Source organism: Hemiscyllium ocellatum, chromosome 15 (assembly GCF_020745735.1).
Source record: "Hemiscyllium ocellatum isolate sHemOce1 chromosome 15, sHemOce1.pat.X.cur, whole genome shotgun sequence".
NCBI classification, from domain to species: Eukaryota; Metazoa; Chordata; class Chondrichthyes; order Orectolobiformes; family Hemiscylliidae; genus Hemiscyllium; species Hemiscyllium ocellatum.
The window spans coordinates 62,626,377-62,770,555 of NC_083415.1; the positions used below are offsets into that span (position 1 = coordinate 62,626,377).

General features: G+C 42.1%; 1 protein-coding gene across 1 annotated transcript; it reads left to right on the forward strand.

The window, feature by feature from the left end:
- The first annotated feature begins 16,471 nt into the window (after nucleotides 1-16,471).
- On the forward strand, nucleotides 16,472-92,603 carry asip1 (agouti signaling protein 1). Its single transcript, XM_060836544.1, has 4 exons — nucleotides 16,472-16,576; nucleotides 75,709-75,890; nucleotides 79,581-79,651; nucleotides 83,622-92,603. The coding sequence occupies exons 1-4, from the start codon at nucleotides 16,524-16,526 to the stop codon at nucleotides 83,811-83,813; spliced, it is 498 nt and encodes a 165-aa protein (XP_060692527.1). The 5' UTR covers nucleotides 16,472-16,523; the 3' UTR covers nucleotides 83,814-92,603.
- Nucleotides 92,604-144,179: the final 51,576 nt, after the last annotated feature.

Consider the following 144,179-nt stretch of genomic DNA (forward strand, 5'->3'; position numbering starts at 1 on the left):
TGCTGCCCTCTACTGCACCACCATGCTACCCTCCACTGCACCACTGTGCTGCCCCCCACTGCACCACTATGCTGCCCCCCACTGCACCACTGTGCTGCCCTCCACTGCATCACTGTGCTGCCCCCCACTGCATCACTGTGCTGCCCTCCACTGCACCACCGTTCTGCCCTCCACTGCCACAATGTGCTGCCCTCCACTGCACCACCGTGCTACCCTCCACTGCACCACCGTTCTGCCCTCCACTGCCACAATGTGCTGCCCTCCACTGCACCACTGTGCTGCCCTCCGACTGCACCACTGTGCTGCTCTCCACTGCCCCACTGTGCTGCCCTCCACTGCATCACTGTGTTGCACTCCACTGCACCACTGTGCTGCCCTCCACTGCACCACCGTGCTGCCCTCCACTGCACCACTGTGCTGCACCCCACTGCACCAGCGTGCTGCCCTCCACTGCACCACTGTGCTGCCCTCCACTGCATCACTGTGCTGCCCTCCACTGCACCACTGTGCTGCCCCCCACTGCATCACTGTGCTGCCTTCCACTGCAACACTGTGCTACCCTCCACTGCAACACTGTGTTACCCTCCACTGCCTCACTGTGCTGCCCCCACTGCATCACTGTGCTGCCCTCCACTGCATCACCGTGCTGCCCTCCACTGCACCACTGTGCTGCCCTCCACTGCATCACTGTGCTGCCCTCCACTGCACCACTGTGCTGCCCTCCACTGCACCACTGTGCTGCCCTCCACTGCATCACCGTGCTGCCCTCCACTGCACCACTGTGCTGCCCTCCACTGCATCACTGTGCTGCCCTCCACTGCACCACTGTGCTGCCCCCCACTGCATCACTGTGCTGCCTTCCACTGCAACACTGTGCTACCCTCCACTGCAACACTGTGTTACCCTCCACTGCCTCACTGTGCTGCCCCCACTGCATCACTGTGCTGCCTTCCACTGCACCACTGTGCTGCCCTCCACTGTACCACTGTGCTGCCCTCCACTGCCCCACTGTGCTGCCCTTCACTGCATCACTGTGCTGCCTTCCACTGCATCACTGTGCTGCCCTCCACTGCACCTCTGTGCTGCCCCCCTCTGCAGCACTGTGCTGCCCTCCACTGCACCACTGTGCTGCACTCCACTGCACCACCGTGCTGCCCTCCACTGCACAACCGTGCTGCCCTCCACTGCACCACTGTGCTGCCCTCCACTGCACCACTGTGCTGCCCTCCACTGCCCCACTGTGCTGCCCTCCACTGCATCACTGTGCTGCCTTCCACTGCATCACTGTGCTGCCCTCCACTGCACCACCGTGCTGCCCTCCACTGCACCTCTGTGCTGCCCCCCTCTGCAGCACTGTGCTGCCCTCCACATGCACCACTGTGCTGCCCTCCACTGCACCACCGTGCTGCCCTCCACTGCCACAATGTGCTGCCCTCCACTGCACCACTGTGCTGCCCTCCGACTGCACCACTGTGCTGCTCTCCACTGCCCCACTGTGCTGCCCTCCACTGCATCACTGTGTTGCACTCCACTGCACCACTGTGCTACCCTCCACTGCACCACTGTGCTGCCTTTCACTGCACCACTGTGCTGCCCTCCACTGCACCACTGTGCTGTCCTCCACTGCACCACTGTGCTGCACTCCACTGCACCAGTGTGCTGCCTTTCACTGCACAACTGTGCTGCACTCCACTGCACCACTGTGCCACCCTCCACTGCGCTGCCCACCATTGCCCGACTGTGCTGCCCTCCACTGCACCACCATGCTACCCTCCACTGCATCACTGTGCTGCCCTCCACTGCATCACTGTGCTGCCCTCCACTGCACAACTGTGCTAACCTCCACTGCACCACCATGCTACCCTCCACTGCATCACTGTGCTGCCCTCCACTGCCCCACTGTGCTGCCCTCCACTGCACCACTGTACTGCCCTCCACTGCACCATCGTGCTGCCCTCCACTGCCACAATGTGCTGCCCTCCTCTGCATCACTGTGCTGCCTCCGACTGCACCAGTGCTGCCCTCCACTGCACCACTGTGCTGCCCTCCACTGCACCACCTTACAACCCTCCACTGCACCACTGTGCTGCCCTCCACTGCACCACTCTGCTGCCCTCCACTGTACCACCATGCTGCCCTCCACTGCATCACTGTGCTGCCCTCCACTGCCCCACTGTGCTGCCCTCCACTGCCCCACTGTGCTGCCCTCCACTGCACCGCTGTGCTGCCCTCCACTGCCCCACTGTGCTGCCCTCCACTGCACCAGTTTGCTGCCCTCCACTGCATCAAAGTGCTGCCCTCCACTGCACCACTGTGCTACCCACGACTGCATCACTGTGCTGCCTTGCACTGCCCCACCATGCTGCCTCCGACTGCATCACTGTACTTCCTTGCTCTGCAAGACTGTGCTGCCCTCCACTGCACCACTGTGCTGCCCTCCACTGCACCACTGTACTGCCCTCCACTGCCACAATATGCTACCCTCCACTGCATCACAGTGCTGCCCTCCACTGCCCCATTGTGCTGCCCTCCACTGCACCACTGTGCTGCCCTCTACTGCACCACCATGCTACCCTCCACTGCACCACTGTGCTGCCCCCCACTGCACCACTATGCTGCCCCCCACTGCACCACTGTGCTGCCCTCCACTGCATCACTGTGCTGCCCCCCACTGCATCACTGTGCTGCCCTCCACTGCACCACCGTTCTGCCCTCCACTGCCACAATGTGCTGCCCTCCACTGCACCACCGTGCTACCCTCCACTGCACCACCGTTCTGCCCTCCACTGCCACAATGTGCTGCCCTCCACTGCACCACTGTGCTGCCCTCCGACTGCACCACTGTGCTGCTCTCCACTGCCCCACTGTGCTGCCCTCCACTGCATCACTGTGTTGCACTCCACTGCACCACTGTGCTGCCCTCCACTGCACCACCGTGCTGCCCTCCACTGCACCACTGTGCTGCACCCCACTGCACCAGCGTGCTGCCCTCCACTGCACCACTGTGCTGCCCTCCACTGCATCACTGTGCTGCCCTCCACTGCACCACTGTGCTGCCCCCCACTGCATCACTGTGCTGCCTTCCACTGCAACACTGTGCTACCCTCCACTGCAACACTGTGTTACCCTCCACTGCCTCACTGTGCTGCCCCCACTGCATCACTGTGCTGCCCTCCACTGCATCACCGTGCTGCCCTCCACTGCACCACTGTGCTGCCCTCCACTGCATCACTGTGCTGCCCTCCACTGCACCACTGTGCTGCCCTCCACTGCACCACTGTGCTGCCCTCCACTGCATCACCGTGCTGCCCTCCACTGCACCACTGTGCTGCCCTCCACTGCATCACTGTGCTGCCCTCCACTGCACCACTGTGCTGCCCCCCACTGCATCACTGTGCTGCCTTCCACTGCAACACTGTGCTACCCTCCACTGCAACACTGTGTTACCCTCCACTGCCTCACTGTGCTGCCCCCACTGCATCACTGTGCTGCCTTCCACTGCACCACTGTGCTGCCCTCCACTGTACCACTGTGCTGCCCTCCACTGCCCCACTGTGCTGCCCTTCACTGCATCACTGTGCTGCCTTCCACTGCATCACTGTGCTGCCCTCCACTGCACCTCTGTGCTGCCCCCCTCTGCAGCACTGTGCTGCCCTCCACTGCACCACTGTGCTGCACTCCACTGCACCACCGTGCTGCCCTCCACTGCACAACCGTGCTGCCCTCCACTGCACCACTGTGCTGCCCTCCACTGCACCACTGTGCTGCCCTCCACTGCCCCACTGTGCTGCCCTCCACTGCATCACTGTGCTGCCTTCCACTGCATCACTGTGCTGCCCTCCACTGCACCACCGTGCTGCCCTCCACTGCACCTCTGTGCTGCCCCCCTCTGCAGCACTGTGCTGCCCTCCACATGCACCACTGTGCTGCCCTCCACTGCACCACCGTGCTGCCCTCCACTGCCACAATGTGCTGCCCTCCACTGCACCACTGTGCTGCCCTCCGACTGCACCACTGTGCTGCTCTCCACTGCCCCACTGTGCTGCCCTCCACTGCATCACTGTGTTGCACTCCACTGCACCACTGTGCTGCCCTCCACTGCACCACCGTGCTGCCCTCCACTGCACCACTGTGCGGCACCCCACTGCACCAGCGTGCTGCCCTCCACTGCATCACCGTGCTGCCCTCCACTGCATCACCGTGCTGCCCTCCACTGCACCACTGTGCTGCCCTCCACTGCATCACTGTGCTGCCCTCCACTGCACCACTGTGCTGCCCCCCACTGCATCACTGTGCTGCCTTCCACTGCACCACTGTGCTACCCTCCACTGCAACACTGTGTTACCCTCCACTGCCCCACTGTGCTGCCCCCACTGCATCACTGTGCTGCCTTCCACTGCACCACTGTGCTGCCCTCCACTGTACCACTGTGCTGCCCTCCACTGCCCCACTGTGCTGCCCTCCACTGCATCACTGTGCTGCCTTCCACTGCATCACTGTGCTGCCCTCCACTGCACCACCGTGCTGCCCTCCACTGCACCTCTGTGCTGCCCCCCTTCTGCAGCACTGTGCTGCCCTCCACTGCACCACTGTGCTGCCCTCCACTGCACCACCGTGCTGCCCTCCATTGCACAACCGTGCTGCCTTCCACTGCACCACTGTGCTGCCCTCCACTGCACCACTGTGCTGCCCTCCACTGCCCCACTGTGCTGCCCTCCACTGCAACACTGTGTTACCCTCCACTGCCCCACTGTGCTGCCCCCACTGCATCACTGTGCTGCCTTCCACTGCACCACTGTGCTGCCCTCCACTGTACCACTGTGCTGCCCTCCACTGCCCCATTGTGCTGCCCTCCACTGCACCACTGTGCTGCCCTCTACTGCACCACCATGCTACCCTCCACTGCACCACTGTGCTGCCCTCCACTGCACCACTATGCTGCCCCCCACTGCACCACTGTGCTGCCCTCCACTGCATCACTGTGCTGCCCCCACTGCATCACTGTGCTGCCCTCCACTGCACCACCGTTCTGCCCTCCACTGCCACAATGTGCTGCCCTCCACTGCACCACCGTGCTGCCCTCCACTGCACCACCTTACAGCCCTCCACTGCACCACCGTTCTGCCCTCCACTGCCACAATGTGCTGCCCTCCACTGCACCACTGTGCTGCCCTCCGACTGCACCACTGTGCTGCTCTCCACTGCCCCACTGTGCTGCCCTCCACTGCATCACTGTGTTGCACTCCACTGCACCACTGTGCTGCCCTCCACTGCACCACCGTGCTGCCCTCCACTGCACCACTGTGTTGCCCTCCACTGCACCAGCGTGCTGCCCTCCACTGCATCACCGTGCTGCCCTCCACTGCACCACCGTGCTGCCCTCCACTGCATCACCGTGCTGCCCTCCACTGCACCACTGTGCTGCCCTCCACTGCATCACTGTGCTGCCCTCCACTGCACCACTGTGCTGCCCCCCACTGCATCACTGTGCTGCCTTCCACTGCATCACTGTGCTACCCTCCACTGCAACACTGTGTTACCCTCCACTGCCCCACTGTGCTGCCTTCCACTGCATCACTGTGCTGCCCTCCACTGCACCACCGTGCTGCCCTCCACTGCACCTCTGTGCTGCCCCCCTCTGCAGCACTGTGCTGCCCTCCACATGCACCACTGTGTTGCCCTCCACTGCACCACCGTGCTGCCCTCCACTGCATCACTGTGCTGCCCTCCACTGCACCACTGTGCTGCCCCCCACTGCATCACTGTGCTGCCTTCCACTGCACCACTGTGCTACCCTCCACTGCAACACTGTGTTACCCTCCACTGCCCCACTGTGCTGCCCCCACTGCATCACTGTGCTGCCTTCCACTGCACCACTGTGCTGCCCTCCACTGTACCACTGTGCTGCCCTCCACTGCCCCATTGTGCTGCCCTCCACTGCACCACTGTGCTGCCCTCTACTGCACCACCATGCTACCCTCCACTGCACCACTGTGCTGCCCCCCACTGCACCACTATGCTGCCCCCCACAGCACCACTGTGCTGCCCTCCACTGCATCACTGTGCTGCCCTCCACTGCCCCACTGTGCTGCCCCCACTGCATCACTGTGCTGCCTTCCACTGCACCACTGTGCTGCCCTCCACTGCACCACTGTGTTGCCCTCCACTGCACCAGCGTGCTGCCCTCCACTGCATCACCGTGCTGCCCTCCACTGCACCACCGTGCTGCCCTCCACTGCATCACTGTGCTGTCCTCCACTGCACCACTGTGCTGCCCCCCACTGCATCACTGTGCTGCCTTCCACTGCACCACTGTGCTACCCTCCACTGCAACACTGTGTTACCCTCCACTGCCCCACTGTGCTGCCCCCACTGCATCACTGTGCTGCCTTCCACTGCACCACTGTGCTGCCCTCCACTGTACCACTGTGCTGCCCTCCACTGCCCCACTGTGCTGCCCTCCACTGCATCACTGTGCTGCCTTCCACTGCATCACTGTGCTGCCCTCCACTGCACCACCGTGCTGCCCTCCACTGCACCTCTGTGCTGCCCCCCTCTGCAGCACTGTGCTGCCCTCCACTGCACCACTGTGCTGCCCTCCACTGCACCACCGTGCTGCCCTCCACTGCACAACCGTGCTGCCCTCCACTGCACCACTGTGCTGCCCTCCACTGCACCACTGTGCTGCCCTCCACTGCCCCACTGTGCTGCCCTCCACTGCATCACTGTGCTGCCTTCCACTGCATCACTGTGCTGCCCTCCACTGCACCACCGTGCTGCCCTCCACTGCATCTCTGTGCTGCCCCCCTCTGCAGCACTGTGCTGCCCTCCACATTCACCACTGTGCTGCCCTCCACTGCACCACCGTGCTGCCCTCCACTGCATCACTGTGCTGCCCTCCACTGCACCACTGTGCTGCCCTCCACTGCATCACCATGCTACCCTCCACTGCACCACCATGCTGCCCTCCACTGCATCACTGTGCTGCCCCCCACTGCACCACTGTGCTGCCCTCCACTGCCCCACTGTGCTGCCCTCCACTGCACCACTGTGCTGCCCCCCACTGCATCACTGTGCTGCCTTCCACTGCACCACTGTGCTACCCTCCACTGCAACACTGTGTTACCCTCCAATGCACCACTGTGCTGCCCCCCACTGCATCACTGTGCTGCCTTCCACTGCACCACTGTGCTGCCCTCCACTGTACCACTGTTCCGCCCTCCACTGCCCCACTGTGCTGCCCTCCACTGCATCACTGTGCTGCCTTCCACTGCATCACTGTGCTGCCCTCCACTGCACCTCTGTGCTGCCCCCCTCTGCACCACTGTGCTGCCCTCCACTGCACCACTGTGCTGCCCTCCACTGCACCACCGTGCTGCCCTCCACTGCACAACCGTGCTGCCCTTCACTGCAGCACTGTGCTGCCCTCCACTGCACCACTGTGCTGCCCTCCACTGCACCACCGTGCTGCCCTCCACTGCACAACCGTGCTGCCCTCCACTGCACCACTGTGCTGCCCTCCACTGCACCACTGTGCTGCCCTCCACTGCACCACTGTGCTGCCCTCCACTGCATCACTGTGCTGCCTTCCACTGCATCACTGTGCTGCCCTCCACTGCACCACCGTGCTGCCCTCCACTGCACCTCTGTGCTGCCCCCCTCTGCAGCACTGTGCTGCCCTCCACATTCACCACTGTGCTGCCCTCCACTGCACCACCGTGCTGCCCTCCACTGCATCACTGTGCTGCCCTCCACTGCACCACCGTGCTGCCCTCCACTGCATCACTGTGCTGCCCTCCACTGCACCACTGTGCTGCCCTCCACTGCATCACCATGCTACCCTCCACTGCACCACCATGCTGCCCTCCACTGCATCACTGTGCTGCCCCCCACTGCACCACTGTGCTGCCCTCCACTGCCCCACTGTGCTGCCCTCCACTGCACCACTGTGCTGCCCCCCACTGCATCACTGTGCTGCCTTCCACTGCACCACTGTGCTACCCTCCACTGCAACACTGTGTTACCCTCCAATGCACCACTGTGCTGCCCCCCACTGCATCACTGTGCTGCCTTCCACTGCACCACTGTGCTGCCCTCCACTGTACCACTGTTCCGCCCTCCACTGCCCCACTGTGCTGCCCTCCACTGCATCACTGTGCTGCCTTCCACTGCACCACCGTGCTGCCCTCCACTGCACCTCTGTGCTGCCCCCCTCTGCACCACTGTGCTGCCCTCCACTGCACCACTGTGCTGCCCTCCACTGCACCACCGTGCTGCCCTCCACTGCACAACCGTGCTGCCCTTCACTGCACCACTGTGCTGCCCTCCACTGCACCACTGTGCTGCCCCCACTGCATCACTGTGATGCCTTCCACTGCACCACCGTGCTGCCCTCCACTGTACCACTGTGCTGCCCTCCACTGCCCCACCGTGCTGCCCTCCACTGCATCACTGTGCTGCCCTCCACTGCATCACTGTGCTGCCCTCCACTGCACCACTGTGCTGCCTCCGACTGTACCACTGTGCTGCCCTCCACTGCAACACTGTGCTGCCCTCCACTGCATCACTGTGCTGCCTTCCACTGCACCACCGTACTGCCCTCAGACAGCACCACTGTGCTGCCCTCCGCTGCACCACCGTGCTGCCCTCAGACAGTCAAGCATCCTGCTTTCCATCAGGTTGTAAACATTAACTCTAACCTATGTACGCTGACCTTCGGGAATCTCACCTGGGTACACCTCTTGCAACAGTTTGATATTTAATGATTTTAAGCAGTATGCTGGTTGATAATGGTCTGTTCTCTTCCTGTTATAGACAGTCGAAGAAATATTGTTTCCTGGATGTAGTTTAAATATGCTCGATCCAGTCTCTGCAAACAGAAGGAATACATTCAGGCCTTGCACCGTAATTGAATCTCGGAACGTTGGCGTGAGCCTTTAGCTCCTGTTGTTTTCTCTATGCTAAAGCTTTGCGAAATCACAGATGATTTGATAAACAAACATCATCCCTTTTCTGTTGCACCATAAATTGTTGCAATCATTTGAAATTTAGCATTCTTATGCTTGTTCTGATAAATGACAGCAAAGATTTTAAACAACATGTCTCTCTCCTCAGTAATATATGTTATGTCCATACAGTCATTGAGAAATCCCTCTGTTACAGCATTGTGAATGCATCTCCACTCCAGGCAATGCAGCTGTTCAGGAAGTGGCATTCCATCACATTCTCAAAAGTAATTAAAGATGGGAATCAGTTGGGACCAAGTCAATGACAGCTAGCTCCTGTGAAATAATAAATAAATACTTCATACCATAAGTAGGGTATTGCTGATTACACAAAATACAATGACACATCACATTACATAGAGCTAAGATTACAATAAGTTATATATTCCACAACACTCTGTGCAAATACTATTGCAAAATCTGTCATCTTGTTAGTGGATATAAATACACAAATTGTTAAAGTCCATCATTAAGTAGGTTATAGTAAGGAGTTTAGAAAAACCATAATGCAATCAACCAGAATCCACATAGCCTTATGAATAGGAAATTGTGTTGCAATATTTAAAAGCTAATAGTTCTTCGAGAAAATAAGAGTTAGATGGTTAAAGGAAATTTGTAGATGTGCTGAACTTAGATTTCCAAAAGTCATTTCATATGGTGCCATATCACCAGTAGCACTAGGAAATAGCATATTAGCAAAGCTAGAGAATTGGTTGGCTGACAGGAAGCAATGAGTAAGCATAAATTGATACTGTTCAAGTTGGCAAGCTATAACTAGTAGAGTGCCACAGGGATTAGTGTTAAGGCCTCACCTATTTACAATCAATGCAAATGATTTGATTTTAAAATAGTTATGGAAAGGGACCATCCCGGTCCACAGATTCAAGTTCGCAAACTGGGGCTAGGCCAATTTTGATGGAATTAGACAAGAGCTTGCAGGGGTTGATTGGAGTAGTTTATTTGCTGGCAAAGGGACCTTTGGCAGTGAGAGGCCTTTAAAAGTAAGCTAGCTATAGCCAAAGGTCTATATGTTCATGTGAGGGTCAAAAGCAAGGTTGACAGGAATAAGGAACTTTGGATGATAAGAGATATTGAAGCTTCGGTCAGAAAAATGGAGGCATGGCTCAGGAACAGGCAGCTGGGATCAAGGGAATTCCTGCAGATTTACAAGGGATACAGGAATTTATTGGAGAAGAAAATCAGGAGGGTGAAAAGGGGCATGAGATAGCCTTGGCTGAAACGATTAGAGTGAAGCCAATGAGGTGCTTTAAATACATAAATGGAAAAAAGAATACCTTGAGAGAAAGAATAGGACTCCTCAAGGATCAAAGCAGACATGTATGGTAGAACTGTAGGGGCTGGGCAAGGTCCTCAATGAATAGTTCTCTTCTGTGTTTACTGTGAAGAAAGACATGAAGACATGGGAACTTGGACAGTCCATATCACAATAGAGGATGTGTTGGATGTATTAGAAGGCACGAGGGTGGATACATCTTCTGGTCCTAATCAGATATATCCAAGAACACTGCAACAGGCTACAGAAGAAATTGGGGGGCACTGGCTGATATTTTTGCATCATCATTAGCCACGGGTGAGCTCCCAAAAAACTGAAGACTGAAGGGTAGTGAATGGTGTGTCCTTATTCAAGAAGGCCTTACTGAAATCCATATGGACCACCATTCTGCCCTCGTCAACCTTCCTGGTCACTTCATCAAAGAACTCTAACACTGACTGATATTTTTACATCATTGTTAACCACGGGTAAGGTCCTGGAAGATTGGAGGGTAACGAACGTTGGACCTTTATTCAAGAAGGGTTGCAACGAAAAACCTGGGGATTATAGACCAGTAAGCCTAACATCTGTGGTGGGTAAGTTACTTGAGAGGATTCTGAGAGACGAGATATACATGCATTTGGAATTATAAGGTTTGTTTAGGAATAGTCAGCATGGCTTTGTGTGTGGGAGATCATGCCTCACACATCTGTTAGAGTTCTTTGATGAAGTGACCTTCCACATGGTAGGCTGCTCTGGAAGATTAGATCTGGCAAATTAGATATGCAATTGACTTGGTGTTAGGAAGCAGAGGGAACAGTAGAAGGATGCTTGTCATTCTGGAGGCCTGTGACTAGTGGAGTGCCTCAATGGTCGGTTCTGGGCCCATTGCTGTTTGTTATCTGTATTAATAATTTGGATGACAATGTACAAGCATGATTAGTAAATTTGCAGATGACAGTAAAATTTGTGTTATCGTGGACAGTGAGGAAGGTTATTATAAATTGCGGCAGGACTTTGATCAGCTGGGGAAGTGGGCCGGGAAATGGCAAATGGAGTTTAACATAGATAAATGTGAGGTGTCTCATTTTGGAAATTCAAATCAAGGTTGGAATTTCTTGGTGAATGGTAGGGCCTTAAGGAGTGTAATGGAACAGAGGGACTTTGGAGTTCAGGTACACTGTTCTCTGAAAGTAGAGTCACAGGTAGACAGGGCAGTGAAGAAGGCTTTTGACACACTGGCCTTCATCAGTCAGTGATAGACGTTGGGAGGTTATGTTGCAGTTATACAGGATGTTTGTGAGGCTGCATTTGGAGTGTTGTGCTCAGTTTTGGTCACTTTGTTATTGGAAGGATGTTATTAAACTGGAAAGAGTGCAGAAGAAATTTACAGGGATGTTGCCAGGACTCAACGGTCTGAGCAATAGGGAGAGTCACAGAGTCAGAGAAATGGACAGCAAGGAAACACATCATTCGGTCTAACTTGTCCATGCCAATTAGATATGCTAACCTAATCTAGTCCCACGTGCCAGCCCATATCCCTCTAAATCCTTCCTATTCATATACCCATCCAGCTGCCTTCTAAATGTTATAACTGTACCAACCTCCATCACTTCCTCTGGCAGCTCATTCCATGCATGTACCACCCTCTGCATGAAAAAGTTTCCCCTTCCTTCCCTTTTAAATTTTTCCCCTCTCACCCAAAACCTATGCCATCTAGATTATATTACTTACAGTGTGGAAACAGACCCTTCGGCCCAACAAGTCCACACCAACCCGTTGAAGCGTAATCCACCCAGGAGCCATTCCCCTACATTTACCTCTTCACCTAACACTATGGGTAATTAAGCATGGCCAATTCACATCTTTGGATTGTGGGAGGAAACCCGAGCAAACCCACGCAGACACTGGGAGAACGTGCAAACTCCACACAGAGAGTCGCCTGAGGCGGGAATTGAACCCAGGTCTCTGGCGCTGTGAGGCAGCAGTGCTAACCACTGTGCCACCCATCTAGTTCAGGACTCCCCCACCCCAGGGAAAAGACCTTGTCTATTTACTCTATCCATGCCCCTCATGGTTTTATAAACCTCTATAATGTCACCCCTCAGCCTCCTTTGCTTCAGGAAAAATAGCCCCAGACTATTCAGCCTCTCTCTGGTTGGACAGGCTAGGACATTTTTCATTAGTGCGTAGGAGACTGAAGGGGGAATCCTGTCGTAGTGTAAAATCATGAGAGGCATGGATAGGGTGAATGCACTCAGTGTTTTTCCAAGGGTTGGGGAAATGGGGTCTAGAGAGCATCAGTTTAAAGTTAGAGGGAAAAGAATAAAAGGGAGACTGGGGGAAATTTTTTTACAGGGCGGTATGCATACAGAGGGGCAGCACGGTGGCTCAGTGGCTAGTACTGCTGCCTCACAGTGCCAGGGACCCGGGTTCAATTCTGGCCTCAGTTGACTGTGTGGAGGTTGCACATTCTCCCCGTGCCTGTGTGGGTTTCCTCCGGGTACTCCGGTTTCCTCCCACAGTCCAAAGACGTGCAGGTCAGGTGAATTGGCCATGCTAATTTGCCCATAGTGATGTCCATAGTCAAGGGTAAAATATAGGCTGGGGAATGGGTCTGGATGGGTTGCTCTTTGGAGGGTCAGTATGGAATTGTTGGGCTGAAGGGCCTGTTTCCATACTGTAGGGAATCTAATCTAATCATATGGAATAAGCTGCCAGCGGAAATGGTTGAGGCACGTACATTAACAACATTCAAAAGACATTTGGACAATTACATGGATAGGAAAAGATTAGAAGGATATGGGCCAAGTGCAGGGAAACTGGATTAGTATGGATGGACCAGTTTGGGCCAAATGGCCTGACTCTATGCTGTGATTCTATGAAATGAACATATGTATGGTAGCTGGGTTTCCAGATGACACTAAGGTGGGTAAGAATGTAAGTTGACTAAAGCAGGTAAAGAGTCTCCAAACCAAAGTTGATAGTTCAAGTGAGTGGGAAAACATTGGCAGATGGATGAGCAATTTGGAAAAAATGAACTCACCAATTTGGCAGGAAGAATACAAAAACAATATGCTTTTTAAGTCAAGTGGGATTAGGGCAGTTGTGATGCAGAGCATCTGGGTGTCCTAATAGATAAATCAAAAAAAATTATGATATAGGTACAAGTTATCAGGAAGACAATGGGATTGGAATGTAAAATGTAGGGAACTTTTACTACTTTGATGAGGTGACACCTGTGTACAGTTTTGGCCTCCATGTTTTAAAAAGGATACAACTGTCTTAGAAGCAGTTCAGAGATAGTTCAGTTAACTCATTCCTGGAATGACTTGTTCTACGGAGAACGTTTGAACAGATTATACCAAGAACCACTGGAGTTTTCAAGAAAGAGAAGTGATCTTGATGAAACACACAAGACTTGAGGGGATTTGACATTAGATAACGGGAGAATATTTTCCTTGTGGGAAATACCAGAATTAGATGTCATAGTTTAATAATAAACTGTCTCCCTTCTAAGATGGAGATTAGATTTTTTTGTGGGGGTGGGCGAGGGGCTGGGGTGGAGCAGTTGGTGGATGGTCAATAATCTGTAAAATTCCCTTTTGGAGACAATAGACCAGTCTGGAATCATTAAATTTAGTCTGCATTCGACATTTTCATTGATAGAGAAAGGAATGGAGAGGAATGGATATGGACGGGAAGGTACAGTTGAGTTGAGACCATAATCAGATCAGCCATAATCTTATTAAATGGCACATCTGGTTTGAAGGACCTACTCTTATCCCTAAGTATTGTGTTTTGATTGTATTCCAGTGAATAAAATAAACATTTCATTATATAATTGAATAAATCGTATATTGAAATAACATAATGAATATTACATTACACTGTGAATTAAATTAGATAAACATAGCAAAGGCATCAAACTTTGTAAAGTAAAAACTACAAAAAAACTGAGTATATCTGCTCAACTTCACATCATCATGTGAGTTAAACGTCACTTATTTATTATTCCGATTGTATTAAACATCATTTTATAGCAAAGGGAATAAGTAAGCAATTGCCATATTCTACATCATAGTTGCAGTGAATACTATACGATTGTGGATACTAATAGTTCGTTTTATTGCCATTCCCTGTTTTATTAATTTTCCCAATTACACCTAAGAACTTTAAAATGTTTCGCTGGTTTCATGACAAGCCCACAGTTAAGAAATCACGCATGAAAAGGATTAATAAGCATAATATTCTCCTTTTTTAACCTCTTCTCCTTACAGGGATAAATGGTATGATTGGTTTTAATTAACGATTGAAATGTAAGCTATTTGACTCCACTTCCGTGTTCTAAACTTATCAAAACTGTATCGTGCTTTTTTTGTTTTTTAAAATATATTCTTCAACCTACAAATTTTTAAACAAATGCAAGATCTTTCTCCAAACTTTTAAATATTAACACTCATATTCTTCGCCCCGTACTGAGTATTTTCTCTTTCGAAGTAATCGGCTTTAATGCATTTCGAAAAAAAATTGCAGTTGAAAATTTTAAAAAGTATGAACTTAACTTAACTCAAACTTTTTATTTTCGATTATTTGACGCAAGTGTCCAATTCTTTCTAATTCTCGCCATTGATGGTTGTGAATATCGAATTAGTTTTAAAACGCGGCGAAGTATTCGTTTACAAACGTATGTTTTCTTTAAAAAACCTTTTGATACAACAAAGCAGGAGAGATGAAAAACAATAACGGATTATTTTATTTTTGAGAGTTGTTTATTAATAGACGAGAAAGTGCATGTTCAGAATATTTTAATCTCGTCCAGGAAACCGTTTGGGACTAAATTAACTTAAAACGAATATAAAAATAAAAAAAACTTAGACAGGACACAGACACGCGTGTGTACACAATCCTGTTCCTTAAATACTGCACGGGTAGTTCACTGGTGAAATTAAATCCATTGAGACTCGACTGAAATCCTGTTTACAGGGTTAGTTAAATATAAATAAAATATCGGCGGAAAGTCTTTCCCAACTTGAGAAAGGATACTTCCCTTAATCAGTAGAGACGCTTGTGAGCTGATCGACCTCAATAAAACAGCTGTATGAAAGAAAGAGAAAAATTGGAGATTGATTTAAAGTTATGTTGAATGTTTTAGCCATGATTTTGAAAGGACGTTTATGTTTTAAACGGGTAAAGAGATGACTGTTTCAGTAACTGATAGGACTCTTCATCACTTAAGTTACAGCTTGTAAAATAAATGAAACATATAAAGTCATATTTGCAGCCTTATACTTTTTTAAAGCAGTGTGCGCAAACTTGACTCAGTTTCTGCTCAGAAAATCACTGAATTTTCTCGATTTTGTTTTCCAATTGAAAATTGCGAAGTCCTGAATTCAAAGCAAATTCTAATCCATCTGTCCAAGTCTGCATTTTGCGCTGCACTCGTTAAAAACACGCAGTATTTAACCGTATTTCCCACTGGGATATCTTTATATTTTTGGAATATAGTCGTGGGATCCAACAGACAAATAACCAAAGCAAAGGGACGTTTGTTTAATGCAGCCATCCTTTCTGACACCACGTCAAATTAAAGTATTGATGGTGAGGGTTCATGGTCGCGTCCGTGACCTGGTTGTATACTTTTAATTGCACAGGTCGGAGCGTTGTTAAAAGGTGATGTAAGATGAATCATTGTACTGTAAAGTGGAAAAGAACATCATTAACAGGCCCCGAACGACTGCATGGCTTCTGGACGCTCGTAAAATGAACTCACCGGACGTTTATAAAATCCTGCACAAGTTAACAAACCTCCAATGATTTATTTATCCAGGTCAGTTAGAAAGAATATTGGAGATCTCCAATACACCTTCTAACTGAGCAGTCACAAATTGTTAAATGACCACCTCCCTCAATGATTTTTCATGTTTACAAAAGAAACCTAAACATTTTTGAAATTGTTTAAATTTATGCGATTGTGAACTCTAAACACTAACACTTGCTTTCCTCTGTTTCAGTGAATGGTTTAAAACTATCTTTGACTCCCAATCTTTAATTGGCCGGTTCCCAAATGTTTGTCTTTTGTTGACTTGTGATACGTCATTTTTCCTTCTCCCTCCCCCAAGACCCCGAGAAAGGGGGTGGGAGAAGGCAGGGAATGAAGGGAAACAACCTCCTACTTCCAGGCTGTTTTCAGAAGGGGAGGGGGAGACTCAGAGAAAAAGAGTGTTTATTTAAGTCGTTCCCAGATGGCTGAACAGTACACTAACAGAAAGCCTGAGCAGCGAGACAGTGTTAACCGGTAGGTGAACGCCTTCCCTCACCAGTCTGTGTACAAACGTTTGAACTTGTTTGGACTTTAATTTGCCACTGGGGAGATACCAGAAGTGTGAATTAAATTCGACAAAACATTGTTCTTTAAAACATTGCTTTATAGGAGAAGGGACTGATAGAGTGTATGTACTCTATCAGTATGTGTGTGATCTGGTTCCATGAGTGATTTTAACTCCGATGTTAAAAACCTTCTGAAGTTTAAATCCTAATTTGTAGAGGTTTTTCTTTCTGGTGCTCCTTGCAAAGATTCGACCTTTTGGTCTTATGCAAAGTTCGTGAAACGAAAATATTCATTTATAATAACGTTAGGAGGTGGGTGGGGCGAACAGAGTGGGGTCCTGATTGACTTTTTCCGCAAATCAGTCCGGACATGAAAGCATCAAAATCGCACATTCAAAACGCCTTCACCAGGAACTAGTATTGTTGGCAACTGTGATTGAAGTGAAATGATGGATAGACGTTTATTGTTTTCTTAAACGCGTTCAACGTTGAGTTTTTTTTCGGAATTTATAGATCAGTTGCTATCTTCGGCTAGTTTAAAAGAAAGTTCTAAGAAAAAGAGTACGTAGTAGTCGGAAATATACTTCTCTATAATTTGGAAACTGTATTTGCGGATGAAGCATTGGATTGATTAGTCCCCCAGTGAAGTGGAAGTGGGAATGCAATGGAAGAAAGTTATCCTCTATTCCGGCAAACTGTCTAAAATAGAAAATTCGATATAAATTCGCTTCGTAACAGAAGAGCTTTCACTTTACCCTGTTAATGTACGGTCATCCTATTAACTCAATTAATGCATCTTAGCCCCGTCCGTACAACTATCCTATATATAGCATAAACTTTACATTTCGTTTTGGTTACGATCGACCAGATATCCCTCGTTATAAACCCCGAGACACAACAACGTGCGCAATGCATTAAAATTACCCTTAATGTGGGACATAGCTAAATATTTTGGCAGTAAATACAGTAAGTGAACTTTAAAAATAAGTAGCTATTTCGGAAGGACCATACGGACTGACCTGGAATAAATCTTGAACACCAGTGATAGTCACAGCAGAATTCCAAGCTGGATTGGCCGGTCACTCAAAAAAAGGACTGGTTCACTCCGCTTTCGAGAACACAACTCTTCACGAAAGCCTTTAGGAATACTCGACAAAGTGAATCGTGCGGCCGGGGATGAAGGAATATCCTGGGTCTGCAGTTAAGAACAGCTCTTTGTGCCAACGTTACAGAGGCGAATCTAACTTTAAAGTGAGCGCTTTCCGTCCCTCTTAAACTCTTTGCCTCTATATTAGATGTTTACACAGAGTAAGGTCCGTCTTTTCCTTTTTTGTCACCATTGTCCGTCAGAAGTTAGTAAAATTAGTCGATAACCTAAGTGTCATAACCAGCGTTTACGCAAACTTTCGGCATCTCAATGCGATATTGAGGGAACTGCAGTGTTGTGTGTCATAGCCGACAACGTTAAGCCGCGACCCCGTGTCGCTTGATGATTCCGAGGAGGTAAAATTCAGGGACATATTTTCCTTTTACACGGTTTCGAAGTGCACTCCATTGACGGTTGCTATTTGTAGGAATAAACTGTCCACAAAACGTTTGTTGCTTTTTTCCTTTATTGTCAACAATCACGGAAAGCTAAACAAAATTAGCAATAAAGTTGAATTTAGACAGCGCCTTTAACGGTTGAGCTCCTCCCGAATGTCTCATGGGAGAGATATTCGAATACAATTTGATACTGAGCCACTTGCAGTATTGTTTTCAGAGGTAGGTTGTAAAAAAAGGTTGAGAGAGAGAGAAAGTTTTAAAGAGCGGAGTTCGAACTGAAGGCCAGGCCGTAAATGACAGAGCGATTCAGAACCAGGATGTGGGAGAGGCCGAGAATAAGCAGCAGCATCAGGAGGTGGAGAAGGCCACACTTCGGGTGTAACCCTTCTTCAGCACTCAGGATGAGGAGGTTGCAGAGCCGGGGGATTGTGAGGGTTCAGTGGGAGCTGCATATCTCCACCAGAGATTGCGGCTGAAGTCACTGAGACCCAGTGCTCACACTGCATGATCGCCAGCCGCTGAGACTAGTGAATAATGTGATGGAACTTTGAAGACGGGAACTATACCGGCTACAGGGAAAGGTATACAATTTAGATGCAATGACAACAGATTCGCACAGACTTCTGACTGAGCGAAGTCACACTGGAAAACAGCCAGACTGATGTTTGGGAACGTGGCTGAGGAATCGAGGGCGGTTCTCGCCGCTTAATGGATATGAAATAATTAGATTCATACACTTGTCAAACCTGAATGTGAAATTGTATTTTTTAAATTTAAAAATAATGAAAGCCAACACGATTACATTGTCCCAACTTCAAATCCTTTACTAGCCTTCGATTGATGAGAGGCGGGATTTTTCTGCTGAATAATAATACCGAGGTAATTTAGTGTTGAGGGAAATCGACGCTTCGGGCATGAACCCTTCTTCAGGAAAGAAGGGCTTATGCCCGAAACGTCGATTCTCCTGCTCCTTGGATGCTGCCTGACCTGCTGCGCTTTTCCAGCAACACATTTTCAGCTCTGATCTCCAGCATCTGCAGTCCTCACTTTCTCCTAGTTTAGTGTTGAAACATTTACAGCGTTCAATGCCCCCACATCTCCACCAACCCCAACCAAGGATCAAGTGACCACTGTAGAGACAAAATCGCAGAAAATGCAAATGATTCTCAGCCACGGTGTACAGACCTTTCTTTGCGCTATTTCAGGTTGTAGTTGTACTCTAAAGATAAGGAATTCCCATATTCCCTGGGCTTTTGCCCAGGCGAATAAGGCTGAGGAGCGTGCAGTCAGTGCTATATACAGAGCGCTGACCTTGGCGATAGAAATGAATATCTTCAGATAGTTCCAGAGAGAATCCCTCTTGCTTTTGTATTCTTTTTCAACATCTAAGCCGTTTAACATTTGAAGAGTTGGAAGAAAATTCAATTTATGACATTGATGGCCGTTATATTGCAGACGGCGCGAAGGAAAATGATGCCAGTCCGTTTGTGTTCGGTAACTCTTACTCAGCCTGTCATTTTTTCACATCTATTGCCGTCTAAAAGCAGCTCCCTGTGGGAACAATTTCTGCCGAAGATCTTGTATGTTTCTATTTTTAGAAACCGAGTTTCAAACTTGTCAGAACTTAGCAAAATGAAATACTATGCTCGGGATTTAAACGGCCCGGTGTATTTGACAGTCCTAGATATTACCTGATTATCAATGCCTTCATGAAACTGCAGTTTATGTCAGAGTGTAAAGCTGTCTTCATGTTAATATTTATGCATTGTAAATACCGACCTTCAGGCCAGGCAGCGATATCCCTGTTAGAATGAAAAAGTAAGACTAGATCAAAAAACAGAAATTTCTGGCAACCTCAGCAGGTCTGGCAGCATCTGTCTGAAGGAAGCAGAGTTAACCTTTCAGGTTGAGTGACCCTTCCTCAGAACTAAAGTAGACAGGCAGGAGGCTGGAAGAACGCAGCGAGCCAGGCAGCTTCAGGAGGTGGAGAAGTCAACGTTTTGGGTATAACCCTTCTCCAGGGCCAGAGCAAGAGAACGTTTCGAATCGACTTGACAGTTTATCGGAGCTCTGGATGTTGTCTGACCTGCTGTGATCTCCAGTAAAGTACTGTGAATGGTGGAAATCAGAAACAAAAACAGAACGTTCTGAAAACGGGTCACTGGTCCCGAAACGTTAACTCTGCTTTCTCGCTACAGATGCTGCCAGACGTGCTGAGTTTTCCCATCAATTTCCGATTTTGTTTCTGGTTTCCAGCATCACAGTTTTTTTTTGTCTTTTCATTGACGGTAAGAAGTGGTATGTGTTGTGTTGAGTACGGCGGGTATTCTGCCATGTGATGTCGCCATGGAAAGTCGGAGCTTCCACTCCCAGCTTCGGGGGAATTCACAGCAGAGAGAACAGGCAACAAGTTAGGAATGGGGAAATCAAATTAACATTTTAAATTACATTCTATTTAAAATCTATGGTGTTGAACGATGGACATTAGGGGGGGAAAAGCTTTTTAAATGTTGCGGACACAGAGAAACTACTAAAAGCAAGGTCCACCTAGTCAAGTCCCCTCGGACAGCTGGAGGGTGGAAACTCCAATATCGGCTCCTGCTTCACAGGAATAACGTAGTTAAAAATCACACAACACCAGGTTATAGTCCAACAGGTTTAATTGGAAGCACTAACTTTTGGAGGCTCCTTCATCTGATGATAGTCACCTGATGAAGGAGCGTCGCTCCGAAAGCTAGTGCTTCCAATTAAACCTGTTGGACGATAACCTGGTGTTGTGTGATTTTTAACTTTGTACACCCCAGTCTAACACCGACATCTCTAAATCAGGAATAACGTAGTTTTACCTTAAACTGGGATCTGGATAGAATGTGGGTGGTATTTAAGGTGACTTTCGGTAAAAGTGGCTCCGCGTTTAGCACTGTTGCCTCATAGCGCTGGGGACCTGGGGACAGCCTCGGGCGACTGTCTGTGTAGAGTTTTGCACATTCTCCCCGTGTCTGTGTGGGTTTCCTCTGGGTGCTCCTGTTTCCTACAAGTCCAAAGATGTGCAGGTCAGGTGAATTGACCATGCTATTCCAGCTTGCTCTGCCATTCAATCACATCGTGGCTGACCTGATTTCAACCTCAACTCTACATTCCTGCATATCCCCAATAATCTTTCAACCCTATTTATCTACTTCTGACTTGAAAATATTTAAAGATACTGCACCCTTTTTAAGAAGGGAGTCCCAAAGACTCTGTTCCAGATAAAACAAAACTAATCCCGATCTTAAATGGGCAACCACTTAGTTTCAAACTATGACTCTTAGTTATAGGGATTCTTCAGTTTCCTAAGTCCTCTGGGTTTCCTTTTAACATCCACCTAGTCAAGTCCCCTCAGGATTTTATATGTTTCAATTAAGTTACTTCTGGGGCTGTTCTCTTTGGAGAGAGGAAGACTAGGATGAGATCTGATAAAGATTTTCAAAATCATGAGCAGGCCAAGTAGAGTGGTTAGGGAGAAACTGTTCCACTCTTGATGAAGGGTCCTGCTGAAAACATGGACTCTCCTGCTCCTCTGATGCTGCTTGACCTGCTGTGCTTTTTCCAGCTCCACATTTTATCGACTCTGACTTTCCAGCATCTGCAGTCCTCACTACCTCAACTCAATAAAGGAACTGGAATGCGACAGTGTAGATTAGAAGTCATTGCAAAAGGAACAAAAGTGATGTGAGAAAAACACCTTTTCACCCAGTGGGCAGTTAGGGTATGGAATACACTGCCTGGAAAGGCAGCAGAGGCTGGTTCAACTGAGCTATTTAAGTTGACAATGGAACATTATTTGAATAAGAATAGCTTGCAACGATATGAAGGAAAAAAAGCAAGATTGGCACGAAGTAACAATACTCATCTGAAGAGCTACTGCAGGCACACTGGGCCAAATGGCTTCCTTCTGCAGTATAACACTTCTATGATTCTAACAACACTGAAGCTATAAGGCTGTGGTGTGCCTATTCAGTAAAGATACTTTCCCCAAACTTGTATTGAACTTCACTGACCAACTGTCGGCAGCTGATATCAGAGAGATCACAGGCAGCTGAGAATTTGCGGTACCTCAATTTGCAATTAGTCTCATTAGAGTAGTGGTGATTGAATCATGTAAGAAGTAAAGATTAATCGGCATTAAACCTAGAGCCCTAAATGATGAGCAGGCCAATGGTAAAAAAGCAGGTGTTGCATCCTGTCTGTTGTATTTTTGTGACCATATGGTTAAACAAGAAGGGCACAGTCGAGCTTGGATGCATAATTAGCACAGTGAGGATCAGAGATTACATAAGAAAATTACCATGAGCCATAGTGGGAAATTCCTCATAAAACTCCCTGAAAATAACACTTAGTGTCATCAAGCTGTACAGCATGGAAACAGACCCTTTAATCCAACTTGTCCATGCTACACAGACATCCTAAATTAATCTAATTCCATTTACCAGTATTTAGTCCATATCCCTCTAAACCCTTCCTATTCATATACCCATCCAGATGCCTTCTAAATGTTCTAATTGTACCAGCTTCCACCACTTTTTCTGCAGCTCATTCCACACATGCACTACCTAAATGTTGCCTCTTAGGTCCCTTTTAAATTTTTCCCCTCTCACATTAAATCAATGCTGTCTAGTTTTGGACTCCTCCAACATTGGAAAAAGACCTTGGCTATTCACTCTATCCATGCCTCTCATGATTTTATAAACCTCTATAAGGTCATCCCACAGCTTCAGCCTATTCAGCGTCTCCCTATAGCTTAGCTAAGATACTGGACAATTTTGCCCTTGGAGTCCTGGTATCGCTGGTAAACCCATGTTTCAGTCCCTCAAAGGTCAATATATCCTTCTCTAGATGTGGTGTCCAGAATGTTTATCAATATTCCACATATGATTTGACCTTTAGGCATAAACCCAGCATTCCATTAGCCTTTTTGAGTATTTTCTGTGCCCGTTCGTGATATTTTAATAACTCATGTACATAAACTTCTTCCTTGTCTGGCCTCTTTAGACCTCCACAGCTTTGAGTTTTTCACAATTCAGAGTGTACCCTGAAATGTCCCTTTTAGGTCCAAAATGGATGACTTAATTTGTTCACCTTGAAATCTATTTGGCAGTTTGAGCTATTTGTTTAGGCTTTCATGTGTACTGGTTACAAGTTACTTCACTTACAGCACATTGGCAAACTTGGATTTTTGCATTCCCATGTGCATTGTTAATAAATGCGTTGAATATTTGAGAGCTGTAACTGAGATCCTTATGAGATGGTGCTGGGCATGTTCTGTAAATTAGAGTACATTACTTTTTGTCACCTGTCACTTAGCCAATTTCTCAATTTTCAATTTTGGTGAGCTTCAACTTTAGTTATATAATGTTAAATATTACATTGCACTCCCTTACATGATGTATTCTGGAATTGAATGTAAATCAGATCCATAGACATGTGCATTATTTTAGTCACTTTTCAGCTTCATCAGGAGTAACCAATTCTTTACAATCTATGCTCTTCCTTCCTGATCAATGCAAAGTTTTCAGATATCAGTTACTCCACCTTAAATTATTGATTCCCGGAATTACCCAACATCAGATGCTAGATTGTCGATCATTCCCTGATTTCCCTACCCCAGGATTTTAAAATAGTGATATTCAGTTTTCTGATCTAATGGAGCTATTTGCTATGAAGAATCTCTCAAAGCACTTTATAGCCAATTGACTGTTTTGAAATTCATCCATTGTTATGGCCTTATTTGTGGGTCATGGCAGGAGGTTAAGATTCGAAGGTTGGTGATGCCTCGGGTGACCACAGCCAAGGTTATTTTTGTGCTTCCCTAGATCCAACAAAATAGATCAAGAGTTATCTTTGGTGGGGCATGGCTTGATTCAATTTTCTATGGAACTGGTTGGAATGAGTAAGGAGATGGTGCAACCAGCTCCTTTCTAAAATGAAAAATGGCGCAGTATTTGCATAACAATATATTTACACAGCAAAGAACTTCACAGAAGTTTGATGTCAAGCTACAGAAAGTATATGTACACAGATAAAACAAAAGCGTTGTCAAGGAGGTAGTTTTTAAGAAATATCTTAAAATGGGAAAACGTAAAATGGAATTTCAGAGCTTACGATATTGATGAAGATATAGTGACGTGCAGAATGCAAACATACCCTTCAGTCCAACTAGTCCATACCGACCATGTTCCCAAACTAAACGAGTCCCACCTGCCTGCACTTGGCTGTTATCCCTCCAAGCCCTTCCTATTCATGGACTTATTCAAATGTCTTTTAAACCTTGTAACTGTACTTACATCCACTACTTCCTCTGGCTGTTCATTCCGTATAAGAACCACTCTGTGTAAAAAACATTGCCTCTCATGTCTGTGACGACGCTATTCCTTTAACAAGATAATGCCGTCCTTGGCTGTTTTTTTCAGGGAGGTCATAAAAGCAGCAATTCTGAAACTCTAGGATTGATCTACTTCAAGAAGCTTTTAAGTTTAAAAAAAACTTATAAAATGAAAGGGGAGTGGCCATTTCTCCCAGCTCAGCTTTTCTCTCATTTGGGTTTGGTTTGGTTTTAGCAAGCAGATTGTGAAGCTGCTGAACCCAAAGAAGCAGGTCCATGCTGATCCTCCCTCTCTCTGACATCTCTCCTGGAAGAATCTGTGTTGGACTTTTCCTTTTTTTGGCAAAGGGGCGTTTATGGGATTGTTGCAAGTATTTGGAACAGCATTATTAAGTTGGGATAGTCTGTTTGATTGTGGGATAGATTAAGTTATTCTGTACTCTGTTGTCTGAGTTTCATTTGGTAATCTTACAAATAAATTCTCTTTTGTTTAAAATTAAATGGGTTGGGCCAGCTGCATCACTCCTGGAATATCCACTCTGCAGCTGCTTAAAGCAATTAGCAACGTTAGGGTCTGGGCGACTTTCTTGAAATGTTTTGAGGGGTTCTGGCCTGGTTCATAACAGACTGGGGAGTCTGGGATTTGTTCCATAGTTTCAAACTGAGATTAGGGTTGTTGGACTCAAAAGTTGCAAGTGGCAGGGGTTAGTGACTTTTGTTCTGGGTGTTGATATTGGTTGGTTTGAACAGTGCTTTGGATAGCAATGGCTCTTTCAGTGACTGAGTTTTTAGGGGGTGAAAGAAGTGGCTTTGGGGGTTTTACAAAAGGTGAATAAGGTCAGGTTATTAAAATTAGCAGGCAATCTGGAGTTGGAGCTGCCTCCTTCCATGAGAAAACAAGAGATAATCACAGCAATAGCTCACCATTTAAATTTGCAGGAAATGCCATCAGAATCCTTAAACATGGCTAAAACTCAGTTGAAAATGAAGCAGCCTGAGTTAGAGACCAAAGACAAGGAAAGGGCAACAGAAAAGAAATGGTTTGAATTACTATTGAAAGTAGAGAGAGAAGAGAAAGAAAGAGAAAAAGAAGAAAGGAAGAAAGCGAGGGAGTTTGAACTTCAGAAATTGGCACATAGATGGGAAAGTCAGCTTAAAAGGATGAAGATGAAGGCTGAAAGTAAGCTTAGTGAGGAAGAGAGTGAGGATGAGCAAACCCATGGTAACCACAGGCCTGGTGAGAAACTGTTTCAATATATTCAAGCATTGCCTAAATTTGATGAGAAGGATGTAGAAGCTTTTCCACCTCATTTGAAAAGGTGGCTAAACAGAAGTGATGGCCAGTGACCATGTGGATTTTGTGATCCAAACAAAACTTGTCGGTTGAGCTAATGAGATATTCACATCAAACAACATAATTTTGATAGATGAATAACAGCATTAAAAATAGAACAAACCCTTAGAGAGACAATTATTTTGGAGGAGTTCAAAAATTCACTTCCTGAACTGGTGAGAACCCATGTGGAAGAGCAGAGAGCTAAAATGGCAAGATTCACACCTGAAATGGCTAATGATTATGAGTTGATCCATAAATCAAAGTTTGGCTTCCAAAATCAGTTTCAATCTGTGAGGGATAGAAATTTGGGAAAAGAGAAATCCTCATGTGGAAAGGGAAAGGTAGATCTCGGTGAAGATCATAAGGGTAACTTACCACAGGGTAAAAAGAAAACCTTTGAAGGGGAAAGAGAAGTTAAAAAGCTCCAGTGTTTTCACTACAAAAATGTCGACCACATGAAATCACAGTGTTGCTGGGTTAGGAAAAGCACTGGAAAGTCAGATGTAGGAAAACAGGATAAGCCATTGAATTTTGTTAGAGTGGTGATGGAAAGCACATTGGAGGCTAGAAATCTGCATCACAATGTACAACCTAATTGGAGGTTGGTTCATGAGGAAGTGCCCAGGTCTCCTTAAACCATACACCCACAAAGATAAAGTTTACTCACATAGGCCAGGAGCAGCAGGTAAAGAGGTTACAATATCAAGAGATATAAGGTGAGGAGATATGTACCTCTGAAGGAGTATTGCCAGAAAAGGTACTAGTAATGGGAATCCATGGTGAGACAAGAAGCACTCAATTATGTAGAGTGAGGTTAGAGTGTCCAATGGAGAATGGAGAAGTCATGGTAGGAGTACTGGACAAACTCTCAGCTCCAGGAATACAATTTGTCCTTGCTAACGATATAGCTGGTTAACAGGTAGTAGTGCTGTGTCCTGTGGTTGAAAAGCCAGTGCAAACACAGGCAACCGGACTATTGAAGGACACATATCCTGGGAGTTTTCTTGACTGTGCGGTAACAAGGTCACAAATGCACCAGTTGAAACAGGAGAGATCAAAGAATACAGGTAATCAAGTTGAAGTGGAATTAGCAGAGACATTGTTTGATCAGATAGTTGATACAAACCAGGAGCAGATAGATGACAATGCAGACATCTTTATCTCAAATAAATTAACTGAGTTACAGCAGGCGAAAATTTAAAGTGATTGTATCAAAAGGCATATACCAGAAAAAGAATCTGAATGTATCCCTGAATTCTACTATCTTAAAAATAATGTCTTAATGAGGAATTCGGGAAATTGGTAAGTCATAAGTCAGAAACCGTAGATTTGGACTATGTGTCAAAAGTTTTGGGAACAATTAAATAGAGCAGGGGAGTTGGCTAGACAGCATTTAAAACTATCACAACATAAATTGGAAAACAGGAGAAAGACAAGAAATCAAAAACTCACAATTTTGCTATTGGAGATAAGGTGTTAGTGTTACTTCCAGTGATAGGTAAACGTTTAAAAGCAAGGATTTTTGGACCTTATCAATTTGAAAGGAAATTGAGTGAGGTGAACTATTTGATAAAGACTCCAGGCAGAAAGAAATCTCACAGAGTTGTTGTTACATGTGAATATGCTCAAAAGATATTTTGACATGGAAAGAATGCAAAAGAAACTATTATTGGTGAAAACACAGAGTGAAGAACCCAGTTCAGGGGTTATGACTTGGATATTCTTCAAACTAAATTGGACAGTGAGGAAGTTGCTTAAAAATTGGGATAAATTATTCAGTTACCTTCCAAAAGAAAATTGAAATGACCTGAAAGACTATTACTATCACAAGGGGAGATAAGTGGAAATAATCTGAGAAGTACTAACCTAATTATGCATGATGTAGATATGATTAGAGTAGTGCTGGTAAAGCACAACAGGTCTGGCAGCATCTGAGAAGCAGCAAAATCGACGTTTCGGGCAAAAGCCCTTCATCAGAATTCCTTTTCCAGCACTACTCTAATCTTGACTCGAACCTCCAGCATCTGAAGTACCCACTTTCACCTGTAGATATAGGAGATGCTGTTCTGATTAAGGAAAATCCTTATAGGCACAACCGTCTAATGTTGGCACAGGTTCAAAAGGAGATTGAAGTCCAAGTCCAAGTCCAAAGTGACATAATTGAAGTGAGTTACAGTGACTGAAGCTCACCCATAGTAATGGTGCCAAAATGAGATGGTACCCAACAGTAATGAGTGGTTACAAAAACTGCTGCATATCCGATTCCATGTTTGGAAGACTGTATTGAAAAGATGGGACAAGCATCTTATATTTCTAAGTTGGACTTGCTCAGACTATACTGACAGACCTTTATCTGAAAGAATGAAGACAACTTCGGCTTTAGTAATGCCAAATGCTCTGTATCAGTTTGAAGCATGCCATTTGGTCTGAAAAATATGCCAGTCACATTTGTAACATTTGTCAGACTTGTTCGATCGACTTCAGAAGGCAGGCTAGGTGATAAACCTGGCAAAAAGTGAATTTGCCAAAGCCCAAGTCATCTTCATGTTATTGGACATGGACGAATGACTCCATGATATACAAAAAACTAAGGTAATTGGGGAGTTTCCCATACCATCAACAAAAACAGCAGTACTAAAGTTCCTGGGATTGAGAGGATTTTATTGAAAATTTGGTCCAAATTTTACCAGTGTGGCTTCTCCACTCACTGAATTGTTAAAGAAAGGCAAGAATTTTCAGTGGACAGCAGACTTTCAGAAGGCACTTGACAGCCTGAAAGCTGTGTTAACCACTTCCCCTGTATTAGCCACACTTAATTACGCAAAGCCATTCAAGGTGGCTATCAATGCAAGTGATGTGGGTGTTAGTGCTGAGCTCTTGCAGGAAGATGACGAGAAGATAGAAAGACCTATTGGGTATTTCTCCAGGAAATTAAACATTCATCAACAGAAATCTTCTACAGTTGAGAAGGAGACTTTGAGCTTAGTGTTGGTTTTACAACATTTCAATGTTTATGTTACTAGTAATGTATCTAAGACAATCATATACACTGATCATAACCCATTGAAGTTAGTGTAGAAATTTAAGGACAAAAATTCCACACTGATTAGATAGAGCTTGGTTGTTACAGCCATTCAATTTGAAAATTGTGCATGTGGCAGGATGAGGAAACATGACTGCTGACACATTGTTGAGACTTGAATGTGCAACGGAGGCGTTCAGTAGCAGGAGTAAACAGACTGAAATAGAATACAGCAATGCATGTTTGCACATTTATTATCAATGCAATGTATATAGATGTTGTTGTGTACTAACAATTTAAGATTAAGGGATTTTAAAATGAAGCCATCTTTAGTATTGATGGTTCATTTTTTTGCACCTGCTGAAAACAACAAGCAAAGTTAGGGTCCAGGCTACTTTCGTGAAATGTTTTGGTGGTGTCTGGCCTGGTACATAACATGTCCTTTTTAAAACTTTTTCATCTGATCTTAAATATATGCCACCCATTTTTGAACTGCCCTACCTTAGGGAAAAGACTTTTGCTATTCACCTTATCTATGCCCCTCGTTATTTTATAAAGCTCTGTAACGTCAGAGTTCTTGACTATAATTGAGTTCATGTCTATAAATTAGATTTATGGCATTTAAAGTGATTGACAAAAGGACCAGAGGAGTCATGAGGAAATACTTTATACATCGCAGATTGTTGTAATCTGGAATGTGCTGTCTGAAAGGAATGGAAACATATTCAACAGTGATATATAAAGGAATTTATATATTTAAATGAAATAATTAAATGAAAAAAAACAGGACTTTGGGAAAGACCAGGAGGATGGGATTTATTGAATAGCTCAACCAAAAGGTTGAAATGCCCTCCCTTATTCTGGATCATTCTACGGTTCTGTGCGACTCATGGACACTTGGATAAAGTATTACAGAACCATCGCAGAACTTTATTTCAGCACAAATTAGTGTCTTCAGGAAAGGAAGGGTAAGAAGAGAAAACCAAAAGATTTATTTAAAGAAAAACACAGATTTTAAGGCCAAACATTTTCTCCCCATATCCTTTGTTCCTATTGCTTACTGAATATGGGACTTCATGATAGGTAGCTATTCTCCAGTAATTTACATTACTAACATGCATCAGAGATGAGCTTTAATGCTTATGATTTAAAGAAAAATCATAATCCCAGGTGACCTTGTCCACTCTCAATGTTCATACACTAACATCTTTCAGCAATAGTTAATGGATATCAAATGGGAGCAAGAGTCCTCTTTGAAACGAAGGCTAGTTCCCGAGATCCTACCACTAAAATGGTTAAGAGCAAACCCAGAACCTAGGTTTGTGTAGCTGAATTGTACATTGGACAATGCAATTCCAAAAAAGATAATTGAGATAAGTATGTTATCAGGCTACAGGGCCAGTTTTCCTGATCTCTTGCCCTCGGAGGAAAACTCAGTTCCATCAGAATCAAAAAAGTCAGGAGAAAGGTGAATTAGATGAGTCAACATTGACTGACATAGTTGCCTGGGAATATTTATTAGAAGAATAACAGTCAAGGCTTCAGAAACAATGCAGGCTTGAGAGTCTTGAAACTACAGCTGGTGCTATGGACAGGCCAAAAACCAATTAACCCTGTCTGTTACACTACAAAAAGCTCCAACAAATTAGATAAACAGTTTCCCCTTTAGAAATTCATGCTGACTCTTCCTAAACAACCTGCATTTTTTCATGTGACAACTATTCCTATCCTGAATAATTGTTTCAAAGGTTTCTCCACTGCTGGAGTTAAACTAAGTGGTCTGTAATTATCAGGATTAGCTTTACAACATTCCTTGAACAAAGCTGTAATGTTGACAATTCTTCAGATTTCTGGCACCTCCCTAAAGTACAGGGAAGGCTGTAATGTTATAGCCACTGACATATATTGGATATATTATGTACTTTTCAATTATTCACTAGCTTGGGCAAATTAACTTACCATATAGAGTCACAGAGACATAGAGATGTACAGCGTGGAAACAGACCCTTCAGTCCAACCCGTCCATGCCGACCAGATATCCCAAACCAATCTAGTCTCACCTGCTAGCACCCGGCCCAAATCCCTCCAAACCCTTCCTATATATACACCCATCCAAATGCCTCTTAAATGTTGCAATTCCACTACTTTCTCTGGCAGTTCATTCCATACCTGTACCACCCTCTGTGTGAAAACATTGCCCCTTAGGTCTCTTTTATATCTTTCCCCTCTCACTCTAAACCTATGCCCTCTAGTTCTGGGCTCCCTAACCCCTGGGAAAAGACTTTGCCTATTTACCCTATCCATGCCCCTCATAATTTTGTAAACCTCTATAAGGTCTCCCCTCAGCCTCTGACGCTCCAGGGGAAACAGCCCCAGCCTGTTCAGCCCAACCCTGGCAACATCCTTGTAAAGCTTTTCTGAACCCTTTCAAGTTTCACAACATCTTTCCGATAGGAAGGAGACCAGAACTGCATGCAATGTTCCAACAGTGGCCAAACGAGTGTCCTGTACAGCCGCAACACGACCTCCCAACTCCTGTACTCAATACTCTGACCAATAAAGGAAAGCATAACAAACGCCTTCTTCACTATCCTATCTACCTGCGACTCCATTTTCAAGGAGCTATGAACCTGCACTCCAAGGTCTCTTTGTTCAGCAACACTCCCTAGGACCTTACCATTAAGTGTATAAATCCTGCTCTGATTTGCTTTCCCAAAATGCAGCACCTCACATTTATCTAAATCAAACTCCATTTGCCACTTCTCAGCCCATTGGCCCATCTGGTCCAGATCCTGTTGTAATCTGAGGTAACCTTCTTCGCTGTCCACTACACCCCCAATTTTGGTGTCATCTGCAAACTTACTAACTGTACCTCTTCTGCTTGCATGCAAATCATTTATGCAAATGACAAAAAATAGGGGACCCAGCACCGATCCTTGTGGCACTCCACTGGTAACAGGCCTCCAGTCTGAAAAACAAGCCTCCAACCCCACCCTCTGTCTTCTACCTTTGAGCCAGTTCTGTATCCAAATGGCTAGTTCGCCCTGTATTCCATGAGACCTAACCTTGCTAATCAGTCTCCCATAGGGAACCCTGTTGAACGCCTTACTGAAGTCCAAATAGATCACATCTACTGCTCTGCCCTCATCAATCCTCTTTGTTACTTCTTCAAAAACCTCAGTCAAGTTTGTGAGACATGATTTCCCACGCACAAAGCCATGTTGACTATCCCTAATCAGTCCTTGCCTTTCCAAATACATGTACAACCTGTCACTCAGGATTCCCTCCAACAACTTGCCCATCATCGACGTCAGGCTCATTGGTCTATAGTTCCCTGGCTTGTCCTTACCACCCTTTTTAAACAGTGGCACCACGTTAGCCAACCTCTAGTCTTCCGGCACCTCACCTGTTCAACATTATATGTGTATCCATGGTTGGATAACATTTGCCAACCAGTTGTGTAAGAAATGAACTGGAAGTTAATTTAAGGTTATCGCATTGTGGCTTACATGCACATGTAGAACCTAGATATATTCAAATGCAGGGCCCTATGCTATGTAGACAGAGAAACTGTGTCCATAATTTACATCTGTTTTAAACTATACAAACATTTAGGTGACAACTATTACCTGGTGCATTTCCTCTAGTAAACCTTAACTGATCAAAATCGACTTACGCAGTTGCAATTTAAATAAAAGCTCGACTGTGAACTGATCCCTGGTTCATTCATCACAGAATTGCCTTTACCGATTAGAGTCCACTAACCAATTAATCAGGACCCTCTTTCTTCGTTGTATAAATTGTTATTCTCTTTTTGTTTTGAACTCTTGAAAAGCTTTGATAGTATGTCTCTTAGCAATATTTAAATTCTATTTAATTGCTAGTCGAAAAACCTTGCACTTAACATATTAACCACATTATATAAATTTACAAGATTGGGAAAATTGAATACAAATATAACATTTTACTCTGGTTTTAGTTTCAATGCACAGTATGTGTATGCTATGCTCAGGAATTGAGACTATGTATAGAAACGTCACATGTTTACTACACGAATTGCTGATTGTGCAACTCAAAGGAAACATAGGTGCAAGTTTGTTAAGAACACTTATGATCTGAGAAGTTATGTTGCACATGACTCTAATCTCAAGCAGATGTTCTGTACAGACAGCATATACTACTCACTTCACCTAATATTGAGAAAGGCTGAAGTCATTGAATACTGCAAAGGCTATGTGCCGTGACAACATTCTGGAAAAAACTTTGAAGACTTATGTTCCAGAACTAGCCATGCTCCAAGCCAAGCTGTTCTAGTTCAGCTGTCTCAGCATCAACCTAGCAATGTGGAAAATTGCCCATGCATGTTCTCAACAAGCAGGACAAATTAACCTGGGTAATTATCACTGCAACTGTCTATCGATCATCAACAAATAGATGAAATGTGTTGTCAACAGTGTAATCAAGCAGCAATTGCTCAGCCATAACATGCTCACTGATGCTCAGTTTGCCTTCTGCCAGGGCCGTCCAGCTCTTGATCTCATTACAGCTTTGATTCAAACATGGACAAAAAAGCTGAACTTCAGAGGTCATTCATTCATTCATTGGTGGCCCCTCACAGGCAAGGATGACTCTTGTCCACTTTCAGAGTGAGTCTGCAGGGTGCTGTGCAGACCAATGTGGATTCCACAGGCTCTGAAACATTTGGGGCAGGTAGTGGTCATGGGATGGGCTAGGTGTGTCATTGGTGTGGCAGCGTGCTCCAATCACTGTTTTTGCCTGGATTCTACTTTTTCCCAACAGCAAGTCTTGAGGTGTTCAATGCTTTCCCGGATGGTCTTCCTTCCCTTTGGATGATCTTGGGCCAGTGATTCCCAGGTGTCTGTGGGAATGCTGCACTTCACCAGTGAGAACTTGAGGATATAACTGAAATGTTTCTTGGTCCACCTGGGGCTCACTTGCAAATTTGAAGCTGAGAATAGATCACATGCTTGGGAGTCTCGTGTCGATCATGCAGATGACAGGCCCAGACTATAGTAACCAAACAAGGGTGGTCAGTTCCTTTTAAGCTGGGAAGATTGTTTGAAGACCCTGATTTTGGTGCGTCTTTCTTCCCAGCAGATTCTCAGGACCTTGTGCAGGCAGCATTGGTGATACTGCTGCAATGTCTTGTGGCGTCTGCTTTGGAAATTTCATGTCTGTGCCACACAGGAGGACAGGAACCACTACAGCTCTACAAAACATAAGCTTGATGTCAGATCTGATGTTGTTGTCCTAGAACACCCTTTTCCTCAGGAGGTCAAAGGCTACAGAATTAAAGTGAGAGTGGCTAGCCTAGACATCAAGGCAGCATTTAACTAAATCTGGCTTTGAGCTGCGAAGCAAAACTTATGTCAATGGTTTAGATGTCAATGGGAATTGGAAGAAGGATCTCCACTGGTTGGAAGCATATCCAACACAAAAAAAGGTTGTAATTGGTGTAATCAATTTAGTCCCAAGACATTGCTGATGAAGTCTTCGGGGTATTGTACTTGGGCAAACCATCCTTACCCATTTCACAGCAGATCTTTTCGTTATCACAAGATTTAAAAAAGGGATGTTTGCTGATGATGCATAATTTTCATGGTACTGCATTATTTGGCACAACAATGGCTGCTATGTTAAAGTGTCATTAGTCAAAATAATTAATTATGTTATAAAACTGGAACCTAAACAAATTAAGAAAGATAGTTCTTCTATAATGCAGTGGTTGTGTTCTTGTGCAACCCCATATTATAGAAAAATCACGCTTTAGAAACAGCGCTTAAAGTGTTGGCAATATAATTGCATTACAGCCAACATGTTTTAAAAGTTTGTGCTTTAGAAAGTGTCCAAAATTCATCGATTGTGTGACAGCAAATTTGCATTAATGAAACATGCGTTATAGCAAGATGACCTGAATTGCTTGCAAAATCTTTCTAATTGGGTTTTATAGTTTTTGATCCACAATTAAGATATATAAATGGATTATTAAGTGAAAGAGTCTGAGATTATGTGGTTGATTGAGTTATGAATACACCAGTACACGAGTCCTGTAGTTGTGGCTGATTTGTTAAGGTGAAGAATTTGAAGGAAATGGGGCTCTTATGGCACAGTGAGAAAGTCTTTACCTGAAGAATTGGAGCATCTGGGATAGGGATAATATACTGGCACGGATTGAGAATTATTTATTGCAAAGAAAACAAAGTAGAAATAAATAGATCATTTTCAGTTCAGGTACTACAAGGATCACTCCAGCTATTCACAAACTCTATACCAATGATTTATAAATGGGGAACAGATGTAATATTTTCAAGTGTTTGGATGAGACAAAACTGGATGGGAATAAAAGTTGTGAAGAAGATACAAAGAGGCTTCAGAGAATGTGAACAGGCTAATGACTGGGCAAGAACATCATAGATTAAATATAATGTGGATAAATTTGAGATTATCCACATTGGTAGAAAGAATGGATGTGCAGAGGGTTAAATAGTGAGAGATTAGAAAGTGTTGATGTCCAGAGAAACCTAGGTTTCCTTCTTCATAGGTCAATCAAAATTATCATGTACTACCAGCAAGCAATTAGGATGACAAGTGCTATGCTGGCCTTTATCACAAGAGATTTGAGTATAGAAGTAAAAATGTATAGAGCTAGATTGGAATTAGCTTTATTGTCATATGTACTCAAATGAGTACAGTGAAAGGTTTACTTATGATGTCATCTTAGGTACAAAGCATCTAGGCACACATTCTTCAGTATAAATTCTTACAGGAAAATATGAGCAAATTAAAGAAATAAAATATCCAGCATTACAAAACATAGAAATAAATTAGAAAAATAAAGGTATAAAATGTTCAGAACAATGGTCTTTCCACCCCAGTCTATGCCAGCATTTAGTTTCCAGTCTGCACTAGGCCTTGATTCCAGACTGCGCCAGGTTTCACCCTGAGGCCATCAAGGCTGGAGGACTGCTCTGAAATCATTTTGAGTCCAGAAGTCTATGCTGAGGCCACACCAGGCCAAAACACCACATTGCCAGATCACCAAGAGACTACAACACTGGGTTCACACCAAGACCAGGAAGTCAGGACATCGCCAAGGAGAAACAAATATAAAAAAAGAAATAGATGGAGCAGAATGAGCTCCAGCTGAGAATCCTACTCTGCCAACTTTAAATGTGTTGCTTTAGTTGTGTAGAACCTCCAATATTGTGTAAAAACTGAAAGAACTGTGGATGCTGTAAATCAGAAGAACAGAAATTACTGGAAAAGCTCAGCAGGTCTGGCAGCATCTGTGGAGAGAAATCAAAGTTAATGTTTGGGGTCGAGTGACCCTTCCTTAGAGGAACACCACTGATCACAGATCTCCAGTTAGAAAAACACCACTGCTATCTGTGCCTTCTGTGACTAAGCCAGTTGTGTATCCCAGCTTACTGTGGATCCCAATTGCCTTTGTTTTGTATCAGCCTGCCATGTCAAAGTTCTTGTTAAAGTCCACACAGGAAACTGCCCTGCCCTCGTCAATCAATTTTGTCACCTCCTTCAAGAACTCATTCAAGTTTGGCAATTACTACATTGTTGGATGCCAGGATTGTAGATGCACCAGAACAGGGTAAAGGCACAGCTAGTTCTGAAGCATAAGTCATGTTGATTAGAGATGGAATGTTATCAGAGTATTGAATTTTCAAGTGCCTTCAGCTGTTTCTCGGAGCCATTATGAAGAATCACATTAGCTGAAAACTGGCAGCTGCATTAGAGAGAATGTCAGGAGGAGAACAAGATGAAGCCTCTTCCTCTTCCAATTAGTTGTTCAATTTCAGGGTCTAACATTCCGTAACCTTGGTTGCCTCACTTTGTCTAAGCACCCTATGATCTGTATGTCCTTGTTTGCTATAACCTGCTTGTATTGTTTGCAAAACAAAACTTTTCACTGTACTTAGGTACATGTGACTACAATATATCAAATCAAAATCAAATCCCAAAAATAGCTTCATATGCATGTCTTAATATTTTTAGGAAAAGCAAAGACCCTTCTGAGGAAGGGTCACTCAACCCAAAACTTTAACTTTGATTTCTCTCCACAGATGCTGCCAGACCTATTGAGCTTTTCCAACAATTTCTGCTTATTATTGTATACGGATTTGGTTCCCTTATTTTAGGAAGGATATACTCCTCATGGAGAGTTCAATCTCATTCTTGGGAATGCAGGACTGTCCTCTGAGGAGAGATTTACTATACTGAGCTTGTATTTTCCAAGGTTTAGAAGGATGAAGGATGGTCTCATTAAAATAGAACGAAGTGTTCAAGGATACATGCAGAAAGGATATTTCTCCTGCCTCAGAATAAAGGCAAGCAACTTAAGATTGGACAAAGGATGAACTTCTTTACTCAGAATGTAGTGAATCTTTGGAAACTCAGTCATTAAGCAAAGACTAACAAATTTCTATACAATAATGACATCAAGTATATGGGGATATTACAGGAAAAGTGGTATTAAAATAGATGGTCAGTTAAAATCTAGAATGGTGCAGTACGCTTGAGGGGCTAAATGACCTACCGCTACTCCTAAGTTCCCTTGTACTTTGTAAAAGACCTATGCTTTTCCTTTGGAAAGGGAAGACTTATGATGGCAGCTGTTTTTGGGATTTGATTTTGATTTGATTTACTCTCATGTCCTTGTTATCCAAATGTTCCAGTGTGTAGAAATGGTGTCTGCTGTTGACTTGTTTTGCCATTAATCAACTTACAGGGGATTGAAGCAGGCTGGGAGGCGAGAATTGATGTGGGCCATGACCAACTTCTCAAAGCACTTCATGATTATGGAAGTCACAGGTACTCGTCAGTAGTCATTGAGGCATGTTTTAAGTGTTTTTTTTGGTACTGGGAAAATGGCAGTCTTCTTGAAGCAGGTGGGACTTCAGTTTGTAGCAAGGAGAGGTTGAAGATGTCAGCCAATACCTCTGCCAGCTGGTCCACACAGGATTTAAGTGCATAGCCAGGGATTCAGTCTGGGCCAGTTGCTTTCCTCAAGTTTACTCTCAGGAAGACCGATCTGACATCAGCAGCAATGACAGAGGGAACAGATGCATCCGGTGCTATCGTACCAGGTGACACCGCGCCACTGGCATTCTGCTCGAACTGAGCATAGAAAGCAGTCAGCGCATCAGGGAGGGAAGTGTTTTTGTCTGCAATACCTGTCTAATTTATGTGGCTACTTATGCAAATCAGGGCAGGCTGTTCTGCAGAAAGTAACTCACTATCTGATTCTCCAAAGCCTGTCTACCCTCTATGCAGAACAAGTCAGGAGTATGATAGAATACTCTCCATTTAGGTGACTGCAGATTGAATCAGTTCAACAGCACAAAAGAAATTTGACACCAAGCCGAACAAAGCATCACCCTTAATTGATTCTGCATCCAACATTTACTCCCTCCATTACTGATACACAATTGCAGCAACAATTTACAAATTATACTATAAAAACTCACCAAACCTTCTTTGACAGAATTTATCAAACCCACAACCTCTCCCAATATTTCCAGACGTAGTTTCCTTCAAAGCCGTAAATATATATTGCAGTCGATTCATATCCTGGATCTCTTGTGATGTTTCAAGAAGACAGCTCATCATCACTTTTCAAGGGCAATTAATAATTGTCCAATAAATGCTGGTGAAATAAATGGTGAGCTGCATTCTTGAACCGCTGCAGTCCAGTTGCAATAAGTTGATCTACAACGCTGTAAGGAAGAAAATTCCAGAACTTTGACCCAGTCACCGTGAAAGATAGACAATATATGTCCAAGTCAGGGTAGTGAGCGGCTTGGAGAGGAACTTACACGTGGTGATGTTCCCTTGTATCTGCTGCTCTTGTCCTTCTAGATAGAAGTGGATATGGATTTGGAAGGTGATATGCCAGACTCTTTGACTAATTTCAGTGAATGGAGGGACTGATTGCTTCCAGATTGGCTCCCTATTAAATGGGCTGCTTTATCCTGGATGACGTCAAGCTTATGGAGGAATGCTGGAACTGCATTGTAGATGGTGGACAGGCTTGGGGAGTCAGGTGGTGAGTTACTCACTGCAGGATTTCTTGCCTTTGACCTAGTCTTAAGACCACTGTATTTATATGGCAGTCCAGTTGAGTTTCTTGTCAATGGTAACTCCTAGTATATTGAAAGTGAGAGATTCAGTGTGGATAATGCCATTTAATGTCAAGGAGCAGTGGTTAGATTGTCTCTTATTGTAGATGGTCATTGCTTGGCATTTTTGTGGCACAAATATTACTTGCCACTTGTCAGCCAGTACCAAACTCAATAGTTCTTTTTCGATTGTGGAGTATTTCCTCTGGTGTATGTTGAGCTTCTTCAAAAAGTAACCAACTGGCAGTTCAATCCCATCCTCATCTTCCTGTAGGAGTACAGCTCCAACTCCTATGTCACTAACATCGATGACGACTTAAAAAAGTTTTGAAAAGTTTGGTGTAACTAAAACTGTTTTGGTAGATAATATTGCTTTCAAATGGCCGAATGTCTCCTGGCGTGTTCTCTCACTGAAACTTTGTGTTCTTCTTCAGCAAATCAGTTAACGGTCCCGCTACACTGCTGAAGTTTGGAACAAACTTCTGATAGAATCCGCTTAGTCCTAAGAATCGAAGCACCTCTTTCTTCAAGGTTGGTTGTGGAAATTTCTCAATGGCCTTCATCTTTGCGTTCCATGACCGATGTTATGTCCCATGAACCTCTGCTTTTGCGAATTCAGTTTTGTTTAAGTTTATTACCAGTTTTGCTTCTCGTAGTCATTCAAAGAGCTCTGCCAATTATACCAGGTGATCTTTCCAGGACTTATTAAAGATCTCTACATCTTCCAAATAGACTGCACATTTTGTTAACCCAGCTACAACTCTGTTCATGAGTCTTTGGAATGTGACGGGTGTGTTCTTCATTCTTTACATCGACATACACCATTTGGGGTTACAAATGCAGAAATTTCTTTTGCCGTCTTTGATAAATATAAATGCCAGCAACCGCGCATTAAGTCCAACTTGGTGATGTAACTGAGTTGAGAGTGGGGTGCTGGAAAAGCACAGCAGGTCAGGCAACATCCAAGGAGCAGTCATTCCTGATGTAAGGCTCTTGCCCAAAGGGTCAATTCTCCTGCTCCTCGGACACAGCTTGGCCTGTTGTGCTTTTCTAGCATCCCACTCTCGACTCTGATCTCCAGCATTTGCAGCCCTCACTTTCCTCTCCTCGGTGATGTAACTGGCTTGTTCAACATTCTTGCTACAGTCCTCCAATCTTGGAATTGGATAGGAGTCCGATTTTGTAACAGCATTGAACTTCCCATGATCCATGCAGAATTTTTGAGTCCATCCGGTTTGGGAACTAAGACGATTGGCGAACTCCACTCGCTGTGGCTTGGTTCAATGATATCCTCATCAAGCATGGCCTCCACTCCTACTGGCAACGTTCAGCTTTGCAAGAATTAAGCCGATAAGGTTGTTATTTTATCGAAGCAGTATTCTCTACATCTATTTCATGTATAATAGCATAATCCTCCCCACTTGATTCTTACATATGTCCTTAGACTGCAGTAACAAATCTTTCAACTGTGTTCTGTGTTCCTGAGACAGATAGTTTACTAACCTATCCCACTCCCCAAGGACATCTTCATTTTTTTAATCTGTTTTGAGGCACATCAAAATCCACATCATCTGGATTTGATTCCTCACTCTGCAGGGCAGTAACTAACACCTGTTTCTCCAGTTCCTTTGCTATAGTATAATACAGTTTCACATTATTCACATGGCATATCCAATACATTTTTTTTCTACCTGGCATCTTTACAAGATAGTTCACCTGACTCAACTTTTTCTCAATTTGATAGGGACAACTAAGTTGAGTTTTGAAGGGATCTCCTATCACTGGTAACAGTACTAACATATCATTCCCTCAGGAAAACATCCAAATCTCAGAGTTTTTATCTGCCACCTGCTTCATTCTATGCTGTGCCCTCTTCAGGTGTTACTCACCTACTCAATGTAATCTCTCCCTCACCTCCAATACATAATCTAAGTGTGAGATCTCCGACTTTGGTCCTGTCAATTTTTCTTTAATTAATTTCAAAGGGTCTCTCACTTCATGCCTGATAACTAACTTGAAGGGAGTGAACTATGTAGATTCATTTGGGACACCTCTTATGGCAAGCAATACAAATGGGATACCATTATCCCAATCATTCGGGTAATCCTGACAGTATGCTTTCAACATAGGCTTCAATGTCTGATGCCATCTTTCTAAAGTTCCCTGGGTTTCAGAATGATACACACTGGATTTAAAGTTCTGTATGCCTAAGCTATCCACAGCCTCCTTAAACAGCTTAGCAGTAAAATTTGACCCTTGGTCTCTCTGGGTAGCCCGTACCATGTGAAGAAAGCTACTAACTCCTCTATTACCCTTTTTGCCTTGATACTCCATAATAAAATTGCCTCTGGAAATTTAGTAGACACATCTATTACTGCTAAAAAGTACTGGTTCTCACTTTATTATAATCAATTATAATCCATGTGAAAGGTTCTTCAAATGCGGAAATCAGCAACAATGGTGCTAGCTTTATTACCAATTATGGCTTGCCTACCATTTGGCATGTATGACACATACAGCAAAAGTTAACCAAATCCTTGTGCATTCTAGGCCAATAAAAATGTTTTGTACCTTAGCCTGAGTCTTTCGTAACCTCTGACTGCTAGTTCATATACTACGCATAACACTTCCTGTCTGTATGCTACCGGCAACACAATCTGGTGCACTTTGGCCCATTTCTCCTCTGCACGAACCTGCCGTGGTCTTCATTTCCATCTTAGGATTCCATCTTTCAGATAATAACCCTCAGGAATATTCTCTGCCTCCTTTTCAGAGTACGCATTTACATACATATCTTTGATCGTTTTATTTTGTGGTTGCAAGTCTCTAAGCCTTTCAGGACTAAACACCTCTGTCTGACCCTCTGCCTGTTAAGGTTTTTCCTGCACCACTGCGTCAAACAGAGTGTCTGCTATATGAACCTTGATTCCTTCATCTTTCTCTTTACTTTTCACTTCATGTTGTGACTTATGACAGTAGGATCTGGTTACTACACAGTCTGGGAAAATACCAGGATGTTTCTGTTTTAACTCTTCAGTTTCTTAGTTTTCCTTGGGCTTCTCCACAACAAGTGGTGTCGCTTCCGCCTTGGATCCTGCCAAATCATTCCCAAGAACAAACTGAATTCCTGGAATCGATACTCTGTCAATCACTCCTGTAATTTTCCCAGTCTTCAGTTGGCACTCCAACCTGATCTTACATAGGGGAACATTAAATTTCTGTTCATCTACCCCTCTCTCGGGTAACAGATCACAGAGTTCATATTCGCTCATCCCTTACTCTCAGCGACTGGCTAGATCCTGTACCTCTCAAAATTATAACTTCTTGTCCTTCTCCCTATGCTCTTTCTGAGTAAACTTTACCCACAGAGGTGACTTCTTTGTACAGATCATGTACTAACTCCATACCCAGCCCCTGCCTAGGCTGTACACTCTCCTGTAGCTCCTCAGCTTTTCTTGGGGTCTCCTTTACTACCTTCACTAATTCCACTGGCTTAGCTTCTTTTACCACATGCTTTCTCACAGTGCCTTTCTTTAATGACCTGCACTGTGACTTTACATATCCTACTTTACCACAGTGGAAACACCTGAGGCCTTTCACCTCCTTTCCACTTTCTTGGGATTCTTTTTTATCCTGTGGTAAATTTTTACCAGTGATCTCTAATCTTGGTTTCCTAGTGTAGGATCTTCCCTTCCCCCAACTTCTATCCCTCCCAGGATGAAGTTCTGGCCGCAAGCTTGTATTTTGCACCAACATGTATTCATCTGCTAATTCTGCTGCCGTTCTCACTTCCTGAACTTTCTCTTCCCCCACGTGAATTCTTACAATCTCTGGAAGTGAGTTTTTAAACTCCTCCTGCAGAATAATCTCTTGTAGAGCCTCAAAGGTCCTATCTATTTTCAACGCACGCACCTATCTATCAAAATGTCTACGTTTAATTCTTTCAAACTCAGCATAAATCTGACCTGGTTCCATCTTTATGTTTCTGAACTGCTGTCTACATGCTTCTGGTACCAATTCATAAGCAATTAAAATAGCCTGTTTAACCTCTTCATAATCTTTTGACACCTCATCTGACAGCACCTCACTAGCTCTGCCTACCAGTTTAGTTTTAACTAATATTACCCATAAATCCTCGGACCACTCCATCTGCCGAGCCAATTTTTCAAACGAAATAAAGAAAGCTTCAACATCTTTCTCATCAAAATATGGCAGTTTTTAAATATTTGTATATATCACTACCTTCTCTTTTGGAGGGTGGGAAAAATTTCTGGCTGTAAATAGGCTGCTCCTTTTTTGAGGTATTTGAGGTGATTTCCTCGAATTCCTGGAGAAGCAATTACTGTTTTATATGATATAGCATTGTTTTGTAATTTTGTAATTTTGGAATAAAAAAATTCAAAACAGCAGCACTTTTAAAAGGGAGAGGAACAGACAAAGGCAGCACATGGTGAGATAAGTGCAGGGGAGAGAGAAAGAAAGAAGCCTACACTGCTTACTGACATAGCAGTGAACCTGCACAGTTACTGCTTTTGCTGTTTAATTCATGTATCACTAGATACCGGAGTGCATCTGGGAAAATTAACAAACAGTGAAATTCACAACTGATCATGGTGGAACCTATTTGGGAGAGGCCACAGCACAGAGGTGGATAAGTGAATAGTTTCAAGTGAGTCCTTGGGGCCTTGCTGTAAGTCTGTAGTAGTGAATAGAGTGGGTTATTTCTTGATTATATGTTCATTGAGATATGTCTCTTGATTAAACTCAAAAATATAAGCCATAAGTATTACATTCGCCTGGAACAGTGTTGTAGAGAAATAAGATGGGGCCATTTTCTGGGTCTGCAAATTGGAAGAAGCAAAAATGGCCCTTTGTAGAGTGATATGCTCTTCTTGTCAGATGTGGGAGTTTAGGGAGAGTTTACGTGCTATTGAGGATTTTTCTGCAATAAATACCATTGGTTACAAATCCTATCAGATTGAATAGAACGGTTGGAGCGACAGAGGCAATGAGGAATTTACAAGAGCAAGGGGGTGTGATGGATGGCAGTATAGGAAGGGAGAAAGGTCACAGATACAGTCACATTGGTGCGTTAATTCTAGGAAAGGTAAGAAAAGTGGACAGGTAGTGCAGGAGTCTTCTATGGCTATCCCCATTTCAAACAAGTATTCTGTTCTGAAAAACATAGCGGGTGATGGATTCTTAGGGTAATGTTTCTGGTGTGAAGACAGGCGCTAATGTAATAAGGAGTACGTCGGGGTCCAAGAGATTGATTGTGTTAGGGGACTCTCTAGACAAATGTTTCTGTGGCCAGCAACGAAAAATCGGAATGGTGTGTTGCTTCCCTGGTGCCAGGATAAAGGTTGTCTCAGAGAAGGTGCAGAATGTTCTCAAGGGGGAGAGCGCCAAAGAGGAGGTCATTGTAACCAGTGACATAGGAAGGGAAAATGTTGAGATTCTGTCAGGAGAATATAGACAGTTAGGCAGGAATTTAAAAAGGAGGTCCTCAAGAGTAGTAATATCTGGATTACTCCTGGTGCTATGAGCTAGTGAGAGTAGAAATAGAAGAATAGAGCAAATGAATGCATGGCTGAGGAGCTGGTGTATGGGAGAAGGATTCACATTTTTGGATCATTGGAATCTCTTCTGAGGTAGAAGAGACCTGTACAAGAAGGACGGGTTGCACCTAAATTGGAAGGGGACTAATATACTGGCAGGGAGATTTGCGAGAACTGCTCGGGAGGATTTAAACTAGTAAGGTGGGGGTGGGAAGCAGGGAGATAGTGAGGAAAGAGATCAGTCTGAGACTGGTACAGTTGAGAACAGAAGCCAGTCAAACAGTCAGGGCAGGCAGGGACAAAGCAGACAACAAGCTAGGATTGATAAATTAAACTGCGTTTATTTCAATGCAAGGGGCCTAACAGAGAAGGCAGATGAACCCAGGGCATGGTTGGGAACATAAAACTGGGATATCATAGCAATTACAGAAACATGGCTCAGGGATGGACAGGACTGGAAGCTTAATGTTCCAGGATACAAATGCCACAGAAAGGACAGAAAGGGAGGCAAGAGAGGAGGGGGAGTGGTGTTTTTGGTAAGGGATAGCATTAAAGCTGTGCTGAGGGAGGATATTCCCAGAAATACACCCAGGGAAGTTATTTGGATGGAACTGAGAAATAAGAAAGGGATGATCATCTTATTGGGAATGCATTATGAACCCCTAATAGTCAGAGGGAAATTGAGAAACAAATTTGTAAGGAGGTCTCAGTTATTTGTAAGAATAATAGGGAGGTTATGGTAGGAGAATTTAACTTTCCAAACATTGACTGGGACTGCCATTGTGCTAAAGGTTTAGATGGAGAGGAATTTGTTCAGCATGTACAAGAAAAGTTTCTGATTCAGTATGCGGATGAACCTATTAGGGAAGGTGCAAAACTTGACCTACTCTTGGGAAATATTGCAGGGCAGGTGACTGAGATGTCAGTGGGGGAGCACTTCAGGACCAGCGACCATAAGTGACTACAGAGAGCTAGATTGGAAGCTGAAGAGCAGGACGAGTAGAGTAGTGTTCACAGGTTTGCTACCAGTGCTACAAGATAGTGACGTGAGTTACAGGCAGTGAGTGCAGCTTAAAACGTGGCTGTGCAGCTGGTGCAGGAGAGAGGGATCCAGATATTTAGACCATTGGGATGCTTTCTGGGGAAGGTGGGACCTGTACATGATGGATGGGTTGCACCTGAATTGGAGGGGCACAAATGTCCTGGGTGGGAGATTTGCTTGTGTGGTTTGAGAGGGTTTAAACTAGTTTGGCAGGGGGGTGGGATCCAGAGCTACATATCTGAGAGGGGGGTAGTTAGATATGGGGAGGTAACAGGATGTAAATCTATCGAGAAGGTTATTCATGTGATGGAACAAAGGGGTCAGTTAAAGTGTGTCTGCTTTAATGCAAGGAGTGTCAGAAATAAGAATGATGAACTTAGAGCATGGATCAGTATTTGGGACTATGATGTTGTGGCCATAACGGAATTGTGGGTTTCACAGGGGCAGGAATGGTTGCTCGATGTTCCAGGGTTTAGAACATTTACAAAGAACAGGAACTGTGAAAAAAGAGGACAGGGTGTGGCGTTGCTAATCTGAGAGTGCATCATAGCTACAGAAACGAATGTTGTTGAGGAAGGTTTGTCTACTGTGTCAGTACGAGTAGAAGTTAGGAACAGCAAGGGAGAAGCCACCTCATTGGGGGTTTTCTACAGACCCCCTAAGAGCAGTCGGGCGATTGAAGAATTCATAGGCTGGCAGATTTTGGAAAAATTCAGATGTAGCAGGGTTGTTGTCATGGGTGACTTCAACTTTCTCAATATTGACTGGAACCTTCTTCGTGCAGATGGTTTGGATGGAGCCGTTTTTGTCAGGTGTGTTCAGGAGTGTTTCCTTACTCAGTATGTAGACAGACCGACAAGGGAAGAGGCCATTTTGGATTTGGTGCTTGGCAAAGAGCCAGTCTAGATGTCAGATCTCACAGGGAGAGAACACTTTGGTGACAGCAATCACAATTGCCTCACATCTAGCATTGCCTTGGAGAGGGAAAGGAGCAGTTACCAAGGGAAGATATTTAATCAGGGGAAAGGAAATTATGATGCTATCAGACAGGAGTTAGGAAATACAGACTGGGAGCAATTGTTCCACAGAAAGGGCACAGCAGACATGTGGAGACTGTTTAAGAAGCAGTTGTTGCGAGTGATGCACAAATTTGTTCCTCGGTAACAGGCAAGAAGGGATAAGATTAAGGAGCTTTAGATGATGAGAACAGAGGAGCTTCTCATCAAAAGGGAGGCGGCAGCTTACGTAAGGTGGATGAAGCAAGGATCTAGCACAGCTTCACAGAATTACAGGCTTACTAGAAAGGAGCTCAGAAATGGACTGAGGAGAGCAGGAGGGGGCACAAAAAAGGCTTGGCAGGAAGGATTAGGAAGAACCCAAAGGCATTTTACTCATATGTGAGGAAAATAGATTGATCAGCAAGAAGGTAGGGCTGGTCAGGGATAGCATAGGGAACATGTGCATGGAGCCTGAGCAGATAAGGGGAGCCCTAAATAAGTTTTTTGCTTCGGCTTTCATTAGGAAAGGGACCTTGTTGTGAATGAGAACTTCGAGGAGTTGGGAAACAGGCTTGAACACATCAAGATCGATGAAGTTGATGTGCTGGAAAAATTAAGATTGATAAGTCTCCAGGGTCAGACCAGATATATGCTAGGCTGCTCCAGGAAGCGAGAAAGGAGGTTGCTAAGCCACTGACGAAGATCTTTGCTTCCTCACTCTCCATGGGAGTCATACTGGAGGATTGGAGGGAGACAAATGTTGTTCCTCTTTTCAAGAAGGGGAATAAGGAAATCCCTGGCAAATACAGACCTTATGTCTGTGGTCAGCAAGGTTTTGAAATTAATTCTGAGGAATAGGGTTTATGACTATTTGGAAAAGCATAACACAATTAAAGGCAGTCAGCATGGCTTTGTGAGGGGCAGGTCATGCCTCACAAATCTTATTCAGTTCTTTGAGGACTTGACGAGACAGATCGACGAAGGTCGAGCAGTGGATGTGGTGTATATGGATTTCAGCAAGGCATTTGATAAGGTTCTCCATGGTAGGCTCATTCATAAAGTCAGGAAATATGGGATACAGGGAGATTTGGCTGCCTGAATTGGTTGGCTGACAGAAGGCAGAGACTGGTTGTAGTTGGAAAGTATTCTGCCTGGAGTGGTGTCCCGCAGGGCTCTGTTCTTAGGCCTCTGCTCTTTGTAGTTTTTATAAATGACTTGGATGAGGAGGTTGAGGGGTGGGCTAGTAAATTTGCCGATGACTCAAAGGTTGGAGATGCTGTTGACAGTTTCAAGGGCTATTGCAAGCTACAGCGCAACATAGACAGGATGCAGAGCTGGGCTGAGTAATGGCAGGTGGAGTTCAACCTGGATAAATGCGAAATGAGGCATTTTAGGAAAGGAAACCTTAGCTGGACTTATACGCTTAATGGTAAGGTCCAGGGGAGTGTTGCTGAATAAAGAGACCTCAGAGTTCAGGCTTATACCTCCTTGAAAGTAGAGTCGCAGGTAGATAGGATAGTTTGGTATGCTATCCTTTACTATTCAGAGTATTGAGTACAGGAGTTGGGAGGTCATGCTGCGGCTGTATAGGACATTGGTTAGGCCACTTTTAGAATATTGCATGCAATTCTGGTCTCCTTCCTATTGGAAAGGATGTTGTGAAACTTGAAAGGGTTCAGAAAAGGTTTACAAGGATGTTGCCAGGGTTGGAGGATTTGAGCCACAGAGAGAGGTTGAACAGGCTGGGGCTGTTTTGCCTAGAGCATCAGAGGCTGAGGAATGACCTTTGTTGAGGTTTATAAAATCATGAGGGGTATAGATAGGATAAATAGACAAAGTCTTTTCCCTGGGGTGGGGAGTCCAGACCTAGAGGGCATAGGTTTAGGGTGTGAGGGGCAAGATATATAAGAGACCTAAGGGGAAACCTTTTCAAGCAGAGGGTGGTGTGTGTGTGGCATGGGCTGCCAGAGGATATGGTGGAGGCTTGTACAATTGCAACATTTAAAAGGCATTTGGATGGGTATATGAATAGGAAGGGTTTGGAGGGATATGAGCTGGGTGCTGGCAGGTGGGACTAGATTGGGTTGAGATATCTGGTTGGCATGGACGAGTTGGACTCAAGGGTCTGTTTCCATACTGTACATGTCTATAATCTCAATCCTGTTAACTTGACTTTGCTGGCTAATTTGCAACTTCTCCAATTCAAATGCTCTCTATTTTTGTTTCTCCCTTTCTCTCTCTCTGTTCTTTCTCTTTCCCTCTGTTTATCTTCTAACTCTATCTTCCTCAATTGTAATTTAATGTTTTCTACCTCTGCTATACTTGTCTGTTTCGCTGACAGATCTAAGCGTTTGAGTAATTCCCTGAAAATTTCAGCTTTACTTTTGTCCTTGGTTAACCTAAATCTAACTTACTTGCTAATTCTAAAAGTATGGCCTTTTTCTTTCCTTCTAAACCTTTTGACAAATTTGAGATTCATCTTTAAATCCCAGAACCATTTAACAATTTTCAGAGCCATTTCTCTCACTTTTAATTTAATCAACACACGTCATAAAATTAAACAAATTGTCTCATTTGAAGATCTATTGCTTAAATCTGCTGGGATTTTTCATACCCCCAAATCAATTCAAATCTGTTTGAACCAGTTCAAATCCTAGCAACGAGCCCCCAAATTGTTACGACAGCGGTAAAACCCCTGCTTAATTAAAACTAACAATACAGAAAAGATTTATCTCGTGCAGTAATCTGTGAAAATTCAAGAAAGTAAAAATTATCAACTTTATTTCTTAAAGTATAACAGAGAATAATTAACTAACAACCATTTACAACCCTTTCCTCTAACCTATCTTTTACTTTCCCTTCTCTAATACTAGCCCGATAAAATCCCCAAGTAAGATTTACCAAAAATTCAAATTTCAAAACCAAGCAGCTGTCGAACCTTCCCTTTGTATTTTCCTCTGTAGATTTCCTTCTTCTTTGAGATGTCTGTTTTACAGGTCATTGATAGATAATGGTACCTTTAAGAGAGCTGTGGTTTGGGCAGTCTGTACATGCTGATGGCTTGGCAGTTCTCCCTCAACTGTTCAATTTTCCCCGACCTTATACCGCCAAAGCATCGGATTGTTTCATTGGTTTTTAATATAGGCAATATACTAAATTCAAACTTAATTAGAGGTTGATATTTTGGCGTACTATTTAAACTGATTGACCAAATTCATTTTTTTTTGTCTCATAGTAACTCCACCAGTGCTAGCTGCTGGACCAAATGTTACATTGTAAATTCTCTAGTACTCTGTGTGCTTACTAAGTCCTTCACTCTTTTAAAGGTACAGTACACTTCTACACCTTCACAACAACTGATTCTTATAATATTAAGGACTGAAAGCAATGATCAAATATATCTGGACACTTGGTCATAAGTGTGTACGTTTTTGATTGCTATTAAAATAGTTGTTAATAACTTCAACCTAACTCTAATTTAGAGTATGCCTTCAGTCTTAGATTCACCAACAAGCAAATAATATCAATCCACCCTATGTACTCTCCTCAATATTTTGCAAACTTTTAAAAAAACTACCGCGAGCCTTCAAATTCCAAGGAATAAAACTCCCAGATTGTCTAAGTTCTCCTGATCAGTTAATTCTCAGAGTCCACATATCATTCTGGTCATGCACCTGCTTTCCGCCAAGACTAAATATCCTTGCTTAGGTATGATACCAAAGATTTGCTCACAATATGCCAGATCTTTGTGCTCCGATACAAATCATACCCTTTGGATTAACCCTATACTGCTCAGCAAATTTCCGAAACAAGTCAATAATTTGCCTACAATTCCTTGAACATCAAATATCGTACACGTTCATCTAACCCTTAATTTAGTACCACTTCAAAAAACCTCTATCAGGTTTGTCAGGCATGATCTGCTGTTTACAAATAGTTGCTCAGTCTTTGATCATATGAAAGTTTTCAAAGTGCACTGTAACACTTTCTTCAATTATAAACTTCAATAATTTCCTAAGAACAGACATTAAATAATTCCTGGTTTTCCCTTTCCTCCTTCTTAAATAATAAAGTGACGTGGAATTTTCCAAAATAAGATTCCAAATGAAGTCAAATTTAGATGGTTATAGTGAAGGCATTTGCAATATACTGCTTTCAAAATTCGAGGATCCATCAAATCCTAGGGAGGAGAAACCTTGGTGGAAGGTGAGAGGTGGGGAGGGTGAGCAGCAAGGTGAGTTTTTTCCTTTTCTTTTAATCCAACAGTTACTAGAGTGGTGGTAATGATAATTATGACTCTATGGTATGCTCCTCCTTTGGAGTTCAGATAGAAGTCAAAGGTCCCTGACAATGATGTCTGCAGTGAGTGTATCCAACTACAACTCTTCTCAGAGTGATGGGAAACACAGAGTAATAGTCAATGGGTATTTTTCAGACTGGAAGGTTTGGAGCAAAGTTCCCCAGGAGTTGGAATTAGAACACTTGCTTTTCCTATAAACATCAATGATCTAACTCTTCATATGCAGAGGACAATTTTAAGTTTTGCGAGGAGGACAGCGTAGGATTTCAAAAAGGATATTGACAAGTTGGTGAAATGGGAAAGTAGGTGGCAGATGAAGATCAGAGCACTTTGGTACTTAGAACATGGAGGGTTGGTATAAAACAAAAGATACTATTTCAAAGGGTGCATGTACAGAGAAACCGATATGTATGTGTGCGTAAGTCATTAATGATGGCAGGATAGATAGACAGAGTAGTTAATAAAGCATACAGTATTCTAGGTTTTATGAATAGAAGCACGGAATATAACAGCAGGGAGGTTATGATGAAGTTATATACAACAACACCTGGTCTATTATGTGTAACTTTTGGAAGGATGTGAATATACTGAAGACAGTGCATAACAGGTTTGTGACGGTTGTCCCAGGGACAAGACACTTTAATTATGAGGAAAGATTAGAGACTTTGGAACTGTTTCCTTTGGGGAGGAGAAGGTTAAGAAGAGATTTCATAGAAAAATTGAAAAATCATGAAGGGATTGGACAAAATGAATAGGGAGAAACTATTCTCACTCATTATAGAAGCCACATTTTTAAAGGTAAGTTATAAAAGATGAAAAAAAGCTTTTTCGCACAGCGAATAGTTACGGTTTGGAATGTACTGCCTAGAAACAGTGTCTTTGCAGGTTCATTTGAGGCATTTCGGAGGGCTTTGGCTGATTTTTTAAATAGAAACAATTTACAAGGTCACAGGGAAAAGGCCAGAGATTGGCACTAAGTTAAAATTCTCAGAGAACCTGTGGGGACACAATATTATGAATAGTCTTCTTCTGCATCATAACAAAACTGCAAACTAACAGAGGGAATTTGAAGAGTCACAGATTGAGGGAGGAAGAGACCGAGGGTAGAAAAAATATTAAGTTAACCTGGCTGAAATAAAAGGAAGTTCAGTTTGTGGATTGTAGGAAATAGGTAGAAACAGGCGAAACAAAAAAAAACTTTGGATGCTGGAAATCTGAAACAAAACCAAAAATTGCTAAAAAAAACTCAGCAGATCTGGCAGCATTTGTGGAGAAAAAAGGAATTCTGAAGAAAGGTCACTAGACCCAAAACGTTTACTCTGTTTTCTCTCCACAGATGCTTTTGAGTTGCTCCAGGAACTTCTGGTTTTGTTTCGGGTAAAAACAGATTATTGAGTTGAAGGATTAGTAAATTGGAGGGTGACAAGAAGAGATGAGGTCAACAATGGTCCTGGAAATGATTTGATTTTTAGTGGTACTGTTAAGGCCCAGTGTGACATTAGAGCAAGTGTCGTGTGAGTGGCTTTAAATCTCTGTAGGTAGAGGTCAGTATTCTCAGTAATAACAGTGACATTCTTATCAGCATGTTTGATGATAATCTTAGAGTTCGACCGAAGAAAGCCAGAGGAAGATAAATGAGACCATAGAAAAGTGAGATGATCAATGTCATACCAGCTGTTCTCAAAGAAAAGAACTCTAGATTGTAAGTGATCAGAGGAGATGTCTAGATGAAGGGAAAATACTGGAGGTGGATAAAAGAGTCCACTGAGTGAAGGAAGGAGTCCTAGATAAAGAAGTAAACTTGCAGGATAAGGCAACAGCAGAATGCTCAGCATTGTTCAGAGCTTCCTTGAGTTCGGCCTGAGGGGATGAAGCTGAGGTCTATGCTAAAGACAAATTGTTCAGAATCAGAGAGGGGACAGTCAAAGGGTTTTGTGAACAGATGACAGGAGTTAAGTTGAAAGAAGGGATGGGGTCAGAGGGAAGTGAAGGAGAAGGTATTCAAAGGATTGTCGACCTTGATGAGTTGCTTGTAATTTTTTATATCTTCAAAACGTCTTGCAAGTTAGAATGAAGTAAAGAATGAAATAGAAGTGTGGGCCAGGATAACTTTGAGATAAAGTGAATTGATCCTGCTGAAGAGAATGTGCATGTCATAGCACTTCCTGATGGTGTGGAGTTCAGGATGCAGTGTGACAATAGTTCAAGGGATGCTGATGTATCTATGTCGTGGATGGAGCTAAAATAAGAAGGGCTTTTTAAAATATAATCCACATGGAATAAGTAAATTAGAAATGGAAAAAAGAGCTGAACTCAAGAGGGTACAAGGCTGCGTTTGACCAAGTCTGGCATCAAAGAGCCTGAGCAAAACTGGAGTTTATTGGAAGTGGGAAGTAGACTGAACTGAAGTCACATTTAGCACAAAAGAAAATGGTACATTCTTAATATTCAAGACTGGGACTTTGGCAGACCATAGAATTTGCCAAACTAGGGAAGACCAACTGTTAGGGTCAGCATGGGAGTTGTTAAACCTAAGTAATGCTGTGCAACATATAATGAGATACAGAACAGTTACTTTAGAGAGTACAAGTGATCTCTTTACTTGTCAGTATAATTCTGGACATCCAGAAAGATTATGGGCTCTTCAAAAAACTGGAATTAGTGCCTGTAAAACCTGCCATACTGTAGAGGTTGATGGGGCAAAAAGGTCCAGATTATGGAGATACAACCTGTAGTCATTGGAAGTCAGTTGTATTAGCCACAAGACACAGCTGCAGAAGTTTCTAAGGGTAGTGCCATAGGTCCATCCATCTCTTCAGGTGCTACATCAATGACTTTACTCCTCCATAGGTCAGAAATGTAATTTTCACCAATGATTCACAAGATTCAGCACCACTTGTCACCACTCAGATACTGAAGGAGTCCATGTCAAAATGCAGCACATTCTGGACTAATTGAGGCTTTGCTAATGAGGGCAAGTAAAACTCATGCTAAACGTATGTCTGGCAATGACCATCTTCAAACAAGAGAGAGAAGTATTTACTAGGATAGTTGGAATTCAATGGTACAACCAACAACTAATAAATGAACTACATTCAATGGGTCACCAAATTCATGCATTAATGCGTTAGCAGTTGCACATGCAATGCAGCCATGGGAATTTAGCATCAAAACTGCAAATATTTCACCTGTTAGACACAAACGAACTAACACTGGCACGACTACCACGTTAGATCACCAAGACATCTATGGTGGCAGAGAAGACCAAGAATGCTCATGTTGAATCAATCCAGAATTTACTACCATTGTACCTGGACATGTTTTACTCTAGGGAAAGTTCAAAGCCAATGCTGTATGGTATTACTGAAGATGAAATTCCGTCAGTTGACCTTCCCTGAAAGGGCAATGTTCACACACAAGGAAAGTTTAAGCTTGAACTGCATTACATGGAATACAATGGCATCATCTGCCCTATGGATTACCGACAGGCAGGTGCAGTTCAATTACATGGACAGGTCGTTCTGCAGTAACTTACATTTTTTAACACAAATTCACTGTAACAAGATTGACAAATTGGGGACATTTTTCTAAAGCACAAACTTTTAAAACATGCGCTGGCTGTAACATGATTACATCACCAACACTAAGTGCTGTTTCTAAAGCATAACTTTTCTATAATGCAGGGTTGCACAAGAACGCAACCATCGCATTATAGAACTGCCTGTATGCTAAAGAAGGAAGCAATCAATTGTCAGTGCACTTGTCCAAGGAATCTCAGGAAATCACTTCACATTCAGAACCCAATTTGGAAGATATTGTTTCCCAACACTCCTTTTACATTTATCTGCCAGTCGAAATCTGTTCCAGCAACTTATGGACAGCAGCACAGAAAATGGGCCCAAATGCACATAGACTGTTGATGATATGGCCATCGTGTGCAAAGTCAAAGAAGCGCATGATCAGAACCTTCAGTCACCACAAAGGATTCATTTCTAAAAACAAGACATGCCAGGTGAATGCAGGTCCAGATAAAAATTTTTGGTTCTATATCTCTACAAACCCAGACCAAGTCAAAGATGTATATCAACTTCCTATATCACAAGCCAAAGCAGATCTACAGAGATGCCTTGAATTCTTCAACATCTTGAGACTATACATTTTCCACAAAACATCATTGTCCAGGGAGCTCCTAAAGCAAGACTTACCATATTTTGGGCAGAAGACACCATCAACTTATGTTCTAGTTTCAGAAACAAACAGGTATCGTCAGCATAAAACTGCACTCTGTAATACAAAGCAGGAAAATGATTCTTTAAGTTGATACTTCACAAGAAGGGCTAGGAATGTGCATTATACAAGATAGTAAGCCAGTTGCATTTGATTCCAAAAGTCTACCACAAACCCAATCAAATTATTTTGTCAAAGAGCATAGAACATTTGTTCTGGTAATCAGTATCACAGCATCCATACGTTCCTGCAAGTCACTGTTGAAACCAATCATAAAGTATTGGAAATGATTTGTGCCAAACCATTGTACCAAATGAACTACCTAGATGAGTTCCATGAATTTGGTGTCGACTACAAACCTGGTATCAAAATGGTCATCTCAAATACACTGAGCAGATTGCCAAATCTGATTAAGGATACAAACATCCATTGGAAATACAAGTTAACAGACATGGACATGGTGGAAGGTGTGTTTAATTTGATCTACAGTATTTTGGGTCAGTATAAACATGATCGCCTTCAATTGGAAACAGCTAATGATCCATAACAGAAGTCACTGTGGAAAAGTATAATTGAAGGGGGTCTGACACCATAAAAAAGGTGCCAGATACTCTCAGATGCTTTTGGCTTTACAGCGACAAAATCTCGAGTATCTATGGTATCTTCAAATAAAAACAACTAATTGTGCTGAAGCTGCCCAACATGACATACTGTCACGACTACACCAAAATCACAAATAAGATGACTAGCTCCTAACTATAGTTATTGGTCAAGGCTAAACAATGACTGTCAAAAGTTAGAGGTTGTACAAAGGTTTCCAGCTACCATAGCAACAGAAACCTACTCTCGATTCTATCAGTCGCTACTGATTTATTTACAGTGAATGGAGATGATACCATCTTAATCACTGATTATTTTGTGAAATTTCCAACTGTCAGACAGCTAAAGAATGCTTAAACATGACAGTGAGAGATATACTGAGTACCAGATTCAGTCTCAAGAAATAATTTCTAATAACCAATATTCAGGCAAACCTTTTAAAGGATGCATGCTTCAAATGGAACATGAATCATGTGACATCCTCACGATACTACCCCTTATCAAGCAGCCTTACCAAGCATCTTTAAATCATTTATCCTGAAATGTAAGATGAAACAAGATTTTCCTGTTGCCACATGAAACCTCAGAGCCACACCTCTGGATACTGACGACCAACACTGACAAGGATCATGGTCAGAAGGCATTGACCTTGATCTTATTGAGCTACCCATACCCAAGTTCTCTGAGATTCCGGATGCGCTTCTCTGCATGGACATTTTGGTCAGCACAGACCAGTTTGTGCCAAAGGGCCTGTCTCCATGCTTTAGTACTCAATGACAAAAAGGGAGTATGAAGATGGTCCATGACTTGAATGCAGGTATGGAGTTAACTTACCTATACATAGAACAAAAGATCAGAATCACACCCTCTACAAGAGAACAGTCACCTGCAAGACTTTACATATCCTTACAGGATCTTTCAGAATAGTAAAAGGCATTGTCTCAGTGAAGGCCCCATTACTAACTACAATGAGTATTTTGATGGCTTATTTAAGTAGTTTTGAAACAGCTTAATCTATGCAGTTGTGCCATATTCTTTAAAACGTTGGAACTCAGATAGGAGATCCTTTGTTATCTAGTGCGTTGTGGGGAATTTGGAATCCATCCATCTGCTTTCAGCACTGTACTTGAATATGGGCCACATTTTTTGTTGTGTGAATGTCGGAACATGTTTTCTTAGTACATTGCAAGGCCACCTCCTTTCAAATTTGAAATAGCCTTTGGCTTGAATCAGCTAGACACTAAAACAGAGCTGGCCAGCTTTAAGGCACTCACAGCTTGCAAAATCATTTTTTTTTTCTCTCTGTTTTCTCTACAATCGGACTTCTTGACTGTTGTTTCCCCCTTGGTCTTGAAGTTTGTAAGGCTTGTTTCTTCTTGTTTTTTTCAGAGAAATTTTCAAAAAATTTCTGTATTGTTACATAGTATCTAAAGGTGATGTAAATGAAATACATGGATTCTATTTACTTAGGTTTCTTTACAGCTAAACTAATACTTATAGTACAAAGTAATTTCTAAACACAAACTATATATGAAGAGTACATAGCCTGTTGTCATAAGATGACATCCAGGTACTTAGTTCATTTGTCAGTTGAGATTCTGAAAATGTTATCAGTCCAAAGGTGATTGTACAACCACTAGAGTGAAGAACTACAATGCCAATTATTTATAACACAATGACCTGGCCATGTTTAGATCCTTGGCTGTCCAATTCTCTGCACCACACTTCACAAAAGATGTGAAGGCTCTAAAGATGGGGCAGCAAATTGTTCCAAGAATGAGAAACTTCAGTGAGAAGACTAGAGAAAATAGTATTATATGTAAACATTCAAATTAGGCAAGGAAGTAGAACATCCTGCATTTAAAACCGGTTCTGCCATTCAATCAAATCATGGCTGATCAGTTTATGTTTCAATTTCCACATTCTGACCTTTCCCCAATAGTTTTTGATCCCCTTGCCCAACAAGAATTGATCCATTTATGCCTTTAAAGTATTCAGTGCCTCCACCGCCTTCTGAGACAGAGGGTGCCTATGTCACACAACCCTCTAACAAAATAAAATCCCCTCATCTCTGCCCTAAAAGGATAACCCCTAATTGTAAAACAGTGTCCTTATTTCAGGACTCACCCACAAGAGTAAAATTCCCTCCCTTGGGAATTTTACTCTAGGGAAATCAAAACTGTACACAGTATTTTAGGTGTGGTCTCACTGATGCCCTGTACAATTGAAAGAAAATGAGCACTGCAAATGCTGAAGATCAGAGTCAAAAAGTGTAGTGCTGAAGCATATGCTCGAAACGTTGACTCTCCTGCTCCTTGGATGCTGCCTGATCAGCTGTGCTTCTCCAGCACCACACTTATTGACCCTGTGAAAATGAAGCATAACATCCTTACTTTTACATTCATTTCCTCTCATAACAGAGACTCTATCCCTTTAGCTTTCCTGGTTATGTGCTATACCTGCATACTCATGCATTTGCAACTCATGCATTTGAACACCTAGATCCCTGTTTATTTCAGAATTCTGCGCTCATTCTCCATTTATGTAATAGTCTGCTTTTTTAATCAACAACTTCACATTTCCCCACACATTATTCCACCTACCAGGTTCCCACCTATTTAACTTATCTACATCAGTCTGTATTCTTGTTATGCCATTTTCACAATATACTTTTCGACTTATTGTTATGTCATCTGCAAATTTAACCATCATGCTTTCAATCCCCTCACGAAAGTCATTCATATATATTGTAAAATGTTGAGTGCTCACCATAGACACTTGTGGGACTCCACTTGTCACATTCTGCCAATCAGAAAAAGAACCATTTTTCTTCCTTAAAGAAGTGAAGGTTGAGAGGAAAGAGATGTTCAAAATTATGAGTGATGTAGGCCAAGTAGATAGAGAAAAATTTATTCCCACTGGTAGGAGGGTTGAGAAGTCAGATCCCAAGATGACACAAAGAAAAATCTACTTTGCAAAGTGAGTGGTTACAATTTGGAATGCATTGCTTGAAAGGGTAGTGAAAGCAGATTGAGATGTAGCTTTCAAAGTGAAGCTGGAGAAGGGAAAATAAATGCAGGGCTTGGGTCAAGAGTAGGGAACTAGGATTGGTTAAAATGCTTCTGCAACTAGTCTGTACTGAATCAATGCATTGAATATGGCTGGTGTAGCCATTCTATGATTCTATATATGCACCTTACCAAATCTCTTTATGTTTTTAAAGACCTCAATCCATGCTTCAATTATCTGAACTCAAGGGATTACAAACCAAGATAATATAATTTTCAAGCTTTAATCTTTTGAATGCCTGTAAAATTTTTGTGAGTCTGTATATCATTGTGATCGAGTTTTGCCAAAACAGAATATTCCAAGGGTGGTCAATTCAAAGCTCTGTACAAGTATGACTGCCCTAATTTTGTGATGTAATCCTATTAAATAAAAGGCCAATGCTCCATGAGTCTTTTGATTACAGTTTCTACTTGTCCAGAATATGTTGGTGATCTTTGTTCATGGACACTCAGCTTCTTTCCACAGGTGTTAGTTTTTCTTAAACAAAAGAAAACTGATTTTGTCTTTCTCTGATTCACATTTCTACTTTTCTCAAGTAACAATCCTGTGAATTTCCAAAAGACAGAGAAAGGGAACGATTAGTCATCTAGTTTGAATATCCACTTAAACGGCCTCCAAAGATACCAAATAGAAATATTAGATGCCACCTTTGGTACTATAACAAAGACACAATAGAATAAGAATTCACTGATTAGGGCTATTAATCTGATCCAATCAGGGAGCTCTAGTTGACATATAAAAAAGGTGAGCATCTGCTCCTGGGCCTGGCCAAACTGGCCATAAACAGGTCCAGGCAGCGGGCCGTGGAGGGGGTCGTTAGGGCCGACTGCCTGCCCCTCTTCCGCGGTTACGTTAGGGCCCGGGTGTCCTTGGAGAAGGAGCACGCGGTGTCCACCAACACCCTGGAGTTGTTCAGGGAAAGGTGGGCGCCGCAGGGAGTGGAGTGCATCATTTCCCCCTCCAACTCTATTTTGATTTAGTCCCTGCCCTCCCCTTCACTGTTTGTTCACACAGCATTGCTCTTTGACGTGAAGGGCACTGCTTGTCACAGGCCACTCGGGTGTTTTCCTACTTTTCCTGGTGGTGGAAATTGAATAAAGATTTGTGCACTTTATGTCTCTCACTGTGTCTCACAGCTGCACACACACACCATGGGTGCTGGGGTTAAAAATAATAAGCACTACCGCAGTTAGGCGGTAGTGTGGGGGTTAATAAAAAAAAAAGAAAATAAAAAAAAAGGTGAGCATCTGCTCCTGGGCCTGGCCAAACTGGCCATAAACAGGTCCAGGCAGCGGGCCGTGGATGGGGGTCGTTAGGGCCGACTGCCTGCCCCTCTTCCGCGGTTACGTTAGGGCCCGGGTGTCCTTGGAGAAGGAGCACGCGGTGTCCACCAACACCCTGGAGTTGTTCAGGGAAAGGTGGGCGCCGCAGGGAGTGGAGTGCATCATTTCCCCCTCCAACTCTATTTTGATTTAGTCCCTGCCCTCCCCTTCACTGTTTGTTCACACAGCATTGCTCTTTGACGTGAAGGGCACTGCTTGTCACAGGCCACTCGGGTGTTTTCCTACTTTTCCTGGTGGTGGAAATTGAATAAAGATTTGTACACCTTGTCTCTCACTGTGTCTCACAGCTGCACACACACACCATGGGTGCTGGGGTTAAAAATAATAAGCACTACCGCAGTTAGGCGGTAGTGTGGGGGTTAATAAAAAAAAACAAAAAAAAAGGTGAGCATCTGCTCCTGGGCCTGGCCAAACTGGCCATAAACAGGTCCAGGCAGCGGGCCGTGGAGGGGGTCGTTACGGCCGACTGCCTGCCCCTCTTCCGCGGTTACGTTAGGGCCCGGGTGTCCTTGGAGAAGGAGCACGCGGTGTCCACCAACACCCTGGAGTTGTTCAGGGAGAGGTGGGCTCCGCAGGGAGTGGAGTGCATCATTTCCCCCTCCAATTCTATTTTGATTTAGTCCCTGCCCTCCCGTTCACTGTTTGTTCACACAGCATTGCCCTTTGACGTGAAGGGCACTGCTTGTCACAGGCCACTTGGGTGTTTTCCTACTTTTCCTGGTGGTGGAAATTGAATAAAGATTTGTACACCTTGTCTCTCACTGTGTCTCACAGCTGCACACACACACCATGGGTGCTGGGGAAAATAAGCACTACCGCAGTTAGGCGGTAATGTGGGGTTAATTAGGGAAAAAAGAAAAAAGACAGCAGTGTTTCACACAGCATTGCCCTTTGATGTGAAGGGCACTGCTTGTCACTGGCCAAGAAAAAAAAAAGTGAGCATCTGCTCCTGGGCCTGGCCAAACTGGCCATAAACAGGTCCAGGCAGCGGGCCGTGGAGGGGGTCGTTAGGGCCGACTGCCTGCCTCTCTTCCGCGGTTACGTTAGGGCCTGGGTGTCCTTGGAGAAGGAGCATGCGGTGTCCACCAACACCCTGGAGTTGTTCAGGGAGAGGTGGGCTCCGCAGGGAGTGGAGTGCATCATTTCCCCCTCCAACGCTATTTTGATTTAGTCCCTGCCCTCCCCTTCACTGTTTTTGATCACACAGCTTTGCCCTTTGATGTGAGGGCACTGCTTGTTACCTGCCACTCGAGTGTTTTCCTATTTTTCCTGGTGGTGGAAATTAAATAAAGATTTGTGCACTTTGTGTCTCTCACTGTGTCTCACACCTGCTCACACACACCATGGATGCTGGGGAAAATAAGCACTACCGCAGTTAGGCGGTAGTGTGGGGGTTAATTAAAAAAAATCATGGGATAAAAAAAAGCAAAAAAAAAGGTGAGTATCTGCTCCTGGGCCTGGCCAAACTGGCCATAAACAGGTCCAGGCAGTGGGCCGTGGAGGGGGTCGTTAGAGCTGACTGCCTGCCCCTCTTCCGCGGTTATGTTAGGGCCTGGGTGTCCTTGGAGAAGGAGCACGTGGTGTCCACCGACACCCTGGAGTTGTTCAGGGAGAGGTGGGCGCTGCAGGGAGTGGAGTGCATCATTTCTCCCTCCAACTCTATTTTGATTTAGTCCATGCCCTCCCTTCACTGTTTGACCACACAGCATTGCCCTTTGATATGAAGGGCACTGCTTGTCACTGGCCACCTGGGTGTTTTCCTATCTTCCTGGTGGTGGAAATTGAATAAAGATTCGTGCACTTTGTGGTGCGGGGGAAAAATAAGCACTACTGCAGTTAGGCGGTAGTGTGGGGGTTAATTATATAAAAATAATATAAAAAGGCCTTTAAAAAGAAAAAGAAAGAAAAAAAGGGGAGTATCTGCTCCTGGGCCTGGCCAAACTGGCCATAAACAGGTCCAGGCAGCGGGCCATGGAGGGGGTCATTAGGGCTGAATGCCTGCTCCTCTTCCGCGGTTAGGTTAGAGCCCGGGTGTCCTTGGAGAAGGAGCATGTGGTGTCCACCGACACCCTGGAGTTTTTCAGGGAGTGGAGTGCATTATTTCCCCCTCCAACTCTATTTTGATTTAATCCCTGCCCTCCCCTTCACTGTTTGATCACACAACATTGCCTTTTGTGTAGGGCACTGCTTGTCACTGGCCACTCAAGTGTTTCCTTTCTTCCTGGTGGTGGAAATTGAATGAAGATTTGTACACCTTGTGTCTCTCACTGTGTCTCACACCTGCACACACACAACATGGGTGCTGGGGAAAAAAATAAGCACTACCACAGTTAGGTGGTAGTGTGGGGGGTTCGAAAAAAAAGGGGAGTATCTGCTCCTAGGCCTGGCCAAACTGGCCATAAATAGGTCCAGGCAGCGGGCCATGGAGGGGGTCGTTAGGACCGACTGCCTGCCCCTCTTCCGTGGTTACGTTAGAGCCCGGGTGTCCTTGGAGAAGAGCAGCAGTCTCCACCAACACCCTGGAGTTGTTCAGGGAGTGGTGGGTGCCACAGGGAGTGGAGTGCATTATTTCCACCTCCAACTCTATTTTGATTTAACCTCTGCCCTCCCCTTCACTGTTTTATCACACACAGCATTGCCCTTTGATGTGAAGGGCACTGCTTGTCACTGGCCACTCGGGTGTTTCCTATCTTCCTGGTGGTGGAAATTGAATAAAGATTCATACACCTTGTGTCTCTCACTGTGTCTCACACCTGCACACACACAACATGGGTGCTGGGGAAAAAATAAGCACTACCGCAGTTAGGTGGTAGTGTGGGGGTTAAAAGAAGAAAAAAAACAGAAATGTCAGAGGTTCTGTTCACAATAAAAGGGGAGTATCACAGATACTGACACTTTAGTACTGCCTCATTTAGAGTCAAGTACCAAAGTCAAGGACTGTTCATGTGTAAATAAAGGGTGATTTGGTAACGGACACTGGCCTCTATGGAATTATTTCACTATCTACAACAGATCTCAGTGTGCATAATAATGTAATGTGTTCCACAGTCAAAACAGCCCTTCGGGTTGTCTCTCATCTTTCACACATGGAGCAATTGGCAGTATCATCCATGTCCATTATAGATTCAATTGAGCATAGCCACCATTTTCAAGAATTAGAAGCTGGGATCAATGTTGAGGTATTGGACATTTATTCTGCATGTGTTCCATGACTCTATTTGCCCAGATAGTGACTTAATACCAGGTGTCTGAAAATTTGCTGTTATTTTCTCAACTGGCTGGTGTGAATTCAAGTGCTTTTTGATAGGTTTTCAGATCCTTTTCAGTGCAAAGTCAGGTTTTCTCTTGAACTTTCTTCTTTGTCATAGAGCATAATGGTGTCTTGGCACCAAAAAAGAGAAAATGCTGGAAAATCTCAGCAAATCTGGCAGCATCTGTAAGGAGAGAAAAGAGCTGATGTTTCGAGTCTAAGACAATTAGACTTGAAATATCAGCTCTTTTCTCTCCTTACAGATGCTGCAGACTTGCTGAGATTTTCCAGCATTTTCTCTTTTTTGGTTTCAGATTCCAGCATCTGCAGTAATTTGCTTTTATGGTGTCTTGGCAATGACATAATATGGGACAGAACTAGGAGTCACCCAGTCAGAGGTCCTAAGCATCCTTTTCATTGTGAAATTTGGGATGATTAACAATATTAAAGGGATTGTGCAAATACAAGTTGTTAGACAGTATAAAATATACAATTAAAAGCTGAAGCAGTTATGGATGTAATTACCGATCCTTCATTGAAGATTTCATATCACTGTGAAGCTACTATGAACAAAATTAATCTAATTACTCAGTTTCAGGTCATGTCAAGTTCCTTTAAGCAAAAACAAGGCATTTTATTGAGTGATGGCATATTTAAGATATTATGTGCACTTTTCTGCATCCAACCTTCAAAAGTATCTTGATCATTTAAAGAGGTTTCAAAGAAAGTATAACGGGATCTTGATCAGATGGGCCAATGGACTGAGGATTGGCAGATGGAGTTTAAGTTAAATAAATGTGAGGTGCTGCATTTTGGAAAGGCAAATCAGAGCAGAATTTATACACTTAATGGTAAGATTCTGGGCATTGTTGCTGAAATAGGAGACCTCGGAATGCAGGTTCATAGTTCCTTGAAAGTGAAGTCACAGGTAGATAGGATACTGAAGAAGACTTTTGGTATGCTTTCCTTTATTAGTCAGAGCATTGAGTATAGGAGTTGGGAGGTCATTTGCAGCTGTACAGAACATTGGTTAGCCCACTTTTGGAATATTGTGTGCAATTCTGGTCTCCCTCTTATCAGAAACTTGAAAGGGTTCAGAAAAGATTTGCAAAGGTGTTGGAAGGGTTGGAGGATTTGAGCTATAGGGAGAGACAGAATAGGCTGTTTCTCCTGGAGCGTCAGAGGCTGAGGGGTGACCTTACAGAGGTTTATAAAATCATGAGGGGCATGGATAGGGTATAGATCCTGTCTATACAAGGTCTTTTCCCTGGGGTAGGGAAGTCCAGAACTAAAGGGCATAGTTTTAGGGTGAGAGGGGAAAAATATAAAAGAGACCTAAGGAGCAACTTTTTCATGCAGAGGGTAGTGCTTGTGTGGAATGAGCTGCTAGAGGAAGTGGTGGAGGCTGGTGCAATTCCAACATTTAAAAAGCATTTGGATAGGAAATGAATAGAAATGGTTTAGAGGGATATAAGCCAAGTGCTGGCAAATGAGACTAGATTATGTTGGGATATTTGGTTGGCATGAATAAGTTAGGACCAAAGGGTCAGTTTCTGTGCTGTACATCACTATGACTCTAAAATTAACAAGGATGTTTTTGGAATTTATGCTTCCTGTTCCAAATTACAAAGACCAACTTGCAAACTTAACTTACTTTCATTGGGTGGCTAGGTTGTGGTGTGGTGGGGGGGGGGGCTTGGTCCTTTAAAATCTCAGCAAGGCTGAGTAATTAAGATTCATTTTTAATTACACAAGGCTACAGAAGAGACTGATTAATACCCAAAAATATCGGAATTATATGGTAAGAATATCTGTATTAAAACCGGAATGTTAGTATTTGCAATGTTGCTCCTATCTCAGAAGAACAATTTGTTTCCTTCACTATGCTGGATGTGTGGAGCAATTTTCATGCAAAAGCAATGTGGGTTAAGTCACAAATATGTATTAAACTATCACATTATTAACAGAATTAAAAATCATGCTACTATCCTTATATCTCTTCCTGCCAGGAAATGTATGCTGTGCTTGTCTGTCGTACCATCCTTATACATCATCTATAGCCTGTCTGCAATTGCTCCATGACATCCATCATCCAGCCACACTTAGGTCAACCTTTTTTTCTGTTGCTTTTCACATTACCCTTAGAAGGGATTTGTGCAGCTTTACAGCTTCAGATCAAATAACACATTTTGGAATGTCTTTTTTTTAGCATTTTTTACCCTTGCAATTTCAAGTACCTAGTTGCGTTTTTTTTTAGTTTATACCTTAGCATCCACCTTCACTGGTCATCTAGGTTTCTGAGGCAGGCAAGGAAATTGGATAGACAACATCTCAAGGGTTTTTCTCCATTTTACAAACCTTAGCTTTCCTCCTGTTAATATTCTTCACCTTTGTAAAACTACTTCTGGCTATCTCTATCCTTCTTCTCATTCTGCATTGCATCTATCATTTTCAGTTATCATTTGTACTGAATAGACAGACTTATCTTCTTGTAACAAGTTTTGAGAAGATTTGTAGTTCAGGTTGAGGTTCTGGATTTAGGTTTGCTAGCTGAGCTGGGAGGTTCATTTCCAGACATTTCATCACCCTACTAGGTAACATCTTCAGTAGGCCTCAGGTGAAGCAGTGTACATGATTCCTGCTTTCTATTTATATGGTTGGGTTTCTTTGGGTTGGTGATGTCATTTCCTGTGGTGATGTCATTTCCTGTTCTTTTTCTCAGGGAGTGGTTCATGGGGGTCTAACTTGATGTGTTTGTTGATAGAGTTCCAGTTGGAATGCCATGCTTTTAGGTATTCTCTTGTGTGTCTTTGTTTGGCTTGTCCTAAGATGGATGTGTTGTCCCAGTTGAAGTGGTATCCTTCCTTATCTGTATGTATCTTCTTGTTTTAGCATGAAACCACCCAGTTCAATCTTCATGTTAGTTTTTCCTGATGTATTTCTTCAAACTACAATTTCTTTTTTCTTCTTGATGCTCATTCTTGAATGATAGTCTGTACTTCTAGATTTTACTTACCTACAATGTTTATCAGGACCTCTGCTGATTCTGAGAGTAATGCTACATTGTCAGCACACTGCAAATTAATGTTCTTTTTATCAGTTTATAACTTGGATGCATGTCTAATCCTCTTAATATTTGTTCTGTGTACCGACTGAATAGATTTGGTAACAATATACTGTCTTGACTCACTATTCTCTTTGCTTGAAACATATTAGGTTGTCCTCTTCTAGTTTGATTTTCATTTCTTCATCCCCATGTAGGCTGTGGATAAATATCACATTTTATATTGTCATTATCACATTTCAGTAACATGTCTATCAACCTTTAGTGACAAATACAGTTCAAGTTTCTTTCAAATTAATTAACAGCAAAGCATATATGAAAGTTCTTCTTTACTTCCAATTATTTATTAGAGATTGTTTTACTGTCAAATATTGTACTCTTTTTCTTGATCCTTCCAGGTCTAAATTCAGACTGCTTTACATCAATTTCTGTTTCAAGTGTGCTGTGATTTCTTTGAATTTTTCTATTCTTTCTTTCACTTTAACATTTGACTCATTAAATATACAGTTCTAAAATGATTCCACATTTACAGGGTCATGTGCCTTCACTGGGATCATCATTCTCTGATTTCTTACATCCCCAACAGGCTAATAATGGGGACCCACAATTAAAAGAGAAAAAAAATGATGACAACTTCTGAATTGATCCTTTTAAAGCTGACAATCTGAATCAAACTAATGAAATTTCAGCACACTTATTTTTGGAAGTAAATTAATGCAGATGACAGGGGAAATGAATACCCCATTGTTTTATATTGTCTGCTTCTCCTTTTTCTACTGCTATAAAGTTATATGAGATGTTCTTCCTCTCTTACCCATTGAGTGGCTGGTACTGGTGATGAATAATTTTTCATTGCCTCAAGTATGAATAACATCCTATACAGCTCAACCCAAGATTAGTTTAGCTTGTAGGAAATGGGATTAATATAGTATTGACAAAATGCTTTAAACTGTGGTTTTACTAGACTGGAGACATCTGGTGCCTGCAGTCAAGAAGTATTATATTACAGAATACTTCCTTTAAAACTTTTCAAACTTAACCATGGATTTTCAAAAGAGATTTCAAATAAATTACCATGAGGTTATCAGTAAAGAAATCTCTCCTGTGTGCCAGTTATATCCATAGATGTTCCAGGGCTCTATCAATAAATGACAAGCGTATCTCTCAAGTTGTCAATATTTCAGCTGATGTCAGACAGCAGCTTATAGTACAAAAAGACTGGACACTAACAAACATTGTAATGAATGTTTTACAGCAACAACGGATTCAAAACTTTCAATTAGCAGTCAACTGCAATGACTTGTATAGGTCTAATCAACGCAGAAAAATTAAATTTTGATTTCTAATTTGTAGAGCTAGGATTTAATAAACATGCAGATGAACTTTTGAGGTATGCTGTGATGAAACTATGAATTTAGAACTCATGTGAGAGGGATCCTAAGAGAAGGTGGAACCAGAGTAGCTCTAGGCAGCAATGAATGTTGTTAGAACATTGTGAATATATTGTTTTTAAACACTGTTTAAAGAAAATCTTGAGGTTTGGCCTGAGTTTATTTGAACAACAGATGAACACTAAGATATAACCTTCACTAAGGCAGCATGGTGGCTCAGTAGTCAGCACTGTTTCCTCACAGCACCAAAGTCCTGGGTTCAATTCCACCCTCAGGCAATTGTCTGTGGGAAGCTTGAATGTTCTGTCTGTGTCTTTGTGAGTTACATCTAACAATCGAAAGAAGTGCAGGTTAGGTGGACTGGCCATGGGAAATTGTCTGTAGTGTTCAGGAATGTGTAGGTTGGGTGGATTAGCCATGGGAAATATAGGAACGAGGTGGGTCTGGGTGGGATGCTCTTCAGAGTGTCAGCATGGACTTGATGGGTTGAATATTCTGCTTCCACACTGGAGAGATTTTATGAGTTTAGATTACCTCAGCTGTGTAAGTGTTGCCAGCCAAAGGAGGGTTGGGAAAAAAAAGTGACAGTCATGGATCAGTAGCAAGATATAATTCCTCTAAGTTAGAAAACTGTAGGTTCAACTCATTACTTCCAAAACTTGAACATGAAGGCAGAATCTGGAAAGTGAGAAATCTGGAAATCACAAGAATAGTTGAGCACATTTGTAAATATTTTCACTTTTCACTATCCCCCATTGTATCAAGAAATGGCAATCCATATCCACATGCAATAAGATCTGAAAAATATTTAGACTTGTGCTGAAACGTGACAAGTAACATTTGTGCAAGGCAATGACCATTTCCAATAAGAGATAATATTTGATGGTGTCATCATCTCCCACTACCAACATCCTCGGGGTTACCATTGACCTGACATTCAACTGGACACATCATATAAATACTGTGGCTAAAAGAGCAGTTGAGGCTAGGAATACTGTGGCGAGTAACTCAATTTCTGACCTCCCCATTAAAAGTTGTCCATCATCTACAAGGCACAAGTCAGGAGTGTGATGGAATACACCCTATTTGTCTGGATGGGTGCAGCTCCAACAACACTCAAGCCTTACACTATCCAGAACAAAGTGGCCCACTTGATTGGCACCACATCCACAAGCATCCAATCCCTCCCACACCAATGTGCGTAGCAGCAGTGTGTACTAAATACAAGATACACTAGAGAAATTCACGAAAAGTCATCAGATAGCACCTTGCAAACCCATGACTGCTTCCATCTAGCAGGACAAGGACAACAGATACATAGGAAGACCACCACCTACAAGTTACTCTCCAAGCCACTCATTATCCTGACTTGGAAATATATCGCCCTTTCTTAACTGTCACTGGGTCAAAATCTTGGAATTCCCTCCCTAAGAGCATTGTGGGTCTATTTGCAGCACATGGACTGCAGCATTTCAAGAAGACAGCTCACCCCCCATCTTCTCAAGGATAACTAAGGATTGTAATAAATGCAGGGCAGGCAATGATGCCCATGTCCCACATGTGAATAAAAAGAAAGGAAGCTTGTTATGGTTATTAGCTATCAACAATCATGGAGATGAATATTATGCATACATCTCACTGCTACATAATCTCACTTCTATGTGTTAGTCACATGAGCAATCATATTGCATTTGCTTCAAGTAGACAGCCATGTCTCAAAATCTAAAAGACACGGTTCGGCGGTGGGGGGGGGACACTCATCAATCAGAGCTTCCTGGCGGTAAGTTAAAGGCAGCTTCCAACATCAGTCCTGATTTGGGCACAGTCAGGCATCTGGTGAGGCAGTTGATACAAGTACAGTACAGGGAGTTGTCACTGTCAGCTTTGTGGGTCTGTGCCGATAAACTGTGAAGCTGGAAAAGGTCAAGCAGCATCAGAGGAGCAGGGGAGTCGATGTTTCAGGTCAGAACCTTTCAACAGGCTCGACACTAATTTGAGAAGTTATGAGAACACAGCTGTGGAGTTATACTGATATCAGTCAGGGGTCTGGTCAAGCATTGTTTGGGGCTAAGTTGCTTAAGGGAGTAGGTCATGGTCAGTGTAGGGTTCGTTTATGAAACATCAAGGAAGGATGGGGTTTTCAGGGTCTGTTACATAGGAGGGTGGGGAATTTACTGGAGTGCAAGCAGAGTGCTTGGATGTAGATGAGATTTCAAAAGTGAAGGGGGGCACACAATATGCAAGGATAGGAAGGAAGATGCTAGAATGTAAGAGGGTTATTGATGGTGAACAGCAACCTGGTTGCCAAGGGAGGAAGAGTGAACTACAGGATCTGACATATTCACCTCATATACCCAAGACTCGGGAGGTAGGCAGATCCAGACTCAGACAGGCTGCTAAACGACACCTATGGCCATCAGAAAGGAGATTTTGATGTCTGAGGGTTTATCTGTTTGGTGAGGCTGAGCTGACATATCATGGTTCGAGGAACCACTGTTACCTTTCATTATCCTGACAATCACAAGTGTGTAATGGAAATGAAAAGGGTTGGGACCTAACCCAGAATGGGTAGGGTAAGTGCTTCATTCAATGATGGAGGGGTCTGCAAGATGTAGATATGTGGGGCCCTTCAAAGGGAACCATGCTGTGAGGAAGAAAAATTCTTGCAAGCTCATCATTCCTTGTAACCATTGGCATTAGTCTACTGTGTGCAGTCCAAATCCTTCACACTACACTCATATCTTTTCATGCAGGCTAACAGCTGAACCCCACTAATACATGGAAAAATGGAGTTTAGTTGCCAAAGTCACAGGCACCTGCGATTCGCATTACATACTGATGGAGCACAATTGCTGATTTCGTACCTTGGTCAAAGGCACACTGTCTAGAGATATAGATGGGTGGTTGTATTTCATGCTACACAAAAACCAAACAAGTTCACGGAGGCAGCCAGATGATCATATGCCTAAGACAGTAGGATCCTTATGGTGTTGTTGCACTTCTTCATTCATTGTGTACAACGGACTGGTACACCTAACAAACCTGTTACTCCCATATATGTTTACAGAGTTTGTGAAATCCTGGATTCCGATACCGTGAGGTCCTCTTCTTGGAAATGAGCAGGTGCCAGGTCTCCACCAGTCCTTTGGGAGCCAGTGGCTGGGGCATTTCATCTTTGACCAGCTGCAGACACAGCCAATGCAATAGCTAAACTGGTCATTCATTCATTACTAGTTATAAAATCTCCCCCTGCCCAAATCAACTAGCTTGTTCACCTACACATGAAAAGTGATTACATATCAAAATATATTTCCTTGAAATTCCAGGAGTAGCAATTACTGTTTTATGTGCTGTTGCATTGTTTTGGAACTTTGGGGAAAAAAAGTCAAAGCAACAGCAATTTTAAAAGGGAGAAGAACAGACAAAGGGAGCACATGGTGAGGTCAGTGCAGGAGAGAGAGAGAAAGAAACTGACAGCACAGTGAACCTGCACAGTTCCTGCCTTTGCTGTTTGAATTCATGTATGTTTGGGCATCGGAGTGAGTCTGAGAAAATTAACAAATAGTGAAATTCACAACTGATCTTGGAGGAATTGTTTGGGCGAAGTCACAGCACAGGAGCAGATAAGTCAATAGTTTTAACTGTGACTGACAGAACGTCTGCAGTAGTGAGTAGAGTGGGTTCTTTCTCAATTATATGTTTTTTGAGATATGATTAAACTTAAAATATAAGTCATAACTATTCATTTAACCTGGAGCAGTGCTTTGCAAAGGTATAAGACGGTGTTATTTTCTAGGTCTCTAGATTGTAAAGGAGCAAAAAAAATGGCCTTTAGTAGAGTGATATGCGCTTCTTGTCAGATGTGGGAGTATAAGGAGAATTTACGGGTTACTGTGGATTATGTCTACAATAAATGCTGTTGGTTGTGAATCCTATCATATCGAATGGATTGGTTGGAGAGACAATTAGAGGCAATGAGGATTTGCAACAGCAACAGTATGTGATGGATGGCAGTTATAGGAAGTGGGAAAGCTCGCAGATACAATCACATAGATGGGTTAACTCCAGGAAAGGGAAGAGACAAAGTCAGTTAGTGCAGGAACCTTCTGCGCTATCCCCATTTTAAACAAGTATGCTATTTTGGAAACGTAGGGGGTGATCGATTTACAGGGGAACATAGCACGAACAGCCAAGTTTATGGAATTGAGACTGGCTGTAATGCAATTAGGGGTACACCAGATTCCAAGAGATCAATTGTGTTAGGGGACTCTCTAGTCCGAGGTACAGACAGACGCTTCTGTGGCCAGAAGCTAAAAATCAGAATGGTGTGTTCCTTCCCTGATGCCGGGATCAAGGATGTCTCAGAGAGGGTGAAGAATGTTCTCAAGGGAGAGACGGGCCAGCAAGAGATTATTGTCAACATTGGAACCAACGACATAGGAAGGAAAAAGGTTGAGATTCTGTAGGGAGATTACAGAGAGTTAGGCAGGAATTTAAAAAGGAGGTCCTCGAGAGTAGTAATATCTGGATTACTCCTGGTGCTACGAACTAGTGAGGACAGGAATAGGAGGTTTGAGCAGATGAATGCATGGCTGAGGAGCTGGTGTACAGGAGAAGGATTCACATTTTTTGATCATTGGAATCTCTTTTGTGGTAGAAGTGACCTGTACAAGAAGGACAGATTGACCTAAATTGGAAGAGAACTAATATACTGGCAGGGACATTTGTGAGAGCTGCTTGGAAAGATTTAAACTAGTAAGATGGGGTGTGGTGGGGGGGTGGTGGGGGGTGGTAGGACCCAGGGAGATAGTGAGGAAAGAAGTCAATCTGAGACTGGTACAGTTGAGAACAGACGCGAGTCAAACAGTCAGGGCAGGCAGGGACAAAGCAGACAACAAGCTAGGACTGATACATTAAACTGCATTTATTTCAATGCAAGGGGCCTAACAGAAAAGGTAGATGAACTCAGGGCATGGTTAGGAACATGGGACTGGGCTATCATAGCAATTCCAGAAACATGGCTCAGGGATGGAAAAGACTGGCAGCTTAATGTTCCAGAATACAAATGCTACAGGAAAGACAGAACGGGAGGCAAGAGAGGATGGGGAGTGGCGTTTTTGATAAAGGATAGCATTACAGCTGTTCTGAGGGAGGATATTCCTGGAAATACATCCAGGGAAGTTATTTGGGTGGAACTGAGAAATAAGAAAGGGATGATCACCTTATTGGGATTGTATTATAGACCCCCTAATAGTCAGAGGGAAATTGAGAAACAAAAGTGTGAGGAGATCTCAGCTATCTGTAAGAATAATAGCGTGGTTATGGTTGTGGATTTTAACTTTCCAAACATAGACTGGAACTACAATAGTGTTAAGGGTTTATATGGAGAGGAATTTGTTAAGTGTGTACAAGAAAATTTTCTGATTCAGTATGTGGATGTACTTACTAGAGAAGGTGCAAAATTTGACCTACACTTGGGAAATATTGCAGGGCAGGTGATTGAGGTGTCAGTGGGGGAGCACTTTGGGGCCAGCGATTTAAAATAGTGATGGAAAAAGATAGACTAAGTTCTAAATTGGAGAAAGGCCAATTTTGACGGTATTAGGCAAGAACTTTCAAAAGCTGATTGGGGGCAGATGTTCGCAAGTAAAAGGACAGCTGAAAAATGGGAAGCCTTCAGAAATGAGATGAGAATCCAGAGAAAGAAAAGATGACTAAAGAATGCTGGATGACTAAAGAAATTGAGGGTTTGGTTAAGAAAAAGTAGGAAGCATATGTCAGGTATAGACAGGATACAATGAGTAAATCCTTAGAAGAGTATAAAGGCAGCAGGATTATACTTAAGAGGGAAATTAGGAGGGCAAAAAAGGGGACATGAGATAGTTTTGGCAAATAGAGTTAAGGAGAACCCAAAGGATTTTACAGATACATTAAGGACAAAAGAATAATTGGGCCCTTCAAAGATCAGCAAGGCGGTCTTTGTGTGGAGCCACAGAAAATGGGGGAGATACTAAACGAGCATTCTGCATCAGTATTTACTGTGGAAAAGGACATGGAAGATATAGAATGTAGGGAAATAGATGGTGACATCTTGAAAAATGTCCATATTGTAGAGGTGGAAGGGCTGGATGTCTTGAAACGCATGAAGGTGGATAAATCCCCAGGACCTGATCAGATGTACCCTGGAATTCCATGGGAAGCTAGGGAAGTGATTGCTGGGTCTCTTGCTGAAATATCTATATAATCCACAGTCACAGGTGAGGTGCCGGAAGACTGGAGGTTACCTAATGTGGTGCCATTGTTTAAGAAGAGTGGTAAGGACAGGCCAGGGAACTATAGACCAGGGAGCCTGACTTTGGTGGTGAGCAAGTTGTTGGAGGAAATCCTGAGGAATAGAATGTATATGTATTTGGAAAGGCAAGGACTGATTAGGGATAGTCAACATTTGTGCGTGGGAAATCATGTCTCACAAACTTGATTGAGTTTTTTTGGAGAAATAACAAAGAGGTGGTCTATAAGGACTTCAGCAAGACGTTTGACAAGGTTCCCCACGGGAGACTAGTTAGCAAGGTTAGATCTCATGGAATACAGGAAGAATTAGCCATTTGGATACAGAACCAGCTCAAAGGGAGAAGACATGGGGTGGTGGTAGAGGTTTGTTTTTCAGACTGGAGGCCTGTAACCAGTGGAGTGCCACAAGGATCGGTGCTGGGTCCTGTACTTTTCGTCATTTTTATAAATGATTTGGATGTGAGCATAAGAGGTATAGTTAGTAAGTTTGCAAATGACACCAAAATTGGAGGTGTAGTGGAAAGTGAAGAGGGTTATCTCAGACTACAACAGGATCTTGATCAGATGGGCCAATGGGCTGAGAAGTGGCAGATGGAGTTTAATTTAGATAAATGCACGGTGCTGCATTTTGGGAAAACAAATCTTAGCAGGACTTATACACTTAATGGTAAGGTCCTAGGGAGTGTTGCTGAACAAAGAGGCCTTGGAGTGCAGGCTCATAGCTCCTTGAAAGTGGAGTTGCAGGTAGATACGATAGTGAAGAAGGCATTTGGTACGTTTTCCTTTATCGGTCAGAATATTGAATACAGTAGTTGGGAGGTCATGTTGCAGTTGTACAGGACATTGATTAGGCCACTGTTAGAATATTGCATGCAATTCTGGTCTCCTTCCTATCTGAAAGATGTTGTGAAACTTGAAAGGATTCAGAAAAGATTTACAAGGATGTTGCCAGGGTTGGAGGATTTGAGATATAGGGAAAGGCTGAACAGGCTGGGGCTGTATTCCCTGGAGTGTTGGAGGCTGAGGGGTGACCTTATAGAGGTTTACAAAATAATGAGGGGCATGGACAGGATAAATAGACAAAGTCTTTTCCCTGGGGTCGGGGAGTCCAGAACCAGAGGGCATAGGTTTAGGGTGAGAGGGGAAAGATATAAAAGAGACCTAAGGGGCAACGTTTTCATGCAGAGAGTGGTACATGTATGGAATGGGCTGCCAGAGGAAGTGGTGGAGGCTGGTACAATTGCAACATTTAAAAGGCATTTGGATGGGTATATGAATGGGAAGGGTTTGGAGGGATATGGGCAGGGTGCTGGCAGATAGGACTAGATTGGTTAGGATATTTGGTCGGCATGGACGGGTTAGACCGATGGATCTGTTTCCATGCTGTACATCTCTATGACTCTATATTATCAGCTGTAAAATTGGTTTGGGCTGCATTCAGGATCTAAAAACCACAATATAATTGCAAGTTATTTATTATCATCGAAAATTATGTTGTCATCTTTGTTAATGCATAAGTAATCATCTATTTATTTTGCCTCTCCTTTAGTTCACCAACATTCAAGATGGCTCGCACTATGTACTTTTGTTGGATTCTCCAATACGCCTGCTGCCTCCTTGTGTACTCACATCTGGTTATTGAAGAAAAAGACCCAGAAACTCCACAAAACAAGAATATTTCTGGTCTCCATCCTGAGCAGAAATCCAAGTATACTGGCATCTCCATTGTAGGTTAGTCATGAGATCATTGGGTATGATACCTGAGGGGATGGTGGTAAGTGGAAGGGAAGAGAAAGTATTTTAAATTAGTTGTTTTGACTAAGGGTCAAGAGAAGAACATTGAAAATCACTTTTGATATGAAAAATCAAGTTATTTAATTTAAATTTGTAGTGCTCTATTAGAGATGGGGTCTGTCCTTTTTGACCTGATTTGCTATTCTTGTAATAGCATGCATACTCTCAACTTGGTAATCAATTATTCTAATTTGCTTCATATATTGGTTAATTAATTCTCAGTGGTTAGCACTGCTGCCTCACAGCACCAGGGTCCTAGGTTCAATTCCAGCCTTGGGCAACTGCCTGTGTGGAGTTTGCACATTCTGTCCGTGTCTGTGTGGGTTTCCTCCGGGTGCTCCGGTTTCCTCCCATAGCACCAAAGATGTGCAGGTTAGGTGAACTGGCCATGCTAAATCGCCCATAGTGTTAGTTGCATTAGTTAGAGGGAAATGGGTCTGGGTGGGTTACTCTTCGGAGGGTCAGTGTGGACTGGTTGGGCCGAAGGGCCTGTTTCCACACTGTAGGTAATCAAATCTAAATTCTGAATATTTAGCTTTAAGAGAATAAATCATTCTATTAATAGTTATTCACAAGTCTTAGGGGACAAATTTCTGGGAAGTTTCACTCTCGGCAAGAAAGCACAATGGAGTAGAATTCCCATCAGACCTTGTATAATTTTAATTGTATGTATAAAATTATTTAAATAGTTTGAATGGGCAATGATAAGGCTGTATTAGTTGTAAAGTCTGTGACTGTGTGACTAGTGGCCAAGAACATATGAACAGATAAGTGTACGATTCTATGAATTATTAAAAACTCTTATTAAGAAATACATTTTTAGAGTTAATTGATCTCTCAGGGCTTTCCTTTATTTAATGATCCCAACTATCATTGAAATGCTCGCTCTGCACCCTGTCTGACCCCAGAAATATTAGTCTCTTCTTAACAAAATTCCAAAATATATTCAATCTGTAATTCATCCATTTGGAAGATGGAAGTGATCAGTTGTTAATAATTGGCAATAAGACAAGTGATGGCTCAGTGTTATTATCGCTGGACTGCTAATAAGAGACCCAGTTAATATTCTGGTGACCTGGGTTTGAATCCTGCCATGGTAGATTGTGGAATTTGAATTCAATAAAAATCTGGAATTAAGATTTTAATGATGATTACAAATCTATTTTCAAAAGTCAGTAAAATCCATCTGGTTCACTAATGTTCTTTCAGGAGGGAAACTACCATTCTTAGCTGGTCTGGCTTACATGTGACTCCAGACCCACAGAAATATGGTTGACTCGATTGCTCTCTGGGATGGGCAATAAATGCCAGCATAGCCATCAACGCCCCATCTGTGAATGAATAAAACAAAAGTGAACACATTTTTAAAGATAAATTACATTGGACAAAATTTGCAGAATTATTTGATGAACTATCTGAAAGAGTTAATGAAGATAAATCAGGTGATGCATGTATGAACTTTCAAATGACATTTAATAGACCATGTAATAGACTTGTTAGAAACTGATAACCAAGTTTCATAGCCATGAAAGTGACCTCACCGTGGCCTTGGGTTCATGTCACACTACGTGACTCCATCACACTGTTCTGTATCTGGAAAATCTTCCTTAATGTCCTATTTTGACCCCATTACCTTGATAAACTGTTATTATCACTTTACCTTAATTACCTCTAACACTCTTGGTCAGTTGCAGAGACTTATAGTCCACTCACACCATTTGTATGATCTTTTGATCTCTCTGCTCTTGATCCATCTGCACATGAATCCTGTGTTCTGTGTGTTTCCCTCTCACTTCACCTGACAAAGGGGCTACAGTCCTAAAGCTTGTGATTTCAAATAAACCTGCTGGACTATAACCTGGTGTCATGTGATTTCTGACTTTGCCCACCCAATCCAATACTGGCACCTTCACATTAAAATTAGCTGAGATAGCAAAGAGTAGTAGTTGATTTTCAAATTCAAAAGAAAGTATATACTGTGGTCCATTGGAAATTGATGATACACAATTATTCTTTTTGGTATTTATTAGTAAACTAGACTTGAGTACGGGAACATAGTTTTAAAGTTTATAGATAACACAAAATTGGAAATGTACTGAACAATAAGGAGGAGAGTATGAGATCAAGAGGGTATGGACAGGCTATTAAAATAGAAAGATACATGACAGGTGAAATTTAATGCAACAAAGTGTGATGTGATTCATTTTGGATTTCCACACCATATCATTCAGAAAATATTGAACAAACTAAGACAAATTGATAAAACTGCATGTAAAGTGAAGGCATATTGGGATCATTTGCATTATGAATATAGTTGTAAATCCATCTAAATAACTATAATTTTTACATCTAGTTTTTATCTACTCAACACATACTCTATACCTTTAATATACTTTCTAAGTATATTGCTAAAAGTAGTTTTCATAGATATGGCCTAAACAGCCCTTTATACAAGCTCAAATTTATATGCTCCTGTTTGGAAAACTAGAAATTGTACTGAACCTCTTAATGCTCTACCGGTATGTCTGCTTTCAGTGAGTGATAATGCCTAAAGTCAATCTAGCTTTGCAAACTGATATTGCACTCTGGCAGATGTTTTTGTATCCAAACACAGAGAGTAGCACTGACCTCAGTTTAAATGCCCATTGCCACCCAGGTAAATAGTGCTGTGAAGAAGGCATATGGCGTACTGGCTTTTATTGGTAGAGGAATTGAGTTCCGGAGTCCTGAGGTTATGTTGCAGTTGTATAAGACTCTGGTGCGGCCACATCTGGAGTATTGTGTGCAGTTTTGGTCGCCATACTATACAAAGGATATGGAGGCACTGGAACGGGTGCAGAGGAGGTTTACCAGGATGTTGCCTGGTATGGTAGGAAGATCGTATGAGGAAAGGCTGAGGCATTTGGGGCTGTTTTCATTTGAGAAAAGAAGGTTTAGGGGTGACTCGATAGAGGTGTACAAGATGATTAGGGGTTTAGATAGGGTTGACCATGAGAACCTTTTTCCACGAATGGAGTCAGCTATTACGAGGTGGCATAGCTTTAAATTAAGGGGAGGTAGGTATAGGTCAGATGTTAGGGGTAGATTCTTTACTCAGCGAGTCGTGAGTTCATGGAATGCCCTGCCAGTAGCAGTGGTGGACTCTCCCTCTTTATGGGCATTTAAACGGGCATTGAATAGGCATATGGAGGATAGTGGGCTAGTGTAGGTTAGGTGGGCTTGGATTGGCGGAATATCGAGGGCCAAAGGGCCTGTACTGCGCTGTATTTTTCTATGACTGAATCCAACTACCACATACAAAGAGTATTGCATGAAGTTGAGGATATATTGCAAGTGCAGGACTGTAGAAAGCTGAGTACTCTTCAGCTCTAGTGTTCTTCATGACATCACTATAAGTCTGTGATAACCATGAAATTAAAACGGACGCAACATAGTTTACAACCTATGTTTATAGCAGAAACTTGGTAGAACACAATGGCAAGGAGACAATATGATTATTCAGCTTCTCAGTCAAATTAAGTTATTGTTACACTTCAGAAGTTTTAATTCCTGGTCTACCAAAGCAGCTAACACTGTGCTTCAAATTTGACTCCTCTGTTTCCCAACCTTCTCACATTTTCCTTACAGAACTGCCAAATAGTAGAAAAATAAATTTCAGAAGAGATGGTAGAAGAATGAGCCCCAATCCACCCAAAAAAGTAAGTAATATTAGCCAGTTTTTTTGTAAATTGATCTTTGCAGTTATCTCCATCTGAATTAAAACATTTTAGTCTTGCAAGTAACTAGATTGGTAAATTTACTGCTGAAAATGTGTTGCTGGTTAAAGCACAGCAGGTTAGGCAGCATCCAAGGAACAGGACCCAATGTGACAATAAGTCACATGTCCATGGAATTCACAAGTTTACTTACTGATCAAAACTATTTTGCAGGAGTCACAGATTAATATTCATAATCCCTGACATGGGGTCCTTGAGCCAACAAGACAAAACTCTGGCCAGTTGGTTTCCTACTTCTGATTGCTATAGCAATCCCTGTCAGAAAGCAAATGTGTATGTCAGTTGAGGGCAGAATTTGACTTGGTCAGAAACTATTACTTATAATTGAATGGCCTATTAGTATTATAATGAATACAGAAAATGTTAGAAATACTCAAAATATCAGGCAACATCTCTGGACAGAAACAGAGTTCAAGAAGTTGGTATTCTTTATTTCGCTTTCTAAAACAGTTGTGTGTGGTTAAGCAAGATCCGGAAAATAGGTGATATCAAAACTATGATTTAACACAAATTGTTACTTTTTAAAAAAGAGGTTGAGTGGTTTCCCAAAGGTGAAGGAGTAGGACCCCTTTGAAAATGTTTGAAGCTATAAGGGTATCCAGAATGTTCAGAAGATGCAACAACTACTAACTAGATATGAGTAAGCCAGCCATACCTTTAGATTCAGCTGTGTAGCACACATCAGATTCATCCTTCTGTCTGCCAACAGTCCTAAAATATTTGCCCTTACCTTTGAGGAAGGTGCCACTGACAGAGGCAGTCTTATTCTCACCAATCAGTGACTGGTTTCCCAAGGTGAGGAAGGCATCTGCCAAGCTTTGTGGTTTGCATGTCCTCAGGTAACTCTCAGGCTAATTCTGGAACCACTGACCTTTAGCAGAGGAGTACCCTAAAGAAGGGAGTACCAAGCTATGGTTCTTCTCACTTTCTTCTTTTGTCTCTTCCATAACACAGTTTCTGCAGTAAGTTTCCAACTGGTATACTCCTTATTGGATGAAGCAGTGCCATGATGCACAGTTTGCAGGAAAGTACTGCCACACATCCAGCACAGACACACTAGAATACTCACCCCCTTCTGTATTTACATTAATAACAATAATCAGGAACTATTGTTTCCGTCCTACCTGTGATTGCTGCATTTGACTTAGACCTTAAGACACAGGAGCAGAATTAGGCCATTTGGTCTATCGAGTCCGCTCCGTCTGGTAGGTTTCTCTGGTCCATTACCCTGCCTCCTCCCCTTGATTCCCTTACTAATCAAAACCTACCCATCTATCTCTTAAAAACACTGAATGACTTGGTCCCCACAACTTTCCATGGTAATGAGTTCCACAGATTCACTGCCCTCTGGCTGAAGAAATTCTTCACCTAAGTTCTAAAAGGTCATCCTTTCATTCTGAGGCTGTTCCTGCTGATGCTAATCTCTCCTGCCAGTGAAAACATCTTCTCCATGTCCACTCTATCCGGGCCTCTCAATATTCTGTAAATTTCAATCAGATCCCCCTCACCCTTCTAAACTCCATCGACTACAAACCCAGAATCCTCAACTGATCCTCACGTGACAAGCCCCTTCATCCCAAGATCATTCTTGTAAAACTCCTCTGGACCTCCTCCAATGACAGGACATCCTTCCTTAGATACAGAGTCAACCTTACAAATGCGGTCTGATCAGAGCCTCATTTAGCTCTCATATTCTAGCCCTCACAAAATGAATGCTAACTTTATATTTGTCTTCCTGACTGCCAATTGACTCTACTTGTTAACTCAAGAGAATCATGAACTCGGACTCCCAAGTCCGTGCTTCAGATTTCTGAAGCCTTTCCCAATTAAAAAATAGTCAATACCTCTAGTCTTCCGACCAAAGTGCATAACATCACACCTCCTCACATTGTATTCCATCTGGAATTTTTTTGCCCACTCTCCTTGCCTGTACAAGCCCTTCTGTAGCCTCATCTGGATGGCAGAGTAGTTAGCACTGCTGCCTCATAGTGCCGAGGACTGGAGTTTGATTCCAGCCTTGGTTGACTGTTTTTCACATTCTCCTTGTGTCTGCATGGGTTTCCTCTGGACACCACTTTCTTCACACAGTCCAAAGATGTTCAAGTCAGTGCCATGCTACATTGCCCTGTGATGTGCAGGCTGTGCGGATTACTCATTGTAAATGAGGTTACAGGAATACTATTCAGGCTAGATCTGGGCAGGAAACTCTGCAGAGGGTCAGTGCAGAGTTGTTGGGCTAAATGGTCTTCTGCACTGTCAGGATTCTATGATATTATGCTTTCCCCATTTTCTCATCACTACCTGTCCCTCCACCTATCTTTGTGTCATCTGCAAACTAACAACAATACCCTCAGTTCCTTTATCCAGATAGATGATGCATAATCTGAAAAGTTGTCATCCCAACACTGACCTCTATAGCAGTAGTCACTGACTGCCATCCTGAAAAATATATTCACAAACCAACTGTAAGAACGTTACCAGAGTGGCCAGAACTCAGACAAGCCGTCAAGTGGACAGATCAATTACATACACAAAATAAACTTTAATCCTCTCACTTATTACAATAATAATGCTATATATATAGGATACACCTGCTTCTCGTCTGAGCTACTTTGTTTGCAAAGATCTACTTTTCTCAGTGGATGAATAGATCTTGGGGTCTATTGGAATAATTTGCCATGATTTAAAACTATTCCTAAAGATTTTTGTTCTTGACTACTCTAAAGACAGCTTAACACAGTAAACATGCAGTAGGTTTCTGAGGCTATCTCCACATTCCATGATTCAATGCACTGCACCAATGTAACAAATTGGCTGCCTTTGTCACAAACAGAACATCTGTCCCATCAAAGAATCTTAAATTCTTAACAGTCAAAAATCCTGCTTTTGCAAGAATTAAGTGTTCCTAAGTATCTTGCAGGAAGCATTTGACTTGATAACTTTAAGCAAGCACAGTCTTACTTAAATCCATTATGGATTCAAAGCAAATATTATATTTGGTATCTCAATCACTGACAACATCTCTGATGCTTTCCAATCATGAACTCTATTAATTAAGGATGATAGTGAAACCAAAGAATAGAGAAATTCATCACTGGCAATGTTTTCATGCATCTTGGTATCAAAGCTTTTTCTCATCTTTGCAATTCAGCATTTTGGAATACTAAATTGTTATGCTACAGAGTGGCAAGCAGGAACACTGTCTTTGAATCTGATCTCAATTTTGCCTCGATGGGAAAAAGCCATTTTCCACAGATTAGGACTACAGAAGAGAGAATCACCTTTTAGAGTTAACGTGAACTAATTTCCCAAGTGATACATATAAAGTTGGTATTCACAGTGCATCATGATGCGTATCATTTTCATTATATGTTGACCAAGTTAATAGCAATGAAGAAAAAGGAGCAAGAAAATAGTGATGAATTCAATTGAAATCTTAATAGCTTCTTCCTCTAATTATCAATATTACAGTTTATTCCTCTTCCCCAAATCCCCAGGTACACAGTTCAATATGGTCTCCCTTCCTTTAGTCTTTGTCTAATTGAATTGTTTTGAAGTCTCTAAATTGTATGCAATCCAGTCTGGAACATAAGGAACTCTTTTCCTTTCTCAATCTTCATTTTCTCCTATAATGTATAATTATTTAAAACACAAACTTAATGCTACCAATTCCTGTGTTTTGATTTCCGTTAATTTTTTGTACTGCTCACTTCACTCTTTGATGTTGTCTTGAATTTGGAACTTTCTCCTTTCACCTTAGTTCTACCATTCATTATGTGCAGAATGCATATCAGTAAAGGAATTAGATTTAATAAATTTTTATAAGGCTATTTGTTTTAGTTATTGTATTGCAAACTTCTCATCTTTAATTTTCTCATCTCCTTAAATACAGAATAACAGAATTGCAATGGCTCATAAGATGAAGAAGCTAAAACCAGAGAACGGTCATTGTGTGCCACTCTGGGGAATGTGTCTTCCACCATCTCCACCATGTTGCAACCCTTGTGCCTTCTGTCACTGCCGATTTTTCAATACTGTCTGCTATTGCCGGAAGCTAAATGCCAAGTGTTTGGACAAAATGTAAGCAGTTGCACCCATGATGAAGAATAGCACAGCCAGCCTGGCTATAAAAAATTAAAAGTAAATACTATGCATGTCTTCTTGTTGGTCATTGTCAAATCAAATTATGGATAAGGGTAAAGGTATTCCAATTGATTGAGAATTATTTACAAATCAACAGTAAAAATATAGAACCTTCATTGTTTTGCGCTATATCTGTGAAATTGAAGGCTCACAGGCCCACATCTAAAAGAAAGTTTGGTAAATGTTTTGGGGTGGAGGAAAGAACACCAAGAGAGTCGTTTATCAATTGCAAATACAAAAGTGTGACTTACACCACCTTTGCAAATAATCACACAACACCTTTTTCCATAAATAAAAATAAATTTCATAGAATCGCAAATAAAAGCGATAACATTTCACTTAACTTCCTATCATACCTCTGATTCTCAAGTTTTAGCAGGAGCCTATTGTCATTGGAATCTTTTTTCAGAGCAATAGCATGATAATCTTATGTAATAATGTGTTTTTTCGTATATAGAAAACACAGTGCAAGATCTAGTTCATTGTCCAAATTTTGCATGTCCTTGGAGGAATATTTATCCATATTGTAGTCTATCATGGAACACAGAACTTTACAGCTGACATTAGAACATTGGAAACAGGAGCAGGAGTAGATATTCTTTCCCTTTGAGCCTGTGTCCCCATTTAGTAAGATCATGCTTAATCTGATTGTGAATTTAACTCCATTTTCCTTCCCTACCCTCTTGGCAGTTGATAAATGTATGCAGACAGGAAATTGCTCTGATGAATTACATTTTTCTCCAGGAAGCAGTCATGATCTTCCATATACCAATATTCCAACTTTCCTTCAACTTCATTCAAGGTTCTTTTGAGTATGTGTGGATTTAATGAACAAAAATGGCCTTCTGTTATTTGTTCTGTTCACAAAATTGAGTGTCTGCTTTTTAATGCATCTACAGCACTGGCTCAGATTTTCCAATAGACAATTATTTCTGTAGATGGGCAAAGGTCCCTCTGGAAACCCTGAAGTAACAGATTCAACGATTCCAATAGCAATTCCAAACGTATCCATTTAAATCAGATAATTTAGAGGTTTGACTACTGTTAGCCTGAGAATTACATGAAAATGTCAAAAGATTGAAAATTTAGTCAAACTCCTAGGTAACTATTAAACTGACTCCATAATGCACTATTCATTTCCCCACCTATAGCTCTCTTAGATTTCACATGCCCACCAGACTCTGATCTCACATGAAAATCCCCTGTTCACTGTGACCTGAGAGCCCCCACCCCTTCAGCACAATGATTCCCCTCCCTTCACGGTCCCTAACTCACATCTCCATCACTAGATCTGCAAAACCCCAGCACTGGACACAACACTTCCCTCCCAACCTGGACTTGACAGCCCCTTCTCATCCAGACCAATTATCCCTCTCCCCCAGTGACCTGACATCTTCTCGTGCAACCCCCCCCCCCCCCCCCCCCACCAGTCCTGCATCCTCCCCGTTCCCCGTCAAGATAAAATTTTCTATGTCACTGAAATTGCACTTCCTCCCATCAATGTGATCTTCCCCTCCTCACTGGGTCACAACATCCCTTTCTCCCACTTGAAAACCCAACATCCGCAACCCAATCCTCTCCCAATTCTCAGACCCAACAGTATACATTCTCTGCTACTAGATATAGTAGTCCAGTCTCTCTAATCGCCATTAAACCCTCCATTAATTAACTTGCACCTACCCACCTGAAATCCTATACACCTGGCATCACACTTACCCTTTCGCATGAGCTGTCAAAGTGGTTGTCTGTACCGCTGAATTTTCAAATCTCAGAATATGTCAACCAGCAAGGAAAAGGGTCATGGTTTGAATTTTTCATCCATTCTGTATTACAAGGGAGTTGTTAGATTTCAGATATACTGTGCAGTCCCCAAGTAGCTGTGATCAACATTTTCTGTCAAAAATCATAGAATTTTACAGTATAGAAGGGATCATTTTAGCCATTGTGTCTGAACTCACTCCCAAAAGAGCTACGTAAAAAGAAGATCTGTTAAGTAATGTTGAAGAAAATGTCAAGACTGACATGTCTGAAGAGGTCATATGTGATCTCTTGTAAGAGTGAACAGCGTACTATCTGAAAACAGGCTGATCTCTGAATGATTTCTGGATCAATAATATTTCACAATAATTAAGCACAAACTTCATTATACAGAATGGAAGGTGAGGGGATGTGCCAGGATGCTTGCTGAAAGATTATCTTTCATGAATGGGAGAGATCAGAACTAGTGTATACTGATTAAAAATAAGGAATGTCCCATTTAAGAGACAGACTAAGAGAAATGCTTTTTTCTCAAAGTACTGTTGATCTGTGGAATGCTCTTCCTCTGAGAACAATGAAATCGGGATTATCAAATATCTTTAAGGTTGAGTTAGATAGATTCTTGACTAATAAAGAAGTCAATGATATTTGGTTAGGCAGGAAAGCAAAGGGCACAATCAGAGCAACAGTAATTTTATTAAAGCAGAAAATGCTGGAGAAATTTAACTGTTTCTCTGTCCACAGATGCTGCCAAACCTACTGAAAGTCCCCAGCATTTCCTGTTTTTAATTTAGATTTCCAGCATCCATAGTATTTTGCTTTCATATAGTTCTATTAAATGTCAAATCAGGTTCAAGGGCTAATTAGCCTATTCTCCCTGCTTCTAATTCACGCTGTTGGTATGTATATCAAGTGCAGACTGTCTTCCACCTGAAATTAAGTTACATTAAATTAATTATTTGATTATAGATTATTGCAGCGAAACAGGGTTATAATTATAGGGGATTTCAACATTTGCCAACATTAACTGAGATGACCTTAGTGTGAAAGGATGAGATAGGGTGGAATTTTTAAAGTGCATCCAGGAGGCCTTTTTGTGCCAGTACGTCAATATCTAGTATTGGAAATGGACAGTGCCAGACCTAATCCTGAGAATGAATCCAGTTAAGTAATTGAAGTTTCAGTGGATGGGCACTTTGGGACTAGTGACCATAATGCTGTAAGGGATAAGGATAGTGTGCAAGTTAAGTGTCTAAACAGGGGGTCGGCTAATTTCAATATTATTAAACAGGAACTAGTAAACATAGACTGGGAGCAGTTACTTGCAGGTAAGTCTACATTTGGAAAGTGGTAGTCTTTTAAAAGTATTATAGCAAGAATTTATGGTCAGTGTGCTCTTCTAGGAGTAAAGGGCAAGGGCAGAATGTCCAGGGAACCCTGAATGTCAAGGTATATTGAGAGTTTGGTAAAGAAAAGGAGGGAAGCATCTGTCAGGTATAGTGCAATAAAAACAGAAATATAGAGTATGAGGGCTGATTAAAAAAGAAATTATGAAGGCAAAGAGAGGTCAAGAAATATATTTAGTAGATTAGGAAAACCTCAAGGATTTTTAGAAGTACAGATATATGAAAACTGAGAGGATTACCGGGGAAGAGTGGGATATATTAGAGACTTATGCGTGGAACCGTTGGACGTGAGTGAGGTCTTAATTGAACACTTCTCACCTGTATTCACAAAGAAGACATGGTAACTGGGAATTTCAGATAGGATGGAGAGATTCTAGAATATATTAAGATTAATAAGGAGGTAATTGATGTTTAGCAAGCATAAAGGTCAATAAATCCTCAGGGCCTGATGAGATGTATCCCAGGCTGCTATGGGAGACAAGGGAGGAGATTGCTGGGACTCTGGCAAATACACGTAATACTCCCCTGGCTGCAGGTGATCTGCCAGATGACTGAGGATAGCTAATGTTGTTCCTTTGTTCAAGATGGGCAACAAGGATAGGCCAAGTAATTACAGGCCAGTTCATTTGATGTCACTGCAGGGAAATTATTTGAAAAAATTCTGAGGGATAGAATTAATCAACACTTGGAAAGACAGGATTTGGTCAGGAATAGTTAGCATGGATTTGTTTGAGGGAGAGCCTGTCTGGCTAATTTAATTGAGTTTTTTGAAAAGGTGATTAAATATATTGATGACGGTCTTGCAGTTGATATGGTTTATCTGGACTTAGGTAAGTACTTAACAAGATCCCAGAAAGAAAGCTGGTGCAAAAGGTAAGAGCCCATGGGATCCAAGGCAAGTTGGCAAACTGGATCCAATTGGCTCACAGACAGGAGGCAACAAGTGAAGGTGAAGAGTTGTTTTTATGATTCTAAGCCTGTCACTAGCAGTGTTCCACTGGTGTTGGGATCCTTACTTTTTTTAATGTATATTAACAAGTCAGCTGTGAATGCAGACGGTAAAACTAGTAAGTTTGCAGATGACATAAAAATTGGTGGCATTGTTGATAGTGAGGAGGATGGTCATAGTTTGATATTGATCAGTTGGTATATTAGACAGAGCAATGGTAGGTGGAATTTAATCCTGATAAATGTGAGGCGATGGATTTTGGGAGGTCTAATAAGGGAAGAACACCTAGACAGTACTGAGGAAGAGTACACAGGAAGACTATTGTAGACAAGTTGAAACTTATTTTTACCAACATGGTATAGCAATGAATGTCTTCATTGTTCCAGCATTTTTTTCATTATTCAAGCTATTGGATCATTGGTTCACAGGATTATTTGGAGCTGAGTATTTACTTTCAATGGCATGTCTGCTCATACTCCTATCAATGAGCCAGCCTGACTGGTCGCTTATCAACAATGTTCTAGGGTATGATATACTGCAGAGTTTCCGGTTATGGTCCCAGTCTCAAATCAACATATCAAGATGCAACATATTCACTCCAATGAATCACAGCTTACTTGCCTTGCACAAGGAGTCAACAGACCTACATAAAAGCTGAAGTTCCATTTATATATTATTATCTAGGACACAATGTTCTTTTGTGCATTGCATGCCCACATTCTATGTTATTTCAACTCCCTTTCTGGTAAAATAGAATTGCCTAGCCAATTTCAGCCAAATTCTAGCCTCAGGTGAAAGAGTTCTGTCTTTTTTTTTAACTCACATGGTAGTTGGAGGTGAGAATTTAATTGGCAGGCTGTAAAGAAAATAATGAATTCATCTGTTTCCAACTTGCATTTTTTGTTTTATGATTGTGAAGTACCAGCTCAGGGGAAACAGTCAGAAAAGGAGTTAATAACTCATGTCTTCTCTTTTGGAGGGTGATGCAACAGTATGAGGTAAGCTTGGGGATAAAATAACAAAGAAACATCATTAAAATTATAAAATTAGGGATTGTTTACTCATCATAAAGTTTCAGAACTTAAGCAACGTCAATTATTACTGGCACAGTTGTGTACAGCATGATGTACCTGAAGGACAAACAGAGGCTCCATAATATGTTAGGACCTTGTGATACTGTGGTAGTGGCCCAGAGGTCTGAGTTCAACTCCCACCTGCACTGCAGCTGTTTCATGACATATCCAAAAAGATTGATTAAACTTATAAGTAGATGAAGCACAGAAGGAGAAACTTGAACAGTGGCAGATACGTATGAAGAACTAATTTCAGATAACTGCAGGGATAAGATTAGCAAAATGCAAAACAATGACAGCAACAACATAGTGTCAGATAGCACTACATAGAATAGGAATAAATGAATATACAGAAACAGCCACTAAGAGCGGCACAGATAGAACACAGAACAGTACAGACAAGGAATAGGCCCTTCAGACTACCATGTCTGTGCTGACCATGACGTTATTCTAAATTAATCTCACCTGCCTACACATGGTCCGTATCACTCTATTCACTGCCTGTTCGTGTGTCTGTCTGATGCTGAGAAAATACCAGATATGAACACTGGTACAAATACTAACTCAATGGAGTAATATACAACATCAGATGCCAGACCTGGACAGGAAGGTTGTCCATATTATATCAAATAGCAAAGTCAGATGCCTGAAAAATATGAGATGCAAACACACCAATATTTGTTGGATTCCAGCATACAACAAAGAGTGACAGCAAAAGAAATTCTAGATATTGAGACAGGACATGCAAACGTTTGTACAAAAACAAATAATATCATGGAACAGATACTGACAAAGGAATAACTATTAGTCAATGACAGATACAGGAATAAACAGTACCCCACGTACAGGTAGACCACATTTATATATCAGCAAGTGGAGATACTGCTAAAGGAATAGATTTCAGTGCCACGATAAAAGCCAACAGACAGGTACAGATACTAACATTATAACAAAGACTCACCACAGGTAGAAGTATCATTACAGGAATAATTATCACCATAGGCACAGAAATAAAGTGTAACACAGGGACTGGTATATGTTTATTTCAGGATCAGTGGTGCTGGAAGAGCACAGCAGTTCAGGCAGCATCCAACAAGCAGCGAATTCGCGTTTCAGGCAAAAGCCCTTCATCAATTGATTCCTGTAACGTCGATTTCGCTGCTCGTTGGATGCTGCCTGAACTGCTGTGCTCTTCCAGCACCACTATCCAGAATCCAGTTTCCAGCATCTGCAGTCATTGTTTTTACCTATGTTTATTTCATTTACAATATCCATTCAGCATCCATTCTGTCAAGTCCCTTCAGGTTTGTATATGTTTCCATGAGATCACTTCTCATTCTTCTGAACTCCAAAGGATATAAGCCCAATCTGTCCAATAATCTTCCTCATAAATGAAACCGTCATTCCAGAAATCAGTCAAGTGAATCTTCTCTAAACTGCTTCTAATAGAGTTATGTCCTTTTTTAAGGAAAGCAAACTATATACGATATTTTAGATGTTTTCTCATGAATGCTTTGTTTAACTGTAGCAAAACATCTCCACTTCATATCCTATTCACCTTGCAATGAGTTATAACTTAAACATGGATTCAGAACTCCACAAGGAGTAATAAAGGGCACAAATAAGAATCTACAAAATTAATTGAATAATATAATAATCTGTTATGTAATAAAAATACATAAAAATCCTTGCAAACATTTTCATTACTCTTCTGAAGTCAATGATATACTTAATTATTGCTCCAACTTATGTAAGTTGACACCTTTGGGGATATTTTAATCCGAAATACCGGAAGTATATTACAATGTAACAATAAAATCACAAGCAGAAGATCAACCTACCTCAAACCCACACTCTTTTAAGGAGGCAGTGTAGAAAATGCATCGTCTATCTATATCCAAGGCACAGATCACTCATTTCATTATTTTAGATCCTCAATGCTGCGTATTATTAGGCTGGGATGGAGCAAATTTAAGTTCAATTCTGGTCTCGTCAACATCCACGCAAACTCACTTTCTAACAGGGTCCTCTACATCCTGATTAGAAGTGGGACTACAGTCAGTGTCACCTCTAGCCCAAGCAGGTCTGGGTTCAAGGGTCTCAGCCATGACCTTTGGGGACAGGTTCAAGAGGCCAGAGAAAACCTGGTGGTGATGGGTCCCAAAGGGAGTCCTTCATCGTTCATAACAGTAAACTGCTCAGTTAAAATTGTTGGCTTTCCATTTGGCATGGGCCCTCCTCCATTATGGATAAAATACCAACAGGCCCAAGGGACAGAGGACTGCCCAACATGTCTACTGCTCCTGTAAAATTTCAGCTAGGTGATTATGAGCAGAAAGGTAATGACCAGAAATACCTGCTGAATTTTCTCAGCACTTCTACTTCAAACTTGATGATGGGACAAAACAAACTCTAACCCACTATTAATCTCATTAAACCTGGTCAATTCTGCTAGGTCAAAGGTTTACCTACTGTGTCTTCTATGAAATCCATAATATACACTAATAATTTGGATTTAATGAAAACATAATACCACTCATGTTCTTCTGTGGATACAATGCAAATTCTGTGGTACAAAGGCAATAGTCAATTCAGTATTCCTATACATTTTTAATATTCATATTCACTATAACTGAAATACAAAGCTATTGTGATACACACATATGTTTATATTTACATTGAATTTGTTGGTTTGTGCTGTGGTTCAAGATTATGAAATGTTATTCATGGTTTTATTTATTTTGTGGACCAATCCAGAAGTCTTAATAAGAACCAGTGCACGAAATGGGGCATGGCTGTTAATTGATGTGCATTACATTTACTGCCTTTTGAGACCATCAAAATTATACTCAATTTGCATGTTTTTGTGAATTTTGCAGTCATCAAAGTGTGTTTTTGAGAAATAGAATTTTCCCTGTATTGTGATTACTGTAGGTGCACAGTAGAACATCTTTACATTCCTAATGTGGTCAGTCCAACCTCAGTAAATAATACCCTATTGCTACCAGCTGAATAATCTTTCAGCCCATTGATTTATCTTCGTCCAGTATGCATGTCTGTTCGAGACAATTGTTGGCTCAAATCCTAATTCAAATATAATCTTGGCTGATACTTCTGTTCAATAGTGCTATATTGTCGGAAGAATAAAATAAATTAATTGGCCGTAAAGTGATTGGAGACAGTCTGAAATGTTGTAAACATTATTTCAAAGCAAATTACTTTTTTCTTTGACTGAGGCTACCGGTATATAATTGGTTTATGTTAAGGACTCATGTCCAATAGGAACCAGACTAATATTGCCTCAGATTCCTTCTAAGATAGAAAACATAAGGGCAGCAGGCCCATAAGTCCTTCAATCCATCATTCACTAGGCTACATTTGAAACCAAATTCGCTATTTATATTTTGATCAGTGCTGATTTTAAAGCAGTGATGTCTTATACAATTGACAGCCGTGCATTGTCAATGTAATCAATATTGTGTGCATAGAAATTGTTTGATTTTTCTCACTTGTGATTACAATATGTTTTGCTCTTCCTGTTATCTGCTTCTCTGTAATATATAATAAATTCTTGCATTGATTTAAGTCAGTTTTCTTAGGTCTTAAATTCTATAATTTTTCAACCTGTTAATAGGAAATGCTGGTTATACAAAAATACAAACATGAAGCAGGAATAGGATATTGGGTTCTTTAGCCTACTCCATTGTTTAATGCAATCATGACTGATCTAATTATAACCTCAAATCCACATTTCTGCAAACCTCTGATTAAAGCTTCATCTCCGTACTTACCAAGAATTTATCTACCTTAAGTGTATTCAAAGACTCTGCTTCAACCACCTCTCTCAGAAGATAGCTCCATGACTCACAATGCTCTGAGAGAAAAAGGATAAGACTGATCTGTTTTAAATAGGGGTAATGGCTTATTTTTAAACAGTGAACATCCCTATCCCAGTACTACTTCCTCTAACAAGAAAAGACACCATCTCCATATCTATCCCACCAAGACCCCATTGGATTTTATAACTGGGTGGCATGGTGGCTCGGTGGTTAGCACTGCTGCCTCACAGTGCCAAGGACCCAGATTTGATTCCAACCTCAGGCGACTGTCTGTGTGGAATTTGCACATACTCCCATGTCTGTGTGGGTTGCCTCTGGGTGCTCCGGTTTCCTCCTACAATCCAAAGATGTGCAGATTGCCCATAGTGTTCAAAGATGGGTAGGTTAGGTGCATTGGTCAGGGGTAAATATAGGGAGGGGGAATGGATTTGGCTGGGTTACTCTTTGGAGGGTTGGCGTGAACCTGTTGGGCCAAAGGGCCTGTTTCCACACTGTAGGAGTTCTCTGATATTTAAATCAAGTCACTTCTTATCATTCTAAACCCAACAGGTATAAGTCCAACCTTTCTTCATTAAATAAAAATGTCCTTTCCAGATTTTAGTCCTTTAAACCTTCTCTGAATGATTTCCAGTGATGGTATGTATGCCAGATGTGGCTTCACAAGTGCCCTGTATCACTGACACATACCTTCTTTACTATCCTATATAACTCCCCTTGCAATAAATGACCACATTTTATTAGCTTACTTAATTAGTTGTTGTACTTTATTATGAGCCTTTTGTAATTCATACAACAGGACATTCAGGTACATCTTCATCTCAGAGCTCTGCAATTTCTCACCATTTGGGTACTGTTCTGCCTTTTCATATATGCTGCCAAAATGCAAAATTTGATTTTCCCACATTGTACTTGATTTGCCAAATCTTTGGCCACTCAATTAACCTGTACAGATATTTTAGTAGTTTCCGTATGTCTCCTTCTCAATTTACTTTCCTACCAATCTTTGAGGCATTAGCAAATTTGGCAATTATTCCAGGCCTTCACGTAAATTATTTTTGTAAAGTGTCAACTTGTGAGGACTCAGTATTAATCCCAGTGGCACACCACTTTTTTCACCTGAAAAATATTCATTATTGCTTATATTACAATAGAAGGATACAGCGCAGTACAGGCCCTTCGGCCCTCGATGTTGCGCCGACTGAATCCTACCTAACCTATACTAGCCCAATAACTTCCAAATGCCTATCCAATGCCCGCTTAAATGACCATAAAGAAGGAGAGTTCACCACTGATACGGGCAGGGCATTCCATGAACTCACAACCCGCTGTGTGAAGAATCTACCCCTAACATCTGTCCTATACCTACCACCCCTTAATTTAAAGCTATGTCCCCTAGTAACACCTGACTCCATTAGCGGTAAAAGGTTCTTAGTATCTACCCTATCTAAACCCCTAATCATCTTATACACTTCTATCAGATCTCCCCTAAACCTTCTCTTCTCCAATGAGAACAGCCCCAAGTGCCTCAGCCTTTCCTCATAAGATTTTCCTACCATTCCAGGCAACATCCTGGTAAACCTCCTCTGCACTCGTTCTAAAGCTTCCACATCCTTCCTATAGTATGGCGACCAAAACTGCACACAATACTCCAGATGAGGCCGCACCAGAGTCTTATACAACTGCAACATGACCGCAGGACTCCGGAACTCAATTCCTCTGCCAATAAAGCCCAGTACACCATATGCCTTCCTCACAGCACTATTTACCTGGGTGGCAACTTTCAGAGATCTGTGTACATGGACACCAAGATCCCTCTGCTCATCCACACTACCAAGTAGCCTACCATTAGCCCAGTAATCCATCATCTTGTTATTCCTACCAAAGTGAACGACTTCGCACTTAGCTACATTGAATTCCATTTGCCACATTTCCGCCCAGCTCTGCAACTTATCTATATCCCGCTGTAACCTACCACTTCCTTCCTCACTATCCACAACTCCACCGACTTTTGTGTCATCCGCAAACTTGCTTACCCAGCTTTCAAGTCCTTCCTCTAGATCATTTATAAAGATAACAAAAAGCAATGGTCCCAAAACAGATCCTTGTGGTACACCGCTAGTAACTGCGCTCCAAGATGAACATAATCCATCAACTACTACCCTCTGTCTCCTTCCAGCCAGCCAATTCCTAATCCAAACCTCTAATGTATCCTCAATGCCATACCTCCGAAGTTTTAGCATTAGCCTACCATGGGGAACCTTATCGAACGCCTTACTAAAATCCATATACACAACATCTACTGCTTTACCCTCATCCACTTCCTTGGTCACCTTCTCAAAGAACTCAATAAGGTTTGTGAGGCACGACCTGCCCTTCACAAAACCATGCTGGCTATCCCTGATCACGTTATTCCTACCCAGATGTTCATAAATCTTATCCCTTACCATTCTCTCCAAGACTTTGCCCACCACTGAAGTCAGACTCACTGGCCTATAGTTACTAGGGCTATCCCTACTCCCTTTCTTGAACAATGGGACCACATTCGCTATCCTCCAGTCCTCTGGTACTATTCCCGTTGACAACGACGACATAAAAATCCAGGCCAATGGCTCTGCTATCTCCTCCCTAGCTTCCCATAGGATCCTGGGGTAAATGCCATCAGGCCCAGGAGACTTATCTATATTCATCCTTTCCAATATTCCCAAAACCTCTTCCCTGCATATTTCCAGGGCATCCATTCTAATTATTTGTGATTCCATATTCACATCAGCAACAGTGTCCTGTTCCTGAGTGAATACTGATGAAAAGTACTGATTTAATGTCTCTCCAATCTCCTCCGCCTCCACACACAACTTCCCACTACTATCCTTGACTGGACCGATACCTACCCTAGTCATCCTTTTATTCTTGACATACCTATAGAAAGCCTTTGGGTTTTCCCTAATCCTACCAGCTAAAGACTTTTCATGTCCCCTTCTCGCTTCTCTTAGCTCCCTCTTTAGCTCCTTCCTGGCTACCTTATAACTCTCAATCGCCCCTACTGAACCTTCACGCCTCATCTTTACATATGCCGCCTTCTTCCCTTTCACAAGGGACTCCAATTCCTTACTAAACCACGGCTGCCTCACAAGGCCCTTTACACCATGCCTGACTGGTACATACCTATCGAGGACACGCAGTAGCTGCTCCTTGAACACTCCCCACATCTCATTAGTGTTCTTCTCTTGAAGCCTGTTTTTCCAATCCACACATCCTAAGTCATGCCTCACTGCATCATAATTTCCCTGCCCCCAGCTATAGCTCTTGCCCTGCGGCGCACGATTATCCCTCTCCATCACTAAAGTAAAAGTCACCGAGTTGTGGTCACTGTCCCCGAAGTGCTCACCTACCTCCAAGTCTAACACCTGGCCTGGTTCATTACCTAGAACCAAATCCAATATAGCCTCCCCTCTTGTTGGCCTGTCGACATATTGTGTCAGGAAACCATCCTGCACACATTGTACAAACACCGACCCATCTAATGAACTCGAGCTATAGCTCTCCCAGTCAATATCTGGGAAGTTAAAGTCCCCCATAACAACCACCCTGCTACCTTCACTCTTTTCCTGAATCATCCTCGCAATATTATCCTCTACTTCTCTAGGACTATTAGGAGGCCTGTAGAAAACACCTAACAGGGTGACCTCACCTTTCCTATTTCTAACCTCAGCCCAAACTACCTCAGATGGTATTCTACTTCCTGTTATCCATCCAATCTTCTATTTATGCCAATAATGCTGCACCATACTACACGCACTATACCATGCATTATATTCCACAATAACCTTACATGTGGGCGGCACGATGGCACTGTGGTTAGCGCTGCTGCCTCACAGCGCCAGAGACCTGTGTTCAATTCCTGCCTCAGGCGATTGACTGTGTGGAGTTTGCACATTCTCCCCGTGTCTGTGTGGGTTTCCTCCAAGTGCTCCAGTTTTCTCCCACAGTCCAAAGATGTGCAAGTCAGGTGAATTGGCTATGCTAAATTGCCCGTAGTGTTAGGTGAAGGGGTAAATGTAGGGGTGTGGGTGGGTTGTGCTTCGGTGGGTCAGTGTGGACTTGTTGGGCCGAAGGGCCTGTGTCCACACTGTAAATAATCTAATGTGGCAATTTATTAAATGCCTTCTGGAAATCTAAATATAGTTCATCAACCCACTCCCCTCTACCCACAGCACAAGTTATTTATTCAAAGAACTCCAATAGATTGACTAAACATAATTTCCCTTTCATAAAATCATGCTGATCTGTCAGATTATTCTGAAGTTATCTAAATTCCCATGCTATTACAGATTGAATGATAGCTTCTAACATTTTCCCCTTAAAAGTTGGCAATAGCAAGTTTTGAGAAGATTTGTAGCTCAGGTTAAGGCTCTGGATGTAGGTTTGCTCACTGAGCTGGAAAGTTCATTTCCAGACGTTTCATCATCCTACTGGGTAACATCTTCAGTGGGCCTCCAGGTGAAGCACTGTACATGATCCCTGCTTTCAATTTATCTATCTTTACTGAAAATGTTACCTAGGAGGGTGATGAAATGTCTGGAAATGAACCTTCCAGCTCAGTGAACAAACCTACATATCTTTAGAAATTTATGGTCCTATTCTCTGTGCCCCTCCAATTTTGAATGAAGGAGATACATTCGTTATTTTCCAATCGAATGGGACCGTTCCTGAATTAGACAGTTTAGAAAAATTAATGCCAATGAGTCAACTATCTCATTAGCCACTTCTTTTAAGATGCTAGGATGAAGCCCATCCGGACCCAAACACTTGTCAGCCTGAAGCTTTGACAATTTACTCTGTACCATTTCTGTAGTGATTGTGATCTTTCTGAGTTCCTTCCTCCTTTCCATTTCCTGATTTATAATTGCTTCTAGAATGCTACTTATATCCCTTATAGTTAAGACTGATGCAAAATATCTGTTCAATTCATCTGCCATGTCCTTATTTTCCATTACTAATTCTCTAGTCCCACTTTCTATAGGACCAACACTCATTGTTTTGGTTTCTGTTTTTGTTACTCATTTTTTAAAACTCTTCAAATATTCATAGAAAGTTTAACTATCTGTATTTATATTTCCGCTTAACTTTTTCTCATATTGTACTTTCCCCCTCATTCTTCTTGTTATTCTTTGCTGTTTATATTTTGCCCAGTCTTCAGGCCTACCACCTGCAGCTGCACCATTCTTGTTTTTTTCTTTAAATTTGATTCTATTTTTAACATTTCTAATTCACCACTGTCTATGCTGGGTCCATCTTGGAAACTTTTCATACTTTATGAAATGCATCTATTCTGTAATTACTGAAATAGTGCCATGGTTACTTAGCTGACCACCTGACAGCCCCACTCTAATCCAAACATACTGAAAGAATTTCAAGTCTGTTGAATACCTCTGGATCCTCTTACCTGCCACACTCACAGTCATACTGTACTGTCCCAAGCACTGATCATATCAGAGTACCCTATACTAAGAAGTGTGGCTGCCTCCTGGTACAGAGAATCCAGAAAACCCCCTAAATGAATCACAGTGTCTCTAATTCAATGTCCAACTCATAGTTGCACGGCCAAAATTACACAAACTTCAAATGGGACTGTAAACTTGTTTCCCTTAGACCAAAATGGCATTTAGGAGTTCCCATATGTTGTAGAAATCACAAATCAGCTGTCCTCCCATTCCTAATGTATTAAGATCCTCATTCATAAGAAACTGACTTGAGGAACCTCCTGGATAAAGGGAATCTTTGAGAATACCCATCAGCAAGAGTTTCCTCAAGCAGTATATAGAGGGTCCCTCTCGGGAAGAGGCCAAACTCAATCTACTCTTGGGAAATTGGGAAGGACAGGTGACTGAGGTGTCAGCGGGGGAGCACTTTAGGACCAGTGACCACAGTCCTATTAATTTCAAAATAGTTATTGAGAGGGAAAAAACTGGTACACACGTTCAAGTTCTAAATTGAGGCAAGGCCAATTTTGATGGAATTAGACAGGAGCTTGCAGCTGTTGATTGGAGTAGTTTATTTGCAGGCAAAGGGAACCTCTAAAGTCGGATAGCTAGAGTTCAAGGTCTATATGTTCTTGTGAGGGTGAAGGGCAAGGTTGACAGGAGTACGGAACCCTGGATGACAAGAGATAATGAAGCTTTGACCAGAAAAAAGGATGTATGGCTCAGCTACAGGTATGGGAATCCCTGGAAGTATATAGAAAACACAGGGGTTTACTAAAGAAGGAAATCAGGAGGGCAAAAAGAGAGCACAGGATAGCATTGACCGAGATGAGTAGGGTGAATTCAAAGAGATTCCTTAAGTACATCAAAGGAAGAAGAATAATTAGAGAGAGAATAGGACCCCTCAAGGACCAAAGTGGACATGTATGTGTGGTACCGCAGGAAATGGGCGAGGTCCTCAATGAATATTTGTCCTCTGTGTTTACCATGGAGAAAGACATGAAGAGTTGGGAACTTGGGGAAGTTAGTGGTGATATCTTGGGGACAGTCCATATCACAGCAGAGGAAGTATTCGACATATTAGAATGTATGAAGGTGGATAAATCTGGTCCTGACCGGATATAGCTGGAACACTACAAAAGACTAGAGAAGAAATTGCAATGGCCCTGGCTGATATATTTGCATTATCGTTAGCCGAGGATGAGGTCTCAGATGACTGGAGGGTAGCAAATATTGTGCCATCATTCAAGAAAGGTTGCAAAGGAAAACCTGGCAACTATAGACCAGTAAGCTTAACATTTGTGGTAGTTAAGTTACTTGAGAAGATTCTGAAGGATAAGGTATACATGCATTTCGAAAGATAGGGTTTGATTAAGAGTAGTCAGCATGGCTTTGTGCATTGGAAATCATGCCTCACAGATTTGCTAGATTTGTTTTGATAAAGTGACCAGGAGGATTGATGAGAGCAGGGCTGGATCTTTGATAAGGTTCCACACTGTAGGCTGCTCTAGAAGATTAGATTGCATGGAATCCATGGAGAGTTGGCAAACTGGATACACAGTTGGCTTGATGGTAGGAAGCACAGGGTAATAGTGGAAGGTTGCTTGTTGGACAGGAGGTCTGTGATTAGTGGAGTGCCTCAGAGGTCAGTGCTGGACCCATTGCTGTTTGTTATCTATATCAATGATTTGGTTGAGAATGTACAGGGCATGATTAGTAAGTTTGCAGATGACAATAAAATAAGTATCATGGACAGTGAGGAAGATTAGCTGGGGAAGTGGGCCGAGAAATGTCAAATGGAATTTAATATAGATAAATGTGCGATGTTGCATTTTGGAAAGTCAAATCAAAGTAGGAGTTTCATGGTGAATAGTAAGGCCTTAAGGGGTGTAAATTGAACAGAGAGACCTTAGCGTTCAGATGCACAGTTCTCTGAAAGTGCAGTCCCAGGTAGACAGGGCAGTGAAGAAGGCTTTCGGCACACTGGCCTTCATCAGTTAGGAACCTGATGAGTATAGAAGTTAGGAACCTATGTTAAAGTTGTGCTGGATGTTAGTGAGGCCACACTTAGAGTATTGTGTTCAGCTTGGTCACCTTGCTACAGGAAGAATGTTATTACACTGGAAAGAGTGCAGAAGAAATTTATAAGGATGTTATCAGGATTCAAGTGATTGAGTTATAGGGAGAGGTTGGACAAGCTAGGACTTTTTTTCTTTCGTGCGTAGGAACTGTTGGGGCATCATATAGAAGTGTATAAAATCATGAGAGGCATGGATAGGGTAAATGCACTCAATCTTTTCCCAGGATTGGGGAATCAAGGACTAGAGGGCATCAGTTTAAGATAGAGGGAAAGAGTAAATGGGAACCTGAGGGGCAACATTTTTACGCATATGGAATGAGCTGCTAGCAGAAGTGGTTGCGGCAATATATTAACAACATTTAAAAGACATTTGCCAAATATATGGACAGGAAAGGATTCGAAGGATGTGGGCCAAGTGCAGGGAAATGGGATTAGCGTGGATGGACATTTTGGTCAGCATGGACCTGTTTGGGCTGAAGGGCCTGCCTCCAAGCCGTGGGACTCTATGACTCTATGAAGAGGCAGTGCAGAAACTGAACCAAAGAAAGGAATGTCAGAGATTTCAAGGTCAAGAACCAATTCTCCCTCCTGGAAACACTTGTCAAATGTGTGGTCAGAGATGTGCCTCTAGGGTCAGGCTCAATGACCATGCAAGAATCCACAGAACCCATGAGCAGTAACACAGGATTTCCAAGATGCTCTCTTGACCTGCTCTGTCATCTTTAATGAATTGTGTACATATCCACCCAGATGTCTCAGTTCCTGCACAACATTTAGAACCGTACCCTTTATATTATTTCTTCATTTCCTTTGTCCCAACATATATCACATTACACTTCTCTGCATTGAAGTTCATCTGCAACTTATCGACTCACACCATCAACTGAATGTCATTTTGAAATTCTAAAATCTTTTCCACAGTTTACAATGCTCCCAACCCTTTTCTTTTTATTATCCACAAACTTTGAATTTGTTGCCTGCACAGCAAGATCTGGATGATGTACGTATATATTTAAAAAAAACATATTTTACCATGAAAGATAATCTCTTTGAAATTCAATCAATCTCTACAGTAATTCTTTCAATACTGAAATATACTCAATTTAAACAGCTGAGCTCATACATTTATAGGAGAAAGTGAGGTCTGCAGATGCTGGAGTATCAGAGCTGAAAATGTGTTGCTGGAAAAGCGCAGCAGGTCAGGCAGCATCCAAGGAACAGGAAATTCGACGTTTCGGGCATAAGCTCTTCATCAGGAATGATGAAGGGCTTATGCCTGAAACGTCGAATTTCCTGTTCCTTGGATGCTGCCTGACCTGCTGCGCTTTTCCAGCAACACATTTTCAGCTCATACATTTATAACCAATTGCATCCACTATTACAATGACCCCAAATCCAAATAGAAACTCTGACATGTGGCTATCTACCTTAGTGGAGGATGCAGTACAATTATGTGATGCTCTAACGAAATCTCTGCCTCAACAGAAATAGACAACTGTCCCAGGAAATATCAGCTCTGTTAATGTGGATGGGCTGTGTGATAGAACAGGTAGATCAAAGGGTTTGGCTCTTCCAAACATAAGCCACCAGAACTGACTGGTGCTCAGATCAATGTACATACAGTGAGAATACAGGAACACCATCAGAACTAACGGGTGCTCAGATTGATGTACATACAGTGAGAATTCAGAAACACCACCAGAACTGACGGGTGCTCAGATCGGTGTACATACAGTGAGAATTCAGGAACACCACCAGAACTGACGAGTGCTCAGATTGATGTATAGGCAGTGAAATCGCAAGAACACCATCCTGCGCATTTGTCTAAGGTTCCTCTTAAGAAACTGCTCACCCTCTTGTTCTTGCATCTCGTTATTTCGCATGACATCAGTGCAGAAAGTAGGGGAGAACTCAGTAAACTCCTGTTAAATGTATACACATGATTTTTCTTAATACAGTGTAGCACAATAATTTCTCAGGTGCAGGAAGAGAAGCATTTGTACTATTATAAGGAAAGAAAATTCTTACCAAGAAAGATAATCTCTTTGGAATTCAATCCCTACAGTAATTCTTTCAATACAGAATTAACACTTGATTTAAACAGCTCGGCTCATATATTTATAACTAGTTTCATCACTATTGCATTTAAATCCCACTAGGTTTAATTTGAAGCATATGTAAAATAAGAAGTCCCCACCTCTTCCAAATATTATCGATCAGCTGCCTACATATTACAGAATATGGTGATTCTCAAATGCCTAGATGTGTGTGTGATGGAAATTCATGTCAGCAGCTATTACCAATTGTATTAGAACCAAACCTTGATCATTTAAATCATTAAAAGGCCCAAATTCAAAAACATACCTGCATTTTTGTCACCGGAGGGTGGGAGGTTGAGCTGTGACCTTTAGAGGTTTGCAAAATAATGAGCATAGATATGGTGAATGGCAGGTGTCTTTTCCATAGGAGAGGTATTTCAGGACTAGGAGCTACATTTTAAGGTGCAAGAGGAAAGATTGAAAAGAGACACAAGAGGCAATTTTTTTTTATACAGAGTGTGGTTCGTGTGTGGAATGAACTCCCAGAATCCAGTGGATATAGTTACAACATTTAAAAGACATTCAGATAAGAACATGAATATGAAATGTTTGGAGGCTTATGGACCAAGGAGAAAGTGAGGACTGCTGATACCGGAGATCAAAGTCAAAAAGTGTGACGCTGGAAAAGCACAGGAGGTCAGGCAGCATCCGAGGAAGAAGAATCAACATTTTGGGCATCAGCCCTTCATCAAGAATGTGGGGTGGGGGGGAGTTGAGCGGGCTGGGAGATAAATAGGAGGGGTGCGGGTGGGGGGTGAGGTAGTTGGGAAGGCGATAGGTAGATGCAGGTGGGGGTGATGGTGATAGGTCAGAGGGGAGGGTGGGGTGGAAAGGTTGGAAGGAATATGGATAGGTAGGACAGTTCAAGACAGCAGTGCAAAGTTGGAGGGTTGGATCTGGGATGAGGAGGGGGAGCGGAGATGTGGAAAATGTCGAAGTTGACATTGATGCCATGTGGTTGAATGGTCCCAAGGCAGAAGATGAGATGTTCTTCCTCCAAGTGTTGGGTGGCTTGGATTTGGCAGTGGAGGAGACCCAGCACTTGCATGTCCTTGGAGAGTGGGAGGGTGAGGTGAAGGGCGATGGAGTTGTTTGGTGCTTGTGTCCCAGAGATGTTTCCCAAGGCAGGCAGGTAGAACTAGTTGGCATGGATTGGTTCGACCAAAGAGTCTGTTTCCGTGCTGTATGACTCTATAAAAATATAAAATATCTTTAATGTTCTCAGTAGTTCCTCAGTTGAAACAGGGGGCAGAGTTTTATTCTGCATGTGGAAAGGAGACTGAAAAAGTTGTTAACCCACTGGATCAGTCAACAAGCTTTACAGGAAGCTCTTCAATGTCTTCTGTAACAACATGATTCTGCGTTTCCCAACCAATCAGAGGATAGTTGGGAATGATGTCTCAACTGTTTCAAAGAAAGGATTTTTGAACTGACAGAACTTTTCACAATATCAGCCAATACGGGAACTAGCAGTAAAGGAAATTGGGTGGTCAGCAGTTTAGTGGAATAGGACTAACATCACAGGAGGTAAATTTCATGGAATGGACAAATTGAGGGAGGGCATGAGTTGAGGGAAAGAAGCAAACTATGCAAATTCCAGGCTTGGGCATAGGGTAATCTTAGAGGAGCCATAGAAATTCCTGACATATAGAACAGGCATTTGAATGAGGAAAATCTAAAAAATGTGACTGGGAGAGTAGACTATATCAAGTTTTAGAAAGTAAAGATCCATCCAACCAGGTTTCACTGCATGTACAACACATTAGTGGACACACGCGTGTGCACATACATAAGCATAAGCAAACACACACACAAGCACATACACTTTCTCTCTCTCTATCCAGTCACTGTTCAAAACCCAGCTGTCTACAGCAGAATATGCAGTCATGAATTTTCAAGGAAACTCCCTAATACCTGTGTTGCTTTCTATTTCCCTTCTGGTGTTTAATAAGATTTTTGCTAAAACTCACTTTCACAGCCACTTCTCCTTCCTCACTAACTGTCTCAAATTGCTACTTACCCTCTGTCTTTTCCAACTGAGGTTTGTCCTTTATGTTTCATGTGCACCCAGAATCACAGGTACGTCCAAGAAATAGAACATTTTTCAGACTGCTGTTCTCATTGTATGCTGAGATCCACTTCAGTACCATGCAGTGCTACTTACACACCCTTGGCTTCTCTCTCCATTAGCACATCTTCATGCTGAGGCAAAGTTGTCCAGGTCCCCAGTTCTATTTCATTCTTTATTTCAGTTGAGAAACAATAAACCCTTTCCTCTTTTGTGGAGTGCACCTCCAAACACTCCAACTTCCTTCATTTTAAAATATCAGTTTGCTCGCATGGTCACAAATCTGCTGTAGGCCTGTTGCAGTGTTCCATCGACGTTCAATGCATACTGGAAGAACAGCATCTTATTTTCCATTTAGGCATTTATAGACTTTAGGACTCAAAATTGAGTACAACACCTGAAGACTAACAACTCAACCCTCCATTTTGATTACCACTTCTTCCAGCACTTTCTATTACTATCAACAAGATGCAACCAAAGCTCCTTAGGTTGTAAAGCTATTAAAAAAAACAAATAGTTTGGTTTCAGCATGAAACGCTGGGACCACAGTTCACAATTGTTACTTTAACAATTTTGAACTTAGAATCAAAAACCCAATTTATGTATTTTGGTTCATGTCAAATTGGGAAGAGGGTGGAGACACTGCCGAGAGGGACTGAAAAAAAATAGAGATCATTAATATCCTCTACAGAATGAGCAAATAAAGTTCAACACAGATAAATGTGAGGTAATACATTCTGATTTGAGAAATATCAGTAGGGAGGCGTATGATAGAGGAGTCTTTTATTATTTGGAAGATGCCTGTCTATGTGGTGGAGACTGTGGAAGAAATACCTCTAAATGTTGTACCACAAAGTAATTAAAAGAAAGAATCTAAGCATTAGGTCTTAATACTAGAGGGCCAGGAATCTTTTTTTGACGGGATGAGGGCATCATTGGCTAGGCCAGCATTTATTGCCCATCCCTAATTGCTCAGACAGCAATTAAGTGTCAATCACATTGCTGTAGGTCTGGAGTCAGATGAAGGCCAGGCCAGATTAGGACAGCAGTTACCACCCCTAAAGGACATTAGGAAACCAGATGGGTTTTTTCCAATAGCCAACATAATTAGATTCTTAATTCCACAGCTTTTTTCAACTGAAGTCAAATTCCAACATTTGCCATGACAGGCAGAATATTACCTGAGTCTAACAGTGCACATCACTTGAAAAGTAAGAAGTGTTCAACCTAGTTGAAAGCTTGATTACACCACACTGTAAGTACTGCAAGCAAATCTGAGTTGTCATATTATTAAAATCAAATCCAAGTACTCGAGAGAGTGCAGAGAGGATTTATGATGTTGAGAAACAAAATACTGCTTTTGCTGAAATCTGAAATGAAAACAAAAATAATCAGCAAGTCATTCTGCATTTTGGAGAGAAACAAAGTTCATACCTCAAGTTGATAACTTTTTATCCCGCTCTGGCCTCTATTCTTCTGTGACAGATTTCAGAAGCCTGATTGTAGAGTACTCCAATTCACAAGGCAGACATCATCAAAGACTCTTTCAAATGCTTTAAGCTGTCCCTCTACTCGCAGTTAGTTCTTTGAAATAAATGAGGGAATGATAGTTGTTTTGAAAAAAAATGCTATTTATACATTGTCTGTTGCATTACAGGTGAAAAATAACAGCTTGGTAAATTAAAATATTCAGTTCTGAGTTTGGTCGTTCTTGTTAGGTAAGAAGATAAAGGAATATAGTACAAAGGCCAGAAAAAGGATGTGAAGTATAAATCCTGCCTCGCTGTTCTGAAAACTCCATGAACAGATTGCAAAAAATATTTTGAACTGGAAATTGGATTGATTTTAAAAAATCGTAAATGATTAAACCTAGAGGTCACTGAAGCAATTAAATGCATTCTTGGATTGTTCATGACAGACAGGTTAGGCTGAATATTTTGGTTAAGTGCAAGCTTCTTTGAGTTTCATGGAGAGCTTCTCTAGGCTATTGCCACCCTAACTCGCCTCATTAACTATTTCTTACGGCCTCCTTGACCAGCACTATTCCAATTCGCCCAGTCACCAGAGCTGTAAGAACTCGCAGTGCTGGAATATTCCAGGATATCCCAAGATGCCTAACATCAATGTCATCTTTAACAGGCCATCATGCACCCAGTCAAGCAGTCTGAAATAAAAAAAGAAAATGCTGAAGAAACTCAACAGGCTTGACAACACTCTTAGAGAAAAAAAAGTTCTTTCGCCAGCACTGAAAGCAGCTGGGAAATGATCGTATTTGTCTTGATGACTGGGGAGGAGGCATTGGGACATGGTGGTAGTTGTGCTGATGACAGGGAGGAGTGAAGAAATGCTGCTGAGAGAGACAAAAATGGAGGTAAACAAAGTGATTGCTGATAATAAACCAAGAGAGAGATAAATGCTTGATCGGGTGCTAAAAACAAGTATGAACAGTTGAAAATAGGTTTGTTGTGCTGAGAACACAACATGACCTTGGTGTGAAGGGTGGTTAAATTTATAGGTGGAGAGATCATTGCAAGATAATTCCAGCTAACTAGGAGTGTCAAAAGATGGTCCAAATGGAGTGTCAACAGGCTGAATAACAAGTTTTTTTAGGTGATTGCAAGTATCAAATGGCACAAGTAAAGTGTCAACAGCTGAATAGCAAGTGAAGGATGATTAATTAAGGCAGAGCAACAATTATAAAAAATTAATAAGATAGTGCTGGAAACAAACCAAATAACTGGAATAACATGATAGGTATAACAGACTTATGATGAGGGTCTAACTAAAGTAACAAATAATCTAAAACTGTACAAACTAATTAAAATAAAGAGAAAATAACAAGTTATCGAGATGATGGTGTCAAAACAGAACAGTGAGGAAGATTTTGCAAACCTAGAACACTATGGTGGAGTTACATGTAACCTGACATCATCCCAAGATTACAGTTAAGGCTATTCTCATGGGTACAGAACATAATTACCAGCTTTTTCCTCAGCAATTCTGCATTATTGTGTGTCTTCAAAGCCATCTTGGAGGACAAAAAAAAAGGTTATCCAGTCCAATACTGGCACATTCACATCAATGTAGAGGAGACCACATTGTGAGCAGTAAACACGGCAGACTAGACTGAATGAAGTGCGGGTAAATCGCTGTTTCTTCTGGAAACTGTATCTGGTGCCTTGGATACTGATGTCTTCGATAACTAAATAAATTCATAGAGATGTACAGCATGGAAACAGACCCTTCGGTCCAACTTGACCATGCCGACCAGACATCCCAACCTAATTTAGTGTCATTTGCCAGCACTTGGCCCATATCCCTCAATGCAAAGATGTGCAGATCAGGTGAATTGGCCGTCCTGAATTGCCCATTGTGTTAGGTGCATTAGTCAGGGGTAAATGTAGGGTAGGGAAATGATTCTGATTGGATTACTCTTTGGAGGGTTGGTGTGGACTTGTTGGGCCGAAGGACCTGTTTCAATACTGGTAGGGAATCTAATTTAACCTAATTTAAATCCTTTCTATTCATATATCCATCCAGATGCCTTTTAAATGCTGTAATTGTACCAGCCTCCACCAATTCCTCTGGCAGCTCATCCAACACACCCACCATCTTCTGCGTGAAAAAGATACCCCTTAGGTCCCTTTTATATCTTTTCCCTCTCATCCTAAACCTATTCCCTCTAGTTCTGGACTCCCCCGTCCCAGGGAAAAGACCTTGTATAGACAGAGCCTATACCAGATCCATGCCTCTCATGATTTTATAAACCTCTATAAGGTCACCTCTTAGCCTCCGAAGCTCCAGAGAAAACAGCCCCAGCCTATTCAGCCTCTCCCTGTAGCTCAAATCCTCCAACTCTGGCAACATCCTTCTAAATCTTTTCTGAACCCTTTCAAGTTTCACAACATCATTCCGATAGGAATAGGTCCAGAACAGCTGCAACATAACATCCCAACTCCTATACTCAATGCTCTGACCAATAACGGAAAGCATACCAAACACCTTTTTCACTGTCCTATCTACCCACAACTCTCCTTTCAAGGAAGTATGCGCCTGCACTCCAAGGTCTCTTTTTACAGCAACACTCCAGAGGGCCTTACTATTAACTGTATAACTCCCAGTCTGATTTGCTTTTCCAAAATGCAGCACCTCACATTTATCTAAACTCCATCTGCCAATTCTCAGCCCATTGGCTCATCTGATCAAGATCCCGCTGTGATCTCTGAGGTAATCTTCTTCGCTGTCCACTACACCTCCAATTTTGGTGTCCTCTGTAAACTTACTAACTATACCTCCTATGTTCACTTCCAAATTATTTATATAAATGATAAAAGCAATGGACCCACCACCAATCCTTATGGCACACCATTTTTCCACAGGCCTCCAGTCTGAAAAGCAACCCTTCACCACCACCCTCTGTCTTGTACCTTCCAGCCAGTTCTGTATCGAGTGGCTAGTTCTCCTTATATTCCATGATATCTAACCTTGCTAACCTAGCAGTATCCAAGGAGCAGTAAAAAAGACGTTTCGGGCAAAAGCCCTTCATCAGGAATACAGGCAGAGGGCCTGAAGGGTGGAGAGATAAATGAGAGGTGGGTGGGTGTGGGGAGAAAGTAGCATAGAGTACAATAGGTGAGTGGGGGAAGGGATGAAGGTGATAGGTCAGGGAAGAGGGTGGAGTGGATAGGTGGAAAAGAAGATAGGCAGGTAGGACAAGTCATGGGGACAGTGCTGAGCTGGAAGTTTGGAACTGGGGTGAGGTGGGGGAAGGGGAAATGAGGAACTGTTGAAGTCCACATTGGTGCCCTGGGGTTGAAGTGTTCCGAGGCAGAAGATGAGGTGTTCTTCCTCCAGGCGTCGGGTGGTGAGGGAGCAGCGGTGAAGGAGGCCCAGGACTTCCATGTCCTTGGCAGAGTGGGAGGGGGAGTTGAAATGTTGGGCCACAGGGCGGTGTGGTTGATTCGTGCGGGTGTCCCAGAGATGTTCCCGAAAGCGCTCTGCTAGGAGGCGTCCAGTCTCCCCAATGGAGAGGAGACCGCATCCGGAGCAACGGATACAATAAATGATATTGGTGGATGTGCTAAATAAGTGATTTTTAAATCAGTAGTTGATAATTTTTGTTATGCTAAGGGATTAAGGGCTATAGTCCAAAGGCAGCGATGTGGACTTAGGCCACAGATCAACCATGATTTTGCTGAATGGTGGAAAAAGCTTGAGGGACTGAATGGCCTACTCCTGTTCCTACGACCTTGATGTCCTGGAGTAAGTGGTCCTGCAGAAGGCTGACAAAGAAGGGAAGGAGAACCTGTGTCCAGTGGTAGCATCCTACTGAAGATGCCAAAAATGGTGGCTTATGATCCTTTGGATGTGGAGGTTAGTGGGATGGGAAGAGAGTATCAGAGTGAATTCTATTGTTGTAGGAGGAAAGGGAAGTGAGGGCAGATGCATGGGAAATGGGTGAATCACAGCTGAGGGCCCTGTTAACCACAATGGCTGGGAATCCTTGATTGAGGAGAAAGGTGGACATTTCTGAAGCTGCCCCAGTAGAAGGTGGCATCATTGGTTAAGGATAGCTCAACAGGAGGAATAGAATGGAGTTCCAACAGGAAACAAGGCGTGAAGATATATAGTAAAGGTAACAATCTGAATTAATAGAATTGTAGTGGATATCAGTAACCAGCCTAACCCTTGAAATGGAAACAGTGATGTCGAGGAAGAAGTGAAAGGTGGACCAGATGAAGATGAAAGCAAGGTGGAAATAGGAATTAAATTTGATAAATCTTTCGAATTCTGTGGAAGAGGGATGCAATACTAGGGACATTTACTGGAGAAACAGCTGTAGGAGAGGACCTAAATAGGACTGGAAGAAGGAATGTTCCATGTAACCCTCAGACAGGTTCCAGTGGGGCCCATGCAGGTAGCCATGACCACCCCTTCTGCCTGAAGGATATGAGAGGACTTGAAGGAAAAGTTGTTCAAAGATGATGCAGGTACATGAATGTAATGGAGATAATCTTCTCTCAGGAGCCCTCAAACCATCCCAATGGAAGATAGACATGTAGAGACATTACATGTCCATAGTGGAGAGGCAACTTGTGCCAGCAAACTAGAAGTTTTGAAACCAATATAATGCAGAAGAATTTTGAATGAAAGTGGGTAGACAGTGGATAAGGGAGAAAAAAAATTGAGTCAAGGTAGGAGGAATTAATTTCCATGAGGCAGGAACAGGTTGAAAGAAGGGCTTACTTTTTCGGGTAGAAATGTAGAAGTAGGCAGTACAGGGTTGGGTCACTGAGTTGGCAAGCTGTGAGGTGGGAGATCCTCGGATGAGATGAGGTCAATGACAGTCATGGAAAAAGGAGTTTGATGTTCAGTAGTGGGGTGATGGTCCATGAGAGATCGGAGGAGGTGTACAACAGATAGCACTCAGCCCGATAGCAACAGCACCACTGGCAATGGAAGAAGTGTTGGATGTCATGTCATGCCCGAAATTCATTGAAGTGGAGTATAAATGGATAAAACTAGGTCCTTAAGTCCTTTGCTGATCAGATTGTTCAGTATTAGAGAATGGCAGATCAGCAGGTATGATAAATACCTGACAAGATGTGGGTTCAGAGAGAGGGACAGGAAGGAAAATTCCAGAAAGTCCTGGATGTCTTTGAGTTGTTGAAGTTTGTGGCTCTTAATGCATCAAAGAAAGAGAAACAATTTCTTCTTCAACATCGAACAAGCTGAAGAATGAAGTAGAATTGGGGAGCAGGATAGCTCTGAGCCAGTATGAAGCAATGCTAATAGACACAGAAGTCAAAAGTGTGCATGTGGGGCACATAGCATTGAGAGTGGATCTCAGGATGTGGTGAGAACAGCTGCCTAAGGAGCACTGTACATCACAGAAATATCTGTGGCCATGGATGGATTCAAACAGGGGGGACAAAACTTCACTTCAAATAGACATGGGGTGAATCTTAGCCAGAAGCAGTCACTAAGGAATGCGAGGTGTCTATGAAAACAAATTTTGGCAAATACCTTGTCAAGGGCGAGGTGGAAAGACAAATGTACTGATGGTGAACAAGAAGAAAAATTCAAATCAAAATCCTATCGGAGAGAGATGAAGAACTTATGCTGGCTGGGCAGAAATTTTGAAATATATTCTATACTGAACTAAGTCTGAAACTGCATTGCATAGTTTCTGACATTTGCCCCAGAGATGGTAAAAAGGAATTGGTGTTCACATTGTGATCTGGAATCTGGAAATCCTGATGAAAGATGGTGTAGAAGAAGCATGTTCTCTTCCCAGGGACACCAGAGGAACTCATGAAACCAGAACCTGCTCTAGTTTGGTCCATAATTGTCACCCAGGGTAGTGCGGCCTCAGCCCTCTTGAGGAAGACCCAAAATGCCGGAAGAAGTTTAATGGCCTTCTCTAGATCTCTGGATAAGTGTTACTATCTCCTTTTCTTTCTATCCAGATGGGAATAGCAAAAAGAGGCTGACGTTCAGCTGACCCCACCCTGTGTTGACAGGATCCTAACTCTGACCAACTAGAGCAGCTGTATGAGAGTCCCCAAGTCACTGGATTGATGTCGGAGCTTTCCGTTGGCTTACTCCACGGGAAAACCTCCTCCCCACCGTCTGAGAAGGATTTCCCTGGACTTCGGTGAAGACAATTCCCCATAGACTGAGTTTTGGTCATTTTCATGTAGCATATGCATTTTGTGTTCCGTGTAGCAGCTCATATGTGGTGCAGCTGTGAGACTGAAGCAAGAATGGGTTGTACAGCAAGATGACAAGCTGCCTGGCTTTATGTCTGCGCTGCCCTTCAAGGCTATATGGCAACGATGCGAGCCTTTAAACTGCAGCTGAGGACACAAAGCATAGGCAGGATAGCACAAAGTAAGGATGCTTTGAACATTTGGCGAGGCACTAAGTAGGGAGGCCTTTTAGACTTTGTAAGCAGCCCAGAGATGCAGGATGGTACAGGTGTGAGCTGAGAGCCCTCCCTTGTATGCAAATGTCTTTTTAGCAGTATTACAATGATAGTTGCTTGTGATCTCTGAAGTGTAGCACTGAAGTATAGGAATATATTATAAGCAGTAAAGAGGTGTGCTATGATTTGTTTTGTTTTATTGTCACATGTACCAAGATACAGTGAAAAGTATTGTTACTGTGCTAACCAGTCAAATCATACCTTGCATAAGTACATCAGGGTAATTAATAGAACAGAATGTAGAATATAGTGTTACAGCTACAGAGAAGGTGCAGAGAAAGATCAACTCTAATATATGAGAGGTCCATTCTTAAGTCTGATAACAGCGGGTAAGAAGCTGTTCTTGAATCTGTTAGTACATGTTTTCAAACCTTTGTATCTTTTGCCAGTTGGAAGAGAGTACAGGTATAACTGTGGTGGGAAAGGCCTTTGACTAAGTTGGTTGCTTTCCCGAGTCAGCAGGAAGTATAGATGGAATCACTGGAAGGAAGGCTGATTTGCATGAAGAACTGGGCTGTCCATTTTGCAGTCTTGGGCAGAGTAGTTGCCATACCAAGCTGTGATGCATCTGGCTAGGATGTTCCCTATGGCTTTTTATGATGGCGCAGGGAAGCTGTCAAATATCAGATGCCAGCTCCTGTGAATATTAGACGCATGCTCTGGAGCATGCCCACAGTGCCCAATATGGCGGTCCAGAGGAATTAGAGGCTGCTGTTCTGATTTTCATGCCAAGAACTCCCAATGTCTAGTTTCTATCCGTCACCTGGTATGATTGCAAGTACATTTTAATGAGGTGAGGTTTGTAGTTAATGAAGGTGAGAACAAACAATAATCACCTGTTAATCAGCAGCGCCTTGCTGCACCACAGCAAGTACTTCATCTTGATATCTGAACAGTTTTGAAAATGCAATTAGTTGTTCCCGACATCAAGACAGCCTTTACGCACACGATTATCCCAGATTTCCCAGCATAGATCATGTCACTGTGGGCCCTAAATAACAGTGCAGTTGCAATGAAGGTAAATTACTGCTTGCTGTGATCATAAACTTAAAAAGAAAAATAGCAGACAAATGAAACACTACGCAAACTTTAAACCTTTAAAATTAAAAACAAATGTGAATGCCTATTGAAAATTTAAAGAAGAAGTTTAGGTTATGGTTTGAGATGGTAACAAAAAAACCATATGTTTCTCATTTCAGATTTTTTGTTAACTCAGATTGGTCAGAGAACCTTTGCTTCAGTTTTTGTTAGAGTCTAATTTCATCCTTTTCATTGATAACCTAAAATTGTCACTGTACATGGGAAGTGTGCAATAGTTTACAAAAGAATTCCAGAGAAAATTTATCAAAGTTTTAGGATTGTAAATGGATGGCCTGAACCACAGAATCACATATCTTCAACAACAAATATCACTGAAAGGACTTCTAAAGGAACAAGACACAATTAAGGCTAAGGGGGCAGAGATTTGTTTCCATAGAAGTCTTTGATGTTATCAGCTGAGGCCTGTGGCACTACCTGGCCTGGAAAATCAATAGTCAGGGTAGCAATAGCTGAAAGCACTACTATTTGAATTAGTTTCTCCCACTGTATTCATGGCTTAATTGGTAACTCATTAGCAACTGTCAAAACAGGATGATGAGAACATATATCTAAAATAAGCAATGAACCTAGTCCTTTCCCGTAGCAATTTAGAATGGCCCAAAAACACAAGGACCCTTTTAAAAATACAGCTTGAGCTTTAAAGACACCAGGATTTAACCTAAAATCTGAATGGACAGCAGTAGTAGCCCCTTGCCATGTGAAGCATGAAATTTTGGAGCAATGTAATTGTCAAATTTCCAGGCTCTCTGACTACAAAGCCAGGGGGAATTGCCCGATTATAGCAATTCCGTTGACCTAAAGCTTTCTGATTTGTACTATATATTATTTTTATAATTTAGAATTTAACATTTGGTATTTGGGATTGGTTACTTTTCTGAAGGGTTTTTTTAAAAAAACTAACTTAAAACAGCCTTTCTGAAATAGTGACCTAACACAAAACGTATCAGAAAGCAGCAGAGTTAATGAAAGGTTATTTTAACTATGGTGGTTTTACAACAGCTGGGGGATATATTAATGAACATTAGCTGCTTTGGTTCAGGAAAATCAAGAATTGATTTTCACTTTAAAAATTCAGAGCCTGAGAGTTTTGGGGCAGTTCTGAGGAGACCTGAATGGGGTCAGAAGCAACTGTAGTTTATTTCCTAAAAAAGAAGCATAAAACACGATAATTTCTGTTTTGAGATAGTTCCTTCACAGCTTCTGTTAAGCACCATGTTTTTTAAGCTGCCAGTTGATCTTAATGCTGTACACATTATTTTGTGAAAGTAATTTTTTAAAAAATTCTTCACTCCTTCATACAATCTGCTTCTTTTTTAACTTTACTGTACCATGATTCTTAGTTTACTGACTTTTCAATGATTTGGTAGTGAATTCCACAGCTGCCACCATCCTTTATTGTGATTTGTTGCCAACTGAATTGGATTTCAACAGACTGCTCAAGGAGTAGGCAAAGTCAAGATTATCTTCAGGATCAGACTTTAAAGTAACATTAGTTATTGTACATTAATACCAAATACTGAAACACATAGATATGCCAGGCTTTGACTTATTGTTACTTTAGGTAAGAACTAATCTACCTTCTTTGTGTGTTTATGCTCATGTGCTCTTTTCTTTCCCCAAATGTTTCACTTGTGTGTTTTCCAGAGATCTTGTTCTAGTGTGCTCTAACTCCTCCCACGATTATTTATATACAGTGATATTCGGCCCCATACCATTATTGCAAGTTTTCACCAGGGTCCTGAAACACTTACACTGTAATGAGTACGAGCAGGTTTTGAGAAGATTTGTAGCCCAGGTTGAGATTCTGGATGTAGGTTTGCTCGCTAAGCTGGAAGGTTCATTTCCAGATATTTTGTCACCCTACTAGGTAACATTTTCAGTGGGCCACCAGGCAAAGCACTGTTGATAATTCCTGCTTTCTAGTTGTATATTTGGGTTTCTTTGGGTTGGTGATGTCATCTCCTGTGGTGATGTCTTTTCCTGCTCTTTTTCTCAGGGGGTGGTAGATGGGGCCTGACTTGATGTGTTTGTTGATAGAGTTCCGGCTGGAATGCCATGCTTCTAGGAATTCTTGTGCATGTCTTTGTTTGGCTTGCCCAAGAATGGATGTACTGCTCCAGTGGAAGTGGTGTCCTTCCTCAGCCGTATGTGAGGATACTAGTGAGAGAGGGTAGTGGCTCTGTTTGTGGCTAGTTGGTGTTCATATATCCTGGTGACTAGTTTTCTGCTTGTTTGTCCAATGTAATGTTTGTTACAGTCCTTGCACGGTATTTTGTAAATGTATTATGTAAATTTTTGGCAACATGGTAGCCCACAAACACACCAACACACGAAAACATCAGCTAATGAACTTGAAAGACCCTATACAGACAACAAACAAAACTAATATTATTTACAAAATACCGTGTAAGAACTGTAACAAACACTACATTGGACAAATAGGCATAAAACTAGCCACCAGAATACATGAACATCAACTAGCCACAGAACGACATGACCCTCTCTCACTTTTATCCTTACATACAAATAAGGAAGGACACCATTTCAATGGGGCAACACATCCACCCTCGGACAAGCCAAACAGAGACACGCACAAGAATTCCTGGAAGCATGGCTTTCCAACCGGAACTCCATCAACAAACACATCGAGTTAGACCCCATCTACCACCACCTGAGAAAAAGAACAGGAAAAGACATCACCACAGGAGATAACATCGCCAACCCAAAGAAACGCAAACTTATAAATAGAAAGCAGGAATTATCAGCAGTGCTTTGCCTGGTAGTCCACTGAAGATGTTACCTAGTAGGATGATAAAATGTCTGGAAGTGAACCTTCCAGCTTAGCTAGCAAACCTACATCCATAATGAGTACTTTTACATCCAGCTAAGACAACAGACAGGAACTTAGTTTACTGACTTTTCAATGTAAGCAAGAGTGAAATTATCCATTTTTGACCTAAAAGGCACAGATCAGGATACATTATAGGTGGTATGAAGTTTAATACAGTGGGTGTCCAAAGAGACTTGGGGGCATTGGATTTTGAGCTTTGAAATGTCACAAACAGGTGCAAAAAATAATCCATAAAGTGAATGGAATGCTGTTCTTTATATCAAAAAGACTGGAGTACAAGGATGCAGAAGTAATGCTACAGTAACACAAAACCCTGGTTAGACACCCTCCCTCCCCCCCACACACACAGAATATTGTGGTCACCATCCCTTAGGAAGGATATGTTGACCTCGGAGTGAGTATAATGTAGCTTTGCAAGAATGATACCTGGACTTCAGGAGAGATTATACAAAGTAGCAAAAACCTAAAACAAATGCGGATGCTATAGCACTGAAACAGAAATTACTGTAAAAATTCAGCGGGTCTGGTAGCATGTGCGGCCCATCCTCACCAGACCCAGAACTGCCACAGATGCTGCCAGACCTGCTGAGCTTTTCCAGCAACTTCTGTTTTTGTTTCTGATTATACAAATTATGCCTGTTCTCTCAAGAAGCTAGAATCTGATGGAAGTCTTAAGATATTAATGGCAAAAGACAAGACAAATAAAGATAAACATTTTCCTCTGATTCTAGGGATTCTAGAACAAGGGCACTTTTTCTGAGAATTAGGGCCAGATCATTCAGGAGAGATGATAGGAAGCACTTCTACACACAAAGGGCAGTAGATTGCAGAATTCCACACATGGCAGGTGAGCTCGATCAGCTATTAATTTTAAATCTGAGATTGATAAGTTGTTTGTTAAGATAATATGGATTTAGGCCACAGATCAGTAATGATCCCATTGAATAGCAGAACAAGCCTGAGGGACTGAATGGCCTACACATATTCCCATGTTATTCAAATTAAGGCTTTCCCAATGTAGCACTGACACAGTTCTCCACTGAATTGTCATCTACTCGTACAGTTTAAGTGAAGGATGTGGTCCTAACAGCATTCCACCAATAGTACTAAAGACTTGTGCTCCACAATTCAGTGCATCCCCAGCCAAGCTGTTCTAGTACAACAATGACATTAGCATTTACTTGACAATCTGGAAAATTACTCAGTCATGTCCTGTATACCAAAAGCAGAACAAATTCAACCTAACCAATAAATGAGTCATCTCTGTTTTAGGACACCTCTACTGGAGTTCCTTATGGCAGTGTCCTCAGCAAAACCATTTTTAGCTGTTTCATTGACCTTTCCTCGATCATAACGTCAGAAGTGGGAATGTTCGCCAATGATTGCACAATGTTCAATACCATTCACAATTCCTCAGATGCTGAAGTAGCCCATTTTCAAATGCAGCAAGATCTGGATTACATCAAAATATTGGCTGAAAAGTGAACAGCAACATGTGTGCAACACAAACATCAAGCAATAACCAACTCCAACAAAAGAAAATCTAACCATCATTTCTTGACAAGCAATGGTGTTACCATCACTGATTCCCCCACTACCAACATTCTTGGAGTTACCATTGACCAGAAATGAAGCTGGGCTACTGATATAAATAGATTGACTACAACACAAGTTCAGAGGTTAGGAAGGGCTCATGCCCAAAACGTCGATTCTCCTGCTCTTTAGATGCTGCCTGACCTGCTGCGCTTTTCCAGCAACACATTTTCAGCTCTGATCTCCAGCATCTGCAGTCCTCACTTTCTCCTCGGGCGGCACGGTGGTACAGTGGTTAGCACTGCTGCCTCACAGCACCGGAGACCCGGGTTCAATTCCTGACTCAGGCGATTGACTGTGTGGAGTTTGCACATTCTCCCCGTGTCTGTGTGGGTTTTCTCTGGCTGCTCTGGTTTCCTCCCACAGTCCAAAGATGTGCGGGTCAGGTGAATTGGCCATGCTAAATTGCCCATAGTGTTAGGTAAGGGGTAAATGTAGGGGTCTGGGTGGGTTGCGCTTCGGCGGGTCAGTGTGGACTTGTTGGGCCGAAGGGCCTGTTTCCACACTGTAAGTAATCTTTAACCTACTGTGAATCCTCTTGCAAGGATGCCTTCCTTGAAGAAGCTCTTTTCCTGAAGAAGGGCTCATGCCCGAAACGTCGATTCTCCTGCTCTTTGGATGCTGCCTGACCTGCTGCACTTATCCAACAACACATTTTCAGCTCAGAGGTTATGAATACTGTTAACAAGTAACTCACCTCCTCACTCTCCAAAGTCTGTCCACTATCTACAAGGCATAAGTCAGGAGTGTGATGGAATACTTCACACTTTCCTGGATGAGTACAGCTCCAACCACACTCAAGAAACTTGACATCCAGGATAAAGCAGCCCACTTGATTGGCACTATATCCACAAGCATCTACTCCCTCCATCACTGACGCTCAGTAGCAGCAGTGTGTACTAGCTAGAAGATGCACTGTAGAAATTTATCAAAAATCCTTAGATAGCACATTCCAAACCCAGGACCACTTCCATCTAGAAGGACAAGTGCAGCATATACATAGGAACACTATCACCTTCAGGTTCCCTTCCAAGCCAATCATCATCCTGACTTGGAAATACATCACTGTTCCTTCACTGTCACTGGCTCAAAGTTCTGGAATTCCCTCCTTAATGGTATTGTGAATCAACCCCAGCAGGACTACTAGTTCATCAGCCAGCTCATCACCATCTTCTCAAGGGCAACTAGGGATAGGCAAGAAATGCTGGCCAGCCAGTGACACCCACATCTCACAAATGAGGGGAAAAAAAGAGCTTAAACAAAACAGCATTGTAAACATTATATACAATGAATTCAATAACTTGCTTTTAAAAGTGCAATAATTCATTCTAGTCTTTGACATAAAAACAGAAATTGGTGGAAAATTTTAGCAAGTCTGGCAGCATCTGTGGAGAGAAATCAGAGTTAACATTTTGTGTCCAGTAAATCTTCTTCAGAACAAACCTTTTTCTGAAAACAATTACTAGACTCAAAAATTTAACTCTGATTTCATTCCACAGATGATGTTTTTCTGTTTCTGATTTCCAGCATCTTCAGTTCTTTCAAGTTTTTGTCCAGGATTTTGACCCAGCAACTGTGAAAGAATTATGATGGAGTTTCAAGTCAGGATGGTGTGTAGCTAGGAAGGGAACTTGCGTGTGGTGGTGGTGGTGGTGTTTTTGTGCATCTGATGTCTTGTTCTAGATGGCAAAAGTTATAGGTTTGGAAGATGTTGTCAAAGGAACCTTAGAGAGTTCTTGCAGTTCAGCTTAATCTTGGATGGTGGCAAGCTCCTTAAATGTTTTGTATTTGCACTTATCTGAAGAAGTATTTTTTGCTGTGCATATACATTTTACAATATATTGTATGCCTGCTGTGACAAAGAGGAGGAAGATGTGGCAGATAAGCAAAAGTGAGGACTGCAGATGTTGGAGATCAGAGTCTAGATTAGAGTGGTGCTGGAAAATCGACATTTTGGGCAAAAGCCCTTCATCAGGAATAAAGGCTGAGTGAGTGGTCAAAAATCTCAGATGGAGTACAACGTAAGAAAATGTGAAGCAATTCACTTTGATAGGAAGAATAAAAAGCAGAATATGACTTAAATAGAACAATTGCAGAATTTGAGGTGCAAAGGGTTTTTATGCACTGGTACACAAATCACAAAGTTAATATGAAGGTACAACATGTAATTATGAATATGAATAGAATGCCAGCCTTTGTTGAGAAGAATGAACATAAAAGTAAGGAAATTACTGCAGATGCTGGAATCTGAACTGAAAATAAAAATGCTGGAGGTGACAGCAGGTCAGGCAGCATCCATGGAGAGCACAATGGTGTGTTTGACTGCCGGTCTGGAAAAAGCGACAGTCCTGTTGGTGTGGGAGGGAAGGAGAGAGGGAATATAACAAGCAAAGCTAAAAGAAATAGAAAGAACGGGCTCACAATTTCAAAGTTTTAAACTCAATATTGAGCCCAGAAGTTTGTAAAAAGCATAGTTTGAAGATGAGATGTTGCTCCTACAGTTTTCATTGTGATTCGCTGCAGCATTGCAGCATCCTGAGGACAGACAAATGGGCATATGAGCATAACACTATGCTAAAATGATAACAGCTGCCCCATCCACACTTTACTTCAGCTCTGAAGAATCATCTAGACTCAAAACATGAGCTTGCTTCCTCACCATGGGTACTGCCTGATCCACTGTGATTCTCCAGTGTTTTTGGTTTTCAGTTCAAAAAAGGATATTATGCTTCGGTTACACAGGGCATTACTGAGACATCTGCAGTTTTTAAGTTTCAACTTATTTAAGGAAGCATGTAAATCTAATGAAGGAGATTCAGAGAATGTTTACTAGATTAATATCTGATATGAATGGGTTGCGTAATGAGCATATGTTGGACTGGCTAGACTGATTTCCACTAGAGTTTAGAAGAGTGAGACTTGACGATTTAAGTGTATAAGATCCTGACTCATGTTAATAAGCTGGATGTGAAATTTCTTCTAATAGCTCATCCTGTGTGTCGTCTTAATCTTACCAGACCAACGGGGCTGCTCTCTTCTTAGAGAGAAGCAACTGGTGATGATTTAACCTGAGGGCTACCAAACCTCAGGTGAGGGAACAGAGCATTGGGCTGCTCTCTCATTTGAGAAAGATGATTGGTAGTGGTTTAACCCCACAGGTAGGGCAAGATTGAGAAGGCGGGATCTTCATGGAGACCTTGGTCGATGCAGGAATTGAACCTGTTAGATACTGTTGGTATAAACTGGTGTCAGTGCCCCACAAACTAGAACTTGCTTTTTCCACAACAGTCTTTGAGTTCTCTTTCGTCTCTCTAATTTGATTTATCCTGTACAAATTTGCATGCTGCTCATGTATTAATGCAGAAATTATGACTTTTGATGTTGTTTCTTAATTTGAGGCCTATTTTTTCATACAGCTTCAGCAAGGACTCCTTATTTGCCTTGCCTACATCATTGATACCAACATGGACCACAAGAACTGGATCCCGATCTGCCCTTCAAATTTCTCTCTAGCCCTCACCGGACATCTTAAATCAACTACTGGACAGACAATATAGTCACGTGGACTCCTGCTCTTTACTTCAGAGAACAGTGTTATCCCCTCTTGCTATATTGTCCCCTACTACCACAAGAGTTCTTTTAATTCCCCCTTCTTGAGTGGTTTCTGGTACCATAGTGCCTAAGGCAGTTAGCTCATCTATCCTGTAATGCTCACTGTCATCTAGACAAGCTGAAAGAACCTCAAATTGCAAAGTATGAGATTTCTGGGCTCTTATGTTCCTGTCCTCTGGGCGTCCTTAAATGCCTCACTCACTGTCATAACTTCTTGTTCATGAACACTGAGCAATTCAGACAATTTAACTCTAATAGGTCTGACTGCCTCCTTATACAAAGAAGCCAAGTAACATTCCCTCTCCCTGACGTGTTGTATCATTCATAATGATAGGATAGTTGTCAGAGGTAACTTCTTTACTCAGAGAGTAGTAGGGACACGGAATGCCCTGCCTGCAACTGTATTAGACTCGCCAACTTTAAAGGCATTTAAATGGTCATTGGATAAACATATGGATGAAAATGGAATAGTATAGGATAGCTAGGCTTCAGATTGGTTCCACAGGTTGGCGCAGCATGGCGTTTGAGCCAAAGCTACTCAAACTTCAAATCTTTGCCAAAGATGTGTTTACTTTGGACCAAACTAGTGTTCATGAACTTCCACATGATGCAACTGCGATATATTCGTGGGCGGCACAGTGGTTAGCACTGCTGCCTCACAGCACCAGAGACCTGGGTTCAATTCCCACCTCAGGTGACTGACTGTATGGAGTTTGCACATGTCTGCATGGGCTTGCTCTGGTTTCCTCCCACAGTCCAAAAATGTGCAGGTTAGGTGAATTGGCCATGCTAAATTGTAGTGTAAATGTAGGGGAATGGGTTTGGACAGGTGGTGGGTCGGTGTCGACTTGTTGGGCTGAAGGGCCTGTTTCCACACTGTAAATAATCTAATCTAATATTAGTGTCCTGCCATCCTCAATGTGTCTTAAGGAACTACTTAATTATTTTATTCAATTTTAAAGTTAGCTATGCTTTCATAGATTTTATTCACCTTATCATCAGATGCTAAGCTATTTTGATTCTGATAAATTGAATAAAACTTTAAATTGCTTATCAGACACCCATCAATAAACCAGCTTCTTCTCCTGTAGTAGAGAAAGAGTTAATTTCTACAGTCAAAGAAAGTTTGGCAAGAACAACATTCACTTCCTCTGCTTAACTCTGGAACATTACTCTAAGTTGCACTCAAATGTTAAGTTATACTGTCATGAGAATGATTTATATATTGCGTGGTTGTAACACTGAACTCAACTGAAATAACAACTGAAGTTTTTTGTCACAAATCTCTCAACTAAATACCCCAAAGAAATGCAGTTCATATGAATAAATCTCTTCAGATCTGTTAAATTTATAGAGAACCAAAATTAAGCTCAGTGTCTCTTAACCTAATATTTAAATATTTCTATTGTCAAGCAATTCATTTGGAAAAATAACTGATCCATCATGGGTCTATATTTCACCCCCTGTCAAAACCCTGAACCAATACTAATGTTCTGACATCAATGAGTTTAAATGGCTCATCATGATTCAGTGTTGCTAAAACCAGTGCAGCTGTCAACACTCTTTCAAACTACCAGTTACTTTGACATTCTTTTACCCATTCAAATTTCTCAACTTTTTTTTAATAAGTTAGCCAGGGGAACCCATAAAATGCAAAACATTTTTTTAGATATGACACACTAGCTGACATTTTTTTTCTTCCTTCTTGAGTACTCACTGCATAATTCACATAATTGAGGCTTTGTTTTATTTGATAAGGTCCAGTCAACTTTTATATTAGTAGTTCCCTAGAGAAAATAAGAAAACTAATGCTTTATCTCCAGTGACAAAATTCCAAACTTTAAATTTTTATCTGCTAAAATTTTTCTTTGTTGATGAGTAGTTTCAAATATGTTTTGGCCACCTCATTCATTCAGTTGAGTTTTTCACAGAAACTTGAAACACGGATCACAAGTGTAAACTCTGAGCGTTAGTTGCTAATAATTGTTTCTTTAATTAATTTAAGGGGTCCTGTCACTTCATGTCCATTTATCAGTACAAAAGGAATGAATTCTATGAAAACTCTAATTCAAGTCATTAAAATTTGATGCCATTTTTCCCAATGCACCTTGAGATTTTGGATGCTAAGCTTAAGACATAAATTATTTTATCCCGAAATGATTCTTTTTTTTGGGTCATTCATAGCGTCAAAAAATGGACTAACTTTTCCTGTTACTTTTATGTTTCATAATTGTTTATCTTAGTTAGTCTCTATTTATAGTAAATATATACTCTTATTAAGTACAGGAGCCCTGTCTGTACTTTCTGGTAAAAACAATGACTGCAGATGCTGGAAACCAGATTCTGGATTAGTGGTCCTGGAAGAGCACAGCAGTTCAGGCAGCATCCAATGAGCAGCGAAATGGACGTTTCGGGCAAAAGCTCTTCATCAGGAATAAAGGTAGAGAGCCTGAAGCATGGAGAGATAAGCTAGAGGAGGGTTGGGGGTGGGGAGAAAGTAGCATAGAGTCCAATAGGTGAGTGGGGGAGGGGATGAAGGTGATAGATCAGGGAGGAGAGGGTGGAGTAGATAGGTGGAAAAGGAGATAGGCAGGTAGGACAAGTGCGGACAAGTCATGGGGACAGTGCTGAGCTGGAAGTTTTGAAGTAAGGTGAGGTGGGGGAAGGGGAAATGAGGAAACCGTTGAAGTCTACATTGATGCCCTGGGGTTGAAGTATTCCGAGGCAGAAGACAAGGCATTCTTCCTCCAGGCATCTGGTGGTGAGGGAGCGGCGGTGAAGGAGGCCCAGGACCTCCATGTCCTCGGCAGAGTGGGAGGGGGTGTTGAAATGATGGGCCACGGGGCGGTGTGGTTGCTTTAGGGAACATCTCCGAGACACCCGCACCAATCAACCACACCACCCCGTGGCCCATCATTTCAACTCCCCCTCCCACTCTGCCGAGCAAATAATGTTATACCTCACTGGCTGTAATCAAGTCCCTTTATTCCCAGATCATCCCAGATATTACTTGAAGATTTATAAGTGTTTTTGAGGCATGGCATATTGGATTATGCAGTGACAACACAAAGACAAAAAAAAAGTTCACTTGACAGCATGCATTCAACCCCATTCTAATTCCCTCCTTATAATGGGGCTGCACTATTATGGAAGAGAGTATGGTGCTGGAAAAGCACAGCCAATCAGGCTGCGTCTGAGGAGCAGCAGAATTGATATTTCAGGCATAAGCCCTTCCTGATGAAGGGCTTATACCCGAAATGTTGATTCTCCTGCTCCTCGAATGCTGTCTAACCTGCTGCGCTTTTCCAGTACCATACTCTTGACTCTGATCTCCAGCATCTGCAGTCCTCACTTGCTCCTAGCTGGACTATTATAACCAGTTAGTTCTATCCCTACATTTATCAATGGATCAAATTTATATAAAATGGGCTGTGGAGAAATGGCACAAAAACTGATAAATATATAACTCCACAAAATAACAGTCAGGCCAAACATTTACAGCAAATGATTTGCTGTATCTGTTGCAATATCTGTTTGCCTATACTTAGCCATATGTATTGGCCCCCTAAAGACTAACTGCCAAGGACCATAGAAAATTTCACACACATTTTAGACAGACAGTTGGTTAATGCCACTTCTAATGTACATATGCCTTAACTATATAAAGTCATGTCAAATAATGACAGAAATTCATGTTTCGATCACAGTTTTGTCAGATGGAATTATATACAACATGTGAAACAAAATCCACATGTCACCTGTGGAGGGAGATACTGAGCCATATGTTGCTGCTGAGAACCATTAGGGTTAGATTGTCTGTCGAAGGTCTCCAAATGGCTTGAAGCACGTTAGAATTATGTAAGCAAATACCTCATAATCAAACATGTTGCAGTTTCTTTAAAAATGTCTAAATATTTCTTAGCCTTCTGACTGTCCTGAGTAAGCAGAATAAGTAAGTGAATGGTAGATACAAAATTTTTAAAACTTGAATTATTAAACTGATAAATTTGTTTCCAGATCCAAACTCGGCATAGTTATTTTGAAGTATTTTATATCTCTTACATGATTGCCACCAGTTTCTGGAAATAGATATACATGAAATATAGATTTTTCATTTTTTTTCTTTGCAACGTACAATGGAGGGAAGTGAATGTTTGTAAGAAGCTAGCAGCTTTGACCTTGATGTTGTCAATCTTCTTAAGTATTATTAGAGGTGCATTCATCTAGGCAGTGTGGAGTTTTCCATTACATTCACCATGCCTCACAGATGGTGATCCGGCTATGGACAGTCAGGAGTTAAGTTATTCACTGCATGATTCCCATCCTTTGACTTGCTCTTGTCACCATTGTATTTCTGCATTTCTGCCGCAAGTTCAGATCAGTTTTGAGTTTCTATTAGCTCCAGGATTTGGTTTTAGGGTATTCAACAAAGGCAATACCTTTGAATGTCACAGGGAAATGGTTACTATCACTCTTGTTGAAATGGCATTTGGCTGGCAATTGTGTGGTATGAATGATAATTGCTATTTGTCAGCTTGGATACTGCCCAGGCTATGCTGTATTTGGACATTGCTTCAGAATCTGAGCCGCAAACGCTACTGAATGTTGTGCAGTCAACAACATTCCTACTTCAACCTTATGATGGTGAAAGGTCATTGATGAAGCAGCTATAGATTGTTGGGGCTAGGATATTACCTTGAGAAATGCCTTAAGAGATGCCAGGAGTTGAAATGCCTCCAACAACCATCTTCCTTTGCAATGGGTAAGACTTTGACCAGCAGAGAGTAAACCCTTGATTTCTATTGACTTGAGTTTTGCTAGAACTCCTCATTGCTACAGTCAGTCAAATACAGCCTTTATGCCAAAAGCAGTCACTCAATCTCACCCTTGATGTTCAGCTCTTTTGTCAAGATTTGAACAAACGCTGTACTGAGCTCAAGAGCTGAGTGGCCTTAGCAGAAAGCAAACAGGGTCAGTGAGTGGGCTGTTACTAAGCAAGTGTTGCATGTATTGATGACTGTTTTCATCACTACTGACAATCAAGAATAGACTGGTGTTTAAGTAATTAGCCAGGTTATATTTGTTCTGCTTTTTGTTTACAGAACAACAGAACAGTGCTTGTAGGCAATTTTCCACATTGTTGGGTTGATATCATTGTGTAATAGATCATGCTTGATTAATGGTATAGCAAGTTCTGGCACACAAACTTGAGTGTTATTGCCAAAATGCCGGGGAAATTAGCCTCTGCAAAATCCAATACCTTCAGCCTTTTCTGAATATCACATGAAGTATATCAATTTGTCTGAAGTTTGGTATCTTTGTTGCTTGGGATCACTGAAGGAGTCTGAGCTGGATCATCCACCCGGCACTTCTAGCTAAAGATTGCAGCAAATGCTTCAGCCTTGTCATTTGCACTGCTGCCCAAGTTCCTTCATCATTCAGGATGGGGATACTTGTTGAGTTTCATTATCCAATGTGATGCTTAAGGGTCCACCAACATTTACGAATTGATGTTGCAGGACTGCAGATCTTAGTTCTGGTCTGTTGGTTGCAGGTTCACTTAGCCTTGTCCAACACCAGCTGCTTATGTTCTTTGGCATTTAAATAGCCACGATTTGTAGCTTCATCAGTTGAAACCATTTTCAGGTATGCTTAATACATGTGATAGCATGCCCCCCCTGCACTGTTTATTAAACAAGAGTTGATCTTGTGACTTGATGGTAATGCTAGAGTGGGTCATGAGGTTCCACATTGTGTTTGAGTACATTTCTGCTTGTGCTGGTGGCCTATAACATCTCATGGATGCCCAGTCTTGAGCTGCAAATTAAAATCTATCCAATTTACCACAGATAGTGCAACACAGTATGATGGAGTTTGTTCAGGATTTGAAATCAGAATATCTTGTCCACAACGACTGTGCAGCTGTCACTCCTCTTGATACTAATGGATGAATCTGCAGCAGGAAGATTGGTGAGGAAGAGGTCAATTTTGCTTATCTCTCACCATCTACTGCAGACCCAGTTACCAGCTAGTCGCTTTAGGATTTGGCCAGCAAGTCTAGTATTAGTGCTACTGAGACCATTCTTGGTGATGAACATTGAAGCCCACCATCCAGAATACATTCTGCACTTTACCACCTTCAATGCTTCCTCCATGTGTTGGTGAACATGGAGGAGTACTGATTCATCAGCTGAGGGAGTGAGGACTAAGGTGTTATTGTCGTAAATACCTTCAAGTTTTCAATGCTCTCATGAGAGTTGAGGTAATTTGATTTTATCAGGTCCAGAGACAATTCCAGTACAATTCCTTCCTGTGTGCCAGTGTCATATCTACTTCTAGGTCTGTTCTGCTGATGGGAAAGGTGCATACAAAGTTTGTGATGGCATCTGCAAGGTGAGAATGATTGTGATTAGTCTCTGAAATAGGTCACCTAGTGATGCCATCAGCCCCAATGTTAGTATGGAAGACTTTGTAGAGTCGAAAGGACTGACTTTGCCACTGATGGGTGTTTGATCCAGTTTTGTTCCCTTCTTGAAGTTTTTTTTTAAGCAATTTGATGCAACTGAGTCCATACCAGTTAAGAATCAACCACATTGCTGTGGGTCTGGAGTTACACAATGCTTGACTAGATGTCCCACCCAAAAGGGAATTTGTAAACTAGATTATTTTTAAAAAGACAATCATTTCCTGGTTATCATTACACGTTTAATTGTTGATTTTTAAACATTTCAATTTCTAGCATTTGTCATAGGTGGGAATCAAACTTGAGTCTGAAGATCATTGTGGAGTCTCTGGTTTACTACTCCAGCAACAAAGCCATCACTTCCTGATTTGCAGGTGCCGAACTGGACTGGGGTGTACAAAGTTAAAAATCACACAACACCAGGTTATAGTTCAACAGATTTAGTTGGAAGCGCGAGCTTCTGGAGTGCCATTCCTTCATCAGGTGGCCATTTTCTTTCTTTTCCCTATCCCTTTGCACGTAATTTTAATCCAAATAATCATTTGATGCCTTCTTGAATGCCTTGATTGAACCTGCCTCTATTATACTTCCAGGCAGTGCATTTCATACTCACTAGAGTCATAGAGCTATACAGCATGGAAACAGACCCTTCAGTCCAACTCATCCGACCAGATATCCCAACCCAATCTAGTCCCACTTGTGGTACGAAAATGTTTTCTTCTTACATCACCCTCTTCTTTTGCATATCACTTTACATCTATGGCCTCTCATTTTCCCTCCTATTACAAGCTGAAATAGCTTCATCTGATCAACACTGTCAAACCAGCTCATGGTTTTGAAAACCCACATCAAATCTCCTGTCTTCTCTCCAAAGAAAACAGTCTTAAATTCTTCAATCTATCCTCGTAACTGAAGTTTCTTGTTCTTGGAAACATTTAAAAAATCTCTTCTGTACTCCCTCCAATATAATCACATCTTTTCCACAAAACAGCACCCAAAATCATACACAACATTCCAGCTGAAATCTAAAAGTATCATATATGATTTCAACATCAATTCCTTGCTCACATATTCTATGCCCCTATTAATAAAGACAAGGACACTGCATGATTACTAACTGCACTCTACACCTATCCTGCTACTTCCAACGTGTGCCATATATATATATATATATATATATATATATATATAATACACATCCCTTAGTCCTTCTGCTCCTGTACCTCATTTAGTATTATGCACTCTATTTTGCATTCTTTGAACATTCTTCCAACCAAAGTGCATTACCTCACATTTCTCGGCATTGAACCTCACCTGCCACGTAATGACCCACTCTATCAGTTTGTTAATGTCCTTTTGGAGTTCTACACAGTCTTCCTCTCAATTTACAATTCATCCAATTATATATCATCTGTAAACTTTGATATTTTATCTGGAACAATAAAATCCAGATCACTGATACCAATGATTTGGATGAGAATGTACAAGGCATGACTAGTAAGTTTGCAGATGAAAGTTAAGTAGGCAATAATGCGGACAGTGAGCAAGGTTATCAGAAATTGCAGCAGGACTTTGATCAGTTGGGGAGTGGGCCGAGAAGTAGCAAATGGAGTTTAACATAGATAAGTGAGGTCTTGCATTTTGGAAAGTCAAATCAAGATAGGAGTTTCATGGTGAATGGTAGGGTCTTCAGGAGTTTAGTGAAACATAGGGATCTTGGGGTTTAGATGCACGATTGTCTGCAGTGGGAAGTTATGATGCAGTTGTACAGGATGTTTAGCGAGGCCACATGGAGTATTGTGTTCATTTTCCATCACCTTGCTATAGGAAGGATGTTATTAAACTGGAAAGAGCGCAGAGGAAACTTACAAGCATGTTACTAGGACTCAACAGTCTGAGCTATAAAGACAGGTTGGACAAGCTAGAACCTTTTTCTTTAGAGCATAGGAGACTGAGGGGGGATCTTATAGAAACTTAAAAGATTATGAGAGGCATGGATAAGGTGAATGCACTTAGTCTTTTTACCAGGGTTGGGAAATCAAAGACTACAGGTTTAAGGTTACAGTTTAAGGTTACAGGGAAAAGAATAAAAGGGAACCTGAGGGGCAATGTTTTCACAGGTACGCACACGGAATGAACTGCCTGAAGAGATTGAGGGGGGGTACAGGAACAACATTTAAAAGGCATTTGGACAAATACAGGGATAGGAAAGATTTCGAAGGATATGGGTCAAGTGCAAGGAAATGGGATTAGCACGGATGGACATTTTAGTCAGCATGGATCAGTTTGGGCCACAGGGTCTGTTTTCGTGCTGTAAGACAAAGTTAAAAATCACACAACATCAGGTTATAATCCAACAAGTTTATTTGGAAGTACAAGTTTTCAGAGCAGTGCTCCTTTGTCAGGTAGCTGATGGGGCAAGATCATAGGACACAGAATTTATACTAAAAGAACAAAGTGTCATACAACTGATGTGATGTATTGAATAAGCCGAGGTTGCTGTTAAGTTTTTAATCACTTAGAATAGAGATGCAAGTTTCAATTCATTAATATGTAAATCCCAGAACTTCTATCAAGTCACAGTCCCTAGATAATTTAAGGTTTTATTAAAGAAAACGTTGACATGTCAGCTCAGACAGTGCATTAAAATTGTGAAATTAGAGTCTGTCTGTATCCCAACCTTGAGTCAAACTGGCTCTATTCCCAAAGTAGGAATTTATAAAATGTCACATGAACTGACTATGTGCAGATTGCGTGCTTTTTGAACAAAATACAATGTATCTGCAAATACAAAACTGTAAATGCAAATTCACCTTATAGACTTAGGTGTATGTGTGGGCATGAGGGAGTGTGCATAGATGGGAGTATGTGTACAAGTATGCAAAAGTGAGGACTGCAAATGCCAAGATTAGACTGATGCTGGAAAAGCAGATCAGGTAACATCCGAGGAGCAGAAAAGTCAACGTTTTGGGCAGGAGCCCATCATCATGAATGTGTACAAGTATGACAGAGTATATGCCTGTGAGAGGGTGTGCGCATGAGTGTGTAGGGATATGTGCGGTTCTGGGTAACCATGTATGAGCTAGTTTTTGTGTATGTGACTGTAATTACCTGCAAGCGTGTGTGTTTGTGTATCTACATACTTGTGTGACAGTGTAGTGTAGTGGGGTCATCTATAGCTTGACTTGAACCCAAGATGTCAGTTGAGGCTATCCTCATGGGTACTGAACTCGGCTATCAGCCTCTGCTCAGCAACTGTGTTGTTGCATATCCCGAAGACCAGCTCAGAGAATGGTCACCCGAAGATCCAAGGCTGAATGTTCTTGACAACTGAAGTGTTTCCCGATTGAGAGGGAATTCCCTGTCTGGCAATTGTTGCATGGTGTCCGTTCATCCGTTGTAGCGTCTGCTTGGTCTTGTCAATATACCATGCCTTGGGGCATCCTTGCCAGCAGGGTATAAGATAGACAATGTTGGTTGAATCACAAGTACCTCTCATGCATGTGGTGAGCGGTGTCCCCATGTGTAATGGTAGTATCCATGTCAACACTCTGACATATCTTGCAACGTTTGCCATGACAGGATTGTATGGTAATGAGTTTTGAGAAGAATTGTAGCTCAGGCTGAGATACAAATCAGACTCATAGGGCCATGGTCATAGGGGATTCTACTGTAAGGGGAGTAGATAGGCAGTTCTGTGACCGAAAATCAGACTCCCAGATGGGTTGCCGCCTCCCAGGGGCACGGTCAGAGATGTCACTGATCGGCTGCAGAGCATTCTGAAAGGGGTGAATAGCCTATTGTCATGGTGTATATAAGCACCAATGATATAAGTAAAAAAACGAGATGAGGTCCTGAAAGCAGAATTCAGGGAGCTAGGAGCAAAGTTAAAGAAGAGGACCTCAAAGGTAGTGATCTCAGGATTGCTGCCAATGCTAGCCAGGGTAGAAATGAAAAAATAGGGTGCTTTTCCAGCACCACTCTAACCTAGAAATGAAAAAATAGGCAGGATGAACACATGGATTGAGGGATGGTGTAGGAGGGAGGGGTTCAAATTTGTCAGACATTGAAATCAGTTCTGGGGAAGGTGGGACTATTACAAATTGGATGGTTGATACCTGAACCAGATTGAAACTAAATGTCCTTGGTGGAGTGTTTGCTACTGCTGTTGGGGAGGGTTTAAACTAATGTGGCAGGGGCTGGGAACCAAAAGAGAAAACTAGCAGATGGTGTGGTGGAAAGTAGAGACTGTAAAGAACAGGATCATGAAGTTAGCATTACCAAGGGGAAGAGTAGGCGGAGAGCAGGTGAACACAAAGGAACTGGTGGTCTGAAGTGCATATGCTTCAGTGTAAGTAGTGGGTAAGGCAGACAAACTTAGGGCTTGGATTGGTGCCTGAGAGTATGATGTTATTGCGATCACATGGACTCGGTTGAAGGAAGGGCACCATTGACAACTAAATGTTCCAGTATATAGATACTTCAGACAGAACAGGGAGAGATGTAAAACGGGGGGGAGGAGGTGCATTGCTGGTCAGGAATGATATCATGGCTGTGCTAAAGGAGGAAACTATGGAGGGTTTGAGCAGTGAGGCATTATTGGTAGAGCTGAGAAATAAGAAGGGTGCAGTGCAGTTACATCATTGGGCTGTATTACAAATCTCCCAACAGTGAGTGTAAGGTAGAAGAACAAATAGGTAAAGAGATTATGGAAAGGTGTAGAGGAAACAGGGTGGTGATGATGGGAGATTTTAATTTTCCCAACATTGACTGGGATACACTTAGTGTCAGAGGTCTGGATAAGGCAGAGCTTATAAGGAGCATCCAGGGACGTTTTCTCGAGCAGTATGCCAATAGGCCAACTAGGGAAGAGGCCATATTGGACCTGGTGTTAGGCAATGAGCCAGGCCAGGTGGTAGAAGTTGCAGTGGGAAATTTCTTTGGGAATTGTGACCAAAATTCTGTAAGTTTTAGAATACTCACAGACAAAGATGAAAGTGATCCTAAGGGAAGAGTACTAAACTGGGCCAAGGCCAATTATATCAAAATTTGGCAGGAGCTGGGAAATGTGGATTGGGGCAGCTATTTGAGGTAAGCCCACATTTGATTTGTGGCAGGCTTTCAAAAATTGTTTGAAGATAGTGCAGGATAGGCATGTCCCTTTGAAAACAAGGGATAGGAAAGGCATGATTCGTGAACCGTGGGCAGGAGAAATTGTGCGACTAGCCAAGAGGAAAAGGGAAGCGTACATAAGGTCCAAGCAGCAGAATAGGCTTTGGAGGAATATCAGGAGAGTAAGACTAATCTTAAATGAGGAATCAAGTGGGTTAAAAGAGCTCATGAGATAACTGTAGTGAGCAGAATTAAGGAGAATCACAAGGCCTTCTATTCATATGTAAGAAGCAAGAGGGTAACTAGAGAAAGGGTTGGTCCACTAAAGGGTAAGAAAGGAAGTTTGTGTCAAACCTGAGAAAATGGGCGAGATTCTCATTGATTACTTTGCATTAGTGTTCACCGAGGAGAGGGACATGATGAATATTGAGATTAGGAAATAGCCATTTACTCTGGATCACGTTGACATAAGGAGAGAGAATGTGTTGGGGTAAGCTAAAGGATATTAAGTTGGACAAATCCCCAGGACTGGATGAGATCTATCCCAGGTTGCTGAGGGAGACAAGTGAGGGAATAGCTGGGCGAGCTGGGGCCCTGACAGATATCTTTGTAGCATCCTTAAACACAGGTAAAGTACCAGAGGGCTGTAGAGTTGCTAATGTTGTCCTCCTGTTCAAGAAGGGTAGTAGGGATATTCCAGGTAACTACAGACTGTCAGTGGTGGGAAAATTGCTGGAGAAGGTACTTAGGGATAGGATCTATTTATATTGGGTAAAGAATGGGCTTATCATCAGTGATAGGCAACATGGTTTTGTGCAGGAGAGATTGTGCCTTACCAATTTAATAGAGTTGTTTGAGGAAGTGACCAAATTGATAGATGAAGGAAGGGCTGTAGATGTCATATACATGGACTTTAGTAAGGATTTGATAAGGCTCCCCCAGTAAATTAATGGAGAAAGTGAAGTCACATGGTGTGCAGGGTGCTCCAGCTAGGTGGATAAAGCAACAGGAGACAGAGTAGTAGTTGAAGGGATTTCTCGAAATGGAGAAAGGTGACTAATGGTGTTCCACAGGGATCAGTGTTAGGGTCACTGTTGTTTGTGAAATACACAAATGATCTGGAAGAGGGCATTGGTGGTCTGATCAGTAAGTTTGCAGATGACACGAAGTTTGGTGGAGTAGCAGAAAGCTTAGGGGGACTGTCAAAGAATATAGGATAATATAGATAGACTGGAGAGTTGAGCTGAGAAGTGGCAGATGGAGTTCAATCCAGGCAAATATAATGGGATGCACTTTGCAGGGTCTAATTCTAGAGCGAACTATACTATAAACAGAAGAGCCTTGGGAAAAGTTGATGAACAGAGAGATCTGGGAGTTAAGGTCCATTGTACCCTGACGGTGGCTGCACAGATGGATAGAGTGGTCAAAAAGGCATATGGCATGCTTGCCTTCAGTGGACGGGGTATTGGGTGTAACAGCTGGCAGGTCATATTAAATTATACAAGATTTTGATTCAGCCACATTTAGAATACTGTGTACAGTTCTGGTCCCACATTACCAAAAGGATGTGGACACTTTGGAGAGGGTGCAGAGAAGGTTTATGAACATGTTGCCTGGTATGGAAGGTGCTAGCTATGAAGAGAGGTTGAGTAGGTTAGGATTGTTTTCATTAGCAAAAAGGAGATTGAGGGGGGACCTGATTGAGGTCATGAAGATTATAGACAGGTGGATAGAGATAAGCTTTTTCCAAGGGTGAGGGATTCAATAATGAGAAGTCACTCGTTCAAGGTGAGAGGAGAAAAGTTTAAAGGTGATACATGTGGAAAGTACTTTACACAGTGGGTGGTAGGTGCCTGGAATACATTGCCAGCAGAGGTAGTAGAGGCAGCTTTGATAGATACATTTAAGGTTCATCAGGACAGATGCAAGAGTAGGTGGGGAGCAGAGGGATACAGATCCTTAAGAATTGGGAAGCTTTAGACAATGGATCTGGATCAGCACAGGCTTAGAGGGCTGAAGAGCCTGTCCCTGGGCTGTAAAGTTTTTTTGTTCTTTTCTTGCTTTGAGTTTCTTACATCCAGGATTGTATGGTGTTGGGGTCGATGTTGTCCTGAAGGCTGGGCAGTTTGCTGTGGACAACAGTCTGTTTAAGGTTTGGCGATTGTTTAAAGCTGAGAAGTGGAAGCATAGGGAAGGCCTTGGCAAGGTGCTCATCCTCACTGGTAATGTGTTGCAGGCTGCAAAGAACATGGTTCCTCCACTCCCAGGAAGTACTGGACAATGAAGGCTACCCTAATGGTTGCATCCCGTGTCTCTCTCCAGAGGTTTCTCGCTGTTGCACTTTGGAACTGGTGAATAATAAACTTAGCATTGTATCCAGTTCTTATGAGGGTGTCCTTCAGCATCTTCAGGTATCCACTGCATTCCTCCTCATGTGAATAGATCTAGTGCGTGCATAGGGGATGGCTGTATTAATACGTGTAGGATGGAAGCTAGAGAAATGCAGCATAATGAAGTTATCTGTGAGGTTGTGTCAAGTGGGGTATTGAGGTGCCAGTCCTTGATGGAGAGCGTGCTTCCAAGAATTAGACTGATTCTAAAGAGTAGTCCATAAGTCTGATGGTGGGGTGAAACTCGTTGATATCACTGTGAAGTTGTTTTAGTGACTCCTTGCCATGGGTCCAGAAGAAGAAAATGTTGTCAATGTATCATGTGCATAATGTTGGTTGGAGGTCCTATGCAGCAAAGTCGTCTTGTTTGAACTTGTGCATGAAAATGTTGGCAAACCGGGGTGCACATTTGGTCCCCATGGCTGTTCCATGCGCCTGGATGAAAAACAGGTTGTCAAAAGTGAAGTCGTTGTGGTTAAGGATTAAGTGGAAGAGTTGTACGATGGTGCCTGGAGGTTGGCATTTGTTGGTATTGAGTACTGAGGCTGTTGCAGCGATGCCATCATGGGGGATGCTGGTGTAAAGTGCTGAAACATCCATTGTGACAAGGAACATTCAACTGGTCCATGGGTGCTGAGTTTATGAATAAGTTGTAGTGTTGTGACAGAAGCGGTCCTCTGTACAATGGGTTTCAAGATGCCCTCGACATAGCCAGAGTGGTTCTCACATAGGGTCCCATTATCTGATACAATGGGACATCCAGGTGCCTTGGCTTTGTGTAGCTTCGGAAGGCAGTAGAAGTCCCCTATATGAGAAGTACATGAGAATAGATGCGTAGGGTACTTTGAAGGACTGCATCAAAAATCCTGGTGTGTTCTTTGGTTGGATCGACCAGTAGGTGCCTGCAGTGTTCCTGGTTGTTCAGTTGTCAGTACACTTCCTTGCAACGGTCCATTCTATTCCAAATGATAATGTCTGCTAGTTTGATGAAAATGTTGCGATTGGTCTTGATAGCATGAATGGCGTTGTGTTGTGATTGGGTGACATCTTGCTTTACTTTGTGAGTGCAGCTGATAAATCTGGCATTTACATATTCCTTGACGGTTTGAGCATACATGTCAAGCCCAGGGTAGCGGCCCTCTGAGGGGTCCAAATTAACTGCTTTAGTCACTCCATTATGGATCTCTTTGATGACTGTTCTGATTTGTTGGTTGTCTCATTGGGCTCGCAGCTGAAATCCTGGAAGAATTCAGAGTCTCATCCATCTGACGAATTTCTCCGTGTCTGCCGCAAGATCAATGGAGGCCATTTTGGTGATGGGGCAGAAATTGAGCCTTTGGCTAAGAATTTCGACCTCTTCTGGGTGAAGGCTATGATCCAAAAAGCTGCCGATTGATTTTCTTGTGGTGGTACCATTTTCAACGGTGGTGCCAGGGGAGGTTGGCTACTGCTGGTGGTGATGTCAAGTTTCTCCTGTTTACTTTTCTTGGTGTGCGCCTACGTAGTGCACTTCCATCACCTTGTCCTCTTGGCAGTGACTCATAGCTGTACTGCTGTATCTTGAGCATAAGCTGAGAGTATGGACTGTATCGTGATTTCAAGGTTAAGGCACCTACTGTAGAGTTAGTTTGCGAGAGGTGTGACGGCAACATTTCTCAGTGGAGTTTGTGCAGTAGGTCAACTTGAGTAGGTTTGTGACCCGCAGTTGTTCTGGGACCCTTCCTGCTTTCTTGCATTTCTGCAGCAACTTGATGTCTGTGTTGATATCCGCAATCTTCTTGGAATCCTCTCCACTTTGAGCCAGCAGTTGGTGGTATTGATGGTAGCCAGGATGTGAAGGCGCCAGTGTTGGACTGGGGTGAACAAAGTTAAAAATCACAACTTCAGGTTATACTCCAACAAGTTCATTTGGAAGTACAAGTTTTCGAAGCACTGCTCCTTCATCAGGTAGTTAGTGGGGCAACATCATAGGACACAGGATTTAAAGTAAAAGAACAAAGTGTCATACAACTGATGTGATGTATTGAACAAGGCTATTGCTATTAAGACATTAATCACTTAGAATGGGGTACAGGTTTTGATTCATTAATGTGTAAATCCCAGGACTTCTTTCAAGTCACAGTGCTGAAATAATTTAAGGTTTTATTCAAACAAAAAGGTGACATCTCAGCTCAGACAATGCAATAAAGGTGTGAGGTTAGAGTCTGTCTGTATCCCAACCATGATCAGAGTGTTTCTATTTCCAAAGTAGGAATTTATAAAGTGTCACATGGACTGACTGCCTATAGATTGTGAAGTCAAAACATTTGGCACTGGAAAAGCACAGCAGGTGAGTCAGTTTCCAAGCCGGAGAATCAACATTTCAGGCATAAGCCCTTCATCAGGAATGTCTGCTTTTTTTTAAAAATCAAAATAGACTGCATCTAGAAATACAAACCTGTAAATGTGAATTCACATTTTTATATGTGGGTGTGCACACGCATGTGTGAGGGACAGACAGAGAGAGAGAGAGAGAGAGAGAGAGAGAATGTGTGTGAGAGAGAGAGAGAGAGAGAGAGAGTGTGATGGGGGTGAGACAGTATGTGTGCATGCTTGATCGTGTGTGTACAAGTATGACGGAATATATGCCTGAGAGAGTAATTGCGCATGAGTGTGGATATGCTTGAGAGGGAGCATGTGTATGAGAGAGGGTGAGTGTGATCATGTTTAACAGTGTGCGTGCATGGGAGTGCATCCTTGTGAAGGAGTGTATACCGTAGTGGGGTCACCTGTAGTGTTGTTGGACTCTGTGACTCTATCACTAATACTGAGCTCTGGGGAACTCCACTACAAATCTTTCTCCATCCCAAAAACTCTGTTTCCTATCATTCAGCCAATTCTGTAAGCGCATTGCTACTATCCCTTTATACCATGCCCTATAATCTTCCTTACAAGTCCATTGTGTGGCACTGCATCAAATGCCACCTTGAAATCCATGAATACAATATCAACAGCATTATCCTCACAGAGCTTCTCAGTTACCTCTTCAAAAACACAAACAGGATTTTCTTTTTCTAAAACCATGATAACTCTTCCTCTTCCTCAGCAGTAATTCTATCTTGAATAATTATTTCTAGAAGCTTCCCTACCAAAGTTATACTGACTGTTCTGCAATTGCTGCAACTATACTTAACTTTGCTTGAACTCATTTGTAATTCTCCAGTCTTCTGGCATCACAAGACCAGGAAAGATTGAAAGAATATGGCCAGTGCCTGTCCAATTTCTATGCTTACTGCCTTCAAAATGTTTTGAAGCATCACCTCCACTCCTTCCAATGTTAGTTTCTACCTTTTTATCAAGGAACTTTGGATTTGTTCATGCTACAGTTTCCATTTGAGGGAATAAATTTCAACCGAATCATCTGTTCTTTTAAGTAGTCAATTGATTAGTGTCTTACCCATCAACCTCGTGTTTCAGTTAATCCTACCAAGCTTTGTTCTTGCTCCAATAAAGTCAGCTCTCTAACAATTGATTTTTCTAACACTGCATTAATGCACATCACTCTACTGTCTTGAACCTTATAATACAATGACCATTGTCTCCTAAATATTCTTCCACTGACTCAGTGGACCAAATTTCATCCTGATTTGTTATGACTTTAACTCAGTAATTTACAAATAATGGATGATATCTTTAACTGCATTATCAAACATCAGTTACTAACCAATGCTGAACTTCAGCACTGGCAACTCACTCAGCTCCCAGACTCATTACTCTACATTCTGAGATGAGATGAAACTAACTGTCCTGGAGAACGATTATTTAGTTTAGTGATCATAAGGAAGTAATGCACATGATATTCTTTGAAAGTAGTCAAGCCATTTGGATAAACCTTGGACGTGTTAACTAAATCACCACTGCCATTAATTCAAGCTGCGTACAGGTCATGACAATGACCCAATTTCTGTGTTTGCCAACTGTTATGAGACCACAGATAATGTTTTAATGAGTTTTCTGGGAGGGGCAGACAGCTCATGCACCAGGATGAATTAGCAGTCAAAATACACATTGAAAGAAGCCTTTGCCATTGCCATAACATTCTGCCATTGACCTTAAGAGTGGTACTGCCATCCCTCAGAGGAAAATGCCCCACCTCTGGAACTGCTGTCCTAAATGACTTATAGGAATTAAGAGAATGGAGCATAGATGACAGATGAAGTTCAATGCAAAAAAGTATGTGGTCATACATTTTGATAAAAAGTTTATAGAAAGACAATGGAAAATAAAAAACAGATACTGAAATGAGAGAGCAGTTAATAAATAGTATCCTAAATTTTATTAAAAGGGCACTGGACACAAGATCAAGGAAATTATATTGAACAGCTTCCTTGAAAACACATGTATTTAAAATCATTCAAGAGGGTGTAAATTGCTTTGCAAAACATTTGAAAATTCTAAAGCATTTTAAATATGAAACTCCAAATTCATTTTTTTTTGTTTTTGCTAGCTAGTCTATAATGTGATCCTAGATTTCACAACTAGTATTATGCAAGTTATTACGTTTCTTCTCACTTGTGGGTAATTTTTAAAAGCTAAAATTCTTATGTCACGAGATCAAATAAAAGTTTCCTAACCTCGTCTTAACAGAAAGTGAGTGCTGATGGGATGTATGCCAAAATTTAAAGCTGAACATGAATTCAAGTTAAGCCTGAAGCTGGTGGATGATTCTTTGTTCAGATGAAAGGTCAGTGGCATCTGGTCTTTGGCATATATGTGAGCTGAAAATTAAATCTAAATAGACTTTTATTTTTCATAATAGATACATGCACGCAAATTATTTTATCCAATTAAAGAAATTAGATAACTGATAGTTGAAGGGTAGGCAGACTTTCCTCAAAGTCTTAATTTCTTTTCCTCCAGTAGTACTGTGAAACCTCATTTATAAGTGTAAATCAATCACCCCGTGCCTCCAGCAAACCAATGAAAGCATCTGGAGAAGGAAAACTAGAAGATGCATTCTGATCAGCACAAGATCTATCTCATTAGATTCTGTGAACAGAATCCAATATATTGCCTTTCCAGTCTTTCCATCAATAACTCCTACGTTTTTCTTTCTATAAGAGGAGGTTTAAGAGTATTAGTTTTAACTAGAGTTATATGCCAACAACTCAGAATTGTTTACCCAGATTTAAAGACTATTCACATATTATAAATAGTCATTCCTGTTAAATACAGAAATCTTCTCTCTGTTTTGTCAACCTGTATTTGAAAATCAGGAAATTTTATATACTTCTATAACAGGTTTAACATTTGGGATGACTCTGAGAATAACAGGTCTTGATTTCCAGCCCAGTGAGACATAACGCGAGAGAAAGGGTAGGTATAAAATCAAGTTGGATGGTGGGGATTTTTATCTTGTCACATTCCCACTGTCATGCCAACCTGCCCACTTTTAGATTAGTTGAAGCTCAACTGATAGAAGCACAGAACACTCAAGAAACTGATTTGGCAGAAACTGTGGAGAAACAGCGTTAAATTTCAAGTCTAGTCTGGCTTCTTCAGAGCTGCAAGGTGTTGGAAAACTGTATTGTTTTAAATACTTTTGATAGAGGCAAAGGAAGAGCAGTAGACCAGAAGGTATAGAGGCCTCATGCAAAAGACAAAGGGATTGTTAATAGTAGAGAAAAGAGATATAAAAAGGGGTGCAAATTAAGGGACAAAGGGAGAGAATTAAGCCTTGCTATTAAGTGCAAAGTAAACAAACTACAATCTCGATATGGCTGCAGGTCCAGGGTGTATGAAAAAGAATGCAAGAACAATACAGAACAGATAAAGTTTTTGAAGTTATTGAATTCAATACTGAGACCTCAAGGCTGTCAAGTAGCTAAGCAGAAAATGAGGTGTAATCCTTAGTTCAAACATTGCCACAAGGCCAAGGCAGAAATGTCTTTTTTTTAAATTTATTCATTCAAAATCTGAGAGCATCACTGACTAGACCAGCATTTAACATCCCAAAGGGCAGTTCAGTCAACCACACTGCTGTGGAATCACATGTAAGTCAGACCAGGCAAGGACAGCAATTTCCTTCCTTAAAGGACATTAGTCAATCAGATGGGTTTTTCCCTGACAATCGACAATGATTTCATTCAAGACTTCTATTTCCAGACTTTTTGACTGAATTCATCTTCCATGACTGGACTTGAACCCAGGTCCCAGAATTTTACTTGAGTCTCTGGATCACCAATCCAGTGATAACTCCACTAAGCCATCACCTCCCTGTGCGATCAAGGTGGTCTACTGAAATGGCAAACAACCGGGATGGCCGAGTTATTCCTAAGGACGGAACAGAGGTGTTCTGCAAAACAGCAACACAATCCATGTTTGGTCTCATCAAAAGAGAACACAATGTTACCGGTGAATGCAGTAGACTACATTGAAATTAGTACAAGTGAAATGCTGGAAGTGTTTGGGACCTCAGACAGCAAGGCGAGAGGAGATAAATTGACAAATTTACATCTTCTGCAATTTATAAAGGTGCCACGTGGAAATGAGCAAAAGCTGGGGTGTTGGAGGAGTGGTCCAGGGTATTAAGGAGGAAACAGATCCTGGGGAATATGACAGTGGACAGGAGGGGTAGATGTGTTTGGTATTGACATCTTGCTGGAACAGAAGACATGGAGCATGACCCTTTGAATGCAGAGACTAGTGGGATGGAAAGCAAGGAATAAAGGAACTCCATCGGGCTCAGGGAAGGGGGACATAGGGTGAGAACAGAAACATGGGCGATAGGTTCCTGAACCATGTCCGAACTGTCAATCACAATGGGGAGGGGGGCAATTGTGGGAAAAGGCAGTCATTTCGGAGACTGCCTGGTGGAAGGTGATATCATCTGAATGAATGTGATGGAAAGGGAGAAACTGGGAAAGGATGGAAGGCAATAGGTGGATGCAGATGGAGTAATTGTGATAGGTCAGTAGGGAGGGTACAGCAGATAGGTTGGAAGTAGGATGGACAGGTAGGACAGGTCAAGAGGACAGTGCTGAGTTGGTGGGTTGAATCTGGGATGAGGTCAGGGGAGAGATATTTGGAAACTAGTGAAGTGAATGCTGATGCCGTGTGGTTCAAGGTCCTATGGAGGAAGATGAGATATTCTTCCTCCAGCTGTCAAGTGGCTTTAGTTTTGTGGCTGAGTTGACATGATCGGCCACAGGGCGGTGGAGTTGTGTGGTGCGTATGTCCCAGAGATGTTCTCTGAAACTCTCCGCAAATTGGTGTCCTGTCTCCCTGATGAATTGAAGACCACATCGAGAGCTACAGACACAGTAGATGAGGTAAATGGATGTGCAGAAAAATCTCTGCTGGAGTCAGAAATAGATGAGGTGAAGGTGAGATTGTTCAATGGATCAACTGATGGCCAATTCAACAACCTTCTTATATCAGTACTATTTTACTATCAGCACCATATGCGCAGACTGCCAGATATACCTTGGCAGCTTGTATGTGTGTGCGTACGTGTGCAAATGTGCGTGTGCAGTGTACGCGTGTGCGTGCGCGCATTCGTGTGTGTGTCGGGAGGCTGCTAGTCCTATTGAAAAAGTATTGAAGAAATAATAGATAAAATCCTCCATTTTGTAATAACAACTTGATTTTAAAAAATGGCTAACCATGGAGACCATGGGAAGAAAATAAAATGCATGAATTTTGGCAAAGGCTAGCATTTGTCTCTTTCTGATGACAGTTGGCTAAGAATACAGATTGCAATCTAGGTGTTAATCTATGACTGAAGTAAATAATGATACATAAATGTTTTTTGTTTAACCTATGTGAAACTATATTGAAAGCATTAATTATCTGGTTCACATACAGTGTCACAGATAAAAGCACGCTAGCAGCTTGATTTAACGATACTAAACTTATTAATTATCTGATAACCTAATTAATAAACAAACATTATATGGTGAGAATGAGAGAAAATGAGATAATAATGCAGATTAAGAATATAAATTATGCTGCCACTTTACTAAGCTTTAAAGACCAGTTATTAGCATATTAAGGGTCATCTCTGATTGATACCCTGGATTTTTGTCTATTGATCTCTTGCCAGCTAATTACAATAATTCTGCTATTAGCAACCTACAAGTGGTCCGAGAATTTCTAAGTTTACACTATGATTGATTGGCAGCTCTCGGAATAGTGCTGGACTCTTTTAGAGGGGTAGAGCCCATAGCTACATGTCAATCACTGCATGTTAATTCATGACCATAAGACGTAGGACTGCCCTCAACCTTCAACATGACGGATTGGGCCAACACCTTGTGAAATCTCAGCCAATATTACAACAGTGATTACACTTTTAAAAAATAAAGTGCTGAATTTTCAGACGTGCTTAGGTGATTTAGGTAGCTGTATATACGCAACTTGGAAATATATCGCCATTCCTTCATTGCTGCTGGGTCAAAATCCTGTG

Excerpts from the sequence above, each read along its gene's own strand:
- asip1 (XM_060836544.1), top strand. The coding sequence starts at position 16,524 with ATGGCTGAACAGTACACTAACAGAAAGCCTGAGCAGCGAGACAGTGTT. Across the intron at positions 75,891-79,580 it reads TACTGGCATCTCCATTGTAG|AACTGCCAAATAGTAGAAAA; the intron begins GTTAGTCATGAG and ends TTTTCCTTACAG. Across the intron at positions 79,652-83,621 it reads GCCCCAATCCACCCAAAAAA|AATAACAGAATTGCAATGGC; the intron begins GTAAGTAATATT and ends CCTTAAATACAG.